General features: G+C 35.7%; 8 protein-coding genes and 1 long non-coding RNA gene across 9 annotated transcripts; 2 read left to right on the top strand and 7 right to left on the bottom strand.

Moving 5' to 3' along the window:
* The first annotated feature begins 1714 nt into the window (after nucleotides 1-1714).
* On the top strand, nucleotides 1715-4933 carry LOC116137405. Its single transcript, XM_031423094.1, has 5 exons — nucleotides 1715-1787; nucleotides 2180-2341; nucleotides 2563-3084; nucleotides 3445-4073; nucleotides 4326-4933. Exons 2-5 carry the CDS (start codon nucleotides 2185-2187, stop codon nucleotides 4899-4901), a joined length of 1884 nt encoding a protein of 627 aa, XP_031278954.1. The 5' UTR covers nucleotides 1715-1787; nucleotides 2180-2184; the 3' UTR covers nucleotides 4902-4933.
* Nucleotides 4934-5550: 617 nt separating this feature from the next.
* Nucleotides 5551-6877, bottom strand: LOC116137315. The gene is made up of 2 exons (XR_004129171.1): nucleotides 6641-6877; nucleotides 5551-5823 (listed from the first exon to the last, which is right to left on the bottom strand). It is a non-coding gene; the product is annotated as an uncharacterized LOC116137315 (long non-coding RNA).
* Nucleotides 6878-6881: 4 nt separating this feature from the next.
* On the bottom strand, nucleotides 6882-8505 carry LOC116137365 (F-box protein SKIP23-like; the record flags this gene model as incomplete). The annotated part of the gene is made up of 2 exons (XM_031423047.1): nucleotides 7574-8505; nucleotides 6882-6933 (listed from the first exon to the last, which is right to left on the bottom strand). Coding segments are annotated over exons 1-2 (951 nt in total), but the record flags the coding sequence as incomplete, so codon positions are not given.
* Nucleotides 8506-21476: 12971 nt separating this feature from the next.
* LOC116137364 lies at nucleotides 21477-24301 on the bottom strand. The gene is made up of 2 exons (XM_031423046.1): nucleotides 24236-24301; nucleotides 21477-21962 (listed from the first exon to the last, which is right to left on the bottom strand). The coding sequence occupies exons 1-2, from the start codon at nucleotides 24299-24301 to the stop codon at nucleotides 21477-21479; spliced, it is 552 nt and encodes a 183-aa protein (XP_031278906.1).
* Nucleotides 24302-66972: 42671 nt separating this feature from the next.
* LOC116137363 (soluble inorganic pyrophosphatase 6, chloroplastic) lies at nucleotides 66973-93790 on the top strand. The gene is made up of 9 exons (XM_031423045.1): nucleotides 66973-67076; nucleotides 67185-67308; nucleotides 89116-89126; nucleotides 89581-89758; nucleotides 90554-90714; nucleotides 92332-92432; nucleotides 92546-92727; nucleotides 93082-93180; nucleotides 93438-93790. The coding sequence occupies exons 1-9, from the start codon at nucleotides 66973-66975 to the stop codon at nucleotides 93528-93530; spliced, it is 1053 nt and encodes a 350-aa protein (XP_031278905.1). The 3' UTR covers nucleotides 93531-93790.
* A 3089-nt stretch (nucleotides 93791-96879) lies between these two features.
* Nucleotides 96880-105006, bottom strand: LOC116137392 (probable sphingolipid transporter spinster homolog 2). Its single transcript, XM_031423080.1, has 16 exons — nucleotides 104724-105006; nucleotides 104002-104130; nucleotides 103572-103673; nucleotides 102793-102897; nucleotides 102619-102694; nucleotides 101362-101436; nucleotides 100997-101099; nucleotides 100854-100919; nucleotides 99965-100043; nucleotides 99486-99559; nucleotides 99179-99255; nucleotides 98903-99016; nucleotides 98474-98593; nucleotides 97792-97920; nucleotides 97445-97523; nucleotides 96880-97244 (listed from the first exon to the last, which is right to left on the bottom strand). The coding sequence occupies exons 1-16, from the start codon at nucleotides 104846-104848 to the stop codon at nucleotides 97111-97113; spliced, it is 1587 nt and encodes a 528-aa protein (XP_031278940.1). The 5' UTR covers nucleotides 104849-105006; the 3' UTR covers nucleotides 96880-97110.
* Nucleotides 105007-107203: 2197 nt separating this feature from the next.
* Nucleotides 107204-109196, bottom strand: LOC116137338 (K(+) efflux antiporter 3, chloroplastic-like). Its single transcript, XM_031423027.1, has 4 exons — nucleotides 109061-109196; nucleotides 108668-108757; nucleotides 108423-108584; nucleotides 107204-107756 (listed from the first exon to the last, which is right to left on the bottom strand). Exons 1-4 carry the CDS (start codon nucleotides 109127-109129, stop codon nucleotides 107496-107498), a joined length of 582 nt encoding a protein of 193 aa, XP_031278887.1. The 5' UTR covers nucleotides 109130-109196; the 3' UTR covers nucleotides 107204-107495.
* A 336-nt stretch (nucleotides 109197-109532) lies between these two features.
* Nucleotides 109533-124886, bottom strand: LOC116137337 (K(+) efflux antiporter 3, chloroplastic-like). Its single transcript, XM_031423026.1, is given in 20 exon segments — nucleotides 109533-109880; nucleotides 110547-110708; nucleotides 110792-110881; nucleotides 111185-111346; nucleotides 112209-112310; nucleotides 112401-112472; nucleotides 112903-113038; nucleotides 113121-113302; nucleotides 113543-113677; nucleotides 113764-113865; nucleotides 113945-114058; nucleotides 115420-115470; nucleotides 115637-115705; nucleotides 116219-116247; nucleotides 116250-116294; nucleotides 120158-120260; nucleotides 121245-121325; nucleotides 122097-122198; nucleotides 123016-123405; nucleotides 124561-124886. Coding segments are annotated over 20 exon segments (2427 nt in total). The 5' UTR covers nucleotides 124600-124886; the 3' UTR covers nucleotides 109533-109619.
* Nucleotides 124887-131799: 6913 nt separating this feature from the next.
* LOC116137329 (peptide methionine sulfoxide reductase B5-like) lies at nucleotides 131800-137191 on the bottom strand. Its single transcript, XM_031423017.1, has 3 exons — nucleotides 136811-137191; nucleotides 132238-132394; nucleotides 131800-132138 (listed from the first exon to the last, which is right to left on the bottom strand). The coding sequence occupies exons 1-3, from the start codon at nucleotides 137149-137151 to the stop codon at nucleotides 131986-131988; spliced, it is 651 nt and encodes a 216-aa protein (XP_031278877.1). The 5' UTR covers nucleotides 137152-137191; the 3' UTR covers nucleotides 131800-131985.
* Nucleotides 137192-144179: the final 6988 nt, after the last annotated feature.

Raw genomic sequence — 144179 nt, 5'->3', positions numbered from 1 at the left:
ATATTTATAATTTATTCTTATAAATTTTTTTTATAATTTTGATGTGAAAATTTATAATTGGGTTTCGTCTATTTAACAATAGATCTTATTTGTTTAATTGTGAATTATCATGTTAAAATAGTAAAAAAAAATTATAAAATTAAACTGAAAATCAATTTTTATTTTTTTATTCTTCTAGCGACCGATTCTCAATTAACTCCTGAACAAGGAATTTCAAGAGTGATCAATAATTGAGTAGTTCGGTTGTGTCCTTTCAGATGAACGCAGAAATTGTAAATACTCTGCTACAATCCAAAATATTTTATTTATTTGGAGGGATAAAATTTTATTAATTAAAGACGCGAATAACAAGGTAGCATGCGTAGCTTGCGTTTGTTTTAGTAATTTGTCTTATTACTGTCTTATGCTTTGTCTTTTGTCCATGAACAGATAACATATACAGCGTGTATTATGCTTGCAGATTTGTCCAGTACTGGCTGATTGCCTGACAATACTGAAATATCAGAAAACTCCAATTACTTTAGGTAAAGTCATTAGTCCCCATATTGTTTGTTTTTTACGTTAAGATACATAATCGTGTTTGATCACTGTGATTACATATTTACCTACAGATTTATTGAAAACATGACCATTTTACCCTTATAAAATTTCCAACTATAAAAATGGTACTCAAATGACTCAAGCACTTGAACCCATAATTAGGATTCCCCTGAAAAATAAAGGATCAACTTAAATGTTCATTTTGACCTTTACTCCATCCATTTTAGTGTTAACAAAAAAAAAAAAATTGAATTTTGATATCGAGTCTGGGTGTTATTCCGGGTTAATACTCTTAGCCCTCTGAGGTTTGCCCCATTCTTCTGAACCCTGAGTATCGAAAATAGCCATAAACCTTGAGTGTGGCGCACAGGTGAGGCTGAGGGTACGATGGGGAAGGAAGAAGACAAGAGGGAGATGAGGGCGTTGTTGATTGGATGGCTTGAGGGTTGGGTTTGCGAATCTATTTTTTATTTTTTTGTTTTGTTTTCTAAACAAAATTGTAATGGGTAACCAGAAAATATTAAATAATATTTAGTATTAAATGAAAAAGTTAATGAGAAGGGTAATATTGGTATTTGCAACCTCTTCCTATGTCAGATGTCAGGATTCATAACTTTATGGTAATGGTCGGGGGTTTATGGTCATTGCTGATACCCCAGCGGGTTTAGTTAATACCATAAATATAACAGTAGTGTTAGTCTTACAAAGAAGCTTATAAAAGAGTCATACAAAGTTAACATCTACCCTTTATCTTTATCATTTCTCTCTTTCTCTTTTTTTTTTTTTTTTTTTTTTTTTTTTTTTTTTTTTTTTTTTTTTTTTTCGTTTTTCCTTTGTTTTTTTCTTTCTTTGTAAGCTTATTTGTAGAGTTATTTGTAAAGATAAACTTATTCTAAATGTAACGGGGTTACAATAGTTATCCGTTTTACTCACCCTATATGGTGGTTGTTTTCTTATCTTGAACCTGACGTGATAACTTGGCTTTTCCCATGCCTTCTTCGGGTTTGGGTCTTTTCCCATGGCTGTTATAAACTTATAATCAAAAGACAATTTCGACAGCTGGACAAAATTGCCTAATCCTTTTTAAATTCATTTTCGATGGATCCTTTTGGGACTGTAACTAACGAAGAAGCATTATATATAGACTTAGTGCTGAAAGTTTTTCGCACACTGGAGTACACTGTAGTCAAATATCAGTCTTACGAAAACGCCATTCAGATATTTCCTCCTGCGACCTTTTACTTGAGGTACCCCTCATCAGTTTTTCGGAATCATTAGTATTGTATATGTGTGAGTAATTTCTTGTAACAATTGTCTTCATAGATAATACTAAGTTATAGCACTGACTTCCAACTTTAAAGGAACGTCTGTATTTCATATTATTATGTTCCAATATTATTTAAGTCCCATGGTGAATCCAATGGTGTGTATATATATAAGGAACTATATCCTTGATAAGAGGAAAGAAAACTTTCGAAAGAAGTTGAAAACTTACCATTATCTTTTCTAAAGCTTTCGATTACGTTGTGCTTCATGTACCATTTAGTACATTAAAATGCAGGGGAAAAAATTTTAGAATTTAACGGACGCTTCAACTAAACGATGAATATATATGTATTATGTGTATTTATTTATTCAGGAGACATGGAGCAAGGAAGTTCAGTTCCAGAAGCAGTGGAACTTGCAATAGATATTCCTCTACCGCAGAAAGATAAGAGCCAAAGTACTGAAGCTGGCTTATCATCTGTGGATGAAGATACGAAACTTATCGAGTGGTTACCTTCCCTTGTTTTGCTTATCGGTCAGCTCTCTCTCATAAAAGAAACATATTTTAATTTTATCTTTTGGGATTTCGTACTGACAAGAAAGTTATAAAAAATTGATTCTATATTATGAGCTTTATTTTTAGTATGAGATGTCTTCGATCTGTCAGTGTTACTGTACGATTTGTCATTTTTTTTTCTTCAATATATTGTTCATGCATTATGAGTTTTATTTTTCGTTTTATATTTGATTTTGAAGATCGGAACAGAGACAAGGATAAATTACGTTTGGATCTTTTTAACGCTGCACTGGATGGAAATATTGATGCGGTTAAAAGTCAGTTCAATAATCCTATGTTCAGTAGCTCTTCATCAAGCCCATTAAGTGCTGCTTCATCACCAAGCCCATTCAATGTTGCAATAACAGAGAAACAAGAAACTATTTTCCATGTAGCAGCAGGAGCAAATCAAACTGACTTTGTAGAGACGATGATTGAAAAGGTAGCACCAGATGACCTCAAGTTGCGAAACGTAAAAGGGAACACTGCCTTCTGTTTTGCTGTTATGGCTGGGAATAAATCAATTGCTGAGAAAATGTTGGAAAAGAACCCAGACCTGTTGACAATCCGAGGTTGCTGTAATTTGACTCCACTAAATCTAGCTGCTATGTTTGGAAAAAGGGAAATGGCGTTATATTTATACCGGCAGTATTATAGAGGAACACTGAAATTAGCCAACAAAAAACAATTATTTTTTGATAGCATCGATACTACTTTGTATGGTAAGTATTCACAGCATTTATTTTCTTGCTTGATTTTAATCTTAAATTTTTTATTCTATATCTATTATATAGCATGCATAACATGATAAATTCATCATAAATTAATATCTGATTGAATAAAATTAAGTAAATGCACAAAGTACATATCTGTTTGTATCAAAGCAATTTTTATTCTTTTTTTTTTTTTTTTTTTCCTCTTTTTTTCACATCTACTTCTGAATTCATTTATCATTTTGAAGATATTCTATCTTTTAGATAATGTAATTCATAATAGTCCTTTAATATACTTGTAATATATACTACCCTTGCTTTCTAAATTGTGGGCTACTTGTGCTAAAAATATTTGGATGAATTTCTTAGATCTTGCAAGGGAATTGCTAGAAGATGAAAGTGATGATGAAAATGAATTGGCTATTACTGACTACGAGTATGGCAACGATCTTTTGACACCCTTGCATCGGTTGGCTTTAACGCCCTTTCATCTATTGGACCAAAATAACAAATGTAAAGAGTCTGTCAAATGTCTTTGGGAGAAAATATTAGAGATAACAGGCAAAAAGAGCGAAAGTGACAAAACAAGTTTATTAAATCAAGCTCTAGCGTTGGTCGAATGCCTTTGGGAGAAAATATTTAAGGCAAAGCGTGACCAAGTTTGGGATTACTTAAATGAGCATCGTGATTTATTGTTCAAAGCAGCTCAATTGGGGAACTTCAAATTCCTAGGTAAACTTATCGAGCTTTATCCTGATTTGGTTCATCTTAAAGATGATGACGAACGGACCATATTTCACATTGCGATTATGTATCGTCATGATGATTTGTTTAAGTTGATAAATCAGATAGGTTTCAACAAACAGTTGGTAGCATCCTATGCAGACATTTATGAAAATAGTTTATTGCATCTAGCTGCAAAATATCCAGATCCAAGGCCATTGAGTACAGTGCCCGGTGCAGCTCTAGAAATGCAGCGAGAGCTACGCATTTATAAGGTAAATATTTTTAGAGCTTCTTTAGTGTCTTATTATTTAATTATCATTATTTTAAACCTTTACTTGGAGAAAATACAAATTACTGATGACACTCTTGATTAAAGTTTCAATTAAAATATATGTCTTATGATTATAATTTGACTTTTTTTTTTAATAAAATTAATACTAAAGGTATATTTGAATTCCAATAGTAATGAATTTATAATTAAAAAATGAAAATACCAACTTCTTTGTGTAAAATTAATGATGTAGGATGTTGAAAAGCTTGTAATGCCTTCATTTAAAGAATCGAAGAATACAGAAGGGAAAACTCCTCGTGAGTTGTTCACTAGTACACATGCAGGCTTACTAAAAGACGGAGAAAAGTGGATGAGGAGCATAGCCAGTCAATGCATGCTTGTTGCAGCAATCATTGCTTTAATGGTTTTTCAGGCTGCTTTTCCTGTACCAGGAGGTAACAGCGATAACGAAGGAAGGAATATTGAGTTCCGTATTTTTGCTATGGCAGACGTGATTGCGTTATCTTCCTCTTCGATTTCAATTCTAATGTTTTTATCTATTATTACATCCCGTTACGTAGAAAATGATTTTTTGTTATCATTACCGCTTAAGTTGGTGGTGGGATTGTTAACGCTATTCATATCTATAGGAACCATGATGCTAGCTTTCATATCAAGCTTTTATACAGCTTATGACCACCCTAGATCAAATGCAATCCTCATTCTTGGTATTATATTTGTATCTCTACCCCTGTTTGCATTTGATTCGTCACAGTATAGTCTTCTGAGAGATATATTGTACTCATTCTGTTTTAGGTTTTTCTCTTAAGTCTATATGATGTTGTATTATGTATTTACAATTCTAAAACTTGTAATTTCATTTGCAAACTGTGCTACCTGACGTGGAGCTATCCCGTTGGTGATGATAAGAATATCTGTTTTATTGAGTGTTTATTTATATTAAAAGGGATAATGTTGTGGTAAAATAGATCTTCTTTTCTATGATTTGAATGATTCTAGCCTCTAATGAAGTGATCGATCAAGAACAAAAGGGAAAGTGATGATTACGGGCATTAGTAAGATAAGTCCCTATAGGAAAGATTATCCCACATTTCCTTTTATCTCAAGCACTGTACTTGTTAAAAACGGGAATGTGTTTATGTATAAAGTTTAATAATCTAGTACTAAATTATTTGTAGGAATTCAATCATATTATGCTTTATTTGTTTACTTAGAAAAATATATATATATATTTTTTTTTTAAAAGGGTGAAGGCTCAATGGGTCGAGTTTGAGTACTACACGTTAAAATAATGTTTGAGTTTGAGTTTTCATACTTAGACTCAATATGCTAACAGGTTGAATTTAGCTTTATTTGACATTACACGAATACAACACAATACGAAACCATTTCAAAACACTAAAATTAACACAACAAAAAATTAATATTACAACCTCAAGCCCTAAGTAAGCAAAGCAAAAACAAGAAAAACACAATTATTACGATCTCACAAAGCCTACAAATATGTCGTACAAGACATAACACTGTCAGATTTCTTTAAACTAACAAATAAATTATAATAAACAAGGCTGATTATGAATATTCTAGTTGTTGTAAAGAATATTCTATTACTCACAAATCTATAACCAAGTCAGATTACTGACAACTTTCTTTGGAAGGAATTGAATGCTTCTTGACATGGTTAGCATCTCCAATAAGCATCTGCAAACAAGGCTCTTCAAGCAGCTAACCTGTAACAATCAAGTTGACCAGTCATTCCTCAAATTTAAAGTAAATTTTAAGCCAAATCAGGCAAATTGAATCTATCCCACAACAAAAATGTCATCGCTAATACAGAAATTCCATTCCAAAAAACAACATAACCAATGATTCCAATCAATCTTATGGCTGTGACAATGTTAGTTCAATAATATCAACGAGTATTCTGGGTTTGAGGGGCAGAGGGGTGGTATGATACTTGAAGCTTCGTATCTAACAATTACATATAAAAGATGATGAAAAGGCTTCCTTTTAGTAAGAATTAGTAGCTTCAAAATATCCAGACATCAATTAGTAAACACGTCAAAGTGACCAAAATGTTACTAGAATTCAAAAAAGAAAATGAAAAGAGACACAGCTCAACATATTGAAGCCACAAAAACTTCAGAATCTACAACAAGAGGTACAAAAAAATAAATCAGATATATATAACACTTGAATCTCAAGCTTCAGATCCTAAATAAGAGTTTTTTACAACTTAACACAACCAAAATGAACCATATCCAAGAAGATTCTGATACATTTTTTGCAGCTTAAAGCTCAAATTCTGAAAAATTTGGTAGCATGAATGAAGGAATTATGCAGCACAAGATACAAGCTGGAACAGAGCAAAGTGAATCTATACAAACTAAAAAGACAAATAAAAACCATGTAAGAACCTGAGTATTGAAATAAAATTTAAATTTACGCATAAAAGAGTTTTTATATTCTTTTCTATGTTGTTTAAAGTCCTCAATTTACAGAATTAATCAGCATTCTATTTATTCGAGTATTGAAAAGAAATCTCACCCTTAGAGAAGAGCCAAGTTGGTGGAGGCCAGAAAATTTCGGAATATCCAGGTAAAGCTGAGAGTTTATCAGTACACCGATTTTCCAGGTTAAAAATCAGAGCATTACTTCCAGGGTAATCACAATCAACATTTGGATGACCTCTATCAGGTAAATAAACACGATTCCGTTTACATCCGGAGAACTCTTGAGCTGAAAGAAAAAAGTTACATTCCTTCAACATGAACAAGGCTCTATCATGGAATCCATGCTTCACCGCAGTCCACCCATCCTTCTCCTCATCAAGCTTAAAAATATTCTGTTAATGCGTGAATTTTGACACCAACGAAAAGCACATGTGAGATGCTGAGTTGGCCCAGAAGACACATGTGAATGTAAAGGAAAATGGTAGTAAATACAATAAAGGGAGCTTTTAAAGTGGTTCGGATGCTAAGGTAGCAAATCCTACGTCCACTGATGTTTGTATTAATGATAGGGGTCAGGTCGCATTAACAGACTGACTTACAAATGATAATACAAGAGAGAGAGAGAGAGAGAGAGAGAGAGATTTTTTAGAGAGTCAAAATGCAGGAATCCCCTAAATGAGAGAGGAACCCTCAATTTATAGTGGGATGGATTAAGAATTTATAGTGGGATGGATTAAGGTTATGAATGCTGAATCTGTGAGTTGGTGAGATTATCCGTGTAAATCCTTCTTTATGTCACATTGCCCAACTTCCAGAGTGATTTGCGCGATTTAGAGCAGGGATTGGGCACGTGGAATCATCACAGCTTTTGGTAGGACTGACGCACACCCACTATCTTGGTAGAAGCATGCCGTCTCTGTCATTGTCTGACGTGGCCATCTCATGACTGCCCGCAGGGGTCCCCATGGTCTGACACTTGCAGGCTGACTGGACCTTACGTCAGCCCTTCATATTTTCTTGGCATAACATATTCAAACCAAGCCGGCAACTTCTGTCGCCGGATTTACCCCAAAAGTGACTGTCGTAATTTCCAGGGAAGTCTAAATAGTTCTTCCGGATCAAAAACAAATTCGGAGATGACTTTACCAAGTGGAAGGAGGAGGCTGACCTGCTTAGCGAAATCCGTAATGGAGCCACAGGTTCGGAAACGTTCAAAGACTTCGGATCCACACATAGAGTACGATCTTTGTAGCTCAAAACATAGAATCTTCTTTTATGATAGATTATATCGTAAATGAAATGAAAACGATCATAATCGATATCGATATCAACCCATTTTTTATCTCTTCTTTTCCAAACAATAACTTTCCCCTGAATTAACACCATGATCGTGAATTCATCATCACCATCTTCATCAGTAGAAACAACTACTTTGCCGGTGTAGGTTCGCTCCGATCTGCTGAGCTCCCTTTGTTGGTCTTTAGCTAATTCAAGTCTGTACCCTTTACTTATTTCCTTAACGCGATGATCCGATATGTTAAGAGACTCGGGTAACTTACCGGAAATGTTCTTAACTTGCGATGTGGAGAAGGGATCCAAGAGCTTGACGGTTCCTGAAGGTGACTCTTCAACTTTGACTAACCATGTTCTTGGGCTGTGATGAGGATCGGAGATTTTTGATACGGGTTCGATCGCGTAAACGGTGGACTCGGCGATGACAAAGTGTAGGGGAGAGTTGGAGGTGGGAGACTTGTGGTAATAGTGAATATCTGAGTATAGTTTTGGCGGAGGAGGGGGGAGGGAGGCTCGAAATGAGTTGCAGACGGCGCGGAAGCGAAGGATGTCGATTCGAGTGGGGAGGCGTTCTGCAATTGTGGCAAGGAGGTGTTCTGGAAGACTGGACCAGTCACGGAAACTGTTGTCCATGGCAGCTGGGAATTGAAGGAGGAAGAAAGGATAAGGAAGAAGAAAAGAAAGTCGACGGAAAGGGTATGAAAGAAGGGATAAGGAATACGAAAGGAGACAGTCTAAGAAAAGGACACGAAGAAGAAAGGAAAAAGTATAACGAAAATGCGCTGCCCAAATTTGAACAAACTCCATTTTATTAAACAAGCTCAATAGTGTGGAAATGGGCGACACTCAAAGACCTTCCCTGAAGTTTGGGGAATTAAAATTAAACCCAAACTTATTCTAAAATTCCCCCACCTCCCCTCACATTTCATTAATGTATTAAATGCCTCCTTCAATTGTCATCGAGTAAAGTTTGAAAGAACGGTTTAAGGGATAAGAGCGTAGTTTTGTTCGTTTGGCGATGGTGCATGTTTAGAGTGGGGTGATTGTATGGAAAACTAAATGACAACGAGGACATGATGATTGACAACCTTGAAACTAACACAATTCGATCTCATAAGACTATATTTGATTACAATCTATCAATGGTCATGAATCAAATTTGGTCATCAGAGGTCAAAACGTCTAACCAAGATATGACCACTAGAAGCTAAGACGAATGATCGTCCTTTAAATTACATATTGAAAGTTAATTAAATAATTTTATTTATTGGATTAGAGTTGACCGTCAGAGAATTAACATCTTCTAAGAAAAGTATTTGACACAAAAATAAAATACGAGAAAAACCGGCTAGGTTTTCTATGTTTGGATTCAATCATCATATCCTCCTACCTGATAGTTGGTCCTTAGGCATTGTCCTTTTGAAAATGATGTGAACAACTTCTTAGGGTTTCTTTTACTAATTTTACAAGCAGTTTAATGTTTCTAAAAAAAAAAAAAAAAAAAAAATTTAAATAATGCAATTCCTAAACAATCCCTCGTCTTTTAATAATAATAAAACTCATGACAATTATGCAAATATGAAGAATAAGCTACAGTAACTACCCCTAAATACTAAAATTTAAACTCAACCATGGTATTACGGTCTTTTCCACAAGTCAGTAGAAATAAATTAATTTATGTCTTTCTTCACACATCTCTCGCTCTCGCTGACCCCCCTTCGCTTTCAGGGGAATTTTCTCAGAAAAAATTATAAATAAAAGTAATTGTCATTGCAACTCCAATTGCATCACTGATTACATAATCCACTTCATATCCATTGCATCTCTCAGATCTCCTATCAAAAAGCCCACTGCCCAGCGCCCATTTATCTTTCAAAAGCTCAACAATTACTTACTCGTTCCGAACACTCACTCCCCCCAAAGCCCAACATTACCCTTTGCACCTCTTCTCTATTCTTCTCAATTTCTTTCCATTTTCTCTCCATCTTTGTTCATCACCTTTGCAAAATTAACCAAAGTAGAGACGATATTGTAATTTTTATAGAAATTTCAACTTCCAAGTTAAAAGAGATTTAATAACATACTAAGAAACAAAAATACTATCTCTTTTCAGAAACTTTTCTTTCACAACCCCAATGTCGCAGTTCACAATTGGTTAGCTTGTAATGAGACCTACTTATAAATTGTGGTTGACCAATTATGAGTTGTCACGTTAAAATTGTGAGAAGAAGTTATAGGTGTAACATTACTCTACTAAGGAATCAGGATTCTCTTTTGACTATGACAAGAAAGCTCGTTAGATGGCTCCCAACACACAAGTTTTGAAAGGGAATTGGGTTAAAATTTTTGAACCAAGACGTGGCAGCTAATGGCAATGTTAAGGAGTTCAGAGATATCGATAGGGGCCTCAGGAAGAGTTATCTTTTTTGTAAAATGCGTAAACTGACCTAGACACCTTAGTCAAAGAAAAAAAAAATCTCTCTTGAACTAAGCTTTAGCTTACCTTATTATCATCATTTGACATTGACTTTTTATATTAAAGGTTTTTACTACTTCTGTTAAAGCAATTTTTGTATTTTCTAAGAAATTGCAAATTTTTTTAGCCATTTTTATATTATCGTCGAAGGTATAGATAGAAGATAATGGGTCGGGATGTATACGAGCCCAGTATCTCGGTACTCAAGCATGGTTCATGATGAACAGTGACGATCTCGAGTTTGAGCCGAACTTGGTCGAGCTTGAATATTAGTGCTTGAGCTGAAGCTCATGAGTATTAAGGTGCACTCGAGCTCGCTTAAACGACTCGAGCCTGCTTGAGCTCGATGGCCGCTCGTGAACTAGAAAGAAGCTGCAACTCTAAAGGCAAAACTCGCCCATAATTCAACACAATCTTTCATTTCCAACACCAACAATCTTCCAAAACAATAATGAAATGACAAGTTTAAAGTTCTTGAATGAAATATTGATGAACTAAATCCTTGCAAGTATACGAATCACAACTGTAATATAGTGTGCACATGCAAGGGTCGATCTCAAAGAGATTTGTAAGCACTCAATTAATCCTAATAAGCTATATTTTAATTAAAACAAATAAATTCAAGCAAATTAAAGAACTAGTGATTAAAACCAAGTGTATTAAAAAAAAAAAAAAAAAGAAATGAAAATTAACTACTACTGATTGAGCCAAAATAACACCAATAAAAACTAATTTAAGAACTAATGAACTACAACATAGGTATCCAATTTTACCATAATAATCTAGTTTTATGCAAACTATCAAACTATTATTATCACAATCCAATTTCTAGGGTTTGCACTCACATAATTAAGGTATTACTATAAGGCGTTCGGGATTAACATAGTATCTTTAACACGAGACTAGTTAGGGCGTATAGTCTGGCCTAATAATTAAAAACCCATTAACCACAAGAGCACTTGAAATCATGAATAAAGGCGTATCTGTCAGGACATATGCACAATTACTAATCATTTAAAAAATCATGAACCAATTAGCATTCTGGAAGGGCGTATGCACAAAATACTCATCATTCATTCACACAAGTTATTCAAGATTAGCTATAGTGTATAGGCTAACCAAGATATGGCCACTAGAGGCTAAGGTGATTGACTGTCCTTTAAATTATATATTAAAAGTTAATTCGATAATTTTATTTATTGGGTTAGAATTGACCCTAAAAAAATAAGCACCTACTGAGAAAAACATTTGACACAAAAATGAAATATGAGAAAAACCACCTAGGTTTTTTATTTTTGGATTCAATTATCGTATCCTCCAACCTAATAGTAGGTCCTAGGCATTGTCCTTCTTAAAATTATGAACACCTTCTTAGGGTTTCTTTTACTAATTGTACAAAAAGTTTAATATTTCTAAAATTATATAAAATTATATATTCTTTAAAAAATTCCTAAACAGTCCCTCAGCTTTTACTCGTAATCAAACTCATGACAATTATGCAAATATGACAAATAAGTTACAGTAACTACCCTAAATACTAAAATTTAAGTTTAACCATGGGTATTATGGTCTTTTCCAACAAGTTTGTAGAAATAAATTAAACTTTTCTCGTCCTGCACACGTCTCTCTTTCTCTCTCTCTCTGAACCCTCTTCGCTTTCAGGAGAATTCTCTTAGGAAAATTTATAAATCAAAGCAATTGTCAATGTCATTGTAATTGCATCACTGATTACATAATCCACCCCTTATCATATACATTGCATCTCTCAAATCTCCCCATCAAAAGGCCCACTGCCCCGTGCCCATTTCTCTTTCAACAGCCCATCAATCTTCTCTGTTTTTCTCAGTTTCTTTCCATTGTCTCTCCATGTTTGTTCATCACCTTCGCAAAATTAACAAAGGTGAAGACCAAATTGTATTTTTTATAGAAAATTTAACTTCCAAGTTAAAGAGATTTAATAACATAATACTAAGGAATCGGGATCTCTCTTGAACTGAGCTTTACCTGACCTTTTTTATCGTCCCTTGACAATGTTAGGATCTTAAAAATTGTAGGAAATCAAGTTGATATACATGCAGAAATCTGCAAAATATGAATGCATAATAAAGGAGAATTAAATGATCAAGCTTAAGTCTTGTTTCCACAACATTAAAATCCATAATGCATATAGTCATATATATGCCCGCTAATAAATTAAACTGGTAAATTGTATGAAATTCTTGAATAAGATGTTAATCAAGTCTTCACATCATGATGAAACACTCTTGAAGCAGTTGACCCCAGAAACTTCTTCAATAAGATGTAGAAGCCTCCACATGATGCAGAAAAGCTCTTCAAGTACCTATCATGTAATAATAAAGTTTGAAAGCAATAATTTGTCAATTTAAGAGAACAAAAAATTATGGTGAACGTAACTCGGCAACGTAGGCGAAAGAGAATGGATCTGTCCATTAGCAAGTAGGTCACAGCAAACTCAGAACAAAATGATGCTTCGTATGTGAATTATTGTTATGTAAACGATGATGAAAAAGCTTCAATTTCGTAAGGATTAATGAAGTAAGAATCCAGCGATCAATCAGTAAACCCATCACGGAAACAAAAATATTACTCGATATTACGAAATGAGAGAAAAATTCCAAATAGATCAATGCCGCCACAAACACAAAAGACTGAACATATTGAAGCCACAGGAACTTGAGAATCTGCCACAAGGCACAAATTAATTAACCAGCTATAAGAAAGTTCCATTAAATCACAAGAACAAGGGGACAAAAAAAAAGGGAAAAAGTTATACTCATGACAGCAAAGGAAAAGATAAAAAGGAAACTTAGTTTGCAGATGAATATTTGATTTCCCAGCTACAAAAATAGAGAAAATATCGAAGATTGAAATAAAAAAACAGAATACCCTAGTACAAAGAATCATGGCTGAGAGAAGAGAGATTACAGAGTTTTGGAAACATTCCCCAGAATTTACTATCTGAAACTGCAGTAAACAGAGAAACTGCCAAAAGCATTCAACTATCCATAACTCTTGAATATCATGCCCGACGATCCAGCAATGAGTAATTTAACTATCTAGCACAACCCAGATGAACCATATCCAAGAAGAGTTTCACACGCATGACAACCAGCTAAAGCTCGAATGAACATCGAAAAATTTACATACTCTTATACCATGTCTTTTTAAATCACTCATTTCCAAAGCTTACATAATCTGGTTAAAGAGTTCTCAATCTAGTCACACAAATCAAAATTTAATTTAAAAAAAAAAAAAATCAACACACAAATATTACAATAATAGTATGGCATTGCTATCAGAATCATGAAACAAACCATAAACATGAGCAACTCCTGTGGATACCACTATACAATATACAATTTTAATGTCATTCTAAATAGGCATTTTCAATGCTTACATAATCTTGCTAAAGAGTCATCAATCTAGTAAAACAAATCAGAATTCAATATTGCATGCAATCAGAATCAGGGAAAAAAAACCATAAACACAAGTCTATGCATGCAGCTGCAACACAGCAAGTGCTATAAAATATCCAATTTCGAAAGAAAAACTTACATTCAGGAAAGAGCCAAGTTGGTGGAGGCCAAAATATCTCAGAAGATTCCGGGAATGATGCAAGCCACTCATTACTACCATCATTGAAGTCCAAAATTGAAGTATACATTCCGCGAAAATCATATGTAACCCCGAAGAAACCAGTTTCACCCATGTGAACACAATTCGGTTTGATTCCCAAAAAATCTTTGGCCGAAACAAATAGGCTACCTCCATCAAACAGAAACAATGCTCTATCCTCCAAATCCTTCACTTCAATCCACTCTTCCTCCTCTTCGTCAAGCTTAAACACGTAAAAAACAGAATTGGAGGCTACACAAAATTTGACATACAAAATGTGTTGATGCTTCAATGTCAAAACCTAGCCATCACCATCAGTACATATTCAAATTAAAACCAAAATCTTCAATGTCAAAACCCAGATCTGAAAACGTGACAACACAGATCTGAAAACCCAGATCTAAAACCCATCGGCAACAAACGATTACGGCGACTGCGACAATGGCGACTACAGCTGAGCGACGACGAAATTTCTTACATCTTCACAAATCAAATAAACTTGAATATTGGAGAAAAAGACGAAAGAGAAAGAGAAAAATGGAAGAGAAGAAAAGGAAGAGAAGATGAGATAAGATGGAAAAGAAAGATAATATCATAAAACTGAAGGAGAAGAGATGGAGAAGAAGATGAAAAAAAGGTGAAAAGTGAAAAGAAGAAATGGAGAAAAGTGAAGGAGAAGATGATGATGAAAAAGGAGAATGAAAGAGAAAAGTGACGGACAAAGATGAAAGAGAAAAGTGCAGGAGAAGATTTAAAATGATGGAAAAGATATATGAAAGAGAAAAGCGGCGGTGGGCTGAACCGCTGAAGTTTAATTATAATAATTTGTAAAGTTTTTATTTATTTATTTTTTGAAACCGGTTTTAGAGTTCGGTTTTAAAAAACTTGTAAATCGAAATCAAACTGATTAATCAGTTTATAAATTTTTTAAACCAAACCAGATTTTAGAAAAATCGAATTTTCGATTCAGTTTTTGGTCCCATTTTTTATTCGGTTCGATTTTCAGTCTTTTTTTCCACCCCTACTCACATCTCCCATCAAAAAGCCCACTGCCCAGCGCCCATTTATCTTTCAAAAGCCCAACAATTACTTACTCGTTCCAAACACTCACTCCCGCCAAAGCCCAACATTACCCTTTACACCTCTTCTCTACTCTTCTCAATTTCTTTCCATTTTCTCTCCATCTTTGCAAAATTAACCAAAGTAGAGACGATATTGTAATTTTATCGAAATTTCAACTTCCAAGTTAAAAGAGATTTAACAACATAATACTAAATAACAAAAATACTATTTCTTCTCATAATCCCGATGTCCCAGTTCACAATTAGTTAGCTCACAATGAAACCCACTTATAAATTTTGGTTGACCAATTGCGAGTTGTTACGTTAAGATTGTGAGAAGAAGTTATAGATGTAATATTACTCTACTAAGGAATCAAGATTCTCTCTTGACTATGACAAGAAAGCCCGTTCGATGGCTCTCAACGCGCAAGTTTCGAAAGGGAATTGGGTTAAAATTTTTGAACTGAGACGCGACGGCTAATTTAAGAACCAATGAACTACAACCTAGGTATCCAATTTCACCATAATAATCCAATTTTATGTCCACTATCAAACTATTGTTATCACAATCCAATTTCTAGGATTCGTACTCACATAATTAAGGTATTACCGTAAAGCGTTCGGGATTAACTTAGTATCTTTAACACGAGACTAGTTATGGTGTATAGTCTAGCCTAATGATTAAAAACTCATTAAACACAAGAGCACTTGAAATCATGAATAAAAGCGCATTTGTCAAGGCGTATGCATAAATACTAATTATTAAAAAACTCATGAACCAATTAGCATTCTGTCAAGACGTATGCACAAAATACTAAACATTCATTCACACGAGCTATTCAAGATTAGCTAGAGTGTCTAGTCTAACTAAGATATGGCCACTAGAGGCTAAGGAGATTGACTATCCTTTAAATTATGTATTGAAAGTTAATTCAATAATTTTATTTATTGGGTTAGAATTGACCCTCAAAAAATTAACATCTACTAAGAAAAGCATTTGACACAAAAATGAAATATGAGAAAAACCAGCTAGGTTTTCTATGTTTGGATTCAATCATCGTATCCTCCAACCTAATAGTAGGTCCTAGGCATTGTCCTTTTGAAAATTATGTGAACACCTTCTTAGGGTTTCTTTTACTAATTTTACAAAAGGTTTAATATTTCTAAAATTATATATTTTTAACAAAATTCCTAAACAGTCCCTCATCTTTTACTAATAATCAAACTCATGACAATTATGCAAATATGAAGAATAAGCTACAGTATCTACCCTAAATACTAAAATTTAAGCTTAACCATGGGTATTATGGCTTTTTCCCACAAGTTAGTAGAAATAAATTAACTTTTCTCTTCCTTCACACGTCTCTCTTTCTCTCTCTCTCTCTCTCACCCCCCTTCGCTTTCAAGAGAATTTTCTTAGGAAAATTTTTAAATCAAAGTAATTGTCAATGTCATTGCAATTGCATCACTGATTGCATAATCCACTCCACATCATATTGCATTGCATCTCTCAAATCTCCCCATCAAAAAGCCCACTGCCCAGTGCCCATTTCTTTTTTCAAAAGCCCATCAATCTTCTCTATTTTTCTCAGTTTCTTTCCATTGTCTCTCCATCTTTGTTCATCATTTTCGCAAAATTAACGAAGGTGGAGACCAAATTGTATTTTTTATAGAAATTTTAACTTCCAAGTTAAAGAGATTTAATAACATAATGCTAAGGAATAGGGATTCTCTCTTGAACTGAGCTTTACCTGACCTTTTTTATCGTCCTTTGACACTGTTAGAATCTTAAAAATTGTAGGAAATCAAGTTGATATGCATGCAGAAATCTGGCAAATATGAATGCATAATAAAGGAGAATTAAATGATCAAGCTTAAGTCTTGTTTCCATAACATTAGAATCCATAATGCATATAGTCATAAATATGCCCACTAATAAATTAAACTGGTAAATTGTATGAAATTCTTGAATATGTTAATCAAGTCTTCACATCGATGATGAAACACTCTTGAAGCAGTTGATCCCAGAAACTTCTTCAATAAGATGTAGAAGCCTTCACGTGATCCAGAAAAGCTCTTCAAGTACCTATCATGTAATAATAAAGTTTGAAAGCAGTCATTTGTCAATTTAAGAGAACAAAAAAATATGGTGAACGTAACTCGGCAACGTAGTGCAGAATTTTAAGGTGAAAGAGAACAAATCTGTCCATTAGCAAGTAGGTCACAGCAAACTCAGAACAAAATGATGCTTCGTATGTGAATTATTGTTATGTAAACGATGATGAAAAAGCTTCAATTTCGTAAGGATTAATGAAGTAAGAATCCAGCGACCAATCAGTAAACCCATCACGGAAACAAAAATATTACTGGATATTATGAAATGAAAGAAAAATTCCAAATAGATCAATGCCGCCGCAAACACAAAAGACTGAACATATTGAAGCCACAGGAACTTGAGAATCTGCCACAAGGCACAAATTAATCAACCAGCTATAAGAAAGTTCCATTAAATCACAAGAACAATTAAAAAAAAAAAAAGGAAAAAAGTTATACTCATGACAGCAAAGGAAAAGATAAAAAGGAACTTAGTTTGCAGATGAATATTTGTTTTCCCACCTACAAAAATAGAGAAAATATCGAGGATTGAAATCGAAAAACAGAATACCCTAGTACAAAGAATCATGGCTGAGAGAAGAGAGATTACAGAGTTTTGGAAACATTCCGCAGAATTTACTATCTGAAACTGCAGTAAACAGAGAAACTGCCAAAAGCATTCAACCATCCATAACTCTTGAATATCATGCTCGACGATCCACCAAAGAGTAATTTAACCATCTAGCACAACCCAGATGAACCATATCCAAGAAGAGTTTCACACGCATGACAACCAGCTAAAGCTCGAATGAAAAAACACGAGCATCGTGAAGGCATATTATGCAGCAAAAGGAGACAATAAGGAACATAGCAAAGCAAATCCATATTAATTTAAAACCAACAATGAAAAATAAAATCCCTAAAAGCACTTGAACATCGAAAAATGTACATACTCTTATACCATGTCTTTTTAAATCACTCATTTCCAAAGCTTACATAATCTGGTTAAAGAGTTCTCAATCTAATCACACAAATCAAAATTTAATTTAAAAAAAAAAAAAAATCAACACACAAATATTACAATAATAGTATGGCATTGCTATCAGAATCATGAAACAAAACATAAACATGAGCAACTCCTGCGGATACCACTATATAGTATACAATTTTAATGTCATTCTAAATAGGCATTTTCAATGCTTACATAATCTTGTTAAAGAGTCATCAATCTAGTAAAACAAATCAGAATTCAATATTGCATGCAAACAGAATCAGGGAAAAACACCATAAACACAAGTCTATGCATGCGGCTGCAACACAGCAAGTGCTATAAAATATCCAATTTCGAAAGAAAAACTTACATTCAGGGAAGAGCCAAGCTGGTGGAGGCCAAAATATCTCAGAAGATTCCGGGAATGATGCAAGCCACTCATTACTACCATCATTGAAGTCGAAAATCGAAGTATACATTCCGGGAAAATCATATGTAACCCCGAAGAAACCAGTTTCACCCATGTAAACACATTCGGTTTGATTCCCGAAAAATCTTTGGCCGAAACAAATAGGCTACCTCCATCAAACAGAAACAATGCTCTATCCTCCAAATCCTTCACTTCAATCCACTCTTCCTCCTCTTCGTCAAGCTTAAACACGTAAAAAACAGAATTCAAAACCACTTTTTCAGCCTTCGCCGGAGAGATATTTCTTTTATTTCCAAGTTTGTTATCATTACTACTGCGATTTTCAATCAAATACAATTCACTGGATGTATTTACAAAGCTTTTGTAAGTATAACGAGTCACCAATGGAATCAAAGTTTCATTAACCTCCAGAGACTTCGGATCAACAGTTAAAATATGACCACTTGACATCACTACGTGAAACTTCTTCTTATAATAAACAATATCCTGAATATTAACATCGCCAAAACCCAAGTCTACCCATTTCTTATCACAGCTCCTCCAAACCATCAACCCCAATTTCAGAAACACCAAAACCGCTAACTCATCATCATCCGTAGAGACGGCACAAAATATACTTCCACCCACTAAACTGTCTCGGATGTTCATCCGGAACCCAATCAATTCTATATCCTTTACCAACTTCCTGCACACGATATTCCAGCAAGTTCACTGACTCAGGCAACATTTCAAGAACGTATTCTTCAAAATGGCGGCGAGAGTAGGGGTCCTGAACTCGGGTTTTTCCGTTTCTTGATTTTTCAACTTTGACTATCCACGGAGTGGCCTCGTGGGAAAGGGGCAGCAGGGCATAGACAGTGGATTCGGCGATGACGAGGTGCAAAGGAGGGTCGGAGATTCCGGGGTCGTAGTAATAATGAACGGGGGCGAGTTTCGCAGAGGGGAGAGGGACGGCGAAGCGGAATGAGCTGCAGACGGCGCGGAAACGGCTGAGTTCGGTTTGGGTTTGGAGGCGCTGTGCAGCGTTGAAGAGGACAGAGTCTGGGAGACTGCACCAGTCGGGGGTTGCACAGGTGGCGGCCATGGATGGTGATATGGGAACGAAACTGAAACGCTAAAAACACTCAGAGGAGTGAAAACAGTGGACGGAGGAAGAAGAAAGGGGAAATAGGAAAAGGTAAATGTTTCTTTTCTGTGCGTGGTGTCAACTGAGTCACTGAGTTAAAGATAATGGGATTCATCTGGTTTGTCCTGGTCCCAGCGGCAGTGTGACTGTTTAAGAAAATATCATTAACAGGGAGGAGAAAATTTCTAGAGTGCCAAGTTGGTGACACGTGTATCAAATTGTTTAGTCACGTGATTATATTTAATATACTTGGGTAAACAATATTTGAGTATTAGAGATAGGGGTAAGCGGTTTCGGATATTCTGTATTTTTTAGGAGAATCAGAATCAAAATCATACAATGCAGGTTTCCAAAAAAAGGAATCGAAACCAAAATCTATTGGTTCTGGTTCTTAAATTCAAGAAACCGGAACTTAAAATACAGGTTCTGGTTCCTTACCTGAGTACCCTATAAAAAATAATTACTCCATATTATTTTAAAAAATGATAAAAATATCTTAAAACTTTATAAATACACCCCTAACAAATTAAGAAAACTCATATTTAGTAGTTTTCAATTTTTGATTACTCATTCATTTGTGTCCAATGTGACTTATAAATCTTCTAATCTCTAGGCAACACTTGAATTCAATCAATGCATAACAATTCACATAAAATTTCTCAATCAAAACTAAAACACAAACAAGTTCCAAGCAAGGTACCCGCTTCAGGTTCTTTTCCCAGATTCCGGTTCTGGTTCTGAAACCTGTAGGAATTGGAACCGGAACTGTACAGTGTCGGTTCCAATAAAATAGAACTAGAACCTAACCGTATAGTGTCGATTTGGAGTAGGTTCCGATTCTACCTACAAGTTCCGGTTCTACCTACTACCTGTACTCACCCCTAATTAGAGAGAAAGACTATACCCACCCTGAAGTTTTGATCAACTATGTAGGTCCTTTATTTTAAAATACTAGCATTTACCCCCTTAAATTGAATAAATGTTTACATCATCTGTTAATTTAGATGATTTTTCTGTCTAAAAACAAGAATACTCTTCATTTTGATATTTTATAAGCATTGATTGAATAATGATATAATAAAAAATATAAAAGAATTGTTACAATTTCTTAAATTCAATGTGGTGTATCCTAATCTTGTGGTCGGATAGTAAGCCTTTTAGTTATTGGGATTAACTATACCTAAGGATCTTGTGTTCGAATAATTGAGAGGCAATTATCAAGTTTACCCAAAAAAACACAACTAATGCTAAGTTTAGTTACATGAGTTTCTTTCATTAGTAGTTTAAAAAAAAAAAAAAAATTGTTAATTTTGAAACAAATGACCCTAAATTATAATACCATTTATAATCAACATTACCTTGTGCTTGTTAAATTGAATATTTATATAAAATACATGCCTTAGCTTGTGTTGTTATTGATATGATACTATAGACTATACATTTTCTCAATTTAATGTAATACCTAATTCAAAAGAAATTAAAAAATTATATCTAATTAAAACAAAATACTTCAAATGAAGCCTTGATTAATCCTCATCTCATATGAGTTGTTGAATACATAATGGTGCAATGGCATCTTCTTTACACACTTCGTGATAACTTTTCTCTTATTACAAATCAAAGAACAAGTTTTGAGACATTAAAAAACAACTCGAAACATAAAACATACAACATTTGTGAATAATGAATAAATTTAGTAACCAGTTTGAGTTGACTTTCTACCAGAATCAATACTTGATGGCTTAGAGTAAGAGCCTTCATTGTGATCTTTTTTTAAGTCATCTTTGTAATATTCTACTGTTTTTTATTTGTGAAAATCCACTTTACAACCATAACTTACAACCATAACTATAACCTTCAGGTTTAAAATCATAGTTGCTACCTTTTGGCTTTGAATAGTAACTTTTATCCCTGGGCTTTGACTTCTCAAAGTATGCTTTGGAGCCATAAACATAATCTTCTGGTTTCGAACCATAACCATTACCCTTAGGCTTCGACTTTTTAACGTATGAGTTGAAGCCATAACCATTTCCTTCTTGCTTGGAATAACCCTTTTTCTCAGGCTTTGACTTCTCAATATATGGTTTCGAACCATAACTATCACCCTCAGACTTGGACTTCTCAACATATGGCTTGGAGCCATAGCCATTACCTTCTGTCTTAGATCTGTAACCCTTATCCTCAGGTTTTAACTTTTGAACATGTGGTTTGAAACCATAATCGTTACCTTTTGGCTTGATATTGTAACTTTTATGCTCCTTATAAAGGAATGATTGAGAATTGTAACCATGAGACTTTGTTTTGTCGCCCTAAGGGTTGGTACCATAACCATAATCACCAGCAGAGGTAAGGATAAGCAATGAGAAGAGAAGCAAAGAGGTTGTGAAGAAGATGCGAGTGAGAGCCATGACTTTGAATATTGAATGAAAGAAAGAAAAGATGTGTCGGTGAGTTGGTCAAGGAAGTACCAATATGGCCTTATATAGATAACATGGATGGCCCGTTTCTCTTATTGAATATGTATTAAAATATGCAAGCAAAGCAAATAACACTGATGTACGTTTCTCTCTGCCACTAAAATGAACGTGAGTGCCTGCTGCGCCAACCATAAACACATGTTGATATTTGAAACTGTTTCTCTTCAAACTCATTATCTCAATGTTCTTGTTCAAAGTTCTAACATAAACAAATTGATGTAAAAGTTGTCATTACAAAACAAATTATCCCCAATATTTTTATAACCCACCCAAGGTGAAACCCGACAAAGTTGGCGGTTCTCGGTTTGACCGACCGGTCCAATTGGGTGTCTAAAAGTTTAAAATTTAGCAAATATACTCCTAAAAATTATAGTTAAGTCCCTATAAGTTTGAAATTTCAAATTTAGCAAATATGCCCCTAAAAACTCGTTTAGTCCCTATAAGTTTGAAATTTAGCAAACACACCCCAAATCGACGATCAACTGGTTGGCAGCAGCAACATACCAAATGGAATCCCAATTATTCCTTGAGCCATTTCTAAAAAATCTACCCAAGATCTGGACGAAATTGGTTCGATTTCGACCAGATCTCACCATCGCCGACTTTGACAACCCTCTCCATCACCATGAAAATACTTCCCTCAGCCTCTTGACCAAAACCTATCTCACCTCACCCCCGTTTTCCTTGCCAATTGCCAGGAGTTTTTTTTATTTTATTTCTAGTTGATTCACTCACCGAAAATCACCTCCATCGCCACCATTCCACTGACCAACCATTCCTCTTCAAAAGCCTCAACATCCTAAACTTTAATTGTTCGTCGATCACTGTCCCAATTTCTAAGGTTTTCGATGAATAGGAAAATTGCTAACCCTACCCAATGAAGGCCTTGGGTCCCGATTGAATAAGTTCAACCGACCAGGCCGAACTAGGTTTTAAAACACTGATTATCCCAAATAATTAGGAAATATATACAAAAACAAAATTTCAGAAGAAGATAGTGAAAGCTCTGCTTTTCATTGATCAGTTTTAGACAAATATATACATGAGTACAAACTTTACATAAAAAGGAAGATACAAGGTAATTTAGAAAGAATACAAAATATATGTCGTGACTTGAGCAAATCATTGGATGATTGATCAAGTAAGTAACCCATGATTCATGTGCTGATATCTGAAATTGTTATTCTTGACAATGTTTTCAATAATAAGATAATATATTGGTAATAAATTGTTATTCTATTAGATAGATTTCTGGTAAAAATAATTTTTTATTGATAATCAGTAGAATTATATTGGATGATCTAATTTTTTAAACCTACTGCTTTAATTAGTTTTATTCACTAAATTCCCATAACAAAACTGTCCAAATCCATGCAACCATTAATTCTTTTCTTTTTTCCCTAAATTTTCGTTTCAAAGAAAATGAGAGGCGTTAAAAATCATATAATTAGGTTATGAATTTTTTTAATATATATAAAAAATGTTTTGTCTTTTTCAATAAAGAAATAAACAAAAGACTCGTATCTTATCGCCTAAGAAGAGGGATTTTGACTTTGAAACATGAAATTCACCCTCATTATTTTCTTGGAAGTTTAGATATTTTGAAGAAATTTGTTCACAATTTATGACCACAACTCTTTCAACATTGGTCATTCCAAAATATGTATTCCAGGATAAAAAGTTGTAAATTCTAATAGATTTTTAAGCATCAATATGGTTACATTCGAAATGACAAAATTAACAACTGCATTTGCTGTTTCTGTACAACAATTTCCTTTAAAACCTCACCATCTGCTTTTACACACACACACACACACACACACACATATATATATATTAACATTCTTTACATTTTTTTAAAATACATAAATGTCCTAAAGGAGAGAATGTATATTTAATTATTTATACATCTTGCATTACATTCTCTCCTTTAGGACATTTATGTATTTAAAAAAAATGTAAAGAATGTTAATGACATTTCCTCCTTAGCAAACATATTGCAGGCCAGCTTTTAATCTGAAGTTCTGAACTCATCCCGAGATATATTTGTTCTTCTTCTTGTTTAGGGTTAGGGTTCAACTTCTCTCTCAGTTGTAGCCATGTACCGGACCAGACCCATGTACCGGACCAGACCCTGCTGGTCCAGTGCTGCAGAAGGCTTCCAGAGGCATTGCATATGGGATTGTGGTTATTTAGCTCATATGGATTTTGATTATGATTATGATATGATAAAAATAAGTCGCTCTCAGCTTTTCCAATTCTACCTCCTCACCTTTATACGTGAAATGTAAGTGTTTCTAATTCCTATATAGTTATTGTTTTAAGTTATAATTGAAGTTCCATATACAGGGCCTCTTGTATTAAGACTTTTTTTTTCCATTACCATTGTGCTGGGTTGAGCTGTATACACAACCGTGATTTGTTGAAGTTTGGCGGTTATGGAAATCGATTAATGGAAGACTATAACAATTTTTTTATCCAACCTTATAAACTAGGGATACATTGGTGGGGTAATGTGTTGGCTCTCTAATTCGAGTAGAGAAAGGCCTCCGAGAAGGTAAGAGTTGGGCGATTGGAAAAATAAAGTTAAGCTAAAATTACTTTTCAATGAAATTACAATGAGATACCCGGTATTTAAATATTCAAATACAAGTAAATAGCCACTACCATCATGTAGACTAGTTGCCTTATTATTTAGGACCGTAATCCTTCAAGTGTGCAGGTGGTCTTCCTCTTCTCTTGCCACTAAACTTCTGCACGTTGCCATGATGGAGAAGAGTAGGTGATTGCGGGTTCATGGGCTGATTGGGTGAGGAAACGTGGGCCGTATCATACATCCATTAATGGTTTTTTATTTGACCATAGAGCGCCCGGACAGAGTTATTATGTATGTCTACAAGCTTGATGAAGAGAAAAAGCAAGAGTGGGTTTGCAAGGGAGGAAATAGTGGATGAAATATTTTTCAGCAATTATGAATGTTGAGAGAAAAATGGAGTGGATGAAATATTTTTGAGCAATTGTGAATGTTGAGCGAAAACCGGAGTGGATGAAGTATTTCTAGTAATATGAACGTTAAGAGACTGGGTTTTTGAGTGAAGAATGGAGTGGAAATATTTTGAGCAATTATGGATGTTGTTCTAGTGAAAAATGGGGTGGATGATTGAGCAATATTTTGTAATGGTTTTTTTAATACTTTCGTTGTGTTCGTTTTAATATTTTCAAGCTTGATGAATAAAAAAGTAGGAGCAGATTTAGTTGAAGTATGGATTGGAGGATAGAGCTTTGTTCTCTATGGAGAAATCAACGTATTTTTTTCAGCCAAAGAGTTTGTTGGATGTAAACAAAATTGTTTCTATTTAGCATAATAGACCTTAAAGTTGATTATGATTAACGAGTAAGGATGAAAACAGAATTGGATTGCTCTGGGCTAGTATAAGCGACCTGAGTCTAAGTGTATTATACATCCATCTAACATTTAATACAGCGAAAGGAAGTTCCTTTTTGATTTGCACCCGGCATTTCTGACTAATCTGGGATCTTCAGGCCTCTACCAGCTTGGCTCTTCCCTAGATGTAAATGTTTCTTCCCCTTTCTAGTTGTTACATTCTATTTGAAGTTGCATATATGCTTGATAATTCACCCCATTCTCGTATCAGAACCAACTGACAACTTTATGTTTGTCAACTCTATTCTTCATGCTTATCCAGCCTCTAGAACATTCATAGGTTACTTAATATTTTCACTTCATTCTTCTCCAAGATCATCTTCCGAGAACATTCATAATTCACTCAAAAATATCTCATCCACGTCTTCTTCAATCCAATATCCCCTCTCGTTTTTCTCTTCACCAACCTTATAGGGGTTAAAAAAAACCACAAAATCATCTATCTTTGGAGTTCTGTGAAAAACTACTTTTCTAGTCTTCCAGTGATTGGTTTCAACAGCCTCCAATGTTCAATGAATTACAGCTGTGCATTCTTTGTTATTTAACCCACAAAGAACAATCCTGCACATATGGTAAAAAGTAGCTATGATAAGAAATAGAACAAAAATAAACCGATACTGTCTTCAACACAAGCAAGATTATAAAAACTTTGGAAAAAAGAAAATCCAAATCTAAATACAAAAGGTCCGCATAGAAAACTTCAATAATAGCTTAAAACAGCATAGTTAAAAAACCAGAAGCATTTACATTTCCGATCAAAAACTGAGAAAGCGGAATTGGAAAAGCTGAGAGCGACTCAATACAATTCTAGCATAATCAAAAGCAACTTTCATAAGAACACTGTGAACTAAATAAGTAGCTTCCCATTTACAAAGGGTGTGGAAGGGTTCCACAGTACTGGGCAAACAGGGTCCAGTCCTGTCCATTGCTACAATTGAGACCCTATCCCTTAACAAGAAGAAGAAGAAGGAGAAAGATGTTTTGTGAGATGTAGGGCTGTGTTCAGATTAAAAGCAGATCTGGTTGTAAGTTTGCTCTATGTGTAAGTACAAATATATCCTTGACCTTTTAGCTTAAAGACATAAAAGGTCCATAGTTGAGCATTTATCTTATCAATACATTGCTATATAAGGTTGTTTTAATTGTGTCATAAAAACGTACAAAATATACGTTGAAACATTTTTTTTTTTTTAAATAAAGTGTATTGAAATATTTAAATTATATTTTAGTAAACAATTAAATGAAATAATTATGTTATTGTAGAGTTAATTAACTTTTATAACGATCAATGATAAAACCAATTAAAACACAATGATAGTTAATATTTTCTCTCAAATTTTGAAATAAATTAATGGTTTTAATCTAGAAAACCTTTACAGTATCAAATATTTTTTCAATTACCCAATATAATTTTAAATTGTTTTTAATTTCACCCCTCCTCCTGTAAGTTCCTGGCTTCATGATATGACATAAGTTTTTGGCTTATATTTGGATTTAAATTTCAAAATGAAGCGAATTCCTAATATGTAAGGCTAAAGATGTAATTTCATACTTCACTGTTTAACAAACCGTGTTTCATGATACATCAATCCCGATTCTGAACCTAATGTTTTAAGTAGCCGAACCCAGAGGCTTAGAAAAATAGTAGCAACAGTGCCAACATAAAGAAAATAAAAGAGCACCGCTACTGTCACGGGTGCAAAAATGAATTCAATATGTATCTTCTTTTTTAAACTTCACATGAGGAGAAGGCGAATGTCGTCCGATCGTGATTGTCGCTAGCATTCTTAAAGAAAAATACGCGGCCCCAAGTGAATACAGGGTATATTTTGTTCAAGAGTAAACGACTTTTTCTCACCCAAAGTTTGTCTTAATGGCATTTTTCATCCAAAAAGTTTTAAAATACTAATTTCTCACCCAAAATTTATATTCCGTTAAAACCTAAAATATACTTCACTTTACCAACTGATATTCGTCAAGTTATTAAAAGTCAAGGTAAGTGAAGTTTTATAGAGTGGATTGAATCAGTAGCGGATCCAAAAATTTCTTTTAGGATGTGTCAAAATAAAAATTTATTATACATTACTATTTTTATCCATTAATATTTTTGTTAGGGTGGACCAAAATATATAAATTATACATATTAATATTAAAAAAAAAAAATTTGATCCGCCACTAGATTGAATGGTGATGACCGATTGAATATTCGCTGTTAGAATCAGCAAAAAATAAGCTAAGAATAGTAAACCCTAAATTTACGATGACCAGCAATCGATAAGAAATCAGATGTCAAAGTGAAAGAGATTTTATATAGAAAATATCAAATGTTCAAATGATAGTGAAAAAGATGATTTTTGTTGTTGGAAAATGCCAAAATTGGCTTTGAGTATTAATATAATATAAACTTGGGGGGAGAATGGTATTTTAAAACTTTTTGGGTGGAAAAATATCATCAAGGCAAACCGTTTACTCTTTTTTCAAATCGTGCAAAAGTGTATCGACAAATCATATCTTGCTGTCATGAGGGCCTCAAAATCACAACAAATTGACCGAACATACCCTAAAAGAATTCAAATATTCATATAAACTCTTGAATCTCATGCTTAAGGATCTTGTTAAAGTTCAAACTGTAGCACATGGACTTTGAAAACAAAATTCAAATTTATAAATAGCAGCTCTTTATGTTATCTTAGGCCATTATTTTAATTTCAGCAATTCCTATGCTTGTAAAATCTAACCAAAGAGTCTTCCATTCATCAAACAAATCTGAAGACAATAAGATACATAGAAATAATCAAACTAAGAAAAGCAAACCACAAAATCAGACTCTGAGAGCTTCTGTTTGAACACAAATTTGTTTACACTCACACACTTGAGCTGCAAGAAAGAAGTTGCTTTCTCCATACAGAACAAAGCTCTACTCTCCAATTGATATTACAACCAAATCTACCTCTACTTTTCTCTTCATCAAGTTTTAAAATATTCCACTCAACCCAACAAAAGTACTGAAAAAACCATTACAGAATGATTCTCGACCACTCACCCTGTTTTTCACTCAAACCAAGTCACGCCTTTTATGTTTATCCAGCCTAATTGAGCACTATTAAAACAGCTAGTTAAGAACACTAGAACACTTTCATAATACATCAAGCCCAGTTCTCTTGTGTTTTCAGTAGCCCAACCTATTGGCCCACAGGCTTAAAAGAAAGAGTGAAATAATTTTAAATATTTAATAATTTAAATAAATCATAAATTAATATAATACTGATTCATAAAAATTTAAGTAAACACATATTACATGGCATCAATAGATTTCTCGTAGAACTTGCAAAGACCACTTGCGTTATCTCACGTTCATTTTAGAGGCAAAGAGATTATATATTACTATAATGTTCACATCGTGCAAAAATATTGGCTCCATTTGGCTTATTATTTTTATTCATATTTCCAATCCTATTCCTAGAATATTTGTTTGTTTTGTTATTTGAGAAATATTAGTATATTTTTTTAATTAATTTTAGACCCTTAAATTTATTAATTTCATTAAATATCCCCAAAAAAAGTTAAAAAATTAACAAAAATACTCCCACCCACCCATACTTGCCAGATTCTAGCAACCACCATCTGTGGTAGCCGGAATCTGTCACAACGGCCTACAAACAACCGAAACTAGCTAGTAATTCACTGATCTAGCCTTTTCCGACTAGATCAATAGTGAATATGGTCGAAAAAGGTCAGATCTGGCCGTCGCTGACAACCAGATTTGGACTTTTACGACTGTTAACGACCAAATCTAGCCGTAGATTTGACATTTTCTGGTCATATCCATGGTGGACCTAGCCGAAAAATGCCATATCGACGCCTTACCCGCTAGATCCGACCAGTCTACGTCGTAACACCATTTTCTGGCCAGATTCCATCAATGGTGGCCGAAATCTGGCATTGTGTATGGGTGGGGGTGTTTTTGTCATTTTACAAAAAATTTTATATATTAGAGTGTTTAGTTAAATTAGCGAACCTAGAGAGTTTTTTTTTGTTAATTTTTAAATTTTACCCCATCATACTCTCCTATTCAACTACCCAATATTATTCCAAAATCCTATCCAAAATAACAAAACAAATGGACCCGTTACTGTTTTGGTGGCACGTTTTAATCCATATAATATTTTATAAGACAAATGGACCATCCATGTCATTTATAAATAGCCATAGTGGTACTTCCTCAAGCAATTCACCGTTACATCATTTTTTTTTTTTTTTTCACGAACACCTCTAACTCTAAGGTTGAGTTAAAAAAAAAAAGACCAATATGTTAGTTCGAATACATAACTTTGGTACAAATATTAATATACTTTTATTTATCTTTTCTCCTATAATAAAAAGAAGCTAATATCTAACATTTGTCATATAAACAAAGTATTAAATAGTTATTTTTCACAAACATTATTCAATGGAGTAATATTACATATACAATATTTTTATACAACATTAGGTGACAAAAAATAATTGATTAATTAAAATTAAAATTAAGCTTTCATCCCATCATCTTTTGCCACATAATGTTGTATGAGAATGTAGTATATATAATATTCTCTATTCACTTATGTGGGTGTTGTGTTTCTATTATGAAACAAATGAGTCTCTTTATAATATATTATATATATATATAATATAATTATATTATAAATTATTTTTTTTTTTTTTTTTGTGACTGGAGGTGTATGTTGCACGCTATTTCGTTCTCCAAACCTTAGGATATATTGTGTATAAACCTGCTTTTCATACATATTCCATAATCAGGGCAATCAACCAATGTCTATTTAAAAAAAAAATCATTATCACGTTTAATTTACTCATTGTTTCAAAACCGTTATCCAACACATATTGTAGGTTTTTATTATTAATTACTATTTTAATAGTCTTTTAAAGTGTATATATATGTATTACACTCTATTAAGACTAAACTTGTGCAAATACTTAATTTGTGGGAATTCAGGAAAGGCAGATGGGAATGTGTTAGAATAGTTTGAGAGATGGGTAGGGAGAACTTGTCTTTGTGAATTGATATTATCATAGATTGGAATGGTTGATTTGTTGGAACTTTTACTGCAAGGATCAGCTTCAGAACAGTCATGAGGCAATGAGGATTGTCTGCTAGAGCTGTGATCAGTTGCAGTAGGCATTACAGTGAAAGGAAAATGTGTCACTGGTTATCAGACTTGACATGGTGCCTTGTTCTAAGATGGTTTTGAAGAGGACATACCAGGAAAGTGTGACTCAAAACCCTTTTTAAAAGGAATTCAGACTCATTAAATGGACATTTGGAGTGATAAACATTTTTCTGTCAGATTAACACACTTATATCCTTTGTGAATAAGACTGTAACCAACAAACACACATTTGGAAGAATGAAAGCTCAATTTGTGTTTATTAAAATCTCTAAGATAAGGAAACAAGCACATCACAAAACTTTGAGAGAAGAATAAAGTGTTTTTTGAGGCAAACAGGACTTCATATGGTGACAAAAAATTCAACACAGAGGAAGCATTCTGTTTATAAGGAATACGGCTGTTTCAAACGCCCGCACCAATAATGCAAAGGCATGGATGCATGAGCTAACAATAAGACCAGTTTCAGCAATATGTCTGTGTTTTCTCTCACTACGACTATTTTGTTGATGAACATATGCACATGAATGCCTAATTGAATTCCTACAGTGGTGAGATAAGAAATGAGACCCTTATATCCCCACCTTGATCAAATTGCAAGCATTTGAGCTTGCAATTAAACTGCCTTTCGACCAAGTGTGAAACTTGACAAACACAGAATACACTTCAGCTTTTGTTCTTAAGGGAATAACCAAGTGAACGCTATAATCATCTATAAATGGACATAATATCTATTCCTTCTAAGGAAAGACTGGAGATGGACCCCAAACATCACTGTGAACTATCTCAAAGGATGAGTGGCCTAAGTGAGAAATCGGAAATAATTCCTATGAATTTTACCTAATTTACAGGCATCACAAAGGGTAACTGTGACATATGACCAACAGAATTTTTTTGCATAGAAGATAGGATCTTATGTAATGATTCAACATGTGGTGTCCTAGTCTATTATGCCAAAATGATAATTGATTTCTGAAATATTACTAACTTGAAAGGCACATGATGTATTATTCACTGAAAACGTGTCATGAAATGGGGTTGCATTATGTAAAGAAGATGCATTACTGGTGATTTCATTCAACTTATCACACTGCTGAGATAACAAACAAGGTAATTGCAACCGAGTTTTATTTAAAGGCACATTACAAGAAATTTTGAGGCAGATTTGTTTACAAGAATTTGAGTCAGTGACCTCTGACTTACTAATGTTATTGGAAGACTGTATTTCAGTCACATTACAACAATTATTAATCGGGCTAGCCTTATTTTCTTTATGTAAAATAGGTCCTAAACTGGTTTTTCAATAGCAGTAACATAGGTTTGAGGAACAAAATAGACTGACCACTAGATGTAACAGCAGATGACAGCAGAGAAGGAGAAGTGTGTGTGATAGGTTAGAAGGTATTTGCAACTGATACAGCCCAGCCTTAAGTCCTCCTTGCAACAGAACTTTTCTGAAGCTTTGTCCTTTACAGTGCAATAATCACAATCAATTCAACAACACACGTTATTATCTTTGGTAAGTTTTGAGATACTAAGTAAATTCTTTGTAATCCTAGGCACACAAAGTACATTATTTAAGTAAACACATTTGGATTTTAAGAACTAGGAAGCAAAGCAAAACCAACATGAGAAATGTTTAGAGACTCACCGTTACCTACTTGTAGTTGATCATTACCATCATAGTTGCGGCTGATTGTTAATTGATTTGGATCTGATGCAGCTGATCAGTTGCACCAGAGTCCATATACAGGCTAGGTTAGGTGGTGATTTGGAAGTGATAGTGGTAGGCTGAAATGGGTTCATGTTTGGAAGATGTAGCTGAGTGGGCAGCAAAGAAGGCTTGGTTTGGGGTTTGCATTTGTGAGGATTGCATTTGTGGATTGGGAACCTTGAAGTCTGCTGTTGAGTTGAGTAGGAAGACTGCTTTTGCTGATCAGATTGATACCGTTGAAACTGATGATTTTGGCTTCCATGCTGTTGTGAGTGATGATCATAAGGACTATTTCCAGGAGCAAACATAGGACCAAATGCATTAGTATTAACACTGCCAATCCCAGCACCATGATCTTGAGAAAAACCACTAAACCTTGGTGATGGATGAAGTGTGGTGAATTAAAGTGAGTTGAGGTACCACCAGTATAATTGGTATTAAATTGAGGAGAAAAACCATTGTAGTTGAACGATCCTTGTAGCTGTGTTTGTAACGATGATAACACTGAATTGCTGTGTGTCCCATTTTGCCACACACTTGACAAATCGGTTTTCCTCTCCCTATTTCTGCCCCGTGCCTCTGCCATTTCCAACAAATCCAGAGGGTCTATAGGCAGTAAGTTAGAAAGCTGACTTATACCTCAGATAAGAGATTAGAGCATTCTGACTTATTGATAGCACCACCAACTGTCAACGGATAACTCTGTGAAGGTACAGATACACATTCTGCAGCGGAACCATATGGTAACTGGTCCAAAATGTCCAGATCCAGTACTTCTAGAGGATTTTCACACAGTTTAAATGTCTTGATGCTGATTTGTGAGACTTAGTTAAATTGGGACTGAGGGAGGCCACATTTACTGAACAATTTGAAAAGTCGGGAGAATTAATTTCTCAAGTCTTAGTTCATATTTTTGCAGCAGGAATTGAGCCTCTTGTAAAGTAATTGAATCAAACTTGGATTCAATCCTGGAGGTCAGATTGACGACAACGCATCGAATTCTGGACCTAATCCTCTAAGACATTGTAACACTTCCTCATCGAAACAATTTGACCACTAAGATAGACTCTCGCATTTCCTTTCATTTTCTTCACATACTCACTCACACTCAGATTGCCTTTTTGCGTGGTTTGAAGCAGGTTTTTCAATTTAGAGCTCTAGCTTTAGAATCAGCTAAGAACTCGTTTTCAAGGTGAACCAGATATCAGTAGACAGCTTGCATTTCGACACTTGACTAAACATACATTCACTAATTGACGCAAGGAGCCAGGTTACAAGAAACTTATCAGTCTTTTTCCAGACTATGTACTCTGGATTAATCTTTTCTTTTCCTAGGGTTTCCTTAATTCCATTTGAGCCTAGCTCTTTCAATCATCATCACAACAATAGAGGTTCTGACATGGAATCAAACCTGTTAGGTGTTCTTCAAGATCGTGAGCTCCTACTGTAGAGAGAACTTGAGACCTGCAAAACCGATAATTGTCTCGGTAGTTATCTCTAGTCAATTTTGGAGTGATGACCTGAAGGAGCTAAAGATTGAAGCGTGAGTACTGATTGGGCTGTTAGCTCTTCTCTGTACTCTTGTTTGATAGATCGTTACCAGGAACTCTAGCCTGGACATTAGTCGTGTGGCCTGATACCATATAAAGCTCAGAGAATAATAGAAAATGAAAGAAGGAAGAATTATTGACTTTTCATTAACTGAATTAGTTACAGTTAGCTCAAGCTTTTATACTCAAGACTGAGAAGCAGAGACGAGCTAAGCTAAGAAGAAAAGAAGAAGATACACGCTTTTTTACACTTATCTGTCGTTACAAAAAAAGTAAAACACCAGAGCAAACACACACCGTACACGTTAGTGAGACAGAATATTACAAGCGTCCTCTACTTTTCACTAATCACTAACAAACACCACATCAAAATTACAAGATGGAGAAGACATCCCTCAAGCTTGTTTTTTTTGTTTTATTCTCCTTGGTATTGTATCAGGATTTGGTGATTGTTGACACAGAATAAACATAAAGGCATTCAGATTAAATAATAATTTAAAAAAATTCATAAATTAATATACATTGAATTGAACTAAATCTCAAAGAAAATCTTTCAGTAATATTTGTTGATTTCACTATTACATTACAGTGTTTGATTCATAAAATTATCAAACACAATTAAATGGCATCAAATTGTTTCTCCTATACTTGTACTAGAACATTGAGATGATGAGAAAGTAGAGACATTTCAAACATCAACTTGTGCTCATGGGCAGCAACTAAAACCTCTTGTTTTTGTAGCAGGCTCTCACGTCCATTTTAGTGGCACAAAGATTAGAGAATATGTTCAGATCGTGCATCAGTGTTACTGTTTTGCTTGCATATTGTAATTCATATTTAATAAGAAAATGGACCATCCATGTCATCTATAAAAGCATGAGATACTTTGCAATTTACCAATCACTCTTTTCTTTCTTTCATACAATATTCAATAGTCTGGCTCTCTCTCGTATCTTCTCTCACACCTCTTTGCTTCTCTTCTCATTGCTTATCCTTGCGTCTGCAGGTGATTTGGTTATGACACCAACCCTGAGGGTGACAAAACAAAGTTTCATGATTACAATTCTCATCACCTGTAGCAGTAATGTTTATGACTTCAAACAACTGTTGAAAGTTAAAACCTGTGGAGAAGGGTACGATTTTAAGCCAGAAGGTAATGGTTACGACTTCAAACAACACGTTAGAAGTTAAAGCCTGAGGAGAGAGTCATGGTTATAAGCCAGAAGGTAATGGTTACGACTTCAAACAACATGTTGAGAAGTTAAAGCCTGAGGAGAAGGGTTACGATTCTAACCAGAAGGTAATGGTTACGACCAAACAACACGTTGACAAGTTAAGCCTGAGGAGAAGGTTCCCATTCTAAGCCAGAAGGTAATGGTTACGACTTCAAACAACACGTTGACATTAAGCCTGAGGAGAAGGGTTACAGTTCTAAGCCAGAAGGTAATGGTTACGACTTCAAACAACACGTTGACAAGTTAAAGCCTGAGGAGAAGAGTTAAGATTCTAAGCCAGAAGTAATGCTTACGACTTCAAACAACACTTGACAGTTAAAGCCTGAGAAGAAGAGTTACGATTCTAAGCCAGATGGTAATGATTACGACTCAAGCAAGCATGTTGAGAAGTTAAAAACTGAGGAGAAGGGTTACGGTTCTACACAGAAGGTAACGGTTATGACTTTAAACAACACGTTGAGAGTTAAAGCCTATGGAGAAGGGTTACGATTCTAAGCCAGAGGTAAGGGCTATGACTCTAAACCATATGTTGAGAAGACAAAGCCTGAGGATGAGTTACGATTCCAAGCCAGAAGTAATGGTTATGACTCCAAACATATGTCAGAAATCAAAGCTCGGAAAGAGTTACTTTCTAAGCCAAAGGTAATGGCTATGACTCTAAACCATATGTTGAGAAGTCAAAGCCTGAGGATAAGAGTTACATTCCAAGTCAGAAGGTAATGTATGACTCCACCATATGTCGAGAAATCAAAGCCTGAGATAAGGGTTCGATTCAAAGCCAAAAGGTATAGTTATGGCCATAAGGTGGAGTCTACCAAATCAAAATCAGTAGAATATCGTAAATATGACACCAAACCAGATCACAATATGGCTATGAATCCAAGCCAAAACGTATTGATTTTGGCCGTAAATTAGCTCCAGCTGTTTACTAATTTATCACACTTTGGCAAATGGCCTTTGTCCTATTTTTTGTTTTTTCAATTTCTAATGTCTCAAAGTTCCTATCATTCTTTTTATTCTTTGATTTGTATAGAGAAAAATTTTCATTTGTGTAATGAAAATGTCATTGTGCCATATGTATTCACAACACTCATGAGAGGAGATTAAAGCTTCCTGATAGTTGAAGGTTAATCTGAACTTCTAGGTTGTAGTTTCTAAATTCCTATAAATTTTATATAAAATAAAACCTCTTTTAGGATACTCTAAATAGGAATAAACTCTACATAGTCATAAAAATTATGGTCCCAATTTGGGATAGTTATAAATAAGAATAAACTCTACATTGTAAAAGTTATAATTTTTCTAATTCCCGCCTCAAGGAAAGTTGCCTCTACATAGTAATAATTACTGTATATTACAAAAAAATATAGTTATGTAAAATTAAATGTTTAAAATGAATAAAATATTTATTTAAAATTATTTGGGACAATGATTTATGCTTTATAGTTATATCACATCTTTTACCTTACAGTACGTAATAGGCTCATTAGTATGGATACATTCTTGTTGAAGCCAAAATATTTTTAGTTTCTCAAGCATGTTTAAAGCTTCATGGCACAAGAATTTTTGTATTTTCGTACTATTATCCCTAGGATTATTTCCTTTCTCTTCTTGTCCAATTGCAACAATAATTTCTCCTTTGGTTAAACCATACACGATTTGTTACTCATTTGGATAATCCAAGAAGACATTAATATCTATTCGATTAGTGTAATGAAGTTGTCAAATCTGATCACTCAATTCTATAGTGACTGTTTTATTCTTCCATCCATTTCATTTGTAACTTACAATTCATTGATATTAGTGGTCCTAATTTTACAACGCTTAAAACCATTGACAATTGTCTGTGGTTTCACATCAATTGACCATGCATCAACTGCATTTACAGTTCCATCAATGACACTTATTTTTCCTAGTTCTAAGAAACGATCTTTTATCAATTTCAAAAATAAGCAATTGAAGCGTTGAATTGAAATCCTAATATTACTAAAATATGAATTGAAATTCTAATATTGTACTACTAAAATATGAATTATAAAATAAGAAATCAAAATTATAATTTTTGTAACTACACCTCCATTAAATTATAATCTCCTATAGTAATAAAATTAGTTAGTCCCACCATTATGACTATAGAGAGGTTTTACTGTATATAAATAATTCAGGAAAATTTATCAACTTCAGAAATTATCTTCGAATCCCCATAAAAGGGCCAACTACCCAACCAAACTTCATAATTAAATATCGACATTGTATAAGTTATATCTCGTTATAAAAGACCAATTACTAAAAATTCATGGATAGAGCCAGAGAGTAATGAATTTATAATTTACCAATACAATAGCATTGATTAAAGGAAAGGGCTTTGGTGTATAAATTTAACAACAATAATACTATACTTACAAAGAAATTTTACAAAGATTTTCATACAGAGTGAGGTGGCAAAAAATGAATGGAAGAGTGAAACAAAAAGTCAAACTCATTAAATTCACTCTTTTATTCATTTTTGTCACATCACTTTGTATTGAGATCTTTGTAAAATTTATTTGTAAGTGTAGTATTACTCATTTAACAAACTGACATCAAGACTACCAAGCAACGACAAATTTCATTAGTAACATAATATAATATACAAATAATGAGGGACAGTAGCTTGAATGAGTGACATTAATTTTGTGATGATAACACTTCCTTTAATAAAAATTTGCTTGAAAGATTGATAGTGAATTAGTGATCTATTTTTAAGGAAAGAAATGCCAGAAATGAGTGTCAAGTGTTGAGTTATATATAATATTTGGATGTACTATTTGTCATTTGTCTTTGACAGATATAATAGCATTTCTAACGGTGCTCTTTATTTTAAAGAGCATCTTTTATATAAATAAAGAGTATCTTCATTGATTTTTAAATATAAAGGACAACATTTTATTTAAATCTAATAGACTCTTTAAATTTTAGGAGAGAAAATATGTTTTTTCAAAAAAAAAAACTTAATGAGAAAGATAAATCATAAATAAAATGTATAAAAACTTGCAATTTATTATTTCAAATTAGGATAGAGAGTGAAATTTGACTCTCTAAATGTGGAGAGTCAAAATCGCTCTTTACTTTATATTTAAAGAATAAAGAATCTGTTGGATTCTTGTTTCTATAGATAAACTCTTTATAATAAAGAGTTTAGGTCATATAAAAAGTCATTTAGAGATGCTCTAAACCCATATATATATATATGAGTAATGCTAGTATTACAAAGACACATACAAAGGGGGCATACAAATACAATCTCCATCCTTAATTTTCATGATTTCTCTCTCTCTCTCTCTTTTTCTGTTTTTTCTTTGTTTTTTTCTTCTTGCTGATGTCACTTTGTAGACCTCTTTGTATGAGTCTTTGTAAAGATATCATTTTTCTATATATATTAGGGATGATTAAAAGGGGCTATTTTTCAACTTTTTATTAGGCTTTGGTCTATTTTTTTTTTTTTTTAATTCCACTTTTCATTAACACTTACATAAAGTAGCCACTACTCGGCTAATACATGGCTCTGCTAATGAAATAAAATGTGCTTAAATATAAAAATTTTAATGTTCAACTTTTGCCTAATAACTTATACTTTTTAATTGAATGTTAACAAAGAATTAGTCTCATGGTCAAAATTTTCATTGGGAAATTGTTTTCAGATATTGACCATGTCAATAGAGACTTTGTTTTTTTTAGGTAACTAAGGTATCTAGACTCACATTGGCGCATACCTAATCCTCAAGGTCATGGAACACCCTACAAGCCCAATAGATCAAGGTAATTGCACAAATATGATAGGTACCTCTCCTAGGACTCGAACACCCTACGACTCAAACACAAGACCCCAACTGAGGTATCTAGGCCCACAATGGAGCATGCCTAATCCTTAGGGCCAAGAAACATCTTACAAGTCCAATGGATCAAGATAATTATACAAATGTGGAAGGTACTTCTCCTACGACTCGAACACAAGACCTCTGGGTATAACTAACCCTAATGGTTAAATGGTTTGTCATCCGACCACAAGAGGAGATGTTAGCCTGATTTTCTATGGTGCTATAGAAAAAAATATAGTAAAAGCTGCCTATAGTGATACTCTATATAGGAATAAACTATACATAATCATAAAAAATTCTAGTCCCAATTTGAGATAGTTATAAATAAAAATAAACTTCACATTGTAATAAGTTATAATTTTTCTAATTCCTGCCTTAAGGAAAGTTACCTCTAAATATTAATAATTATCTATATATTACAAATATATATATGTATGTGTGTGTGTGTGTGTGTTATATTACATTAAAGGTTTAAGATGAAATAAAATATTTATTTAAAGTTGTTTGGGACAATGATTTATACTTTAAAATTGTTACCACATCTTTTACCTTACGAGTACGTAATAACTTGCTAGCATAGATACTTTTTTGTTGAAGCCAAAATTTAGAGTTTCATGGCACAAAACTTTTTGTATTTCCGTACTATCATCCTCAAGATCATTTACTTTCTCTTCTTGTCTAATTACAACAATGATTTCTTCTTTTGTTAAAACATATATGATTTGTTTTTCATTTGAATGATCGAGGAATACATTAATATTCATTCGATTAGTATAGTGAAGTTGTCGAATTTGATCACTCAATTTTACAATGACTCTTTTATTCTCCTTATCCATTTTATTTGTAACTTGCAATTCATTGACATTGGGGGTACTAATTTTGTGGTGCTTAAAACCATTGACAATTGTCTGTGCTTTACATCAATTGACTATGCATAAATTGCATTTACAATTCCATCAATGACACTTATTTTTGCTGGTTCCAAGACATGATCTTCTATCCGTTTCAAAAATAGGCAATTGAAGAGCTGAATTAAAATTCTAATACTTCTAAAATATGAATTGAAATCATAAAATTGTACTACTAAAACATAAATTATAAACTAAGAAATCAAAATAATAATTTTTGTAATTACACCTTCACTAAATTATAACCTCCTCGTAGGAAAAAAATTAGTTAGTCCTACCATTTTTATTATAGAAAGGTTTTACTGTAGATGTGTAACATCAGTAAATCACCAATAATAATATTATGAGAAATTCTGAATTGTGATCAATAATAATAAATTGATTCCTGAATTATATGATGACATCCTATTAAATAATAAAAACTTTCAACACGTTCTGAAATCAATGTTTCAAGACACCATGACATATAAATAGTACATGATCTTTAGAATCGATTTATTTCTAAGTTCTAACAGCTGCATATATGTTCATGGGCGGCAACTAAATCAAACCTCTTGCTTTTTCAGGTGATCACGTTCATATAATTTATTGACAAAGAGAAGAGGGTTTCTTCTCAAATCGTGCAGCAGCGTATTGTTTTACTCGTATATTTAATTCAGTTGATAATTAATTAATATGAGAAATGGGACCATAGCTGTGATCTATAAAAGGCCATATTGGTTCTGAAGCAATTTACCAATACATCTTTTCTTTCTTTCCTACAATATTTCATAGTCATGGCTCTTAGTCGTATCTTCTTTACAACCTCTTTGCTTCTCTTATCATTGGTTATCGTTGCCTCTGCTGGTGATTATGGTCATAGCACCAACCCTGAGAGTGACAAACCAAAGTCTCAAGGTTACAATTCTCAATCATTCCTCTACAAATCATATGTTGAGAAGTCAAAACCAGAGAAAAAGGGTTATGATTCCAAGGCAGAGGGTAATGGTTATGACTTCAAACAACACATTGAGAAGTCAAAGCCTAAGGAGAAGAGTTACGGTTCTAAGCCTGAAGGTAATGGCTATGACTTCAAACAACATGTTGAGAAGTCAAAGCCTGAGGAGAAGAGTTATGGTTCAAAGCCAGAAGGTAATGGTTACGACTTCAAACAGCATGTTGAGAAGTTAAAGCCTGAGGAAAAGGGTTACGATTCTAAACCAGAAGGTAATGACTATGGCTCCAAATCATATGTTGAGAAGTCAAAGCCTGAGGATAAGGGTTATAATTCCAAGCCAAAAGGTAATGGTTATGAGTCTAAACTATATGTTGAGAAATCAAAGCATGAGGAAAAAAGATATGATTCCAAGCCAGAAGGTAATGGTTATGGCTCCAAGCCATATGTGGAGAAGTCAAAGCCTAAGGAAAAGAGTTACGGTTCAAAGCCAAAAGGTAATAGTTATGGTTTCAAGCTGCACGTTGAGAAGTCAAAGTCGGAGAATAAGGTTTATGGTTCCAAGCCAGAAGGTAATGGTTACAGCTCCAAACAATACGCTGAGAAGCCAAAGCCTAAGGATAATGGTTATGTTTCCAAGCCAGAAGGTAACAGTTATGGATTAAAGCAAAAAGGNTATATATATTACAAATTAAATCCATTAGGTCTAGGCAACAACCTTTCCAGCAAATTTAATTGCTCCGTATGATTTACCAAGATATTGTTTCATTAGTAACTGACAAAAATGCCCTTCTCACGCTATCTTCTTTAAATTGCCTTTTAAGTGTGTGACCAGTAGGCTTCTCATCATATTGGTAGTGAGTAATATCTATATATATATATATTCTTACAAATTAAATCCATTAGGTCTAGGCAACAACCTTTCCAGCAAATTTAATTGCTCTGTATGATTTACCAAGATATTGTTTCATTAGTAAATGACAAAAATGCCCTTCTCATGCTATCTTCTTTAAATTGCCTTTTAAGTGTGTGACCAGTAGGCTTCTCATCATATTGGTAGTGAGTAATATCGTGATTAACACCCTATTAATCATCTCATTATGCACAGACTAAGATTGGCCTCTAGTAAGGCATCATGGCCACCCAATGATTCAGATCCAACGTATTCGCTACCTGTCAACAATATGGTTACCATGCAATCCAATCATTTCATCAAGGTTTGAAGCATAGAAATGATGTGAGCTTCAAGTATAAGTTACCTTGACATATTCAGACTCGGTTATTGAATCAATCGACCAACCGAGCACAACCTTGATTCCACTGTCGCCACAGATTCAAGGTCGTTGTCTTTTATCGAATCTCTCATCGAGATAATTTCTCCTGTACCCAAGAGTGATAAATCTTTTGTCGATCCACCATAGCTATAGTGTACTTCTCAATGTAGCCAATCACTACCACACTGATAGCCCTAAATAGGATTATGTTTGACTAGTGTCAAACTACATTGATATTTACACACAGAGCTCTAGTGATGTCAAGTCTAAGGACCAAATGCACTACCATTTGTTGGAGGATGTATTTCATAGACATTGGGGTTACCATCTATATGGAATCCTCTGTATGGGCCAGTCTGGTGGACTCGTGAATAACAAGCACCCATGCGTTGCACCAAGTTGTCATTAAACAACCTTGATATGTGAGATCTGTCACTACCTTCTAGTAGGGTCGTTCAACTCTATGATAACCTTGGCGTATTATCTGTGCCCTAAGTCAAGATAATACTAGGGCTACGAATGTTTCTAGGTGGCCACCATATATGATCATAGGTATCTCACAATCAAGATTTATCACTGCTTGATTCCCTCGTCACTATTTAACCACTCTAAGGAAATATATTAACTCATACATTTGGAATATGCTTTATATATTATAATTGATGTCTTTTATAGAATGACATGATTCACATAGTCAATATACAACAATATGATTGGCTATAGGGCACCCATTCTAACAACACCTACTAGCAACAAAAAAAAAAAAAAAAAAAATCTAATACATACACAAAAGAGTGTCAAATTGGATAAGGAAAGAAAAGAGCATATAGTAGCTCCGAAAGTAAACATAGAGGCCAAAGGAGCCAGCCAGAGTGTCCTGAGTCAACCCACTAAAGATCTGAAGGCTATAATCCAAAGTATCCACTTCATAACATGGTAATCTGCAAGGCCATCACCAACTCCAACATGACGCAAAAAGTCACCTTGCGGTACCATTTGCCTTTTCTTCTCCAAAGATACAACAAAAATTAATTATAAAAAAACTTAACTTAATTATCCTAATTCTATCCTAATTCTAAAAGAATCCTAACAGTGTCCTACTTCATTTAGATTTAAGAAAATGTAGCTTTTATATCATCTTTAGAGACACCTATGTAAAATGTTAGAATGGAGCTCATGCTCTAATGATGGAAAGATGGCGATCTTTTCTTACTCAAGCCCTAAAATATGGCCAGTTTAATTAATTTTTACATATAGTTATATAAGGTCTAACTTGTAATTATTCTCATCAATCTCTAAAGACGTATCAGTGCTTGGATTTTACATTAATCATACATTACTCTACTACATTTCCCTCCGTTATTTCGATGGTGCCACACAAAATTTCACAAATTGGCAAAGCCAAGTCTCCTTTTTACTGCCCCTGGAAGAATTGTGCCGCTTTCCATCCCATTCAAACACAGGTTTCACAGTAAGTTTTCAATATTTTGTTTTATACATGGCGCCGTAACTGCATGTCTGAAAGGTAACCGAGCCTCTTATATATGTTACAGGATGATGATATTCGTAGGTGCGATATGTGCAGAAACTGAAAGCTTTTAAGCATTTACTCGCCAAAGTAGGAGAAGACCCTGTTGAAGGATTGGCCATTATTGATGCTGTTCAACGTTTAGGCATCGACCATCATTTCCAAGATAAGATTGACAAATTCTATTGGGAAGTATACAAATTTCACTACTTAATAATAATTGTACTAGTAAAAATCATAATGATCTTTCTCATGTTGCCCTTCGCTTTCGACTCTTCAGACAACATGGTTACCATGTACCTCCAGGTATTTAATTATATTTCTTTACCAAACTGTCAATAATAAAATAAGAAATATATTAATGTAATTTTTTATTTTTTAGATGTGTTTAACAAGTTCAAAAACAAAGAAGGGAAGTTAGCAAGAAATTGAGTGAAAATGTTAATGGATTAATGACTTTATATGAAGCTTCACATCTGAGTATAGATGGAGAAGATGTGCTTGATGAAGCTGCAGACTTTAGTGTGAAGTTCCTCATAGAAACGATGACAAATCTTGATGATTATGAAGCTGGGATTGTTGGGAATACGTTGGCGCATCCCTATCACAAAAGCCTGACAAATCTTGATGATTATGAAAATGGATGGATTCATGTTTTTGAAGATTTGGCCAAACTGGATTTCAAGATAAGGCTACAAGAAATTATGTTGTATGATTTTGTTTTCCATTATTGGGCTGATTGGATGGATACTGTTACCAAAACAGGAAAATTTAATGTTCTTTATGCATATTACCAAGAGATGAACTTATAGAAGTTTCGATTAATGTAAGTTAAAGATGAAGATATTCATGCCAAAAATTTCGAGGGCGAATTTTCAACTAGTGGGAGAGAATGATGCAGGGAATATATTATTAAAATTCTTTAGGAAAGAAATTTTATTATTTCCTTAAATTTAGGTTTTCTTATTTTATTATAGTAGTCCTAATTAAATTCAATTCTTGTTTTAGGTATTTTCCATATTAGAGTAAGATTTATTTCAGTTAATAGTTTATTCATTTTCTAGTTACTTAATGATAATTGTAGTATAAATAAGTCTTTGTAACCTTGAAAAGGGGAGTTGATTATATTATTTGAATGAATTATTGAGAACCTTTTGTGGTTATTTTAAACAATCCGACCTTTTGTTGTTGTTTTATCCAATCCAGTATCCGAATCTTGATACAATTCGGTGGTGGTTTATTGTATCCTTGTTTTCTTACATTCAATCATCTCTCTCTTGGTTATTTCAGCATCAGTACCTTTGGTCCATGACCAGCCTCATGGAGCTGAGCTTATCATGGCAAAGAGTTGAGCTCACAAAACCAATATCCCTCGTTTAAATTATTGATAACATTTTCAGTGTTCATGGGACTCTAGATGAACGCACTCTCTTCACATAAATAATTAGTAGGTACATCAAACACTATTAGTATCAGAAATTGGAAGAGTTTTCCTAGCTGTGTTTGAGAGAAGATGTTAAGAATCTTACTCAGTTTAGTTTTAAGGAAGATATTAGTTAAGAAGTTAAAAATCTGTTAAGCTGTTAAGTTTGTTAAAAGCAGTTGTTAACTACCCTGATTAGGTTGTTAAGAAGTTGTTACTGTCGGTAAATGTTGTTATCTTTCAGCTGTTTACTAAGCTTACTGTAGCTTATAAAAGCTACATTGTAAACTGTATTCTTTAAGAGAAATATAAACAAAATACAAGTATATTCAGTTTACTCTTCTCCCTTTTCTTTTATCATCTTCCTTTTTTTCTCTATTTTTGCTCTAAACCTAACATGGTATCATAGCTGTTGACTTGCGTCAAGAATGGTCGATCTCACTCAATTCTTTTCTACTCTAATCAGTTCAACTCATAAATTGAACACTGATTCAATCAATTTATCAAGCCTCACCTCAATGTCTTCATCAACTCTTCCTATCATTTCCCCTAAATTGACTAGGGATAATTACAATCTTTGGAAGTCACAGATCTTATTTGTTGTCGGATCTCATGATCTAGAGGAACATCTCACCGGGCTAGTATCGTGTCCAACTCCGTTTGTTAAAATTCCAGCAAATAGCTTTGATGGTGTTACTGAGAAGAAGCCAAATCCATAATATAGTTAGTGGAAGAAGACTGAAAAACTCTTAGTAAGCTGGCTTCTTAGCTCTAGCTGAGAATCCATGTTCATAGTTGTCTCAAAGTGTTAGGTCTCTGCTGGTATGTGGGTTACATTGGAAAAAGAATTTCTTACTGAGTTAAGAACCAAAAATTTTCATGTAAAAAATGTGTTGCAAAATACAAAGAAAGATAACCTTACCATTCATGAATACTTTGTCAAAATGAAAGGATTTGCAGAAATTCTGTTAAATAGTGGAATAGTGGTCACTGATGAAGAATTACTGAATTATATACTGGATGGTCTGAATACCGAATACGATGCTGCTGTGGTAAATATTACTACTAGATTAGAATCTAGAGTAGATCCTATTTCAGTTCAGGAAGCTCAAATAATTCTGCAGAAACTGGAGCTTAGGTTAGAAAAGGCAAATTTTGCTATGAATTCAGTAGTTAGCACTGAGTTTCATGGAGGCTTAGCCCATCTTGCTACAACTGATAGAAAGTATCATAATGAACCTCAGTCTCAAATCAGCAATGTATAGCCTAATCTTGGACAAGCTCAGTTTCAAGATCCTCAAGTTGCTCCTCAAGTTCCTACTTTCGTACCTCACAACCACATCTCTCAACAACCTGTCCTTGGTCCTAATCAATTTGTAGCTTTAAATAATCAGTTTTATTCCTCTCAATTTAGTTGTGGCAGAGGAAGAGGTAGATGAGCTGGAAGAAACAGATTGATATGTCAAGTCTGTGGCAAGACTGGACATCTTGCACTGAATTGCTATCACAAGTTTGACACCAATTTTATTGGAGGAAATAATGTCTTAGGTAGAGGAAGTTTTGTTCAGAATTATCCCAAACCATCCTTTCAATAGTCATAGTTCTATGGTTACTATTCACCTCAGTTTCCTCATAATTCCAGTTTCAATCCCAATATGAGTGAACAAAATGCACAACCTGGTTTTCCACCATCTTCATACACTAATACCACTGGTCCACAACCACCCACCTCTGCCAGTTTCTCAACTGCACCACACTCAAATTCAGGACCACCTCAAGTGTACCTTGGTTCTTAATCGTCTGCCTCCAGTTCCCACAATCAAGCATTCTTGTCATAGACACAGTTCCAAAATGGTTCCAATCCTGCAGCGCATTATACTGCTACACCATCAACTATTCAGGATGCATCCTGGTACATGGATAGTGGAGCCACAAACCATGTCACTTTAGATCTGTCTAAGCTGACATTGAACTCCAACTACAGCGATAATGAGCAGCTCCAAGTTGGCAATGGTGAGTTGCTTCCCACTTTCATACTAGTTTTACTTCATTTCCATGTCATTCTAGATCACTAAACCTAAAGAATGTCCTTTCTGTGCCTCATATTACAAAAAATTTATTAAGCATTTCTAAGTTTACTAGAGACAATAGTGTAATTGTTGAGTTCTTTGCTGATCATTGTGTGGTTAAGGACAAACACTCCAAAGTTGTTCTACTTTAAGGAAAGCTTAAAGCTGGCCTTTATCAGCTTCAAACTCCTGCTGTCACTTCTCCACATTCCAATCTGCCTGTTGGTCATTCATCTGCTCAGGTCTATAATTCACTACAATTCATTCAATCTAAGGCTTCACAGTCTTCTAAATCATGTGCTAATAATAACAGTGCATTGTATGTTCCTAAACACTTGATATTTCTAATGCTTTGTCTGATTCTACTATTGCAAATAATATGTACAGTCTTGATGTTAGTGCATTGTATATACAGTCTTGATGTTAGTGCATTGTATATTCTTAAAGCACTTGATATTTCTAATGTTTTGTCTGATTCTATTGTTGCAAATAATATGGCTAGTGATATTTCCAAGCTACGTACATTTTTATCCAATTGTAATAATGCTACTGGTGCTAATGAAAGAAGCATAATTCAATCTTTTCTAGTTGAAAAAACTAATAGCATGTTGTGACACAACAGAATAGGACACCCCCAATGCAACTGTTCTTACTAAAATTCTGCATGTTTTTCAACCTAACTGTTCTGTAAAAAAACACAATTGAATTCTGTCCAGCATGTCAGTTTGGTAAGCTTCACCAGTCAGTTTTTCCTTAGTCTAAGTCTAGAGCTTCAGATCCATTAGAATTAGTCTATTCAGACCTATGGGGACCATCCCCTATTCCATCTCCTAAAGGGTTTAAATACTACATTCAATTTCTAGATGACTATAGTAGGTTCACCTGGATTTTTCCATTAAAAGCTAAATCTGAAACACAATTAGTCTTCCAACAATTCCACAAATTAGCTGAAAGACAATTCAACAAACCCTTGAAGTGTGTCCAAACCGATTGGGGAGGTGAATATAGGAGTCTAGTTCCTTACTTTGCTAACCAAGGTATTGTCTTTAGGCATCCATGTCCCCACACTTACCAACAAAATGGAAGAGTAGAGAGAAAACATCAACAAATAGTTGAACAAGTCTTAACCTTGTTAGCCCAAGCTAGCATGCCCTTAAAATATTGGTGGCATGCTTTTCAAATTACTACTTTTCTCACCAATAGATTACCTACACCAGTTCTATCTAATTCTTGCCCATTTCAGGTTTTGTTTAAGAAAAATCCAAACTACTCTGCTCTTAAAGTCTTTGGATGTGCTGTGTACCCTTTTATTAGACCATATAACTCCCATAAAATCAATTTTCACACCAAACAATGCACTTTTGTTGGTTACAGTATACATCATAAGGGATACAAATGTATGGATTCAAATGGAAAGATTTATGTTTGTCAAAGTGTCAAATTTGATGAATCTCATTTTCCTTTTGTTTCAACCCAACCTGTTTCCTCTACTTCCAAGGATAGTACTTCTGTTCCTTCTTTCTCTTATGATCACACTCCTATTGTTTGATCTTTCTCATTTCCCAACTTGTCTTTACTGGTTCTTCAGACTTATCCATCACTGATTAGCAGAACTGACCAATCTTAGAGTCTCCTAGTATTACTTTACTTGCTAGTGTATCTGCTCCCAACCCTTCTTGCACCCTGCCTGTTCAGTCTACTGAGTCTGCCTCACCAAACTCTCCTAAATACACCTCAAATTCATCTACAAATTCATCTACACAGCTACCTGTCCAGTCTGCATCACCAACATCTCCTACACAAACCTCCAAATCCCTTGCACATATAACTGTTTATTTATCACTTGTTAAGGATCTACCTTCTCCTCCACAACCTTTTACTTCAACCAACCCACCTGATTGTATTCATCTTACGGTGGAGTTTCTTTTTGAACCTAAACCCCTACCTACTCATCCCATGCTCACTAGAAGCAAAGCCAAACAACATAGCTCTCTAACTATTTCCTCCACAAATCACCCTTCCTCTCTTGACAGAAATGAACCAACCAATGTCACCGAAGCACTCTCTCATCCCTTTTGGAAAGCTGCCATGGAGAGTGAGTTCAATGCTTTGCTCTCCAATAATACTTGGAAACTTGTTCCAGCTGAGTCAAACATGAATGTTGTTGGGTGTAAGTGGGTTTTTTGGCTCAAACATAATCCTAATGGTTCCATTCAAAGATACAAAGCTAGATTAGTAGCTAAAGATTTTCAGCGGACCCCTAGTGTTTGCCCTTAAGACTTTAGGTTCAGAATCCTCACAAGCCCTAAGAGCATGGTTTGAAAAGCTTAAGACTGTTTTTCTCAAATGGGGTTTTGTCTCTTCTATAGCAGATTCCAGTTTATTTATTTATAGGTAGAATGCTCAGGTCTTATATGTAATTTTCTATGTGGATGACATTTTATTAACTGGAAATGATGCTGAGTTAGTAAAGGATATTGTCCAAAGGTTAAACACTGAGTTTGCCCTTAAGACTTTAGGTTCAGAATCCTCACAAGCCCTAAGAGCATGGTTTGAAAAGCTTAAGACTGTTTTTCTCAAATGGGGTTTTGTCTCTTCTATAGCAGATTCCAGTTTATTTATTTATAGGTAGAATGCTCAGGTCTTATATGTAATTTTCTATGTGGATGACATTTTATTAACTGGAAATGATGCTGAGTTAGTAAAGGATATTGTCCAAAGGTTAAACACTGAGTTTGCCCTTAAGACTTTAGGTTCTCTTAAGTATTTCTTGGGGTTTGAAGTCCACAGAACATATTCACACATCTACATGAGCCAAGAAAAGTATGCTAGAGACATGCTTTCTAAGACTGGTATGTTAGATTCAAAGCCTTACTCTACTCCCATGGCTGTAGGCAACAAGTTAACATGCACAAACAGTGATACATTTGACAAACCAGCTCTATACAGAAGCACAATTGGGGCTTTATAGTATATAACACTTTCCAGATCTGATATTGCTTATTCAGTTAACAAATTAAGCCAATTTCTCAAAGCTCCCACTTAACGTCATTGGCAAGCCTGCAAAAGACTTCTAAGATATCTTAAAGGCACTACAAACTTTGGTCTTCAGTTTACTAAAGTCAACAGATTTCATTTGAAGTGCTTTACTGATGGTGATTGGGCAGGCTCTATTCAAGATAGAAGGTCCACAATTGGTTGTTGTTCATTTCTTGGTCCCAATTTGTTAAAGTGGAGTTCTAGGAAGCAAAAAGTGGTGTCTCTATCTTCTACAGAAGCTGAAAACAGAGCACTTGCCCAAGGGGCAACTGAAATAGCTTGGTTTCGAAGTTTGTTTTCTGAAATTGGCCTAACACTCAATGAGACACCTGTTATTTGGTGTGATAATCAAAGTGTAGGGTCACTTGCTTCTAACCCAGTTTTTCATGCTAGAACAAAGCACATTGAAATGGATGCCCACTATGTCAGGGAACAAGTTGCTGCTCAATATCTTAAAGTACTCTATGTTCCTACAGATCACCAAAAAGCTGATGTGTTTACCAAGTCCTTGTCCACTACTAAATTTGAACATTTCAGAACCAAACTTACAGTTGGAGCTTGTCCTCAGAATACTAGTGCATCAGAACTTTCCTTTTCAACTATTGAAATTGGCTGCTAAAAGTTTATGATTGCATCTTTACTTTTGTCCTTATATTGGTTGTTTCTGATGACTGGTGAAAATGATGGTTTCTAGCTGCAAAAGTTACCTATGCTACTACAGTCTATTCGAACAGACCTGTGACTAGTAAAATTAATTCAGTAATATTTTAATGTCATTTGCTCTAGTACATAAATTTGTTTGTTGCTCTTGTGAAGACTTTAGAAGAAGTTGTTGTTGCTCTTGTGAAGACTTTGTTCTTGTGTAGAAGTTTGGTTGTTGCTCGTGTTAAGAAGTTTGTGAAATAATGTTACTGTAGTATATTCTAACAGACTTGTGACTGGTGAAATTAGTTCAGTAATATTGTAACGACTCCATTCTTATAAAAATATGCATAGTAAAAGTACATGTAAAAATAACATAAAAAGTTGGGCCCAAAATTTTCTTTTATTAAACATATGTATTCTTTATACAAATATATACAAGATTTGTAGCATATGTGAAAACTATCAAAATAGGGTGGACAGTGTAGCCATTTCTCTTCGTGTGCCAATGTCCATCCGACTGTGTCCACATCTAGAACCTGCAAAACATAGGGAACAACTGGATGAGCACAAACAATGCTCAGTAAGTAAACCCATCTACTCAAATATCCCCGTAACTCTCTCTCTCTAATTCTTTCCCTACCATTTCTATTGACTCTTTCTCTTATACAACTATCTATTTTCTCTTTCTCATAACTCTTTTATACTAACTCTCTTTCTAGTAAGTCATGGCCCCATCTGACCGGAGGCACGGCTGGGACTCGCTCCCACTCCCTGTGACTTCTACTCATTCTAGCCGATCGGACTTGGTTATGTATGGATTTGGAACCTTTGGCAATGTGAGTGCATAGAATCTCTCGGGTAAACTCGGGTATAGCCCTCATCCGCATGTACTCTACGGGCTACACCACTTCTCTTTCTGATACTCTTGCCGCCTCTCTCTATGCGGTGTACATGCGGGAATACTCTACCCGTACTCACAGGTTCCCCATCGCACAACCTACTCTATCTCTTATTAAGCACACTCTAGCTTTTACTCTATAGTGCTCATTTCTCTTTCTCTTTACTCTTAGGTAGTCTAAACTCAAAGTTCTCTACTCTTTCTCTACTTTCTTTTCTAGTGCATAAGTAAAGCAGTTAATGCACATAAATGACTCATACTCATTAATGCATTTATGAAAAGTAACTATGACATGTAGCAACAATTAAGGCTTTCTACCCTTACTTATGATTCTCTTGAGCATTTCATCATACAACTCATGTGCATAAACAACTCTACTCTAACTCTAGCTTTTCTCTTTCCTTAAATCAACCAAATGGGAGAAAACTCCTCATAAACTCCAAATTTCCTGTCAAAAGAGAAACACTTCCATAAGCTTGCTCAAAACCTCCTCCAACTCCAATCAAACTCAACCCAACATCAAGCAAATAAACACTTCCATAACTCAATCATAACTAAAATCTCATTCAACAATTTAATGATTACACAGACATGTATATAACTCTACTCAAAAGGTTCTTAAATCCAACTTAGTTGAGTTTACTTACCTTATGATAAAAATAGCTTCCTTAACACTTCTCTTTTCCTTGGAGCTTGCCTTTTCTCTACACTTAACCAACAACCACAACATGAGACTTTAATCACATAATAAAACTCCATCTAAAGCAAGAATCCTTACCTTAGGATGCTTTAGATTAAAACCCTACTAAAAGTTACTCAAAAGGGCTCTTGGAAATCCTTGGAAGATTGAAGGAATTTGAGAAGTTTGGAAAATGAAGGAGGCAGTGGAATGGGAAAAATGAAGAGTTCTCAAAGACTAAACCCCTTACAAACTCATTCTTCCCATTTTGCCCTTGCTCTTTCATGAAATTCCATCCATATCCTTTGATTCCTTCAAACACACCCCCATACTAACATATTCCCAAGAAATTTCCTTACATTTTACTCCCCCTTTTCCTACAATTAGGGGTAGAATGGTCAAATTGCCCTTAGGGAAGAGAATATCTAAAACTTAACAAACATTTTGGTCGACTGTCGCCGCACTGAGGAAGCTGCTGTCGCTGTGGCGAAACTGTCCAGAATGTTTCCCCGTGGCTTCACCACCTCTTCGCCGCGGCGAAGATTATTCTTCGCCCCGGCGAAGCTTGGCACTCTGAACTTCTTCTATTTTCAACCAATTTTAGGGCAAGTATTCAACCAACACTCAAACAAAGGTCAACCAACAATATTACCAAGAGACCAACTTAAATAAGAGCAAGAAGAAACAATAACTACGTACCTCAAGTGGGGCGTTACAATTCTTCCCCCCTTAAAAGAATTTTGTCCCCGAAATTCATACAAATAACTCTGGAAAGCGATTCTGCATGTCCCGTTCTACTTCCCAAGTGGCCTCTTCCACTTTGTGATTCCTCCAGGATCTTCACTAGCGGAACACCTTGTTCCGAAGCTCTTTAACCCTTCGATCTAAAATCTGAACTGGACTTTCTCATATACTAGGTTCTGTTACTTCAACGTCCTCTACACTCAGGTGTGGAGGGATCACTTACGTATTTCGTAGCATCGAGACATGAAAACATCATGACCCTGTCCATGCTAGGTAGTGCCAATCTGTAGGCCACCTTTCCCATTCGTTGCAAGACCTCAAACGGACCTACATATCGCGATGCTAACTTCCCTTTGCTTCCGAAGCGCATTACTCGCTTGTAGGGGGAAACTTTCAAAAACACTTTATCACCCACTTGAAATTCGACCTCTTTTCTCTTCAAGTCGGCATAGCTCTTTTGTTGATCTTGGGCTTGCTTCATCTTGTTTCTGATCAATCTCACATCTTCTATCAGTTTCTGAGTCACCTATGGCCCAAGAGCTTACTCAACTCTCCTTTTCACCTACCTCATCCCAATGTAGTGGAGACCTACATCGTCTACCATACAAAGCCTCGTAAGCCCATCTTAATTTAGACTGATAACTATTGTTGTAGGCAAACTCCACTAGGGGTAACATTTCATGCCAGTGCCATAATCCATACAACAGGCTCTCAACATATCCTCAAGCACCTGATTCGTCCTCGGTTTGGCCATCTATCTGAGGATGATAGGCAGTACTGAACACCATTCTAGTACCCAAGTTCCTCTGTAAACTCATCTAGAAGGCTGAGACAAATCTAATCTCTATCTGACACTATTGTCTTGGGCACACCAGTAACCTGACTATCTCCTTAATGTAGATCTGAGCCAACTGATCGGTAGTGTGCTTTCCTTTACTGAAGAAAATGGGCTGATTTGGTTAACCTATCCACAATCACCCATAAAGCATTATACCCTCTCTGGACTCTAGGGAGACCGGTGATGAAATCCATTGAAATACTCTCCCATTTCCACTCTGGAATACCAAGTGGTTGAAGCAACCCGAAGCCGTTGGTGTTCTGCTTTCACCTGCTGACAAGTCAGACATTTAGCTATGAACTCTGCAATGTCTTTCTTCATACCTGTCCACCAATAGCTTTTCTTTACGTCCTGAATCATCTTAGTTGCTCCAGGATGAGCAGTGTATGGTGTGTCATGATCCTCCAAAAGAATTCTCTGCCTCAACTCACCGTTCGGAGGAATACACAACCGATTCCTAAAATAGGAACACCATCTCTCACACAGAACTCTGATGTCCTCCCCTCAAGCACTTGCTGAACATTTTTCTGACACCACTCGTCAGCCACTTGCTTTTCTTTCACTACCCCCAGTAAGTAGTCTGAATCTCTAACCTTGCAATCCTTCTCGGATTCACTTCATGATTGCTCTCTACACAACTCTTCTATTAACTCTTTTGCTTAGTGAGTCGGGATAAATAGGCTTTCCGAGTCAGGGCATCGGCTACTACATTGGCTTTCCCTGTTGTATACTTGATCTCGCACTCATAATCTTTAACCAGTTCTAACCATCTTCTCTGCCTCATATCAACTCCTTCTGAGTAAAGAAATACTTTAACTCTTATGGTCATGTAGATGTTGCTCTTGCACCATAGAGGTAATGCCTCCAAATCTTTAAGGCAAGATCACTGCTGCCAACTCTAATCATGCGTAAGGTATCTCATTCATGCTCTTTCAATTACCGAGAGGCATATGCTATCACCCTACCTAATTGCATTAACACCGAACCAAGTCTTGCAAAGGGCTCCGTATAAATGTCATAATCTAACCCCTCCTGTGGCAACACTAACACCGGGGCTGTTGTTAACCTCTTCTGCCATTCTTGGAAACATTCCTCACAAGCTTTTGACCATCAAAAGGAGTCTTCTGTTTGGTAAGAGCTGTCAAGGTTTAGCCACTGGGCAACCCTTCCATGAATCGTCTATAGTAACCTGCCAAGCCTAAGAAACTTCTGACCTCTTTTACTGTCCTCGGCCTCTACACTCGAGGTTGCCTGCACTTTACTCGGGTCTACTGAGATCCCTTCCTTCGAGACAGTATGGCCCAAAATATTACTTGATCGAGCCAGAACTCACATTTCGAAAACTTAGCATACAACTGTCCTCTCTCACCGTTGCAGCACTATTCTCAAATGTCCCTCTGCTCTTCTCTCGACTTAGAGTAAACCAGGATATCATCTATGAAAACCGCTATGAATGATCCAACAATCGTGGAATACCCGGTTCATCAAGTCCATAAAAACTGCTGGGGCATTAGTCAAAACAAACGGCATCACTACAAACTCATAATGCCCATACCTTGAACGGAAAGCAGTCTTAGCTACATCTTGCTCAGCCAATCTTACCTGATGGTATCCTGACCTCAAATCAATCTTAGAGAATACTGCTGCCCCCCCTTCAACTGATCAAACATCATCTATTCGGGGTAGCGGGTACTTATTCTTCACTGTCACCTTATTCAGCTCTCTGTAATCGATACACATCCTAGTGATCCGTCTTTCTTCTTTTACAAACAAAATTGGGGCTCCCCAGGAGAATGACTTGTCTAAAACCTTTATCCAACAGCTCTTGGAGTTGCTTCTTAATTCCTGAAGCTCTGTTGGGGCCATTCGGTAAGGGGCTTTAGATATTGGTGCTGTCCTCGGTGCTAGTTCGATACTAAATTCAACCTCTCTTTCCGATGGCAAACCTGGTAAATCATCCGAAACACATCTAAAAACTCTCGAACTATCGGCACCTTCTGAATCTCCATGTGGAACATCACCACTCTACACTACATGAGCAATATATCTAGGACACCCCTTTTTCAACATCTTTTTAGCCTTCACACTACTAATTACATACTCAACTGATGGCCCTCTCCAAAGCTAAATTTATCTCCACTATCGAGATTAAATCTCGTTTCTTCTTTCGACAATCGATCTCTACTCCTACCTCCCTAGGAAATCCATGCCCAAGATCAAATCAAAGTCGGGCATATCAAAGACTATTAAATCAACTGCTAACTCTCGACCAAGATCACTATGGATTCTCCTAACAACATTTCCTGAGTCATCACACTCACCCCATCAGGTAACTCAATCTTAATAGGTTAACTCACTCTGCTAGGTTTCAAACCTAATCTCTCAATTATCCCATGCGATACAAAAGAATGGGTAGCCCCAGAATCAATTAAAGCATATAAAGAAACAGCATGGAATAACAACTGACCAGTTACAGCTGATGGACTGGCCTCAGCTTCACCCTGAGCCACTGTAAAAACTCTGGCATTAATACCTCTCGAACTCTGAGCTGCAGGGGAAAAGGACCTTACAATCCTTCTTCAGATGCCCTGGTTGTCGGCACTTGTAACACACATTTCTATCCTTCAAGTTATTTCCTGAATGGTTCCTCCACATTTAGCACAAAGGGCAACCCTTCGGTTCTGGGCCACTTGTTCTGCCAATCCCTCATGTTACTCTTGGTTGAAACTTCTTCTTGGCCCTTACTTCTCTATTCCTTGATGTATCCACTCTCTCCCTCGGCAAAGTAGTGATGGTTCACTGAGTATGGTAAGGAGACCCTCTGCAATGTGCTTATTTACATAAATCTCTGCCCTTAATGCCCTTGTTAAGCCTCACTATAGGTATGAGAGAGGCTCAGCTCTTGTCATCACATCTGGGCAATATCGGATTTCAACCCTGTACAAATTTATCCCTCCTAACACTGGAGTGTACACTATCCCGGTGCAATCGGACGAGGGAATTGAATCTTACCGATACTCCTCACCGTCGAGTCCCCTGTTTCAAATTAATGAACTCTTGGACTTTCTCATGTACTCGATCTTCCGTTCGATACTCGGCCTCAAAAAGTCTCTTAAACTCTTCCCAAGTCATTAGAACCGAGTCATGAGTCTCTTCCATTAGTTCCCACCAAATTCAGGCATCTCCCCGAAACAAGAAACTAGCATATCTAATTCTCTCTCTGTCGTTCATGGGAAACAAGGCCACTGTCCGCTCTACGGACTTAAACCACTCTTCTGCTTCTAGCGGATCCTTTGTACCCCTAAACTCTGAAGGCTGGTGCTGGCTTGCAAGCCCTTGAACCGGATCAACTCGATTCGGTACTACCTGAGGTACCGGCCCCTCACGCTCTTGTCTTGCGAGCCGTCCTCTACTAACGGTCTCAGTTCTTTCCGGTACAACTCTCCCCTGACTCTCTGCTAACACCTCTTGAACAATATTCCGAATGCATCAAGAGTAGGGGGGGTTGGTTCTGGTGGGTTAGAGGTTCTCCCTCATTCATCACACTCTTACCCTTTTTTCGATTAGTACGCCTCATCTACAAAACGACCACACTTGATCAATTCAAGAGAACATTTGACATAAGGAAAGAATTAACTTACACAGTCGGCTCTTGGACATCGTAGCGATGAGAATGGTACACTGTCAAATCCCAAAATCTTTGCTCTGATACCAAAAATGTAACGACTCCATTCTTATAAAAACATGCATAGTAAAAGTACATGTAAAAATAACATAAAAAGTTGGGCTCAAAATTTTCTTTTATTAAACATATGTATTCTTTATACAAATATATATAAGATTTGTAGCATATGTGAAAACTATCAAAATAGGGTGGACAGTGTAGCCATTTCTCTTCGTGTCCGATGTCCATCCGACCGTGTCCTCATCTAGAACCTGCAAAACATAGGGAACAACTGGATGAGAACAAACAATGCTCAGTAAGTAAACCCATCTACTCTAATATCCTCGTAATTCTCTCTCTCTAATTCTTTCCCTACCATTTCTATTGACTCTTTCTCTTATACAACTATCTATTTTCTCTTTCTCATAACTCTTTTATACTAACTCTCTTTCTAGTAAGTCACGACCCATCTGACTGGAGGCACGGCTGGGACTCGCTCCCACTCCCTGTGACTTCTACTCATTCTAGCCAATCGGACTTGGTTATGTATGGATTTGGAACCTTTGGCAATGTGAGTGCATAGAATCTCTCGGGTAAACTTGGGTATACCCTTCACCCGCATGTACTCTACGGGCTACACCACTTCTCTTTCTGATACTCTTGCCGCTCTCTCTATGCGGCTTACATGCGTGAATACTCTACCTGTACTCACAGGTTTCTTATCTCACAACCTACTCTATTCTCTTATTAAGCACTACTCTAGCTTTTACTCTATAGTGCTCATTCTCTCTTTCTCTTTACTCTTAGAGTAGTCTAAACTCAAAANATACTCTCCCATTTCCACTCTGGAATACCAAGTGGTTGAAGCAACCCTGAAGGCCGTTGGTGTTCTGCTTTCACCTGCTGACAAGTCAGACATTTAGCTATGAACTCTGCAATGTCTTTCTTCATACCTGTCCACCAATAGCTTTTCTTTACGTCCTGATACATCTTAGTTGCTCTAGGATGAGCAGTGTATGTTGTGTCATGATCCTCCAAAAGAATTCTCTGCCTCAACTCACCGTTCGGAGGAATACACAACCGATTCCTAAAATAGAGAACACCATCTCTCACACAGAACTCTGATGTCCTCCCCTCAAGCACTTGCTGAACTATTTTCTGACACCACTCGTCAGCCACTTGCTTTTCTTTCACTACCCCCAGTAAGGTAGTCTGAATCTCTAACCTTGCAATCCTTCTCGGATTCACTTCGATTTGCTCTCTACACAACTCTTCTATTAACTCTTTTTGCTTAGTGAGTCGGGATAAATAGGCTTTCCGAGTCAGGGCATCGGCTACTACATTGGCTTTCCCTGGTTGATACTTGATCTCGCACTCATAATCTTTAACCAGTTCTAACCATCTTCTCTGCCTCATATTCAACTCCTTCTGAGTAAAGAAATACTTTAAACTCTTATGGTCAGTGTAGATGTTGCTCTTTGCACCATAGAGGTAATGCCTCCAAATCTTTAAGGCAAAGATCACTGCTGCCAACTCTAAATCATGCGTAAGGTATCTCATTTCATGCTCTTTCAATTACCGAGAGGCATATGCTATCACCCTACCTAATTGCATTAACACCGAACCAAGTCCTTGCAAAGAGGCGTCTGTATAAATGTCATAATCTACACCCTCCTGTGGCAACACTAACACCGGGGCTGTTGTTAACCTCTTCTGCTATTCTTGGAAACATTCCTCACAAGCTTTTGACCATACAAAAGGAGTCTTCTGTTTGGTAAGAGCTGTCAATGGTTTAGCCAACTGGGCGAACCCTTCCATGAATCGTCTATAGTAACCTGCCAAGCCTAAGAAACTTCTGACCTCTTTTACTGTCCTCGGCCTCTACGACTCGAGGATTGCCTGCACTTTACTCGGGTCTACTGAGATCCCTTCCTTCGAGACAGTATGGCCCAAAAATATTACTTGATCGAGCCAGAACTCACATTTCGAAAACTTAGCATACAACTGCTTTTCTCTCAACCGTTGCAGCACTATTCTCAAATGTCCCTCATGCTCTTCTCTCGACTTAGAGTAAACCAGGATATCATCTATGAAAACCTCTATGAATTGATCCAAACAATCGTGGAATACCCGGTTCATCAAGTCCATAAAAACTGCTGGGGCATTAGTCAAAACAAACGGCATCACTACAAACTCATAATGCCCATACCTTGAACGGAAAGCAGTCTTAGCTACATCTTGCTCAGCCAATCTTACCTGATGGTATCCTGACCTCAAATCAATCTTAGAGAATACTGCTGCCCCCTTCAACTGATCAAACAAATCATCTATTCGGGGTAGCGGGTACTTATTCTTCACTGTCACCTTATTCAGCTCTCTGTAATCGATACACATCCGTAGTGATCCGTCTTTCTTCTTTACAAACAAAATTGGGGCTCCCCAGGGAGAATGACTTGGTCGGATAAAACCTTTATCCAACAGCTCTTGGAGTTGCTTCTTTAATTCCTGAAGCTCTGTTGGGGCCATTCGGTAAGGGGCTTTAGATATTGGTGCTGTCCTCGGTGCTAGTTCGATACTAAATTCAACCTCTCTTTCCGATGGCAAACCTGGTAAATCATCCGGAAACACATCTAAAAACTCTCGAACTATCGGCACCTTCTGAATCTCCAGCTGTGGAACATCACCACTCTACACTACATGAGCAATATATCTAGGACACCCCTTTTTCAACATCTTTTTAGCCTTCACACTACTAATTAACATACTCAACTGATGGCCCTCTCCAAAGCTAAATTTATCTCCACTATCGAGATTAAATCTCGTTTTCTTCTTTCGACAATCGATCTCTACTCCATACCTCCCTAGGAAATCCATGCCCAAGATCAAATCAAAGTCGGGCATATTAAAGACTATTAAATCAACTGCTAACTCTTGACCAAGGATCACTATGGATTCTCCTAACAACATTTCCTGAGTCATCACACTCACCCCATCAGGTAACTCAATCTTAATAGGTTGACTCACTCTGCTAGGTTTCAAACCTAATCTCTCAATTATCCCATGCGATACAAAAGAATGGGTAGCCCCAGAANTGGATCACTATGGATTCTCCTAACAACATTTCATGAGTCAACACACTCACCCCATCAGGTAACTCAATCTTAATAGGTTGACTCACTCTGCTAGGTTTCAAACCTAATCTCTCAATCATCCCGTGCGATACAAAAGAATGGCTAGCCCCAGAATCAATTAAAGCATATAAAGAAACAGCATGGAATAACAACTGACCAGTTACAGCTGATGGACTGGCCTCGGCTTCACCCTGTGCCACTGTAAAAACTTTGGCATTAGTACCTCTTGAACTCTAAGCTGCGGGTGGAAAATGAGCTTTACAATCCTTCTTCAGATGCCCTGGCTGTCGGCACCTGTAACACACATTTCTATCCCTCAAACATTCTCCTGAATGGTTCCTCCCACATTTAGCACAAAGGGATAACCCTTCGGTTCTGGGCCGCTTGTTCTGCCAATCCTTTCTGTTACTCTTGGGTTGAAACTTCTTCTTGGCCCTTACTTCTCTATTCCTTGATGTATCCACTCTCTCCCTCTGCAAAGTAGTGGATGGTTCACTGAGTACTGGTAAAGATGACCCTTCTGCAATGTGCTTATTTACATAAATCTCTGCCTTTAACGCCCTTGTTAAAGCCTCACTATAGGTATGAGGAGGCTCAGCTCCTGTCATCACATCTCGGGCAATATCGGATTTCAACCCCTGCACAAATTTATCCCTCCTTAACACTGGAGTGTACAGTATCTCGGGTGCAAATCGGGCGAGGGAATTGAATCTTACCGAATACTCCTTCACCGTACTATTCCCCTGTTTCAAATTAATGAACTCTTGGACTTTCTTATGTACTCGATCTTCTGTTCGATACTCGGCCTCAAACAGTCTCTTAAACTCTTCCCAAGTCATCAAAACCGAGTTATGAGTCTCTTCCATTAGTTCCCACCAAATTCAGGCATCTCCCCGGAACAAGAAACTAGCATATCTAATTCTCTCTCTGTCGTTCATGGGAAACAAGGCCACTGTCCACTCTACGGACTTAAACCACTCTTCTGCTTCTAGTGGATCCCTTGTACCCCTAAACTCTGACGGCTGGTGTTGGCTTACAAGCCCCTGAACCGGATCAACTCGATTCGGTACTACCTAAGGTACCGGCCCCTCACGCTCTTGTCTTGCGGGTCGTCCTCTACTAGCAACAGAAGAGAAGGTATCACTATAGTTGAGCCCATAGATCTGAGTAAACCCTTTTGCAACAAGGTGAGCCTTCAGTTGATCAACTTTGCCATCAAGACAATCTTAACAGTGTAAACCCAACGACACCCAACAACAGTCTTGCCTAGCAGTAAAGAAACCAACCCCCAAGTACCATTATGATCAAGAGCAGTCATCTCTTTAATCATGGTAGCTCTCCACCCTGGACGGGCCATTGCCTTGCTAACAGTGTTAGGTATAAGGATAGAAGACAGGTTTGAAATAAAGGCAGAATAAAATGGAGATAAACTATCATAACTAAGAAAATTATAAATAAGATGTGGGTTTCGAGAAGATCGAATACCTTTGCGAAGGGCAAGTGGAGGAGTTGCCTTGTCTACAGGAGACATGACCGGAGCAGGCAATGGAGGAATAGGAGATAGGTCATCAGGATTGACCGAGGTACCTGTATCAAGAAGGGAAGTACCATTGGGATTACTAGGAGGACGAGGATGACGAGAATAAACTTGGAGAAGAGGACGATCCATCGACAAGGAAGAATGGATGGGGATAGGTATGGTGGCAGGGATAAGATTGCTATTGACAGTGTTTTCAGAAAAGTATGGAGATGTCTCAAAGAAAGTTACATCTGTAGAAACAAAATATTTTTTGGTGGTTGGGTCATAGCAACAGTAACCTTTCTGGAGACGAGAATATCCTAAGAAGATACACTTAACAGATTTAGGTTGTAATTTGTCTTTGCCTAGAGTGTGATCATGAACAAAGCAAATGCAACCAAACACTCGTAAATGTATTAGGTATGGGTCTTTACCAAGAAACAGAATAGAGTGAGGACTCTTATGTTGCAAGACAGAAGAATGCATATGGTTAATCAAGTAACAGGCAGTGAGAACTGCATCCCCCGAAAATCGAAGAGGAACATGATGATGTATAAGTAAGGTATAGGCTGTTTCAATAAGATGAAGATTTTTGTGTTCGGCAACCCTATTTTGCTAAGAGGAGTATAGGCACATGAGGTCTGGTGAATAATATCCTGAGAAGACATATACGTAGTAAAGGGAGAAGATAGTTATTCCCTAGCATTATCACTATGCAAAATCTTAATAGAAACACCAAATTGATTGCGAATCTTAGCACAAAAATTTTGAAAGATAGAAAAAAACTTAGAATGAGTTTCATTAAAAATACCGAAGTATAATGAGAATAGTCATCTATAAAAGTAATAAAATAATAGAAACCCAAAGTTGAACTAACATGACTAGGACCTCAGATGTCTATGTGAACAATATCAAACATTGAGATGGCCCTATTATTGACTCGCTTGGGAAATGAAGCTCTAGTTTGTTTTCCAAGTTGACATGAATCAAAATTAAAAGAAAATGATGTAGACATACTAGGTGCTAATTTCTAAAATTTGGCAAGACTTGGATGACCAAGGTGGCTATGAAGAATGTTGGTAGATATAGCGGAGGTGAAGGCAACTGGCAGATTTGGATCGGAGAGGTGGTACAATCCATGTGATTCATGTCTTGTTCCAATCGTCTGACTTGTGTTCCGATCCTACACCACAATAAAGTCGGCAAAAAAGGTGACATAACAGTTATGATATTTGGTTAACTTACTAATAGAAATCAGATTATATGGACATTCAAGGGCAAATAAGATTGAGTTTAAAGAAATGGAAGGAAGTGGTTAAGCTTCTCCTATCCCTTTGACCATAGTCTGTGAACCATTAGCAAGAGTAATTTTTTATAAAGTGGGAGAAGAGGTAATTTGAGATAAAAGATTTTTATTACCAAAAATGTGGTCAGATGCTCCGGAATCCAAAATCCATGGGCCAGTAAAGGAGGTCCAGCTTAGATAGGCAATGGAATTACTAGTTTGGGAGGCGCCAGATGAGGATGATTGTTGCTTGACAGCTTGATATTGAAGATACTCATTGTAATCAGCCCCAGACAATCTAATAGAGTTGGGTTGTTGGTCTTTAGCATCGAGTAAGGGAATGAGTCCATCTCTAGTTGCTTGAGCCACATGAGCGGTGGATCGATTAGAAGATTGACGTGGTGGCCTCCCATGCAAATCCTAACAAGTGTCTCGGTTGTGGCCGTTCTTGCCACAATAGGTGCAATGTGGTCTAGATCCCTTTCTTTTTCCCTTTCCAGAACCATTCTGCGCTTGCTGATTTCCTGCTTGAACAGCTAATACAGATGTCTCAACCTCATTAGTATCGCCTAGGTTTAAAGAAAGACGCAGTAATCAAGCAGATACATCTACCAAAGATGGTATGGTAGGGCCAACTAAAATTTGATCTCGAACAGACCAAGGTCAGATTGTAGTTTGATTAAGGCTAGGACCATAAAGAATTTGTCACGTTGTCTCTCTTGTTTAGTGGTACTATCAGATACTGGCATAAGGGAATCAAATTGATCTTTTAAAGTCTCTATCTACCCTAAATAACTCTCTATGTCTTGATTATTTTGTTGAAGGTGGACAATATCATAAACAACTCTATATATTCTTTGCACATCATTCGTATACAAAGTTTTGGCTTTGGTCCAGACCTTACATCAAGTTTTACAAGATTGAAACAAATTAAGCAATTTAGGGTCTAAAGAGTGCCAAAGGAGACTACATAACTGAGCATCAACTTTAACCCAACTAGCCCTCTCAGTAGTAGAAATATTAGTGGATGTTTTACTTAAGTGATCATCATAACCCTACCCCATAAACCATAAGTCTATTGAAGCAGCCCATGATGCATAATTACTACTGCTCTGAAGCTTGACTGTAGTACTTGTTGGAGAATTAGAAATAGAAGAGAAGAATGGTTTGATATCACTTGATTTTGATGCTTCTACCATTGTAATCAAGAGAACTGAGACATAAATCCAAAATAATAGAAACACCCTCTGTCAGAGTTGAACCACCAACAAGAAGGAAGAACTACAGGAAACTGATTGCTTGAGAAGAACTAGAAGATGTCGACGAACCAGGAGAATCGAGAAGTAAACTCCTCAAAAGCAAAGAGGAGCGCCTCCTTTAAAGATATGTTTTAGGGTTTCTGAAATAGATGGATTTAGAAGAAGAAGAAGGCCAAGAACCAACCTAGCTCTGATACCATGGAACAACAATGTTTGTGAAATATGTTGCTTGATTATTTCCCCAAGCAAGATGGGAATTGGCAATGTACAAGTTACATGAATTAGGAAAGAGTTGATCCTAAATAATCAAGAATATGCACACAATATTAGTCTACCATATTTACACAAATCAATATACTATCTCTATTTTCCAAATATATCTAAACAGTCAATCTAGGAAATAATATCTCTATTTTCCTAATATATTTTAACAATAAGTAATCAGTTTATGTAAACTTTATATCTTCTCTTCTTCGTCTTCTTCTTTTCCTAGAGGTGGGGGGTTGCATAAGAACTTGCAATGTGGCAATAGGTTACTTTTTTTTTTTTTTTCCTTCTTTAAAGTGTTAATACTATTATTTTAATTTGAAATTTTTGTAGATCTACTTGAAGTTTGACCAGTCTTCTAGAGATCCAGCCCGTGTTCAACTTTTCTATGAACGTTCTATTACCGAGTTTCTCATATCAAGTGATTTGTGGCTTGATTATACTCACCATTGGGATAAAACCTTGAAGGTTTCACTCATATTTTCTCTTTTCAATTCTTTATGTTTCAAGTATTTGTAATTTTAGCAATTAATCATCTCTTTTTCCCTTCAAGTAGGAAATATTGTACGGGATGTTCATTCCAGGGCTAGGAAAAATTGTCCTTGGGTTGGTGATCTTTGGGTTCGATCTCTGCTCACTCTGGAATGTTGCTGTGTGCCTGAGAAAGAGATATCTACTGTAAGTTTCATTTGTTACCCTTCATCTGTTGCAAATTATGAGAGATTGTTATAAGTAGCTTAAGAACAATGAAGTTTCACAAACTTTAGTGTTGGAATTTCATTCTACTCCTTTTATAGATATAGAGCTTTACTCTTGTCGTTTAAAAAAAATTTCATATCATATTCAGGTCTTTGAGAAGTCCCTTCTATGGACTTTTTCGACCATTGAGGAGGTAAAGATATTCTTTTCTCTAATTTGCAGGCTTGACTTACTGCTTTTTGTAACTTGTTATTGTTTCATCTACATTTTATGCATTAAAAATCTTTGTTAATTGGGCCCTCTTTGTTTCAGTACCTAATCTTATTCCTCACTCAAGTGGATGGTTTGAGATGAAGAATCCTTTTGCCTGGAGTAGAAGAGGATGAACTAAATTTTCCATTGATAAGGGAAACCTTTTAGGTTTACATATGTATACTTTTCATTTTTCCCTGTTAAAATTGTTTTTACTCGATGTCAAGAACTTGAAGCTTCTCAAGACATTTGTAGATGCTCTATTCATGATGAATTTTGGATGAAGAAAATGTGGACCTTGTAGCTAGTCTACTCTTTCAAGGTCCAGGCATAGATCTCTTACAAATGTGTATCAAGTGCTTCTACCCTTAGACTTCGAAGAAAAGTCTATTAATTTACTTCATTTAGTGTGATGTTATAGTACCATTATGACCACTTTATGTAGAAATTACAGTGCATAAGTTTTGGTACTCCAAGATGACTTTTGCTAATTGCTAGATTGTTACCTTTGTTAATTGTTTTGCTGTGGAATAGTGTCCTTTGCTAAAAAATTTCTCATTCAGCATGGGAGTTGCATGCACGGAAGATATCTTTATGGATCTGTGAATTTATAAAATTTGCATGTCATATTCAACTAGTACATCGTTGTTGTATAATTGTTGTCTTTAATAGTTGTGTTTATAAACAATTAGCCTGATATCTCTTTAGAGTACCATCGAAATTGCAGGCTCTGTATGATTGGATGTATTATATATACTTCAATACTTAACTGTGCATTTTCTTCCTTTTAGCACGCATCAGATTACTTATCTTAGCAGATGAAGAATACAGATGGTTTGCTGCATTTGTATGCTTATTGGGCTTGTTTGGAGCTAAATTTAGTTGCAGCTTTAGGTGTTTGGGAGAGCCTGGTTAAGATCTGGTTTGGCCCATTCATCATTTTCTCTTTCTTATCCTGTATAGTTCAATATGGTTGATTTATGATTCATCTTTTTATTTTTTCCATATAACTTGCTTTTTGTCTGTGCAGTGAGTCAATGTTGGAAGCCTGCCAAGGTTATATAGCTATGGAAATTGATTTGGGACATCTAAACGAAGCTAGGTCCATCTCCAGGAGATGTTATAGTAAAAGATTTAGTGGGACAGCTTCAGAGGTATAATTCTTTTACATTACTTGCTTTCAATTATACTAGATTGATTTATGGACAAAATTTGAATTTGAATGTTTCTAAACTGGTTTTTTCCTAATTTTTCTTTTTTTTGAAAATTGTTGCTTTTAGTAGTATACGATGCAGCTTTATTTAATCAATTGATATTTGTCATCTGCAATGCAAACATTTCTTTCTTTATTCTCTTTTTGCTGCTGATGGAAGTTGAAACTAGACAAATAGCTTAAGTCAAGGTTGTTAAAATGTTGTTTATCAAGTAGGGCAATTTATAGAGATCTTTTGAACTCTTAATATAGAATCATGCTCTTCAGTTGAGAATATATTTGCAGAGTAGCCTTGCAATAGGTCAACCTGTTACTTGGGCACCAGAATCATAATTGTTTAATATGTCATTTTGAATAATTTTTCCAAATCATACATAAATGGTATATGACAGTATCTCTGGGGGTCATGCTAGTTGAAAATCCATGACGTTTATTTTTTTTTAACTTTAAACTTTGGAGTTATTGATACTCAGATGAAATTATGGCATATATGAAGCAATCACATTTAAACCATAAGTAGTGGAGTAGTTTTTGAAACACAATAGGCTGATATAAGAGTAGACGAGGACACCTTAGCTTTCCTTATTTACTAAAAATGTGCCCATTGTTATTCAGAAATAAAAGTTTATTTTCTTTTAAGTGTGAAACTTGTCAACTTGCAAAATACACCAAGTCTATCTATCTAGCTCATAAATATAAGAGTTCTAGGGTTTTTTAATAATTCATAGTGATATTTGGGGCCCATCTAGAGTTACAAATATTTTAGGGTCTAAGTGGTTCATCAGTTTATTGATGATCACACTAGAGTATGTTAGGTATACTTGATGAAAAACAAGTTTGAAGTAGGTTAATTGTTCAAAAACTTTCATTCAATGGTTGAAACTTGGTTTCAAGAAAAAATCTAAGTTTTAAGGACTGACAATGGTAAGGAATATTTTCACTCTATCCTAGGAAACTACCTGTTACATCACGGGATTGTACATCAACGCTCTTGTGTTAATACCCCTCAACAAAATGGGATAGTTGAAAGAAAAAATAGGCACCTATTAGAGGTTGCTAGAGTCTTAATGTTTTCCATGAATATACCTCAATATTTTTGGAGTCATGCGATTTTAACATCTGCATATTTGATAAATAGATTACCTACTAGAATTCTTGATTTTCATACGCCTCTTGGGACTTTGCTAAAGATCTTTCCTAGTTGTAGGATCCTAAATACTGTACCCTTAAAGGTGTTTGGATGTACTGCTTTTGTACATGTTATGTCTCCTAATAGAGGAAAGCTAGACTTTAGGGCCATTAAATGTTTCTTGCTTGGATATTCTCCCACACAGAAAGACTATTAGTGTTATTGTCCTGTAAAGAGAAAATTATATGTCTCTAGTGATGTTACATTTTTTGAGTCACATACATTCTTTCCCATTTCCCTTCAGGAGAGAATTTAAGAGATTGTAAAGGTCATTCGTGGTAAGTAGTGTTACCCTTACAACCACACTTGAGTCAGTCTCAGTAGTCTCCTAGTCCAAGTCAAAGTTCAAAGTCACCTAGTTTCCTATAGGTCAGCCTAGTCCTATAAGAATGAGTCAGTCTCCTAGTTAGCCTAATTCAGGTTAGGTTCTTATAGGTCAGCCTTGTCCCATAAGCATGAGTCAATCTCGTAATCAGCCTACCAATTTATGTCCTACTCTAACTATATAGCCCACTCTTGGTAAACCAAACTCTCAGGAAAGATTGAAACTAGGGGGAAGTCTGGAGAGATTAAATCAGTCAGGTGTCCAATGTTATTCTCGAAGAACTGTAACGCCCCACTTGAGGTACGTTGCTAATGTTTCTTATGTCGCTCTTATTTGAGTCGGTTTTTATGAATAGTGGTTGGTTGGTCTTTGGTTGTGTTGATATGTTGAGTTTTTGCCTTGAATTGAATCAAAATTAGAAGGTTTTTGCTGTTACAGGGCTTGTCGCGGCGAAGAGGTGTTAAAGCCACGGGAGAAGCTGCTGGACAGTTTCGCCGCGGCGAAGGAAGCTTCTTCGCCGCGGCGACGTGCCGGTTGAAAAGTTTATTGAGTTTTAGATATTTTTTTCCCTTGGGTACTATTTGACCATTTTACCCCTAATTAGCAGGAAAAGTGGGGAGTAAAATGTAAGGAAATTTCATGGAGAATATGTTAGTATGGGGGTGTGTTTATAAGGAATCAAAGGATATGATGGAATTTTCAAGAAAGAGCAAGGGCAAAATGGGAAGAATGAGTTTGTTAGGAGATATTTAAGGGGGTTTAGTCTTTGAGAACTTTTCATTTTCCCATTCCACCGCCTCCTCTATTCTCCAAATTTCTCTCAAATTCCTTCAATCTTCCAAGGATTTCCAAGAGCTTTTTGAGTAACTTTTAGTAGGGTTTTAATCTAAAGCATCCTAAGGTAAGGATTCTGCGTAGATGAGAGTTTTATTATTGTTTTGATTAGAGTCTCATTGTTGTTGGTTAAAGTTGTAGAGAGAAGGCTAGCTCCCAAAGGAAAGGAGAAGTGTTAAAGAAGTATTTCCTCATAAGGTAAGTAAATTCAACCTAAGTTGAGATTTAAGAACTCTTTTGAGTAGAGTTATATATATTTATATGGTATTCATTAGGTTGTGAATTGAGATGAATGATTAGTAGTTATGAATGAGTAATACACATAAATTGAGTTATGAGAAGTGTTTTATTTGCTTGATGTTGGGTTGAGTTTGATTGAAGTTGGAGGAAGTTTTGAGCAAGCTTATGGAAGTGTCTTTTCTTTTGACAGGAAAAAAGAGTTTATGAGGGAGTTTCCTCCCATTTGGATGATTAAAGAAAAGAGAAAAGTTAGAGTTAAAGTAGAGTTTTATATGCACAGAGTTGTATGATGAAATGTTCAAGAGAAGCATAAGTAAGAGTAGAAAGCCTTAATTGTTGCTACATGTCATAGTTGCATTTAAATGATTAAGAGTATGAGTCATTTATGTGCATTAACTATGCCTTATTTATGGACGAAAAAGAGAGTAGAGAAAGAGTAGAGACTTTTGAGTTTAGACTACTTTAAGAGTAAGAGAAAGAGAGAATGAGTGCTATAGAGTAAAAGCTAGAGTAGTGCTAAACAAGAGAATAGAGTGGTTGTGCGATGGGGAACCTGTGAGTAAGAGTAGAGTATTCCCGCATGTACGCTGCATTGAGAGAGCGGCATAAGTATCAGAGAGAGAAGTGGTGTAGCCCGTAGAGTACATGCGGATGAGGGTTATACCCGAGTTTACCCTAGAGATTCTATGCACTACAGGCCAAAGGTTCGAACCATGCATAACCAAGTCCGATCGGCTAGAATGAGTAGAAGTCACAAGGAGTGGGAGCGAGTCCCAGCCGTGCCTCTGGTCAGATGGGGCCGTGACTTACTGAAAGAGAGTTAGTAGAAAAGAGTTATGAGAAAAAGAAACAGAGAGTTGTAGAAGAGAAAGAGTCAATAAAAATGGTAGGGAAAGAATTAGAAAGAGAGTTACGGGGATATTTGAGTAGAGGGGTACTTACTGAGCATTGTTTTGTGCTCATCCCGTTGTTCCCTATGTTTTTGCAGGTTCTAGATGAGGACACAGTCGGATGGACATCGGCACACGAAGAGAAATGGCTACACTATCCACCCTATTTTGATAGTTTTGCATATGATACAAATCTTTTATATATATGTATAAAGAATACATATGTTTAATAAAAGAAAATTTTGGGCCCAACTTTTCATGTTATTTTACATGTACTTTTACTATGCATATTTTTATGAGAAAGGAGTCGTTACAAGAACTGACTATCAAAATGGAAGGAAACCTAAAGATCTGCATCAGTAATCATCCCAACTGGAAGAAACCAGTGATTCACAGTCATAAAGTAAGGAAGAACTATCTTCTGATGATCTAAATCAGGGCTTGATGATTTACATTTACCTATTGCACTAAGAAAGGGTGTTATATCCTGTATGTTGCATCCTATTGCTAAGTATGTGGCATAATGTAAGTTGGCAGATGATTTTTTGGCATTCACCACTAATCTCTCAACTGTGAAGGTTCTAGCATCGGTACATGAGGCATTAGGGGATGAAAACTGGAGGAAGACTGTGATAAAGGAGATGGAGGCTCTTGAGAAAAAATAAGACTTGGGAGTTGGTGAGTTTACCTAGAGGGAAAACAAGTATGAGCTACAAGTGGGTGTTTACTATTAAGTATAAGGCAGATGGAACAGTTGAAAGGTATAGGCAAGGCTGGCGGCAAGGGGATTTACGCAAACCTATGGAGTAGACTATGAGTTGACCTTTGCTTCGATGCCTAAGTTGAATACTATCAAGATGCTCGTCTCTTGCAACAAATCTAGACTGGCCTCTCCAACAACTAGATGTGAAAAAATGTGTTTTTGAATGGTGAACTTGCAAAAGAGGTATACATGGAAATGCCACCAGGGTTTGAAAGAAGTGGAAAGGACGAAAAAGTGTGCAAATATAAGAAATCATTATATGGCCTAAAACAGTCTCCACAGGCCTGGTTTGAAAAATTCACAACTGATCATACATTATTCCTTAAAACCTTTGTAAGTAAGATTACTATGAGGTTGAAATCTTGGAAGAGCTTGAAATCAAAACTACGGAGCCTATGAGGTTTTAATATGACAACAAGCTTGTGATTGGGATAGCACACAATCCAGTGCATCATGATAGGACCAAGCACATTGAAATAGATAGACATTTCATCAAAAAGAAAATAGAAAATAAGCTGTTATGTGTTACCTACTTGCCTACAAGTCAGCAGACAACATATATTCTTACAAAAGGATTGCCTAGACAGTTGTTTGTTAATCTAGTTTCCAAGCTAGGAATGATAAATATCTATTCACTAGCTTGAGGGGGAGTGTAGGATTTCTAGATTAGAATATGATCAATTTAAGAGTTATCTAAGTCTTATCTAGTTTAAGAGATTGAAATAAAAAGATTATCAAGATTTGTTTTCTACTGATTTCATGTTTAAATCTCTATATGAGATTTGGGCCAGTTTGGTTTGTAATTCAAAAATAATGTTGAAAAATAAGTTACAATTAAAAATTTTAAAGTTTTATCTCTAAATTTTAAATATATGAAAACATATTTTGTATTTTAAATCTCTTTATGAGATTTGGGCCAGTTTGGTTTGTGATTCAAAAATAATTTTAAAAAACTAAGTTACAATTAAAAATTTTAAAAGCTTTATCTCAATATTTTGAAAATATTTCTGGTATTAAAAATTGTTTTGAAGTTAAAAACTATATAAAGACTGAGAAATGATATTTTTCTTGTTTTCTAATTTTACACTAATTTTTAGGATTATATGCAAAAACATTGTTTTGAAATCATTTCAACTTATTTTAATAAAAACGTATTTTCGTAAAATTCCTTATATTCCTTGTTTTCGAAAATTAAATACTATTTAAATTTTATAACAAATAGGCTCTTATTTAGATTATAAACTTTTATATGTATTTATGTTATATTTATGGTTGTGATTGTGGCTGTTCAGCGCACGAGATTGTGTTAAATTTTAAGTATGGTTGTTGAACGCTTAACTATCAATTTAAGCTTTTAAATCAAGTTGTTACATAACATTGTTAAAGATGTTACTGAATTATGATACATCTGCTTGGTATTTATTAAATGTATGCAATCCATGCTATTTTAACTCAATGCATAAAGATGCTTGTCTTTGTTCCCTTTCTCAAGTTACACCCCGCTTGGAAGAGCTGCAATTATTTATGTTACAGCAGGAAGCCAAATCTGTTCCTGAACTAATAAATCAGAAAGAGAAGTCACATAAGAAAAGTGTTAATGGAAAGAGAAAAACAGATTCGAACATGACTAACAAACAGTCTCCAGCTAAGTGGCAGAAAAGTATTGCCCAAAACCCAAACAAAGTGCATGGGAAAGGAAAGGGACGAGCATAGAACTTAGCTGAAGAAAACAAAGTAGAAGAAGCAAAACCCAAGTTTGAAGAGCATCCAAATGACCAGCACATCAAAGACTCCACCACTGGAAGAGCCAAAGTATACACTGACAAGTGTAATGCATTTTTATGAAACGTTAACATCAGGGCAAGTAGAGATTCTCTCACACTTTAGAGAGAGATTGCTTTTTATTCTTTTTTGACACTGGACAGGCAAATACAGAGAGATAATTCTAATGGTTTCAAATTTTTTTCAAGCAACTTCTGAAGATCTGAAAAAATTCTTTAACGATGTTGGTGGGGTTGGATCTGTTTGAATTCTACAAGACAAGTTCACCAGAAAGTCAAGGGCGTGACTCTCTTTCTCTCATTCATAATTTGTCAATGATCTTTGTCCTTTATGCATCAAATGAAAATGGGGAAGCTATCCACTGGACGTTCCATGTGTAACTCAGTCTTATAGTCAAATCCTTGTTTAACTTTGCCTAACCCTTTAAACTTTAACATATGTATGCATAATGTGGATTGCACCACAGAAATTAGCCCTAAGAAACTAATTTTAATGAGGCTGGGAGATTAGTATGGCCGATGCTTCAGAGAGATAGAAACTGCTAATTGCAGTCCATTCTCTTTGATCAAATTTCTCAAGGGTGCTCACTTAAACTTCAATTTGATTTCTTCCTTGCATGTAGTCAATAAATCATTTAGTTCTTACGCTTTTGGTTTTAAGATGGATGTCCTTTCTAGAGACAATTATGCAGTCTCAAATAAACCTGCCGAAGCGTTGAACTCCATAATTATGTTAAAATTGCTTAATTTTCTAAGTATAATGAGTCTAACTGTCTAAGAGCATATTTTTTCATTTTGCTAGCGAGTGATATTCTTAGGAGACTCAACCATAGTCCCATACAGATTTACCCATATTCCAGTTTGCCTTTAAACTGTAGAGCATCTGTATGGGTCTGTTGCATACTAATTTATAATATCCTCTGATCGATTTTTGAAGGGCCTCACATATGTGGATTTTGCCTATGATGCACACCTTGCTGCAACTGTAGATAAAAAAAAAAAAAAAAATCTTAGGAAGAGGATATGTAACAATTGCTATAAACTAGTAAAATGCTTGCATAACAATAATAGAAAATGGGCCCAAAACTTTTCTTTTTATTATATGTGCTAAGTCTTTTATACACAAAGAGTATTATTTTACAAAATGCCATTTAAAAGAGAAAAACAGGGGAAATAGTGTAGCTATTGCTCCTCGCTTGCCGACGCCCCTCCAACTGCATCATCACCTAGATCCTGCATCCACAAAGGCAAATGACGGGGTGAGCACAAAATAATGCTCAGTAAGTAAACTCTCTATCTGTCTATCCCTGTAACTTTTTTTTGTAATTCCTTCCTCACACTTTCTTTCTATGGTTTTCTACTAACGTTATGGCCTCATCTTACCGGAGGTGGTGTTCACACAACACCATCTCACTCTTCATGACTGTCGGGTGGAGTTCACATAGCACCAACCCGCTCTTAGTGACTACCGAGTGAGGATCACAAAGCATCTATCCAGTTTTCATAACTATCAGGTGGAGACCATAAAGCACCTACCGTTTCTCATGACTTTTGGGTGACGACCACAAAGCACAACCCGTTTCTAATAACTATCGGGTGACGATCACAAAGCATCAACCCGTTTCTANCTGAAGGCCACCAGCATATGTAGCGACCTCTCTGCCTGAGCCCCCATGAGGCTTGCTCACCTTTTTCTTCCCCGAGCCATTGTGCTGCTCGGGTGCTTTACCTTTTCCTGAGCCTCTAGTTGGCTCGGGCGTCTTCTTCGCTAGCCCTTTAAGGGGCCTAGTAGCACTCTTCTCACCAACCGCTTGGGAAGCAATCGCGGACTTCTTCACGCAGCGATCAATTTGTGTGGGAAATAAACGCGAGCAAGCAACAACTTGCCTTTTTCCAAGAGCGCCAAAAATTTGGCCTCGCCCTTGCAAAAGTTGTACGCCTTTAGGTGAGGAAGCGTAAGAAGCTCATGGATGTTGTGCGAGCTATTAGGAAGATCGCTGAAACGTTGCAGCCTCTGCAAGCTCACCTCAGGGAGATAGTTCTACTCGACATATGAAAACAAAGTTAGTTAAATAATAAAGCTAAGTTCAAAATTCATCCTCACATACATGAGTGACCAAGGCCTTACTCGCTTTCGGAGTGAAGACACTGCTCGTCGTGGCTTCGTAAAAGAAGAATTGGGAGTCCTAGTGCGGGACTTTCTTCGAGACATCAATCAGCCCGTTGAAACTTACCTTCCTTGCCTTGGAAAGGTATTACATTTGGCCTTGCCCTTTTTTAAGCCTGTACAAGTGCACAAGCTCTTCGACGGACGGCTCACCTAGCTCGGCAATCATGTACGCGATGTATACAGGTCGTCAATTAGAAAGGGGCAATGTCAAACCTCTTCAACACTTTGTCGATGAAGGGGTGCAGGGGAATGGATATCCCACACTTGAGGAGAATCTCGAAAGTTGCCACCCATCGAGCTAGAGGATTCTTCCGAGAGTGTTCCCCCGGGGCCATCAGATTGAGCTGCGATGCATAGGCTGCCCTGATGTGCTCAAGATCCCTGAGGGTGATCGAGGATTGGGGCTCTTTTCGCAGCCTATGAAATGGAGATGGTGGGGATTGAGCCAATTAGATTGAAGCATGGTCAGACAAGCCCGCAGCGTCAGGGTCCAAGCTTCTAGCAACGAACTCTTCAGATATCTCGGGGGACACGTCCCCCAATATTATCNTAAGGTTCACTACTCATACTCAAACCTCTACTAGGTATTTCATCAAACAACTCAAGTGCATAACAAGACTCTACTATAACAATAATTCTATGTCTTTCTCTAACCATCCAAAATGGGAGAAAACTCCCTCACATAGCCATAAATCCTATCATAGAATAACACTTCTAAAAAGGATTTCTCAAAATCCTTCAATTCAATCTCAAACTACATTCCCAACCCACATCTCACTTCTCATACTCAAAGTGTATGAACAACCATAAAGCAATAATTATCTCCATTTAAATCTTAATAACATAACATATCACATTTATATACATACACACATAATTGCAATTAACTCTCTATTCAAGAAAGTTCTCAAATATCTACTTGGATTGGGGTTTACTTACCCTGTGATGGAGAGATCTCACTAGCTCTTCATTTCTCTTGGTTTGCTTGATTTTTCTCTACCTTTTAAACAATTACACAATTCAACCAAAAGACCTCAATAATCAAATATACATAAAATCTCACAAAACTTCACATCCAAAGCAAGAATCCTTACCTTAGAATGCCTTAGATTGATCTTCTACCCCAAATCACTCCAAAAGCCCTCTAAAAAATCCTTGAACAATTAGAAGAGAAATTGAGAGGAAGTAAAAAGGAGAGTGGCGGTGGAGAAAAAGAATGAAGGGTTTTGCATTGACTTAATTCCTTTTAATACAATTTATGCACAAGCATTCCCATTTTGCCCTTACTCTTCCTTAGGAATTCCATCTATACCCTTTGATTCATTACAAACACATCCCCATATTAACATATTCTCCAAGCAAAATCCTTACATTTTACTCCCCACTTTTCCTACTAATTAGGGGTAGAATGGTCAAATTGCCCTTAGGGAAGAAAATATCTAAAACTTAACCAACATTTTGGTCGGCTCGTCGCCGCGGCGAAACTGTCCAGCAGCTTCCCCAGCTTCAACACCTCTTCGCCGCGGTGAAGATTCTTCTTCGCCCCGGCGAAGCCTGGAACACTAAACTTCTTCTATTTTCAACCAATTTCAAGGCAAGTATTCAACATACCACTCAAACAAAGGCCAACCAAACAAATAATACTAATAAACCGACTCAAATAAGAACAAAAGGAGAAACATTGGCTATGTACCTCAAGTGGGGCATTACAGGATAAGCATTGCAAGATCAAATCCGAAGCAAAAGATAAAGGATTATGCTGGTCATGGGGCCTTTAGAGAACATGGTAGGCTAAGTGGAATTATGTTTTATCTTTGTTATTACTTGTGTGTGTTTGTTTTTGTGCAATGCGCTCCATAGAAATTTGCATGTTTGTGTTTCCCACTTCTACCTTTTATTTTCTTACTCCTTTGGGTTAGATGGCAGTGCAAAGTAGTAATCAGACTTTCAGGAATTCTAGAGTGCCACACTCTGCTGCTAATGATGCGTTGTAACTACAACATGCATAAATAGCAAGTGCACTAGTCGCACAAAGTAATAAAGTGATGAGTGAGTATCGTTCCCACGAGGACTGGTTGCTAAGCACTAAGTTTCCTACTGTTTTCAAGTTGGAGCAATCAAGTTTGTTTGGATTAATGGGAGAAAATTAAACTTAAAACTAAAACAAAAACAAAATTTCTAAATATTCAAAGCTAAATTATGAAAGCAAGATTAAAAACATGGTAATATCAATTTAAAACAAACGGGTAGGGTTTTGACTTCATTTGGACTCTATGGATTAAACCTACAGATTATGCTATTTCCACATTCACATGCATTGATTGTAAATCGAATTCTCTAAATTGTAAACATACCTTCTCAGGCTATGTTTTCCTACTTTTCCCTATTAAACTTCCGCACCCAACAAATTGAAGATTAATAGTTCTAAGCTCATTAAGCACCTAGAATCCTAGATTGATTTCATTGATTCTTAAATCTATCTCTAGCATTTAATACTACAATGGTGATTACCCAAGAAGCTTAACATGACTCATTTCTCAATCTCATCATGTTCTTCAATTAAAAACAATAAATCCAGAATAATAACACAATCTTTGCACTAGCATATGAAAATAATAAAAATCAATTGCTCAATCCATGAGAATCCGAACTACATCAAAACCCTAACCCAAAATGGGTTAGTTCATAGCTAAATCAATACAATAAGCAGGAAAAACAATAAACACAAAGTTCAACATAATAAAAAATGAGAGAAAAGACAAGAGATCTCCCCCAGTTGAAGAATCCACCAGATTCAATCCCAAATCTTCTCACTTTTCTACACAAAATCGTCAAATCTCAAACTAAGAAGATGAAAAAGCTGTTCTAGACTAAAAAAAACACGACCTCTCTCAAAATGGTAAAGTTTCCCTTTTATACCTCACCCAAAAACCTAAAACTTACCCTAAAATGAAACTGTGCGTTTTAGTAAAACTGGGATTTGTAGACTTCGCCACGGCGAAGAAGAAACCTCTCCGCGGCGACGAAGTGAAATGGATTCTCGTACGTGACTCATTTCGCCACGGCGAACCTCCCTGAAGAATTCTAAAATTACAGAATTGCCCTTCGCTTGCTTCTTTGCTTGAATCTCCGATCTTCGATGCTCTCCCATGGGAACAAGCTTCATAGTGCTTCACTCTGCTTCAAAACTCTCCCAAATTCTGAGATCTGCTTACTTCTAAGTCCAAAAACTCCAATTCGCTCATTATTTGCTCAAAATGTTCATTTTAGCCTGAAACACAAAATGTAAAGAATTAAGTAACAATTCAGGCATAAAAGAACTAAGAAGTATCTAAAATCCGGCCTAAATAAAATAGTATAATCTTTGGATTATCAAATACCCCCAAACTAAAGACATGCTCGTCCCCGAGCATTAGGTACAAAACAAAATGAAAGAAAAATAACAAACGCCCAAATAAATGCAAAACAGTAAAATTAACAAAAAATTAAAAAGAAAAACATAAGACTCAACTCAACACCCGAACTGCCTAGAATTTATACAAGTCTCAAAGGTTGTTGCAAAATTATTACTAGAAAAATGTTTAACACTCCAAGAAGTTATAAGTTACATCGACTATCTTTCTCTATTGGTCCCCCGAGTAGGTGATCCCCACTTCAATCCACCATCCGACTTCCCGGATTATTTTATGCAGAAATGTAAAGTTTATCAAGTGGCGGTAGACTCCATAAGCCTAAATATCAAACTACTCTCGACTAATGAGGATTAGACATCACTAAGAATCAAAAGGTCTTTGTAGGCTTATAACGTTAGGCTCGGGTAGTGGGCTCCAAAGGAAAGAAAAAGATAAACAAACAAAAGAACTTGGTTTCCTTAAAGCAAACACTAAGACTTACTCCCACTCCCACTTCTTTTCTTAACCATTACTCAAAATGCCAACCATTTAACAACCTTCAACCATGAACAATTCTTATTGCTGCTATTGTAATGCAATTCTCAAACTAAATTTATTTAATTTTTTTTTTTTTTTTACACATCAATTTAGGTTAAAAACCTCTCTTCTTCTTCTTGCCCACCCTACAACCCCCAAACTATTCTTTTAGTTAATTCACACAACTCTTCAAGTTCCTTGTGTTTGCCTTAGGTCCAAAATTCTCCTAAAGGGTATGATTATGTGTTTAGGGTAGTTGGATTGGAAAATTTTCGGTTTGCAAGAAAATACAAAGCAATGATAATCTCATAAGGCTCAAATGGGTGACTAGGGAACAATTCATTCGTGGGTTGGCTGGAAAGGCTCAAACGTTTCGAAAAATGCCTAAATCATTTCCTCAACAATGTCTATTCCTAGAATTTCGCCTCAAGCATTTCTCCACTAGGTTCTAGGATCCACCAACATTATCAAACTTTACCTAACCACATAAAATGAATCTAAGCATGCCAAAATAAATGAAAATGGTGGCTGAACCACTCAACAAACCTCAATCAAAATCCAATCAATAAACAAAAACTTGAAGCAATGCTTAACATTTTTCAATAATAAAATCCCAACAACCCTAATCTCATCATTGATTTATACAATTCATCATTGGCATACACAACAAAACATAGAAGTAAAATAAAATAAAAAGTTCAAAAATTCCTCAAATTTTTCCTACCCCCAACAAAGATGACATTGTCCCAATGTCACATTATGCCAAATTAGGAATAGAAAAAAAACAAATTGATAAGGTACGAGTAGTTCCCTGATTTAATCTGTGAAGTTAAAGTTTCGCTCAACAGTGTGCACACCCAGTCTTTGACTTTTTCATCACCAAATCTGTAAAACAATTGAAAACTGTGGTGTCCACTATGTTAGAAAAAATCACGGACTAATATGGAAATATTACAACCCTAATCTCGTCTTTTCAACTAAAAAGTTCAGCAAAAATTTAAACTAAACGAAAACAATCCAAAACAAAACACAAACAAATCAAATCAGTTCAAAGTTCCATAATACCCAACAATAAACCAAAATAAACAAACAAAAACAAAATACAAAATACAAAACAGGTGCTCCGGTTCATTTGTCGGCCTCCTCGTCTCCCTCGACATCATCCTCTTCTGATTCGGAGCCCATCCACTCATCTGAATCCCAGTCAGCCCATTGGAATGTCGCAGTATCAATATTGAGCTTGTCGAAGCACTTTCTGCATGTCAAACATATCTAGGTCTGCTCTGCCACCATTCCTACGTTTTGTCATACGTCTTATCTGACCCACTATCTGTTGCACCATCTCCTTCATAGTGGCTGTGGAACTGGATGATGTGGCAGCTCCTTGTGTGGTTCGCTATGTTTGTCCCGACACTAGGTTGCTCATCGTTTATACATTCAAGGTGCTTGTGATAGTAGTCTGAGTCGAGGATTAGGGCAGCATGGATAAGTGGCTCATCATCACGTACCTCGATTCCTACTTTAGTGCACAAAGCTATAATGAGATGTGGGAACGGGTAACTTCCTCGCCCTGGTTTGGCTGCATGCTTAATGTTGGTCAGGATAATCTGTCCCACATCCTATTCTTTTCCCGTGGCAATAGAATAGAGTAGTATGCCTTCTCATGCGTCCACCATGCTATTGCGTCTCCGGCATCATCCTCGCACAAATAAATACTGCCACAACCGAGCCACTGGGGTCAAGTTAGTTCCCTTGATGCACTTTTTAACCCTTTTTGAAACCTCCCAAGTGGTGTCTTTTTTGCTATAGCCTGAGGATTACCTCATCTCTTTTCTGTGTATTCCTGAATTCCTCATACTCATCCGGTAAATGTTAGGCAATTTATAAATTCATGATGATCTTCGCAGTCAATGCCACATCATTACCCTCACAACACAGTATCAGATGCACAATCCGGGATTGGCATAAAATTCTCGCACTAGCGGCTCTACCACGCTTGTGCATGTGCACTCATAAAAAGTCCCCAATGTCTCCATTGACTCCAATCCATGCCTGGCTCATGGTTAATCCACACTTAGGGATAAATCCTTTCTTTCCTTTGGGCTGCCCCTTCATAGTGTTTTCAGGCCTCATCACTCCAAATCATTGTCCACTTTCTTTCCCTTTCCTTTCCCCGGGACAACACTTTGAGCGGCATTTTTCTAAACTGTTAATCAAATCACAATTCAACTTAACTCAACTCAACTCACCCTATGAGAAACACAATCAACCCTGCAGTAAAACAACACTTCCAAAAATTTGCACTTAACCCCAAACTACAATTTTTCCAAACTTAACCAAATGCTCCAAAAATTAAAATCCACACTCCCATATTACAATATTCAAAATCACACTTCCCCCACCTCAAATCCAGCACAATATCACCAAAATTCACACATTCAACCACAATCAAAATTTTCAAATCCACAAATCTAAACTCGAAAAATTGCGATTAAAGTTAAGGGAACGAAATCTTACCAAACAATGGAGTATGCGCAACCAATTTAGCCAAAAATCCCCTAAATCGCAAAATCCCCAATTTCTTGAACCTACAATTTCTTCAATTTTTCGCAAAGATCTTGGTTAATCAAGTTGTTTTGGGTGTTTAGAAGGTTAGGAGTGAGAGACTTGGCTGGGCAATCACTGGGAAGCCTCTGGATTAAAGTTGGAAATTTTTTCTCTCAAAGTCTTTGAAAAGTTTTGTGAAAAAAAAATGAAAATCAAGCGATTTTTTTATAAAAACCAGTTTTCACCGTGGCGAAAAACATCTTCGCCGCGACAAAGTTCTTCATTCAAACCCTAAAAACACCCATCGTTCGCCGTGGCAAAATTGCCCCCTATATTTTTGCCTATCTTTCTTCGCCGTGGCGAAACAATTTTTTTCGCCGCAGCTAAAAATTACAGAGACAATGCCTCGGTGAAAAAGATACTTTGCCCGCGCAAGTCTGGACTTTTGAATTCCAATTTTTCATAAATGTGCTTCGCGGTGGCAAACTGGACAATTCCATTTTCTGCCTTGATTCGATAACTCACCTGAACACCCAAAAACACACAAATTAGACTTCATCTAAAATTATAAGAAACTAACATTAAAAAAAACAACACAACTGAAAACACTTGGGTTGCCTCCCAAGAGCATTGTTTATAGTCGGAAAGCTCGACTCTTTAAGTTCTCATGTCAATCCGGACTATCTAAATGCATCAACTCTCGAGCATTGTCCTTGCCCCGAAGTTTCAATTGCTAATGATTTTTGTCACCCGGGGCCCTTGTTAGAGTTTAACCACCCATTTCCATTCCTTGGTCGTTCCTCTCAGGGCTTGAACATTCTTACCAATAGCTTTCGTTTTCTTGATTTTCTTTCTGGTTTTTAGTGGAGGGATCTGTCCGTGGTGAGGATACATGCTCAGTTGTGGCCTATCTGAACTGGTGTAAGCTCTCTGGGTTGTGGTCCTCCTCATTGGGCCGCCTGACTTGACCGTGCATCCTTTATTGATGAATTAGGATCATAAGTTGGGAAGTTTCAATTGTGAACTAACCACCGATCAATTTTGAAGCATGACTCTTACTTTGGTGGAGCTTTCAGGATTCAAGGACATTGAATGTCACTTCTTCATCTTGCATCCTCATGATCAACTTCCCCCTTGAACATCAATTACGCTCTTCCGGTTGCCAGAATGGTCGTCCCAGGATGAGAGGATCTCCTTATCTTCTTCCATGTCCAACACAAGAAATCTGCCGGAAAATAAATTTGTCTACCTTAACCAGCACATCTTCAACAATGCCCCTAGGTGCTTATGATCTGTCTGCAAGTTGCAAGCATAGGGTTGTTAGCTTCACTTCACCATTCCTAATTTCCTGAAAACAAGAAAAAGGCATAGATTTATGCTTGCACCTAAATCACATAAAACTCGATCAAAGTAATATCTCCTATAATGCAGGGGATAGTAAAACTCCATGGATCTTTGAGTTTTGAGGTGTCTTCTTCTGGAGAATGGCGTTGCACTCCTCTGTAAGCATAATTGTTTCCTCATCCTCTAACTTCCTTTTGTTTGATAAGATCTCCTTGAAAATTTTGCGTAGCTCGGCATCTGTTGCAATGCATTTGTAAAAGGAATGTTAATATGCAGTTTTTTAAATACATCAAGAAATTTAATGAACTGCTTATCCTATTTTTCTTTTATGAGCCTCTGAGGAAAAGGCACGGGTGGAGTGTGATGTGCCAATTCTGGTGGTATCTTGGAAATGGCAATTTCTCTTCCTTCTCTTTTGCCTCTCTTCCCGCTTTCGCTCATCCTCCTAGGACTAGTGGTTTCTCTTCAGCAATGATTCTTCATCAACTTCCTCATCATATTCTTCATTTTTCCTTGATAGGTTTTCCTCTTCCTTGATTGTTCCACCTCTTCCAAGACTGCCCCACTTCTCAAGGTTATTGCGTTCATTTGCTCTCGTGGTTAGTCACTATGTTGCTCGGTAAAGACCCATGTGGCTTCTCATTTAGCTTTTCAGCTAACTGCCCCACTGACCTCCAAGTTCTAATGGACGCCCCTTGATTTATGAAATTATGCTCGTCTCATTCATAAAACCTGTGGTCTTTTGCATAAACTTCCCACATGACTCCATTTTGTCGCTCTTGTGGGTCCCTTTTGTTTGTTCACCCCTGTTTGTTGTTTGGCAATGCCCTTTGATTCCATTAATTGTTTCCTGATTTTGTTGTTTTTGATTGCCCCAAGACAGGTTAGGGTGGATTCCTCTAACCAGGATATATTGTGTTGAGTACGGATTGTTCGTTGCCTTTGACTTCCGCCAAGTGTTACCTGCTTTGATAATGACAGAGCTAAGGAAACGTGTTCCCTACTTGACAGTCTTGCTTACGTGATTACCTACACAAAAATCACAAGTTAGTTGAGGAGTTTGAATGGAATTTACCTGCATACTTCCCAACTGTTTCTAAAGTGCTGTCAGTTAGCTGAAATGGCTGTATATGCATCAACTTCATAAAGACCCATGATTTCTTCGGTTGCACCCTCTCATTAGGTCTTGATAATGTTGCTGCCAAACCTCATCAACTCATGAGCTTCTTCCGGAGTCTTATTCTGTATGCTCCTTCTGAGGCTGCATCCACCATAGTTTGCACATTCACCATAATCCATTATAATTTTTGGACTTGCATCCAAACTGGCAACCCATGATGTGGACACCTTCTCAGTATTCTTTGTATCCTCTCCCAAGCCTCATACAATGATTCTGACTCTTCTTGAATGAATGGCGTGATTCATTTCTCAACTTTGCTGAGGAAAGAATTTGGTTAGACTTCTGTGCTAAATCATTCCATGTGGTGATTGTTCCTGTTGGTATTGCCAGTAACCATCCTTTAGCTTTATCCTCAATGAAAATGGGAATAGTCCAATCTGATTGCATCATCTGACCACTCCGTTTGACTTGAACATATCACAAATCTCCAAAAATTTGCAATGTGTAATTTGGATCTTCCTTCAAATCACCCCTAAACTGAACCGACTGTTGGATCATCTGGATGATTGCCGGCTTTAATCTCGAAGTTATTGGCTTGTACCGCTGGTCTAGTAATACTTGACCCACTGCCTTCAACTATGGGAACTGAGAATTCCCTCAGTGTTCATTCTCTGCATCTCTATAACTATTACTTCGGTTCAACTGAGCTTCTCTTCTCTTCTTTCTCTATTCAGTCTTCGAGTGGTTCTTTCAATCTCAGATACACAGAAACCACTGGTTGACGTTTGCTCTTCGCAAAACAAGACAAAAAATAGAAAGAGTAGATCACACTAACCAAAAGACTAACGAAATTTGACAACAACAGATAAGAAAAAATAACACTCCAATCTAACACAAAAAATATTTTAATGTTAACACAAAACCAATCCCCGGCAACGGCGCCAAAACTTGATGCGTTGTAACTACAACATGCATAAATAGCAGTGCACTAGTCACACAAAGTATAAATGATGAGTGAGTATCGTCTCCCACGAGGATTGTTTTGCTAAGCACTAAGTTTCCTACTATTTTCAAGTGGAGCAATCGAGTTGTTTGGATTAATGGGAGAAATTAACTTAAACTAACAAAATTTCTAAATATTCAAAGCTAAATTATAAAGCAGATTAAAAACAAGGTAATATCAATTTAAAACAAATGGGTAGGGTTTTGACTTCATTTGGACTCATGGATTAAACCTACAGATTATGCTATTTTCACATAACATGCATTGATTGTAATCGAATTCTCTAATTGCAAACATGCCTTCTCAGGCTACGTTTTTCCTACTTTTCCCTATTAAACTTCCGCCCCAACAATTGAAGATTAATAGTTCTAAGCTCATTAAGCACCTAGAATCCTAGATTGATTTCATTGATTCTTAAATCTATCTCTAGCATTTAATACTACAATGGTGATTACCCAAGAAGCTTAACATGACTCTTTCTCAATCTCATCATGTTCTTCAATTAAAACATAATCCGAATAATAACACAATCTTTGCACTAGCGTATGAAATAATAAAATCAATTGCTCAATCCTGAAATCCGAAAAACTACTACCACCCCCCCCACAACAACCATTTAATTACCATTTACACCATTCGCAAATACCCAATACCCACCCATTGCAATACACCCACCCATACCACCACATTTATTAACCCCACTTACAAAACCACCACATCACACCCACACCCCGCCACCACCCCATACAACATTTAAACCATATCCCACACCATACATATTACCATAACATAACATCATTCACACAACATTTTCATAACCTACCCACATTAAAACCCACACATTAAACATACCCCCCCAATAACACATCATTTACCCCACACACCTCATACCATCACACACCCTAACCCACCAACCCATTTTTCCACCCACAATATTCAACAATTATCATTTTTATCCCAACAAGTACATACCACATCCATACCCCCCAGGGGGGGGGGGGGGGGGGGGTACAAGAAACAACTAACCCCCATACAACACAACAACATTTCCACAATTAAAACACCCCCATACCAACCCCCAACCAACCAATACAGTACCAAAACATACCCGGTAACCAACCACACAACCCATATAAAAACATCATGTGACAACATTTATCAACCCACCATTTAACAACATTCAACATCACACCAACACATTATAACCCACATTTATAAACAACAACAAACACCCCATTTCCCCACCAAGATATAAATTTATTACCCACCCAATACACACACAATACCCATATAAACCCCATTAACACACCCATATTACAACCAATTTTCCCAAACATCATTCACACCAACCCACAATATATCCATTCAAACCCTACCAAAATGGTTTAGTTTCATAGCTATCAATACAAGACCATGAAAACAATAAACACAAAAGTTCAACATAATAAAAAATGATGAGAGAAAAGATAGAGATCTCCCCCGGTTGAAGAATCCACCAAATTCAATCCCAAATCTTCTCACTTTGTCTACACAAAATCGTCAAAATCTCAAACTAGAAATGAAAAGCTGTTCTAGACTAAAACAAACTCGCCCTCTCTCAAAATGGTAAAGTTTCCTTTTATACCTCACACCAAAAACCTAAACTTAGCCTAAAATAAACTGTGCATTTAGTAACAATGGGATTGTAGACTTCCCCGCCACGGTGACGAAGAAACCTCCGAAGTTGACGAAGTGAATGGGTCTCGTGCCTTGAACCTCATTTCGCCGCGGCGAACCTCCCTAAAGAATTCTGAATTCCCGAATTGCCTCGCTTTGCTTCTTTGGCTTGAATCTCGATCTTCGCTGCTCTCCTATGTGAACAAGCTTCCAGTGCTTCACTCTGCTTCAGACTCGCCCAATTTAAGATCTGCTTACCTCTTCTGAGTCCAAAAACTCCAATTCATCAGTAATTTCTCAAAATGTTCATTTTAGAGGCCTGAAACACAAAATGTAAGAAATTAAGTAACATTTCATGCATAAAAGAACTCAGACGTTACTAAAATCCTGCCTAAAAGCCTGAATAAATGTATACATCCTCGGATTATCGCTACTAAACGAGTGATAGAGTAGAAGCCTTCAGCTGAGGGGAGCAACACATTTGCAAGCCAAGGAACTCGACCACTGGTGTCCCCTCGCCAAATCCAAAGCCGAGGAAGTGAAAGATGAGAAGCCATTCAAATAAATGAGTTCGAGAATGTTCTTTAAGAAGTGAGGTTTTTCGGGGTTACATGTTACATTTTTAAGTAATAGCACAGTAATTGAAAAACTTCTCCTTTCCTTATAAAAAACGAAGGTTTTGCCTAATGTTTCTTTAAACCCCGTTAGGACGAAAAATACTGTTTGAGGACGCAACAACGGATACTATGTGATATGCGAATCAATCGTATATAGTATCACTTCTTGAAATCTTTCTTCTAGAAATATTTAATCCGCCTTTCGCCAATGTATACCCATTTATTCAAAGGGTAACAGTTCCTAATAGTGTGTGTCGCTGTGGAACATATATTCAGTTCAGCATTTGTGATGAAGGATAGCCTCAATGGCCTTAGACCCGAAGATCATGAAGAACATTTTAGCCAATTATATGGCAATCAAGTTCCTTTTTATTCTCAACAAGATCATGAAAACTATTAGGTTGGTGGTCCTATTCTTGGTCTAAAATAACATTGAATACTCCTAGTGCAACTAATAGCTTTCTTTGCTTTTTTGACCAACCTATTGATTCTATTCCTAGCGGAGAATCCAATTTTAACTATTTGTCAGAGACAAAATCCTCATGTGGACCAGATGGACCACTACAGCACTATTGAGTTTGTGTACTGAAACAGCAATGGCCTTGCATCTCATGCTTGTGGAAAATGTGAAAAAATGTCTTTGGTCTGGAAATATTCTAAGGAAGAATATGAAGAATATCATCTGTATGCTCGCCTGATTAAAATTTCCGCACACATATATTCATTTTTGTCGTCTGTTTTGAATGAATATCCATATCTCATATGATTGTGTTTGTTTCACTTAGACTCTTCATGATTCTATGGATGCTTTCTTAAAATTTCTCATAGAATTGAGAATGAGGTTTTCACTTTGTACATGTTAGATCATGAATTAGTACCAATCTTCAAAAAAGATCTAATTGTTTCACTTGCTATTTTCGGAATGGAATATTTACATAATCCCCATGAATAGGATTAAACGTTATTACATGGTATTTGTATGATATTCCTTCTTAATTTTAAGCGAGTACTTGAGAGGGTTTAGGTGATCTATGAATTATGTTTCATTTTTCGTTTCTTTTATATACTAAGTCACTAAGTGCGAGATTCCCCCCGGCAACCATTATTAACTTGTTCTCCCATGGGCTTTTTCCCATGTCGCCTCCTAGAATCAACTTGTCTTCTAACTTCGCACCCATGAGTTTCATATTTGGAATTTGCTAACCCCTTTCTCATATTTGGAAGGGGTATTTATACAAGTTTACACCAAAACAAGTAGAGAGGAATTTGGGATCGCCATTATGATTTTAGTGGTTGTGTGCTAGGATTGCGCATATATTGATTCGTTCTTATTCCTCCAGAGATGTTCAAGGTAAGGCTTATCCCTTAGTCTCTTAAACAGCTGTATTGGATGGTTGTGACGAGGTTATGCTGAGTCGGACTTCAAGATTCCATGACCTTGAGATCACATTGATCTACTGATTTTTGAGCTATTGAGACTTTTGAGTTTACGACAAAAATCACACACAACAGATATTAAAGTAGAGGTCATGATTTGAATCTCTCATCTATTACATCCTGTTGTATTTGGGTTGTTCTTTCTTTTTGAATTTTGTCTTTGTTTATGTAACACGTGAAAATGCCTCTTTTTCAGCTTAAGCTTTTAGGTCAAGTTGTTTTTCAACAAAATTGTTGTTGAAATTTCATTATAATTTCAATTTCTTGTGGTCTTTCTTGCTTTTAATATAAGTAATCAGTTTATGCATGCTTAAAGTTAAATGTTTTGCACTTAAATAACATTTTTATAAAGGAGATTAAATTAATAGTAATATTTTTGNATCCCATATCACCAATTTGTGCTTTAACAATAAAAGAGTTTTCCTTTCGTCAAAGAGGGTGTTTTCTTGCAGGGCTATTTACAACCCTGAGGTTCAAATCAAAGTGGAGGGCCAGCCTGGAACCTTGGATTACAGAGTCTTTTTTGTTGACAATTCTGGAAAAAAGGTCTTTTCAATTCTAAATTCTGGATATTTCTTTCTTTTTTTTTTTTAATTTCGGTATGTCTGTTTGGTGGTGAGAAAATGTGGGAAAAGGAAACTATGAAATCTGAATAGTGAAAATGGAATTAGTTTTAGTAGTTATAGTTGAAATGTTTGGTTGCTGGGATAAACGTTGGAAAAGAAACGAGAATCATAGATAGGAGAATAAGTGTTTCTTACACGCACAGATTATATTGGTTTGTACCACATTTGGAGAATAATACCTTAGGCAGGTTGATGAGAACTTAATAGTTTCTGAAGGTATACCTTTTTGCGATCTATCTATGCTAATTTAGGCCAAAGTTGTCTTTTAATTTTCTGTTAGGTTATTCATAGAATTTGGATTCGTGGAACATGAGATAATAAAACTTTATGAATTTATTGTGATTGATTATTACATTTTCATTGGCAAAATGAAGGTTTTGGCATTTTAGAATTTTGGTTTTTCTTCATAGATCATTTACTCAATAACAGAGGAATGAGCTAATTGAAATTTAATAAACATGAGGTCTGTTTCATTTAGTTAAGGTGGAAATAGGGCACATTGCTGGTGTCGTTCAGATTATAAGCTTTAGAACTAATTTCTGCTCAAGTTGGTGCTGCTTATGTTTTGGAAGCCATTGGGCTTTGATTTTTAAGTTCTTCGGATCTGCAACAGATATTGACTGTTAAGTATTGAAGAATGGAACTTCTTTAACAGTTTAAATCAATTTGTTGAATTCTTTCTGCTTAACAAAAATTACTTGTTCTTGCTATGTAGATTTCGCCATGGCATGACATACCATTACAATTGGGAGATGGTGCTTTCAACTTTATTGTCGAAATTCCCAAGGAGTCAAGTGCAAAGATGGAGGCTGCTACTGATGAGCTATACACTCCCATTAAGCAGGATACTAAAAAGGGAAAACTTCGATATTATCCGTAAGTTTCTTTAATATCATTGCTTATAAGTGCTTAAGTTGACAAACTTTGTTTCAATGCAAGGATGTCTAAATTTAGCTCTTGGGTAGACGATGCAAATGGTTACTGATTGCAGTTGTCATGTATGAACTGGTCTAGTCAAGTGCCCGCTGCTTGTTTCCATATTGGTATATGTATTTTGGAATAATGAAATTTTGTTGCTTAAGCTAATATATGCCTACGATTTGTGTTTGAATGGTTTTAGCAAACGTTGTGACCTTCCAGTTATACTCTTTGCGTCAGTATCTGAAGCAAACCGTTACTGCTGTTGATCTAGAGAATATTTTGAATTTTGTTACATTTAGTTTAATTTTCATGCAGTCTCGGGGTATTAAATATGCAAGCAATACTTATTTGCTAACTCTCTCCAACATTTGCTTGCTTGTTTTCATGCCATGTGTCCAATGTTTATGTAAATTAACAAAACAAAACGAAGACACTGGACACTTGGCATTAATTCACAAAAAATTTGAACATGTGTCATGCAAGAGTTAGCAATTTTTGGAGAGACTGAATAAAAAAATGTTATTAGCTCTCTTCCTAGGGCTATATGTTGCCTAGAAATCAATAGACTCACCCCACTCGGTAGTCTTAATCTTTAGTTGACTCCATATTTATGGAAGCGAAGTTAAAATGTGTTACATAAGCTGTACCTCTAAATAAATGAAACATTCGGTTGGCTTTAATTGATGTTCATAACGTCTACGCAGTCCGAGGAATGTCCAGTGGTTCTCATTAAGCCCCCAGCATACTAATTCTTCTTGAACTTACATGTTTACAAACTGTTTATTCATCCTTTCCTCTATTTAACTCCATTTAGCCATATTTAAAGCTAAACTATAGGCAATAAGGTTTGGTTTTCTGTCACAGTCACATTAACTGAAGTTTATCTATGTTTCCTGATGTCTTTTTTTGTCTTAAACTAAATCATGCCTCCTTCTTGCTGCAATTATTAGTCTTAGTTGCACATGACCAAATCATCAAAGCTAAGTATCTCATCCTATCCTTAATTAGTGCAATTTTTTAGGTTCTCACTGATGAATTTAGTTCTTGTTTATCCTTTCTTTTGCTCTAACACATCATGCATATCAACTTTGTTATTTTGGCAGATCTTAGATAATGTTGTTTTTGTATCTTGATGGTCTTGAAATTTCTAGCACAAATAATATCTAATCTTATTTCTTTTTCATACACTGTCATATTGACGTTGCATGGATTGGTAAATAACAATTTTTTAAGACTATCACTCTCCTTTATTCACTCATTGTATTTCCATGTGCCATGTACAATTAATTCTTACAATCATCTATCTTAAAACCTTTCAATTATGCAACACATTGCTAGCAATGGTGCATACATCATGAGGCTTCTTCTTAAGTTTGTATGAACTTCTATTTGTAGCCATAATCAATGGGAAAGGTGGACTCAACGGGTACCATAACAAAAACTCAAATTTGTCTTCTCTTCTTGTTTTCATCTTTTGTTATTGCTCTCCATGTCTCAGATCATGTCAATATGTTTAATGGGATTTGAACTTTGAATGTATTTTCCTCACTCATATCAGTTTTTGTTCCTTAGATACAATATAAATTGGAATTATGGATTGCTTCCACAAACATGGGAAGACCCATCATTTGCCAATTCTGAAGTTGAAGGGGCATTTGGGGATAATGATCCAGGTATTAAATCTCATATTCTGCTGAACATTTGGCCTTCTTCATGTAACTCTAGATTACTTGTTCTAATATGTTAAATTTCTATTCACAATATTCTTGCTTAATTTATTTTGTAGTTGATGTTGTTGAGATTGGTCAAACTCAAAGGAAGATTGGTGATATTCTTAAGGTCAAGCCCTTGGGTGTTTTAGCCATGATTGATGAGGGGGAACTTGACTGGAAAATAGTTGCAATTTCATTGGATGATCCAAAAGCTTCCCTTGTAAATGATGTTGATGATGTTGAGAAGCATTTCCCGGTAAGTACTGTTCTAAATAAGTGGCAAATGAAAGAAACTTTATTTATCTTGACTTGGTACTCAGAACATACAAACATAATATTGAGAGGTAAATGTCAAGTACATAAAATTATGAATAGAATGTGAAAATGGGATGGTTGAATTCGGCTGTGGCAATTGTTGGAGGTTTATGTTCAAATTAATTATAAGAATATGAATTTGAGTCAAAGTTGATTAAAGCACAAAGAAAGGTATTATTGCCTATACAAAGCTGTTTCAAGAATTAGTGTAGCATGATTATAACTGTGGGTTACCATTAAGAAAAAAGAAAAAAGAAAAAAATTGTGGAGACTAATCTGGTGAACTTATCTTCAGGGAACTCTCTCTGCAATCCGAGACTGGTTTAGGGACTACAAAATCCCGGATGGAAAACCTGCTAACAAGTTTGGTCTTGGCAACAAGGCTGCAAACAAGGTAATCTTATAGCTATTCATCTGGTTGCATTTCATGCTTCAAAACAACATTGTACATGCAACAATGCATATATAGATGCATGCTTATTGCTTTGAGATTTAACTGATTTGAAGCCAGTAAATTTTGGTGATAACCAGTCCGTGGTATTGAGCAGTATATTGTCTTTTCTTACTTGTAGTACCACGTGAATTTTATCATTTTTGTGAGTTTTTATTCACCCTTCTGACATTGGAATGAATTTTGTGTATGATAAACAGGATTATGCCTTGAAAGTAATCACAGAGACTAACGAATCATGGGCCAAACTTGTAAAGAGGTCCATTTCTCCTGGAGAGCTTTCCCTTGTATAACTTCAACTCCCAAGACTACATAAGGTGCTGCTCGGCTATTGCCTATTTTTCTCTCCCATAGAGCAAGTCCTGTTGATGTTTATTGTCATTAGCAAGAGTTTTCTAGACTATTTAGTTTGGATAATCCACTATTATGTAGTCTTCTTATTTATGTAACAAATATATGTTTAAGCTATCATTTTTGGCTTTGAAGATGTATTTGGGATTGGTTAACTTTAGTCACAATAATTATTCAGAATGATATTCTCTTTGTTTCCCAAGCTCAGTTACAGTGTTAGAAAATGTCAAAAATTGATTTGCAGAAACTTCTCTGGATTGCTTCATGGTTGAAGTTGATATGCTCATCTCTACAAAAATTGCATCGTATTATACAATTCGTCTCTATCAAAAGATTTGAAATCACTTTTCAATTTACATATGAAAGTGCGATTTGCTCATCAGAAAATATTTACAGTTTTACAGTCACTGGACATTTGTCCACCCACCCAGCTTCAAAAAACCATTCTAACATTAGATGAATTCCAGGGCTTCTTGAAACCTCTTTTCCAGTGCAAAACAAGAAGGATCAACATCAACCAAAGATGACTTTTTGTGCTCATATCTTCCTTTGAACATAGCACAGCCTTGTTGTACCCATTTCAGAGCTTTAACCTCACAGGCAGCCACTGTTGCTACTCCCACCACATGTGGTGGAGAAGTGGGTTTATTGTGTTGAGACAATGTTAACATTGCTGCGGTAGGAGCCATCGATTGGTAAAAAGTGGAAACAAGAACAACTAAAGAAAAATTTGATGAAGTTTGATGACAATGAAAGGCTATATATAACACTGTATAATATATGCAATTATTAAGCCTAAGCAGGTTTTTGCAGGAAACAGGAAGTAGAAATCTATGGGCTGAGGGAAAGATAAGATGGGTTCAAGTACATGGGAATATTTCAAAGACTTAGGTTTAGACTTGAGAGTGAAGCGATTGTTCTTGTTCTCGTTGTTGAGTAGAGCGGTTAGTGTTGGTCAATGAGGTTGTGAAATTGTGGGCTTGACTGCACCTGGTTTTTAAGTAGAGCTTGTTTTATGAAACTAGTTTTGCCTTTAGTTGTAGCTGTTGGAAGGAGATTGACAATGCCACCTGCCTGACACGTGTGCTCATCTCATGCTTATCTTAAGTTCCTAAGGAAATATTGACACATAGCTTTAAAGGCATTAAGTTATTAAATATATTTAGTTTTCAAAGAGGAAAAAAAATGACATTTTTTTTTTTTTGATATTTTATAAATCAAAATCATAGATACGAATCCTAAGATCACCTAATTTCTTATGGTATTTATATGGCAGAATTATGGAATTGAATATAACTTTAATAAGTTATTATTGTAATTATTATAAAATGGTTAGTTAAATANTTGTGAAATTGTGGGCTTGACTGCACCTGGTTTTTAAGTAGAGCTTGTTTTATGAAACTAGTTTTGCCTTTAGTTGTAGCTGTTGGAAGGAGATTGACAATGCCACCTGCCTGACACGTGTGCTCATCTCATGCTTATCTTAAGTTCCTAAGGAAATATTGACACATAGCTTTAAAGGCATTAAGTTATTAAATATATTTAGTTTTCGAAGAGGAAAAAAAATGACATTTTTTTTTTTTTGATATTTTATAAATCAAAATCATAGATACGAATCCTAAGGTCACCTAATTTCTTATGGTATTTATATGGCAGAATTATGGAATTGAATATAACTTTAATAAGTTATTATTGTAATTATTATAAAATGGTTAGTTAAATAAATATGATTAACTAAATTTTAAGATATACATTATCATCACATTATAGATTTGTTTTACAGTAAACAACTTTTCCTCATCTAAGGTTTGCCTTAATGACACTTTTCCATCTAAAAAGTTTCAAAATATCACTTTTCCACCCAACATTTATATTCCGTTAATAATCAAAATACACTTCATTTTCTCAATCGACGTTTGGCGAGTCATCAGCACTGTTTTAAAACCCGGTCCGGCCCTACCGGTTTAATTGGGACCCAAGAGCTTCACTGGGCCAGGTTAACATTTTTTCTATTCACCCAAAACCCTTGAATTTTGGATGATGATCGGCGAACAATTAAAAGTCGAGATATTGCAACTTTTGAAGAGAAAGTGCAATGGTGGTGACGAAGTTGATTTCCAATAAGTGAATCAGCCGAAAAAAAAAAAAAAAAAAAAACTAGCAGCGGCAACAATTGGCTTTTGCTAGCAATTGGTTAGGCTAAAGAAGATGGGGTGAGGTGGGTTTTGGTCGAGAGGAAAAGGGAAGTATTTTCGAGATGATGGGGAGGGTTGTCAACGCCAGCATCAATGAGATCTGGTCAAAATCGAACCGATTTCAACCAAATCTTGGGTAGATTTTCTAGGGAATTGGCTCAAGGGACGATTGGAATTGCATTTGGGGTGTCGCCACTGCCAACCAGTCACCGACCGATTTGTATTTGGGGTGTGTTTGCTAAATTTTAAACCTATAAGGACTTAATGAATTTTTAGGGGTGTATTTACTTAATTTTAAAAGTTTTGTCACCCAGTTTGACCGGCCGGTCAACCCAGGAACCAACAACTTTGCTAGGTTTCACCCCGACTAGTTATTAAAACATTAGTTACCAAGATCCAGGGAAAGAAGGTTTTTGTAGAGTGGATGTCAGTAGATCAAATGGTGGTAATTAATTGAATATTCGTCGCCGAAATCAACTGAAAATCAACTAAAAACAGGAAACCCTACCTTTGCAGTGGCTAGTAATCGACGAGAAATCATATGCTAGAGTAGAGAATTTTTTTAAAAAGGAGATCAGAGGTTCAAATGGTGGTGACAAAAAGAATTTTCACTGTCGAAATCAATTTTAAATAGTAATAGAATATTAACTTTGGGTGAAAAAGTGGTATTTTGAAACTTTTGGGTGAAAAAGTCATTAAGGCAAATCTTGGGTGGGAAAAGGTTGCTTACTCTTTGTTTTAATATCAAATGAAATCTGATAAATGAATATAAAATTTGGGAAATCTTCTTGAACATAACTTAAATCCAGATTCCAAGTTAGGTAACCCCCAATATGACTTTTTTATGATAAAACATGCGATAATTTAGCAGTCAGATATGTATGACCACCAATCAAGTAGTAGATATAGATTGGTATTGTTTCATTTAAAGTAATCCATCTTCCATCCCTTTAAACAATCAATTCTCTTCAAAGAAACCATACAAAATGTACTAAGAATTATTATTACACCATCCCCTCCCATAATTAACGGATAAGATTAAGCAAAATTATTAAATTTCAATTAAACAGAGTGTTGAAGTTGATTTCAGCCTTGTTAACATTCACAGGACGACTGATATATAGAGGCAGAAAGGAGATGACTGAACCAAGCAGATAATTTTGTATTTACTATTTCATGAATAGCAAAAGGTGGGAAATTTTTTGTCTCACATTGTTTCTTTTTCTGAACTGTGAAAATATAAACGCATTCTGCTCAAACTAGAGACATTATTTACACAAAAAAATGAATTCATCTAATCTATAATTCCAAAAACGCTGTAAAAACCTTACTGTGGTTGTGCAGAAGTTTCTGTTTCTGGTTTTCTTTCTTCAAGCAACGGTGTTGTGTTTGACCTTTCTGTCCTACTCACTTGATGCTCACTTTCTTCATTAAATCTATCCACGCTGTGCAGAAATATTCCTGGTATGCAGATGAATTCAGTTAGGCAAGATTTCACAATCAGTTATGTGACTCGTTAGAAGTTTCAAAACTATTAGACTCTGGTTTAATCGGCAGATATAAGCAAATATTAGAACAATTACCCGCCCAGAAAAAGGAACAGGTGAGAATTAAATGGTTCTCCAGAAGATGATAGCGGAACTATCGAGCTATGACTTTACCTATAAACCATATCACTGCTGCTGGAAATAATATGGCGGTCAGAATAAGAGCAGTCTCCCTCCAATTGTTAACACGGTCCTGTCAAGGATGTTTATTAAGAGTTTGAGACATTATAACTACAATTTAAAAACATAAAGAGTTAACATGCAATGAACTTTAAAATCTTATAACTGTGGAAACCAACAGTGTCTAACTTTTGTTAGAATGAAGCGAAGATCATATGAAAAAGATTACAAAACCACTACTTCAATGGATTACAATGGAACGACCAAAAGCTTAGAAAACATCTTGGTCAGTGAATAGTTTTCATTATTTTTTAATAATAATGCAGTCTATGAAGGCAAACCTGAAGAACCCCAACAAGTGGCGAGGAAGGAACATCTCCAAAGATGTGAATCGAAACAGTAGAGACAGCCATAGATAGCGGTCTCAAACTTGGTTTAACACAATGGAGACTTATGTAATTTACAGGACCCTGCAAAAGACTCATAAAAGATTCATTAAAAGGGTTATTCTACATTCTTCCCAATAGATATGCATTTTTGAGCTAGAATATCAGTTTAATAAAAGTAACTAATTTACTGAGCAACACAATATTCTATAGCTTGCATGCATAAAGTATATGCTAGCTTAATGCCAATATCTTCCATAATTAATTTTATAATGTTTTTTAACTTAACATTCAGTATACTAATTAATTATTCCTGTCACTGAAGTAAAGTTCAGCCAATACAACTGATAAAAGTTATCGGAAGATCAAGGTTCAAATAGTAACATTAAAAAAAAAGGTATTTTCACTGGCACAAATAAAGCTTCCAAACATGTTTTTACATGTTTCAGTTTGAGGAGCATATAGCAAAGGAATTTCCAAATTAAGATCACTGCTTGAAGACATATTAAGTAAAACTTATCTACTAGCATAAAAAATTTTACATGAAGAACGAGAAGCATTTAATATTTGCACTAGCAATATTAACAGGAGCATCTACACAAACATGAGGTGTTTTCAGTCTTCGGAAAAGTAATACCTGAATGGCGAAGACCAATAGTTCACCAATGGAGAAAAGAGCAAGGAAAGCATACAAGTTCTTATTACAAAAGGCACCAAAGCAAAATATTGCCCCAACAAATGTTGTCGCTGAGAGAAGCTGCAAAAGAAGATCAAATAAGAGTTTAGTCCTACAAATTTTTACTGGTATCATGTAAGTTGAACGAAGTTAAGCAAGCTAAGTATTCAGAAGGACCAACAAAATTTGAAGCATAAATGATATTTCTTTTTTCTTTATTCACTTATATTGGGTTAAAAGAATAAATTTTTGCATGAACTCAACACATTGAGCATTTTATTAGACAACTTTGGATTTTGTTAATCCTATACGTACAACAGCCCAAACTGGGGACAACATAATGCATTCAGGAGTAAATAACTATATAAGGAAAGACGCCAGAGCATTTACCTTAAAAGCATTAGAGATTGTCGAATTCATATAATCCAGAATATAACCTCCTGCTATTGTGCCCAATATGCCACAGACAACAGTAATTCCACCAAAGATCATATCTGCATCACTCTGCAAAAGAACCCTAACTTTTTAAGCAATGTAACCATATTATTGTGCTACTTCAGTTTATTTGGTAAAATTATTATCTATATATGCAAACAAAATGTGAGAATATGATAAAAGAAAACTTTCCCCAATCAAATTAATATCACATCCAAGCTAAAACCTTACCATGTTGTAAATGCTACGACCAGCCTTTGGTCCCCAATACGAGTAAGCGCCTATGACAAAAGTGTATGCTATATAACCTGAAAACAGGAACTTACATTTTCAGTAACTAGTTTATAATGACATGGAAGCATAACAAATATTGAAATGATTACATCTCAGATATCCCAAAGTGAATATTATGAGAAAAATGTTTATCTTGAAACTTGCTGATTATAGTAAATTTATCCAAGAAAACCCATAGAGCTCAATAAAAGGAAAAAACAACATCAAAAATCCGGAGATATGTAAAGCAAAGTGAAAAAATTACCTAGAACATTGATGACATACACCTTATCAACCAAAAGAACTTTCAGATCTTTAATGATATTACTATCTTTTGACCTGCAATAATGGTAGGTCCAACACAGTCAATAATATGTTCCAACTAATAAGACAATCATCTCACATATGTTGAATACTTGATTAGGAACTTGAACTAGTTGTAAATATGTAGACTATTTCATAAACAGATTCTATGAGATTAACATGAACAACATAAAACGTGAGATAATTCATTTACACAAAGATCAAAACTTGATTGGGAACTTGAACAAAATTACCCTGATTAGTTTAACTCAATCCACCAATGATTAAGGTAATCCCACTCCTACCCTACATACCAAGTTATCATGGTAGAAGTTCCGCTATACTACAACAGACGGGATTAAGACATATAGAAGAACATGCAATCATACACACACACACACACACACATATATAAAAGAAATTCAAGCTATGTGTCCTCACTTGGAAGATTTGTTTGAGTTTTTGTTATCAACATCTTCCTTTAGGGACGTGTGACTTTTAGCAGTAGTAACCTCTACATCTGCATCATGCATAAACTCAACAAATGAGAAGAGACTAAATATTATCAATTAATATGGCCACCTATCTTCACAAAGAGTCTAAAATTTATGTTCCAATTCAAAGAGTCTAAAATTTATGTTCCAATTCAAAGAGTCATTGGGCGCAAAAAAATAATTAACAAATTTCAAACCTATGGTTTCTTCTTGTTTTTAACTGCATTGAATAAAATTTAGAATTTCCACTAAACCAGAAAATGGATTGAGGACTTCGGGAACTTTGTTGAAGCCATTTAATCACACATTTATTAAACCATGTTGGGAGATCATAAATTTTTTACTTTCTTATTTTTTATACTTATTGATAAATAACTATGAAGGATTAAGTAACTGTTAAACTACTGCTGACAAGTTACATAAGATAAATAAACTGCAAAGTAGTGAGAGTAATTAACTAAGCACGTAACAAACTTGAATCTTCAAATGTCAGATATAGATAAAAAAATGCTAAAGCAAAGAATTTATGACTACTACTAATGGAAAGAATTTTTAAACTTTTAAGTCTAGTGTATTCAACATACGCTGACAGGACAGATAAATTTTTATCTGTTATGCATCCAGTCCATAAAGAAATGGACTGTTTTTTTCAGAAACAAGCAATTATTAAGAACAAGTAAATTTTCTTTATTGATCAATAAAATTTCTTGTTTCCTAAAAGAAAATAATTATATAAAAGAGAAAAAAGGAAAACGAAAAATATCTTAGAATTTATATGCTTATTCTGATGCATTTTATCATATATCTGAATAAATTTGATAGCATATAGTCCATACCTTGGCTTTCAGGAAGAGCTGTCTCTATATCTGTCAGTGCTTTCTTTGATTCTGTGTGAGCAAAACCTGTATCCAGAAAATGTTTATAGATAGCTGGAATATGTCAGAATGATCAAATCACTCGGTATGTAAGCAACATGCACCTTTCAACTGCAAAGGCTTCATAACAAAACCTAGAACAACAAATGGAAACATCAGTATTGCCTCCCCGAAGAATGCATAACGCCAACTAAAATGGTCTCCCACCTATTAAGAAAGAAGGAAGATGATTGTAATTTCACCCACAAATAAAAGGGCATGCATTTTGAAAAGGAAACGGGAATCAGTGATGTCAACACAACATATTATGAACAATAATAAAGCTTAAAAAAATCTCAACGAGATATATAAGAAAAGCTAAATTTTCACCCTGAATATTTGACAGAAGAACATTAGTAATCATAGGAAATAACAAAAAATTAAATTAAATTAAAAAAAGAGAGAGAGAGAGAGAGAGAACAATACTTACCAAGCCACCATAAACATAGCCGATTGCATAGCCAGTTGGTATACACATGTAAAATATTCCAAGCCATGCTGTTTTCTGAAGCAAAGGAAGAGTATAAGACACAGGTTTACAGAAAGAGTGCCAAAATTGAATGCTGCATTTGATATCAAGATATTTATACCAGCCATTTTTACAAACTCAATTGTAATAGATTTTCTTCAAAGTCAAAGTAAGACTGTCTCAGCTTGCCACATCAAAAAGCATACCAGTAGATCCAAAAATAAACAGACAAGGTACTCTCTTCAACTTCCCCTCAAAAATTTTGAATGCAACAATTTTGAGAAGGGCTGATATACATTAAAATTTGAAATAAAGAGAAGTATCTCAACTGGCCAAAATGTAAGGCAATTGAAAAGTAAAAGTAATTTGATGAAGACTCCCTCCAACTTCATTAGAAGTTTGGGTTCTTTTTGTAAAGCAATAGAGCTTTGTGGATAAGCAAACTTTGATTAGTCCTATAATATCCAACAATTAAGGTCTTGCAAGCAGGGAGAATAACTTAAGACATAACGGAACAAAGCATACAAAAACCTACAGTAAGAGCAGAAATCATAGGACAGAGAGTGCCTTTACATGTAAGCAAGTTATTTTTCACACCGGTGTAAGTTTCTATCACTTGAATAAGATAATTGTATATTTTCTAATAACTTGTGAATCAGACAAGTGGCAGTTTTATGGTTTGCACACTTTGATCTGTGTTCAAAGTACTGAAATGTCTTAATAAGGTTTATTTTCATTAGTATAGTGTAAGGTTATTTCATTTAAATTTATTTAGAATCGATAATATATAGGAAGGCTACTAAATAATGGTGGTGGACACCTTGACTCTCTTTTTCCTCCCTAACTCAAAACTCTTAACACAGAGAAGCAAATTAAGTCTACTTCATGTTGGTTCTTAAGTCCAAGATCTTAAATCTTCAAGTAACTGGCCCCCAGGGCACCATTCAGAACAAGATATGATGAAATTACCTAAGAGATTACTAGTATTCTTTGCCCACAGAGACTAAATATTTGAATTGAAGAAGCATCCATGCTAAGTTAATACAATCTTGTGTACTTAACAACAGTATGCCCTTCATCTAGCACAAAAAGGAAATATTTGATGAATATAATAAAACTTCATTCATTTTATAATTTTATTTGTAGTCATTCTTCAGAAGCTAGATATTCATTAAAACAGCTACTTCTCTGCTCGTAAATTTTTTAAAGAAATACAACCTGGGAAACTGGAGCATTATCATCAATAAATGGAGCTGCAAGACTAATAAATGAAGCCTCCCCTACACCAACTAGCCTGGAGAGACAACCATGATATAGTACTAGTTAATTTGTTGAATTAAATAAATCAATAATAAAACTGAAGGAAGATAAGGACATAAGTCACCAACTTACATGCGGCAGATTGTAATGGACCAGAAATCCCTTGAAAAACCACAACCTATTACAGCCACGGTCCAAACTGACAATCCAACTCCAATAAGCCTAAATGGATTAAGACTGCAAAAATTCACAAGTATATTAGGACTCATGCCAAAGTAAATGCACTATATTAAATCAGAAATCTAGTTCAGGAGAATAGTACAAAAGCAAGGGACAAGGGCCAAACTATTCTTTTTTTCCAATCCTGCTCTGTTAACATGCTAAAAATATAGTTCCTAAAATAGATATTTTCTCAATGATTATGGCAGAGCCCACAACCAAATACAAGAAACATGCGTCAATAAGTGATTCAGGCTACATCAAATTGAGGTCAAAATAGTTAAGATGACAAGAGGCTGAAAAACACACGCCAAGTAAACATAGAGTTGCAATCATATGATTGTTTCAAGTGCCTCATAAACTTCAAATTTGTTGCTTTAACATACAAATATTTTGTAGGGAAAACTCCATGACTGGGAAGACTATTTTTGAAATATTTCACTATGATCTTCCATAATCAAAGCCCCATGCATATGTCAATCATGTCTATCATAAGATCAGATGAATTTCTAGTTTTAAGTATAAGATTTAGACATTTTAATTTAAGTAATTAATACCTTTTATAATTATAAGTATCTGTTCACTTATCTCCAGCATATCTAGCCTATCTAGCATATCAAAAAACTAAAAACCAGGCCCCTCTACCTACACAGTTACAGGCTGACAAAAAGGCATGCAAAGAAGATAATTACCTCTTTGCCAATGATGCAAATATTGGGGAAGCCACTAGCAATCCAACCATGAAAGCGGACGATAGAACACCGTCTTCAAAATTGTTTAAGTTAAACTCCCCCCTGTAAGCAACCATGAAAAAATTTAAGTCAAAGGAGTTGCAAAGTCTTATTAAAATTTGAGCAATTTTAGAGCACGGCCAAAAAGGCACATATAAACATAGCACTATAGCAGTAGTTCCCATAAGGTAAGTGACGCAGATTGGACAAAAAAGAATATATATATAATGCACATGAAGTTCTCAATTTTTTTATTTTTTTCTTATTTTATTTTTTGTGATTACAATCCACCTAATGAAATCAATTACAAGTATATAATATTTACCATCCAATTCCTCAAGAGGCATGAACAGCTATGAAAATTTAAATGAAAGCCTCAATGTAAGCTTACTGTATTCCGCTACCAGATGTGCATGTGCCATCTGTGCAAGTTCTGCGGCTCCCATTCACACCATTGCTTGCAATTGCTCCTCGATCCACATAATTCAACATGTTGATCACACAGAAAATAGCCAGTAGCCTGAACAGTACAGCAGATTTTGTAATACACTAAAATTAAGATATCATCAGTCATGATCCGATCATAAGATCAGCAAACCTTCACCATGTAAAGATATATAAAACATAGATCGAACACCACCCAAATTAACTCACCTCCCGACTGGCACTACCTTGACTGTGCTACACTTCATTAAATTCATTAAAGAATAATAGCTCAAATTCATCTAGATCTCAATGTCAGTAGCTCAGCTCATAATACAACAGCATTTATTGAAGAACTCTTAACATTGAATGCTTTCACACACTAAAATTGATACAAAATCACTATTGAAAGTGCTTACAGTTTTACCAAACAACATATTTCATTTGAACTCAATCATTAAACTTCATTCGACTAAAATAAACTTAATTCCCTCAGAAACCAAACAAAATCCCATAATGTGCATACTCAACAAGTATAATTCTTACCAAAATTTCGATTTCTACACTATATCTAACAACCCCACAGAGAAACAAAATCTAAAATCTCTTCTTTATTCACTTTCCCTTCACTTTCTCAGCAACCAAACAGACAGAAACTAAAAAAACACAGTAAACAGAGCAAAGAAGTACCTCTTTGGAGTGAACCACGACGGCTTTGGAGGAGCCAATGACACTGAGTTTCTGGCCATCTCTATGTCCACCACAGATGGGTTTGGTGCGTCTAAAGAAGCAGTTTTTGCTTCTTCTTTTGCCATACAAAGGATTAAGAGGTAATATATTTAAGCACTACTACCGCTTCTTTGTTCTTTGGTTTGGTTGTTTTGAATGGTAGTTGACGTAGTGAATTCTCCAAGTCTTAACTACCCTCAGCAGCTTTTTGTTGTCACTTTCAGCTGCTGGTAAAAGTGCTTTTTACTGTATAGTTTTGGTTTTTTAGCTTCCGCTTTTTGAATTTATAAGAGATAAAGATAAGCTTTAAGATGAGTAGATTACTGCAAATATTTAGTTAAGATGCCAATTCTAGTCCTAGATTTTACCAAAATTCTTGGAATTTTATCCTCTGTGTCCGCATGTATTATAAATTCAAGTGCTTCTGGTATTAAATTGTGCCACGTACGCATCTAGTGATGATCAGCAAGCATCTTAAAATAATTAACAGGACACCATGAGGTTTAATTAAATAAGTAAGTCCCCTCATATTTCATAAATAATGAAAATCCTCTTGTATAATGTTAGAGTTTATAACATTATAGGTTAATAAATATTTACTTCATTACCAATCTGCTGTTTATTTTAAGTTTTAACATCAAAATATTAACAATAAGAGACTTTCAGTTATTTCTCTAATTATATGGAGATATTATAATTTAGTTATACTGAATTATTAACCCTTTTATTAAAATTAGTAGATTCATTTAATTGTGGGCTATCTAGGCTAACACTATATCATGACCTGTAAAAGAGTAAATTTAATAATCATTTTAAAGATTTAATTGAAAATTAGATTGATATTTAAGAAAGAAAAAATTGAGAGAAATTTATGAAAACATTAAATTTATTACTTGGTGGTGTGTATGTATATTAATTTATGATAAAATAGTGTTACATGTACAAACTACAGTGTATAAACTAATATGATACAACTCTTTTATTGTCGTAACATTCATCTATATTAATTAACATTTATTAAGTTGATTTTGTATATAAATTCATATATTCATTTTATATCATATCAGTTTGTAGAAAGAGTTTATATATTTAGTATTATTTTTTATGATGTTGTGATCTAACACTATTATAATACCATAGACAAAAAATAAAAATAAAAAAAATCAATATTTATTTTGTTAGCATTACACCAAAAAGGTTAAATACATTTTATCCCTTAAGTATCTAAAATACATTTTATCACTTAAATATCTAATATAACAATTTATCCTATATCGCGATATCTTGTTAGGGTTTTGGTATCAAATGTGTTAGTTTGATGAAACGAAATTGTTATTCAGTGATATCTCCACGGGGAAACTATATCCTTAGGCATACTAAAATTACAACATGACACCTTGATCCAAGTGAATGTTCAGAACAATGTAACCCCTATACAACTAGAGAGTAACATTTCAACCCCTCATAAGAATCAAGGTGTTCTTGATTTTGTTACAACACTTTCAACCCCTATATAAGAATCAAAACAGATAGGTGGTACTCCTACATAATTTTTCTGGATAAAAAATACATTTTATATGAAAAATATTTTTCGGAATTTTTCTTTTTCTTTCTATCAAATTTTGTGTTAAATAACAGATTAGGCTAAAGACGGTTATCTTTTGGATGAAAATGTCACTATATTATAATATTTGCAATAGTTTATTATAGTGACGGGTCTCGAATTTACTGGTTTAACCGGTTTGACCAGCAATCAAACCGGGTGTCAAAAAGTTTAAAATTTAGCAAATACATGCTTGAAAATTGGCAAGTCCCTAAAAGTTTAAAATTTAGCAAACACACTCCAAATACAAATTGACAGTCGATTGGATTGTCACAGCAACACACTAAATGCAATCATAATCATCCTTTAAGCCCACTCCCTAGAAAATCTACTCAAGATCTGGCCGAAATCGATTGATTTCGGTTAGATCTCACCACTACCGACGTCAACAATCCTCCTTATCACCACGAAAATACTTCCATCAGCCTCTTAACCAAAACCCATCTCACCCCACCTCGTTCACCTCACTAATCACCAACAAAAGCTGGTTGTTGTCGCCAGTTTTTTCGATTTCCGATTTATTAACCTACAGGAAATCACTTACGTCGCCACCGTTGCACTCACCGACACTTCCTCTTCAAATGCCCCAACATCCCGACCTTTAATTGTTCCCCAATCATCATCCCAAATTCTAGGGTTTTGGATGAATAAGGAAATTGTTAACCCGACACGGTGAAGGTCCCAAGTCCCGATTGAACTGGTTCAACCAGTCGGGCCGAGCTGGGTTTTAAAACACTATCCAAAACCAAAAATTGTATTTGCAAGCAGCAACATCATGGAGGCAGGCAGGTATCAAAACCTGTAAAATATTAACATAAGAAAAGAATGCATACAAGTAGGGAGGGAAAAACAAAGAAGACCTCTTTCATTTGTCAATTATTTACACTAAAGTTCAACAATATTTCATGTGTGGCTAATAAAGAATCAGGACTTTTTGAGTGTTTCTACTGTCAAAAAGACCAGTTCTACCAGTGCTTGCATGTGATTTACATGCCTTCTATCCATGCTATGGTTAGACTTTGCAACAAAATTTTGAATAATTCGGCTACAAGAGTACAACATTTTCAGATGCACAACTTCAAATGTTGCACTTCTCTTTTAAGATTCATGGTAGTTGTTAGATTAGTTACTTATGGCTTTACCATCTTTTCTTCTCCAGCTTCTTCGGATTGTTCTTGAAAACCGTTTTCTTCATCTAATTCACAGTACAACACTCCTTTTCCGTCTAAATCGTCAGACAGTTGATGATCACCATCATGTGTTGCTTTTCCTATCTCCTCTTGATAATTAAGAGCACGAGATACATCTGTGTCGTTCACTCTAGATAACCTTTCATTGTTTGAAGTTGATGAAATCGGTTCTTGAGCCCCATTGAAGTCACCTACTCTTACCTTAAAAACCAAACCAAACCGAGTTATTCATCAGAATTTTCAACTGCTTAAGTCACCAGAAAATGCGAGAAAAGCACTTCTAAAGATAACAACAGTTAAGTTTGTTCAAGGAGTAAATTTCTTAAGCCCCTTGGACTTCTTTTTTGGCACCAATGATTAAGAAAAGGAGGAGAACATTATAATAGAAGTGACAAATTTCACTATCCCAGTTATCAAGTTAATGTCCATAATTGTGAACTTTCAATTATTAAATTACTAACATGGATTGCTGTAAATGAAAATTATGTTAGTTTTTGTAAGATGTTTGAGATAACTCTCGTTACCAAAAGGATGCACCAACAGTTTGCTCTGCCAGATCTTTTTCAGAATGAGATGAAATGATCAAGTTATCCAAAAAAGGGGAAAAAGGTGCCACATTGCAAGGATGGAAGAAACAGATTATGGGAAAATTTCAACACGAATGTTTTGCATGTAGCTGTGCCTTAGTTATCCAAGAACAAGGGTTGGGGGGATTGCTTTTAATATAACACAATTGATGCCAATCGAAGGGAAGAAATAGATTTTGGGGCAATCTCGATAGAGATCTTTTGCATATAGAGGAAAATTCTTTTGGCTGTGCTGTCAATGACAGACCAACCTTGATTCATTCTAATATGCATTATGTACCTGCAGCGGCTTCATAACATCAAATTCTCGACCATCAGTTTTGCCAAGTGCCTCTTGAGCCTGTAGCTCCATGGAGTCCCGAACAAGCTGACTTAAAAAGCTTACATCATCAGACATGACACCAAACCCCTTCAAAAGCTTAGAGCCAAGCTGTAAACTTGTCTGCATGAATAAATAGAATAGTTTGACAAAGCAAATTAAATTATGGAAAACCATACAAAGAAACAAGATTATTTTATTAATACCTCTGCACTTTCGAGAATAGCATCTGTAGCTCCTGCTTTTTTCAGATCCAAAAGATGCATGAGGTCTTGAGCTCGGGCATAAATTGGAATCTGTTGAGTTAATGTTCATCAGTAGATTACCAATCCCAAGAAGGAAACAAAGAGATTTAAAACAAAGAAATAAAAGAGTTCATGAAATTCTTGCCATTGAAAATTGGTCCAGTCAGAATATGAAAGTGCAAACTTCATAACCCCATATGTTTCATACATTAAACTCTTGCCACGATTTCATATGGACAAGATACCCTAACTGTTTGTCCCTCACATGCACACTTTCACCATAAGTGAATACACAGACACAGCAGGAGAGAGAGAGAGTGAGAGAGAGAGAGAGAGAGAGAGAGAGAGCCCAACCACTGGGAAAGCAAGCCGAAGCCTTTGGACTGCCTCAATTGTCCTCTTCTTCCCTGTGTACATGATCATAACAGCTTTTGGGGAAGAGACACCAGCAGATTGCAGAACTGCTGGACGTGATCCATCGCCATATAGAATAGAAAAANGGACTGGGTTTTAAAACACTATCCAAAACCAAAAATAGTATTTGCAAGCAGCAACATAAAGGAGGCAGGCAGGTATCAAAACCTGTAAACTATTAACATAAGAAAAGAATGCATACAAGTAGGGAGGGAAAAACAAAAAAGACCTCTTTCATTTGTCAATTATTTACACTAAAGTTCAACAATATTTCATGTGTGGCTAATAAAGAATCAGGACTTTTTGAGTGTTTCTACTGTCAAAAAGACCAGTTCTAGCAGTGCTTGCATATGATTTACATGCCTTCTATCCATGCTATGGTTAGACTTTGCAACAAAATTTTGACTAATTCGGCTACAAGAGTACAACATTTTCAGATGCACAACTTCAAATGTTGCACTTCTCTTTTAAGATTCATGGTAGTTGTTAGATTAGTTACTTATGGCTTTACCATCTTTTCTTCTCCAGCTTCTTCGGATTGTTCTTGAAAACCGTTTTCTTCATCTAATTCACAGTACAACACTCCTTTTCCGTCTAAATCGTCAGACAGTTGATGATCACCATCATGTGTTGCTTTTCCTATCTCCTCTTGATAATTAAGAGCACGAGATACATCTGTGTCGTTCACTCTAGATAACCTTTCATTGTTTGAAGTTGATGAAATCGGTTCTTGAGCCCCATTGAAGTCACCTACTCTTACCTTAAAAACCAAACCAAACCGAGTTATTCATCAGAATTTTCAACTGCTTAAGTCACCAGAAAATGCGAGAAAAGCACTTCTAAAGATAACAACAGTTAAGTTTGTTCAAGGAGTAAATTTCTTAAGCCCCTTGGACTTCTTTTTTGGCACCAATGATTAAGAAAAGGAGGAGAACATTATAATAGAAGTGACAAATTTCACTATCCCAGTTATCAAGTTAATGTCCATAATTGTGAACTTTCAATTATTAAATTACTAACATGGATTGCTGTAAATGAAAATTATGTTAGTTTTTGTAAGATGTTTGAGATAACTCTCGTTACCAAAAGGATGCACCAACAGTTTGCTCTGCCAGATCTTTTTCAGAATGAGATGAAATGATCAAGTTATCCAAAAAAGGGGAAAAAGGTGCCACATTGCAAGGATGGAAGAAACAGATTATGGGAAAATTTCAACACGAATGTTTTGCATGTAGCTGTGCCTTAGTTATCCAAGAACAAGGGTTGGGGGGATTGCTTTTAATATAACACAATTGATGCCAATCGAAGGGAAGAAATAGATTTTGGGGCAATCTCGATAGAGATCTTTTGCATATAGAGGAAAATTCTTTTGGCTGTGCTGTCAATGACAGACCAACCTTGATTCATTCTAATATGCATTATGTACCTGCAGCGGCTTCATAACATCAAATTCTCGACCATCAGTTTTGCCAAGTGCCTCTTGAGCCTGTAGCTCCATGGAGTCCCGAACAAGCTGACTTAAAAAGCTTACATCATCAGACATGACACCAAACCCCTTCAAAAGCTTAGAGCCAAGCTGTAAACTTGTCTGCATGAATAAATAGAATAGTTTGACAAAGCAAATTAAATTATGGAAAACCATACAAAGAAACAAGATTATTTTATTAATACCTCTGCACTTTCGAGAATAGCATCTGTAGCTCCTGCTTTTTTCAGATCCAAAAGATGCATGAGGTCTTGAGCTCGGGCATAAATTGGAATCTGTTGAGTTAATGTTCATCATTAGACTGCCAATCCCAAGAAGGAAACAAAGAGATTTAAAACAAAGAAATAAAAGAGTTCATGAAATTCTTGCCATTGAAAATTGGTCCAGTCAGAATATGAAAGTGCAAACTTCATAACCCCATATGTTTTATACATTAAACTCTTGCCACGATTTCATATGGACAAGATACCCTAACTGTTTGTCCCTCACATGCACACTTTCACCATAAGTGAATACACAGACACAGCAGGAGAGAGAGAGAGTGAGAGAGAGAGAGAGAGAGAGAGAGAGAGCCCAACCACTGGGAAAGCAAGCCGAAGCCTTTGGACTGCCTCAATTGTCCTCTTCTTCCCTGTGTACATGATCATAACAGCTTTTGGGGAAGAGACACCAGCAGATTGCAGAACTGCTGGACGTGATCCATCGCCATATAGAATAGAAAAACCAAGTTTTCTAGATGCCTGTCGATGCAAGGGTGAAAATATTTAGTGTCATCAACTATAATAATATCTTAATGTATGCAAATGAAATTCCAAAACAAAGATGGGCTATCATTTTGTTGCCTCCTGAAACTAGCCCCTTCACCAAGCTTAAAGAATATACAAACTACACATAATTTTAATATTTGACAATAATTAAATGCTTGTAGCATGAAAGCAGTTTTAGTCAATATAACCTGAGATTTCACCCTTGTATACTAATTTAAGCAAAGCTCTTATAGTAATAATAATCGTATGCTCGGAAACATTCTGCAGTTGCAACTGCTAGTACCATCATAAGATATTCCTCTATTTTCAAGAATCTCATAAACGAGGATAATTATCATAGATCCCTTTAGAGATGTTTCTAAAAATTAAAATAATAATAATAATAAAAACTCCATGGGTTTTGGAAACTATTAAACACCGTCTAAATAGGAAATTATTTGGTAGAAAATTATTTAAAATACCCAGGGAGTAAACACACTAAATATTTTTAAAATTAGAGTATCTCACAGGGGTCTATGATAATTACTCCACAAAGCAATTACTTAATATACCAAATTAAAGATTTCTGACAATATTTTTCATTTTAAGGGTTCAAAACTCTATAATGACAGAAGATATAATAGTCCACAAATAATAATTCTAAAGCCAGACATCGGATGAACCAGACAAAAAAACCAAAAAGGAAACTCCAGAAGGCATTTGACAATCTAAAGAATTTGTCTGAATTGTTAAATTCGTGGCAAGTCTCTTAAATCTAATAAAAATGAACAGCATATGGATTTTGTATCATGCAGCTACTTTGCAAGAAAGAAACAAGAGTATAACTCTTCCTGACCTTGACTACAGAAGGATTCAGATCAAAAGCTACATAAGGCCATCCCACCATATCAGTATCTAACCCAGAAGCCAATGGGGTGGACAAAAAATTGGCGAGGACCTGCAGATAGGAAATTAGAACACAATATAATATATTTACAGCTTGGCAAAAATGATAGCTCTCACTACAAAATAACTCTAATTGGTGTACCTGACCCATTTGTCCAAATCCAAGGATAACAACCGGTTCATGACCCTCAAAGGTCACCATTTCTGCAACTTTCTGTAAAAATTTCATTATGTAAATTTATACTCAAATACTTTGTTGGAAGATAAAAATAAATAAATTGGAGTGTAAATAACAGAATAAATCGACATGTGTGTCAGCATGTAACTAATCCTCCATATATACTGTGTACAACAAAAGCGGTCAGGTGCTAGAAACATTACCATATAAAAAACAAGGCTAATATCGTATACACTATCTTAGTTATAATGACTAAACATTTCATTAATAAATTTCCTTCAACAATTGCTTAATGCTTAAATTAAAAGCTGTACAAATGCAAACAATCCGAAATCTTAAAAGAAAACTGGTTGAAGACAAGTTTCTGTAAGAGTTGTCACCAAAAAGAAAAATGGAAGCTTCATTATCGCAAACAGTCATTCACTGAATTAAAATCCGAATTGGAAAGTGTGGGCTAGACACATACATCTTCCTTGTCAAAGTTGTCATAAATGAAATCAGCAGCCCATCTTCCAACTTCATTAAGCAACGGAGTTAATGCCATTGACAATACAACCACAATTATGAGCAGCTTGTTAAGCTCAAGTGGCAAGACTCCCAATCTGCTTGCAAGGCATAAACTTATCAGCATAGTCAAACACTGGATGCGTAATTGCTGTAGTTGTATATTAATTTGTGACTGACCTGTTAGCAAGAGAAAAAACTACAAAGGCAAACTCGCCTCCTTGAGATAGAAGCAATCCTATTCTAACACTTTCTTGCATAGTGAGTCCAACACGGGGACCTATTGCTGTTATAATTAGTGTCTTGATGACTATTAAACCAGCCAACAGAGAAAGTACATTTGGCCACTCTCGGACAAGAAGCTGCAAAGCAAAAAGAAAAATGAAAAAAATTAATTGTTTCAAAGAAATGCCAAGTAGAACCACTAATGAAGATGCTACTTCATCAGTGAAGATAATATTTATTTATTTAATCATAACCCAACTGGAAAGCTGTATGCTCCTATGTTATATAGATTCAAGAAACATAAATCAGCATATTCAAGATTTTTCTTTCCCAGTGAAGAAATTACTTAAAAAAACTGATTCAAATAATTATAATACCTCCATATCAATGGAAGTCCCTGTAGTGACAAAAAATAACCCAAGAAGTAAGCCTCTAAATGGCCTTATATCAGCTTCAATCTGCGTTCGGAAATTAGTTTCTGCTAATAGTGCCCCAGCCAAAAATGCTCCAAGCTTCATTGAAACAGAATTTAGTTACAACATGAACTTGAAAATCATCAGTCAAAAGCATGTTCTAACATTGAGAAGAGAATAAAAACCGTATCACTAAAGCCCAGCTGCTGGGTGAGAAGTGAAGTCCCTGCAACCGTTAGAAGGCAGAGAGCAATAAAAGCTTCTGAGCTCCTTGCTTCTGCAACAACCTAGTTTGATAAATTTGGTTAGTTTCTGCAGCAAAGGAAATTTTCAATAAGATTTTTTATCAAACACAAAATTTTGCACCTCAAAAACTCTTCTCAGAAGATATTTTCCTCCAAGAGAAAGCAGACCCAGTCCAGCTAAAGCCTTTAAACTTTCTTTAGCAAGCATCGGCCAGATACTTTCCTCAACTACATTCTGCAAAAAATTTGAAAACTCAAAGCCTAGGAAATTAAAAAGAGAATGTCAATGCATAAAAAACAATCCTGCCACCAGCTAGTTACTTCCAGTGAAGGCTAATCTGTCCCTTTACAGAAACAGAATGATATAGGCTTCGTTTGGTTCACAATTGGGTATTTTTGGGAAAAGTTTTCTGAAATAAGTTAAAAAAAAGTTGAATTGGGCGGGTTTACGATGTAGGATTTATAAATTAATAAAATACCCCCTATATTTGTTTATTTACAAAACACCTCCTATAATAAACTTAAAAGTTAACAAAAACACCCCCAACCCAATGTCAAATACGGACCGCCGGCCACCACCCGGAGGTGGCCGGGTTCACCGTATTGGCGCATGACCAGCTGGATCTTGCGGTCGTGCGCCGATATGGCCTTTGCTGGCCAGATCTAGGCCAGATCTACGGCGTCAACGGTCAGATTGGCCGTATTTCTCGTCAACAACGACCGTTTGTTGGCCGTCGTTATAAACCGTACGGCCAAAGATCTGGCGTCAACGGCCAGATCTTTTGCTAGATCTGGCCTTTTCTGGCCAGATCCACCGTGGATCTGACCGAAAAAGGCTAGATCGGCGCACTACCGGCCAGATTCAGCCGGTAGTGCGCCATCCTAACAGATTCCGACCATTTTCCGGCAGTGGTGGCCGGAATCTGGTAAATATGAATTACTGGGGTGTTTTTGTAATTTTTAAAAAATATTTGAGGTATTTAATTAAATTATCAAATTTAAAGGTTTTAAAAAAGTTGAATAATATTGGAGTGTATTCCCAAAAATCAAAGTTTTTGGGTATTTTACTGTTTAACTTTTTTGGGAATACTAAAAGTAATTCCCAATGGCAACCAAACGGAGCATATTTTTCTATAAAAATAGCAAATAAATTTGAGGCTATCAGTTCTTTCCTTGAAAGAGATGATTTCTTTTGAAAAAGAAAATGATGACCTTTTTTTATCTACCAGGCACTGCTCTTGAATTATCCATTAGTGAACATGACTAAAACCATTCATTTTTACTTTTGTTAATTACTTTCAAATTACAATAATTTAAGAAAATGCTCCACTTTTCTTGATTTAAGAATCATTCGAGAAGATGAGAGAGAAAAAAAATTTTAACTTTAACAACTATAAATCAGAAGATCATGCCAAAAGAAGAGTAGGGAGAGTTGATCTCAAAGTTATGCTGTGAATTTGTATTTCATTGGACTTATCATGCAGTACGCTAAACTTTTTCTTGTCAACTGTTCATCTTAAGTACTCAAACAAAAAAAGAATATGATAAAACAAGAAAGCATGTAGATGTGGGGTGAGACAGAGAATTTCCACATACCTGGCTCTCTAACACCGGAAGAATGACTAAGAGAGGGACAACCGCTATGTCCTGACATACAAGCAGTGGGGATCCAAAAAGGTTATTCACATCAAATCTGTGATGTCTACTTTGCTGATGAACCTAGAAAATTGCAAAGGGAAATAATAGGAAGAAATAGCATAATTAATTATATATTAACTAAAAAATAAATGAAATGATGAGTACTCTGTAGTACCTGTAATAGAAGTATCCCCAGAGTTGCTGAGCCAAATCTTGTTGGGAGCTCACCCTTCTCTGCAAGAAGCTATATTATGTTTGATAAGTTCTACATGCTCTATCAAATACAATGCACATATCTTATGAAACAATAACCAGCTAAAATATGGTGTATATACTCAATCCAGAAAATAACCCTATGATTCATTATCTTTTGCCTGAATATTATCAGAAAAAAAAAAAAAAAAGGGCATGAAAAGCCCTAAAAATGCAATTTCAAGAGAAAACCAGAATGATGCCAGCCTGTTTGCTTCACCATATTGTTTTATGACTCCCATATATGTAGTGCATATACATACAACCAGCAAGCTGACTACAAAACTATAAAAACATTTTATTTTCCTTGTGTTTCATTGTGTTGCTTCACATCCAAAACCACGTTTTCTAGTAATTCCAGACCATCATGAAACATACAAAAATGTATAAATATATCAGAAATGTAAATAAAGTACAATCTGATTCAAGGTGTTAGTACCAGAACATTGAGAGAGAGAAACGTGTTTGATGTACAAAACAATCTTAGATACTTAAACAATAATACCTGCAGAACAAAAGCTGAAGATGACAAGACAGAGCAGCACCGATCACTACAGCTTCATCAACACTTCTAATGTTGAATGAGAAAAAATTTTAGGATTCGTAGAAAAATACAAATAGAAACACTGCAGATGAAAACACTCAAATGGCAAATTATCAATGACTTTGACTGGAGAAGAATTTATTAAGCAGTCAGGTTCACAAAAACACTGAAATTAAAAAAGAAAGATTAAAACACAATAAGAATTAAATCTGACTCACCAAATAGTCAAATCATAGAAGATGATTACCTTCCTGACTGTTGATGTCAGACAAAAATTACATATGAACATTTTGCTCTTATCTTTGAACAGGTCACTACTATATTATGACCTTCTTTCTGTTCTTACAATATGAAATGATGGAACCCAGCACTTTACCAGACCTCTCACAACTCACACACAACACCACAACTCAAATACAAAATAATAATTACCCAGACGCAACAATCAACAATTTCCAGCATCAATCCACACAACAGCTCAAAATAATGAAAATGGTATATTAATCATAATAAAGAGTTTAAGAAGAACAAAGTTGTGTGTGATAAAACAGTAAAACAGTAGCACCAGCTGGTCTTCGAGGGCCAGCTCCTCTAATTGCTAACTTCAAGGGTTAGCTCCTCCCAATTTACCAATATTCTCTTTTCCCTAATCTGTGCTCTCTCCCTCTCTTTTATCCTCCAACTCTCTCTCTCTGTAACTGAATTCCTTTGTTGTCCCAACCTCCAATCGCCACCTGTCCTAGCCTAAACCCATGGAAGTTTCCTGCCAACATCCCCTCAATCCAACTTGCTACCTTATTTCACTTTTCCTACACCCCATTGTCCAGGTCCCTCATTACCCTCCCAAGCAGTACCACCTTGTCCTCAAGGTGGGAAGATGGAAATTGTTTACCCAACGCCACCCCATTCCTTCATCGTTCATCATACTTCTTTCTTTACCCAACTCTTCCTCATCTTCTTCTTCGACCAATTATTTGAAATTGTTTTTCACTGCAGCGGTGTTCTGAAGAGAATTGGCGTCACTTCGGAAACAAAGCCCTTTCTCTTTTTCCATTGAATCTCTTCTTCCGTCATTCGCCGGAAAGGGGGTGATCTTGTGGAATAAAACTGGAATCGGACTGTCGATTCACTGTTGTACTCGAACTCCGGTAACTAAAGGCTGTCGCAACACCAGATGGTGCCTCTCCCAGATCGACGCTCCAGCGAAGAGTTGCCAGAGTATCGCGACTGATCATTGAAAGAATTCGATCTGGAGTTGTTTGCAATCTTGGTTAAATTAGATGGACCCTAGACCCATTTGTATTGACCCAATTGTTCTCCCCAGGCCAAACTCAGATGAATTAAAACCCTTGCCTAGTCCATTATCTAATGAATTAAACCTTCTGCCCAAACCATTTTCAAATAAACTAAAGCCTTGGCCCAATCCATTCTCTAATGACCCAAGCCCATGCCCATAACTAAACCCATTTAGCCCCATTGATCTCCCATGTTTGCCCAGCCCAATTTTTAAATCCTCCAAGGCCCAATTTTTTTCCTCCATTCTTTGGGCCGAACCTAATAAGTGAACTAACTTATTAGATTGGGCCAATCTGATTTTGGCCCGAAATTTTGATTTTAGCCCATCATAAAAAGCATGAATTAAAACTTCTTCCTTCTCTTCAACAAAAGGAGCGTGGATAGCTTCCAACTTCTGACGATGCTCCTCCACCATACCAGCTGTTGGTTCCCCATCAATGATTGATGTACTTCCTTCGTCCCTGTCCAGCACACGACTGTTGCTGCAAGTACCTTCGGCGCTGCTTTTCCGTTAACGTTGAAGTATCGCTCGATTCTGAACACCCACTCATGTGGGTCTTCGCCGGAAAAAATGAGTATCTCCAATTTCCGGCCACCACTCTCACCCCGATTATGCCTTGGATTGCTGGAGTTTCCAGCTTCATTTTGTCCTCCAAGGTTCTGATCATTAACTGCCCCTGAAGTTCTCAATGACCATCTCTTCTGTTGTTCTTTTGTAGATATTTCTGGTTTCTTTTCCATATAAGTCCTTTCCACGAACTTCTCTTCTCTCCTTTCGCTTCCCTTCCTTTCCCATTTCTTTGTCCTTGCTTCTCCTTTTTTTTCTGTTTTCCCTTCCGCTCTTTGTCCCTTCCCCAATTCTTTTTTTTTATTTCTTTTATTTCCTCTTCCCCTCCCTCCAAATCTGTTTTTCCTTTGTCTTTTCCTCTTTTTTTCTCGTTTGTTCCTGTCCATTATTCCCCTCCCCTTCCTTCCCTTCTTTATTCTGCCTTCCCCCGTTATTCCTTTTCCGTTTTGTTTCTTCCCCCCTCCCCTCCTTGCTCTTGTCCCTTTTTTTTTTTTTTTTCTTTGCTGTTTTCTTCCATTTGTCCCTCCCTTCTTCCCCTTCCCCTTTCCTTTTTCTTTTTCTCCTTCCTTTTCTCCCTTTGTTCCTTCCCTTTCCCTTTTTCTCCTTTTTTCCCAAAATTCTTTCCTTTCTCTTCTTTTTCTCCTCCCTTTCCTTCTTTGTTTTTTTCCACCCCTGTCTCCCTTCTCTCCTCTCTCCCTTCTTCTCTCCCTTCTTTTTTTTTCTTTTTTGTCCCTCTTTTCTTCCTTTTCTTTCCTTTTCCTCCTCCCCTCCTCTTTTCTTTTTGCTTTTTCTTTCTTCCCTTCTCCCTTTTTTTCCCTTCTTTTCTCTTTCATTTTCTCCCTCCTCCCTTTATGTTCCCCTCTTCCCCCCCCCCCCCCCTCCTCCTCCTCTTTTTCCTCCTTCTTTCTCCTCTTTTTTCCCAAAGTTCCCTGTGTGGAATAACCATATTCTGGTGTGCTTTCCAGTAATAAGTCATGTTACGAACTTCGCTCTCAGCCTTTCTTTCATCAATTTGGCATCTCAATCAACATTTCTCTCATGGCACCCACGGTTTCAGATAACCTGGGAACGTCTCTACTGAACATCCCATCAACTTCCTTCAATTATATAGTCTTCACTCCATTCTAGTACCAACCGTAAACAACAATCGTCGGGCTCTGGATACCAATTGATGGAAACCCAGCACTTTACAAGACCCTCTTCACAACTCACACGCAACACCCACACTCAAATACAAAATAATAATTACACCAGACGCAAACAATCAACAATATTCAGCATCCAATCCAAACAAACAGCTCAAATAATGTGAAAAAATGGTTATATTAATCATAATAAGAGTTGAGAAGAACAAAGAGTTGTGTGAATTAAAACAGTTAAACAGTAGCCCCAGCTGGTCTTCGAGGGCCAGACTCCTCCCTAATGCTAACCTGCAAGGGTTAGCTCCCTCACCAATTTACAATATTCTTCTTTTCCCTAATCTATGCTCTCCCTCTCTTTTATCCTCAGCTTCTCTCTCTATGTATCTGAATCCTTTGCGTCCAACCCCATTGCCACCGTCCTAGCCTAAACCATGGAAGTTTCCTGCCAAACATCCCCTCAATCCACTCACTTGCTACCTTATTCACTTGTTCTACACCTTCATTGTCAGGTCCATCGCAAACACTACAGCCAGTTGCTTATAACAGACACACCAACTAAATAGCCTTACAACTTGCTAAGACATCATCTCTATCAACAATAAAAATTGGCTCACAACCCAATCTATAAACTCTCTTTCACAACTCCTAAGTGGCATAAATTTTGGGAAATACATCAACAAAAAACTGGAAGTTGCACCTAGGGATTGTAAGAGAGAGTTTAGAGGTTAGATTATAAGTGTAGTATTGCCCACCTATCAAATTCTAGAAACAAGATGAACTCCAACAACTTGAAAAAATCAAACATAAAAACTTTCCTACATAAAATCCATTACAGTCACTCGAAATATATGACTGAAGAAAGATGATAACACAAGAAAAAGGTTGAAGGTCTCACCAAGTCAGGCTTTGAGTGGAAAAGGAACTCCAAGATTCTTGTTCCAATAGCACCATTAGGTGGAAGTTCAAACGCCGTGAAAGCAAGAGTGGATAACACAACCTTCCAGAGATAAGGAAAGGAAAGGAAAGGTGAGAAATATTACAAGTTAAAAAGCTTGCATGGCATCCTAAAACAGCTATTCAGCTTCTCATATCTCTAAGAATTGTAAAATAGTTACAAAGACCAAATGCAAGCTAAAAATTTCAGCTGACAAGGAAAGAGCATAAATCTGAAACAAGGTCAAACTAAATATAACAATGAAATTAGTTCCCAAACAGGAAATCACCGCAAATAAGCTTCCATAAAAACTAAAAAATTTTATCATTTCTAAGACTTTTTTATGAATCAAGTGGAATCATCTTTTGTTACAATTTTAGCCAGATATCTTATGGAACTACCGTAATAGATAATTATAGTTTAGTTGCCACCAATAGCAAAATTTAAACAGGGTAAACGCAGGACTTGTATTGACAAGCACAACAAGACTGGTGAAGCAGTCCAGCACCACTAAAACAAACTACAAAAGTAGATAATAAGCTGAGGGTGAATATTGTGATAAAATAACTGTGTTTAAAGACTATAAGTAATGATTTGTTAATCATGCACATCCCCAGTTCTAGAAGAACATGGATTTTGATTGTTCTATCACAAGGACATACTGTGTATCCAACCCATAATCTAGCCACTGACTTTATAATTGTATTAATGTACACTTAACTATTCCTACTCAATGAATTTGCTTAGGTAATAGCCGTTATCCAAGGTTTTTATTTAAAAGAAAATGCAACCAAACAGCAACTGCTGAGTACTCTAACAGCAAGATTAAATTACTTCCAGGAAAAATTAACTCCAAGTTGTTAAAGCACAATTTGAGGATTTAGTATCATGCAACCCCTACTACTTCAAAAATTATGATCCCATCCATCAAGTCTGGCGTTTACTAATACATGCAAATAACTAAAAAGAGAAAATTAATGTTCAGTATGTGATTTTCAAGACTATAAAACTGCTGTCCAGAATTGCATCAGATTTCTGAAACCAAACCTGAGTCAGTCCCAAGCCAAAGGCAAATTTTGCAAGAGCCTTTAGACGTGCAAGTGAAAGCTCCAAGCCCATCTCAAACAACTGAAATAAACATGTATTAGTCCAAAAAGAATGTGTCATCATTACACAGTACGATTTGAGAAATGAAGCATCATAAAATATCATAAGCTCCTTATGCAAATTCCAGTCTGAAAAAAAAAACATAAACCCAAATAAATTATGCAGAACAATGGATATCACTGTCAGAGTCTGCAGAGATATCTCTATTACAGGTGAATTAATAAAATCTGCACATTTTATTTATAGGAACTCATCAAAAAGTGTATAAAGAGCTATGTATTTTTAAGCCCTAAGTTTCGGTAATATAGTTGGAAACAAGCAGTAGTTAACTAATGAACATTGTTCCTGAAAGCCAAAACAAACTTGAATTACTCTACAGAGAAAATAAAAATAAAAATAATGAAACTCATGTTGAAAAGTAGCATCATGAGTGGCACAAACAATACTACTCACAACAAGAAAAACATTCCAAATGTGGACTTTTCCTCCAAAAAACAAATAGATAAAGATTCATCCTTTCCTTTGAGATCAGACACAATGCTCACTGAGATGCTAACTGAGGAAAAAGGGTAGCAGTGCCAGTAACTACTAATATAAGTCATCACTCTGATTAGCCAAGTTAGAATTTATTAATATTCTGAGTATAATAAGATTTCACTAGTAAAGCACGACCAATAATACCAATATGAGAATATCACCAGCAATAGTAATTATGTCCTACTTGTGAACTTGATGAATAACTCCAACTGAAGACATCATAAGAAGACACGTCCAAAGCAAGAGTGTGCTTACCAAGAAAAGGATCCCCCATTCAGAAAGAACTTTAACATCTGTAAGATTTCTGATGATGCCAAGCTGATTGAGTACAATTCCAGCAAAAAAGAAACCAAGTATCTGAAAACAATTAATAGTTCTTATCATCAGTTCAACAAAATAAAACGTATATAATACGTATATCCAATCCTCAAAAACCTTTTTTAGGTCTTGGACCCTCCAAACTAGTTTGTTTACACTCCACTACTGCTCATATAAAGTATGTGTGCCATATATGTGAGCTCATACAAGTCATTCTTATTAGTTCTTCTACTTATAATTTTACACCTTTCAAAATCAATATAGGACTGAAACCCAAATTGCTCCATCCTTTGCGTATGAATGTGTGTGTGTGTGTGTATACACTTTTGTTTACACCTCTGTGATTGCATGTAAATTGCTTTCAAGCACTTTTGTTTACGCTTTCAAACCTTTAATCAAAACAATATTCATGGGTACACACACTTGTTTATCTATAGATCAGAAAAAGTAAGTGTGTTTGTGTGCACACTTGTGTCCAAGCACACGTGCATATGTAGGAATTTCTTTCCTAGTGCTTGCACTTATATTCTCTCACATTTCAAAGTTAAACTCTCTCTCCATCTACAGGTCTTTGTGCACAAGTGTCTGCAAAAACACACATTTGATATGGTTACTTTCGCCATTTTTTCATAAAATTTTCACTCCCATTGAACCAATGTTGTATGAATGAAAAAGTGTGTATCCGTGTGTGGACTCTTGCACCTATCCAAGTACTTTTGCATAAAATTTTTACTCCATCTGAGCATGCTGTTGATAGAAATTTAACCCAATATTTCAGAAAATAAAAATAATTAAAATGACAAAGAGGGTGAAGAAAGAACACTAAAAAAAATTGAAATAGTAATGTTATCCTTACAGGGCTGGCTCTAGCAATCTTGAATGCAGGAACAACAATGACAGTCACAGCTAAAAATGTAAGAGTGTCCAGTCCTAAATCATTAATAACATCAATGGCATTGGCAACATCAACTGTTGCATACATCCGAAATTTTTCCCAGTGGTCCTGTCTACGGTTGGAGAAATAGAAACCTTTCCGACCAAATATTGAGGAAGTTAAGGATGACCTTCCATCGAAAGTAAATCTGGAGGCAAAAGAGTGACGACTTATCCTATCATTTACCACATGCGATGGAACATGGACCCCTTGCTTGTATGAATATCGCATCCCATAAGAATGCATAGAAAAGTTGGAAATATCATAAGTGTATGCCCTAATTGGGCTTGTTTTTTTGAAGATGTCATATACCTGCAATGCAACAAGGTAAGGAAATATGTCAATGCCAATAGCACTATTTCACCTCCAGGCATGTGAAACATAAAAAACATCCAAACAATGCATAAACTAAGAAACAGAAATGCCCAAAAAGAGAATCATCCATCTTAATCAATTCAAACCCTGTACCAGGGGAAGTGAATTTCATCACATGCCAAATTGATGCAGAACTTCTCCAACGACAGTACAGCATACATTTTTATGTTAAGAAAAGAAAAATTTAATCTGTCATGATACACAGCTAAAATTATAAGCATGGTTTTAGCACTTGGCAACCTTTTGTACCAATCAGTAAATTTGACTCAGAGTTTTGACAGAAGTCGAATTTAACATGGAGTTTAAATAGCATTTTATGTCCTTACACTATGAGGTTAACTAAATCTCCGGCCTTTTCAGGTGAACCAATTCCCATCCTAGCCACAATCCCGAAGTACCTGTTCAAACTAACTATGTGCCTAATAACTCTTGGCATATGGCTCCAAATTGGCAACACAGAACACAATTACAAACATGCTGTTTGGGATTGGCAGCATCAGAATTAGCAAACTCGTGCTCAATCACTGTTTACCCCCACGAAAACTGGTTGCCAAAGAGTGTCAGAGGAATTTGGTTGTTCTAATACCCAAAAAGACAATGTAATCCAACGCACAAGTATATATAGGCCAATAATATGAAGGTTAAATTCATCTTTCCACAAAAATGCCAAAGTCAGTTTTGGCTCGCCATGTTTCTGTATTCATCACATTTTTCCCACATGGCACATGAGTATTAATTAGGACAAAATATTCTAACAAAAAACTCAAATTGGGACTACTGCCTAAGAATATAATGGGAATTGATTTTTTGAAATTGCAGGGCCACATGGAACACACAATACGACTTACTCAGTCTTCATGGAAATTTGACTAACTTGAGACAATAATACAAATTTTGATTAATTAACAGTTACACACATATTGATATTTATTTCAAAGATTGTATGAATTGAACATCATCATCAAGAAAGCTAAACTTACATTGATATTGGATAAATAATCAAAAACACGAAGCACCAATCAAACAACAACAAACAAGCAAGAAAGAAAGAAAGAAGAACTTAAAGCAGAAGTAAGTAGAAGAAGAGCTGACCTTAGGACTATAAGAACAAGCTAAAGTAGTTTCCAACATAGCAAAACAAGAAGAAGATTCAAGAATCAAGGACGAAACAAACAAGTGCAAAAGCTAAAGCACATTTGCTCCTATGTTTGACTTTTGACTAACAAACACTTCAAAAGAAGATAAACATGAAGATTCTTCGCTGGGAGTTTTTTTCGGCAGAAGGGGTTGTGTTAATTTAAAGGCTTAAAGGGAGAGGAGGAGAAGTGACCACACGTTCAAGTGAAGTGGTCTGCAAGTTTTTGGAGGTTTTCTATTTTTTGTTTTTCAAGTTAATTTGATTTGTGGAGGAAATGGAAACGTTTGGGCAAGAACTGGCTTTAATCGCCAACTGGATTTTTTATATATCCAAGCTAACGTATAGTACACGTGGCGAGCGTTGATTACGACTGGCTGATTATTTCGATGGAACTTGATAATTCATAATTACAAGAATAAGAGAGAAACCAATCCCAACATAATTTTGGGTGCGCTTAGTTTATTATTTGGGATAAGATTTTGAGAATAATATTGGGTACTTGGATAGGAGAGTATTATGAGGTAAAATTTAAAAATGTGTGAAAAAGCCCCTAACTTTGCTAATTTAATTAAACACCCTAATATATAAAATGACAAAAACACCTCCACCACCTGCAGTGCCAGATTCCAGCCACCACCACCAGAATCTGGCCAAAAAATTTCGTTACGACATAGACCGGTCGAATATGTGTCGTAATGCGTCGCTATGACCTTTTCTGAAAGGTCAGATCTACGGCTAAATATTGTCATCGACGGCCAGAAAACGTCAAAAGAACTCTATCTTTGGCTGTGACGGCCAAAGATATGGCTGTCGTTTTTGGTCAACGATGGCCATTTCTTTGGCCATCTAGCCTTTTCTGGCCAGATCCGTGGTGGATCTAGCTAGAAAAGGCCAGATCGGTGAACTTCTGGCCATTTCTGGTCGGCAGGTAGGCCGTTGTACAGATTTCGACAACCATCGACAGTCATTGTCAGAATCTGACAAGTATGGGTTGTGGGGGTGTTTTTGTTAATTTTTAAACTTTTTTAGGGGGTATTTAATGAAATTAATAACCTTATGGGGTCTAAAAGTAATTAAAAATAGGCTAATATTTATGGAATAATATTGTAACGCCCCACTTGAGGTACGTATTTGTTGTTTCCTCTTCGCTCTTATTTGAGTTGGTTTTTGGTAATATTGTTTGATTGAGTGTTGTGTTGAATGCTTGCCCTGAAATTGGTTGAAAATAGATGAAGTTTAGTGTTTCAGTCTTCGCCGGGGCGAAGCAGAATCTTCGCCGCGGCGAAGAGGTGTTGAAGCCACGGGGAAGCTGCTGGACAGTTTCGCCGCGGCGACAGGCCGATTAAATTGTTTGTTAAGTTTTAGATATTTTCTTCCCTAAGGGCAATTTGACCATTCTACCCCTAATTAGCAGGAAAAGTGAGGAGTAAATTGTAAGGAAATTTTAAGGAGAATACGTTAGTATGGGGGTGTGTTAGTAAGGAATCAAAGGATATGGATGAAATTTCCATAAAAGAGCAAGGGGCAAAATGGGAAGAATGAGTATTAAGAGATATTAAAAAAGGGTTTAGCCTTTGAAAGTTCTTCATTTCCCATTTCCACCGCCTCCTTCATTCTTCTAAACTCTCTCAAATTTCCTTCAATCTTTCAAGGATTTCCAAGAGCCTTTTTGAGAAACTTTTAGTAGGGTTTTAACCTAAAGCTTCCTAAGGTAAGGATTTGTGCTTTAGATGAGAGTTTTCTTATGTTTTGATTAGAATCTCATGTTGTGATTGTTGGTTAAGTTGTAGAGGAAAAGCAAGCTTCCAAAGGAAAGGAGAAGTGTTAAAGAAGCTAATTTCTCATAAGGTAAGTAAACTCAACCTAAGTTGAGATCTAAGAACTCTTTTGAGTAGATTGAAATACATATGTGTTTTCTTTTAATTGTTGAATGAGAGTAGTAATTATGTTTGAGTTATGAGTTATGAGAAGTGTGGTATTTGCTTGATGTTGGGTTGAGTTTGATAGAAGTTGGAGGAAGTTTTGAGCAAGCTTATGGAAGTGTTTTTATTGTGACAGGGAATTTAGATTGTTGTGAGGGAGTTTTCTCCCATTTGGTTGATTAAAGAAAACAGAAAAGTTAGAGTTAGAGTAGAGTTATTTATGCACATGAGTTGCTTGATGAAATGCTCAAGAGATTCATAAGTAAGGGTAGAAAGCCTTAATTGTTGCTACATGTCATAGTTACCTTTCATAAATGCATTAATGAGTATGAATCATTGATGTGCATTAATTATGCTTTACTTATGCATTAGAAAAGAGAGTAGAGAAAGAGTAGAGACTTGTGAGTTTAGACTACTCTAAGAGTAGAAAGAAAAAGAGAATGAGCACTATAGAGTAAAGCTAGAGTAGTGCTTAATAAGAGAGTAGTGCTTAATAAGAGAATAGAGTAGGTTGTGCGATGGGGAACCTGTGAGTACGGGTAGAGTATTCCCGCATGTACGCCGCATCAATAAAGCGGCCAGAGTATCAGAAAGAGAAGTGGTGTAGCCCGTAGTGTACATGCGGATGAGGGCTATACCCGAGTTTACCCGAGAGATTCTATGCACTCACATGGTCAAAGGTTCCGAATCCATGCATAACCAAGTCCGATCGGCAAGAAATAGTAGAAGTCACCGGGAGTGGGAGCGAGTCCCAGCCGTGCCTCCGGTCAGACGGGGCCGTGACTTACTAGAAAGAAAGTTAGTATAGAGGAGTTGTGAGAAAGAGTAATTAGATAGTGATTAAAGAAAGAGTTACGGAGATATTTGGGTTCAGGGGTTTACTTACTGAGCCTTGTTTGTGCTCATCCAGTTGTTCCCTATGTTTTTGCAGGTTCTAGATGAGGACACAGTCGGATGGACATCGGCACACGAAGAGAAATGGCTACACTGTCCACCCCTTTTTGATAGTTTTGCATATGTCACAAACCTTATATATATTTGTATAAAGAATGCATATGTCTAATGAAAGAAAAATTTTGGGCCCAACTTTTTATATTATGGTTACGTGTATTTTTACTATGCATGTTTTTATAAGAATGGAGTCGTTACAAATATGTTAAACATTATTTGGAGAATAGGATTGGGAATATGGGCATAAATAATAAGCCAAACATGCCCTTTATTATTTTGGTCTCAAATAGTATGGATTCCTAGTCACAGTACTGGATAATTACAAGTTCATTCCTTATGTTTGACCCAATTACGCCAGTGTAGTACAACTTTTAAGTAACATTTTAGTCCCTAATTGATAAAATTTCCAACTTTTGTCTTGTTGACAAGGGGTGTGCAAAAGAATCGGCTGGAACTGGAACCAGCGGGTACTCAAGGTTTCGATTCTAGTTCCTACCTAGAATCGGCTCTTACAAGGTAGGTTTCAATTCTAGAAATCAAGAACCGGTCGATTCTAGTTCTGGTTCTAGTTTCACCCCTGCAGCAACCAAAAATTGGATCCAAAACCAAAACCGAGATCTAAGTACCTGGGTAGGAACTAAGATTGAATTGTAATTTTTGTAAATTGTTATGGTGTATTTGTAATTTTTATAGGGTTTATTTGTCACTTTTTAAAAAGTAGGGGTAGTTAAAATAACCCAGGTACCCGGAATCAGAACCTAGGTTTTAGGTTCCGATGCCAAATCCAAAGAACAGATCAATTCTGGTTCCTTTGAATTTGGACGGGTACTCGGACCTGCCCACCCCTAGACTTGACATGGACCAAAATGTTACGAAGAGACTGTACTGGACCCAAGTTACTTAAGGCAAACCTTAGGATTTCTTTTAAAGAATATATGATGGCACTTATAAAGCCAAGAGTTCTTTCTTTTTTCTTTTCTTTTTTTTAATAGTTATTTAATTATATAAATGTAAAAGTGATATTTAACAATAAACTCTCTTAATGAGTTTTATTACAAATGAATATAAAGTAGAATGTCTTCTTTTTTTTCATGTTTTAAAACTTGATCATAAATAGCTTATTGAGAACATCCACATTTTTTGAACTACATAAACTCATGGTTTAAATTAGGGACGGCAATGGGAAATAGTTGGGACTTGGAGGTCTTTCTCATCCCCTACTCTTCTTTGGATTTTTTATTCTTATTTTGCGGATCACTTTTTAGGTTATGTTATGAGACTCGTCAACCTAAACTCTCATAATGTCCTTAAATGAGAGCTTTACACTAAATTTCAAAAGGTCTTTAACGAAAATTGCAGTCAGTGGCTTGAAAAAGATAAAGCAATGGTCCAGCTAGGGGTGAAAATCAAGTCGAGTAGCTCGCGAGCTACTCGAACTCGACTTGATGTTAGCTCGAACTCAACTTGAAATTAGTCGAGTCGAGTTCGAGTTCAAGTAGTTCAGGTAGTTAATCGAGTCGAGTTCGATCATAGCAGAACTCAACTCAATATGTTCGCGAGTATTTCTAAACTCGATGGTTAAGTTGATAGTTTTTAAAGTAATAGGGGTCATATGTAATTTAAAAGTTATAAAAATTGTAAATCCACTCATGTTAGATGAGCTCGAAATCGAGTTCGAACTCAAACTCGATTAAAATTCTACTAAAACTCGATTAAAACTCAATTATACGAACTCGATTTCCAACTTCAAGTAACAAATTCGAGTTCGAACTTGAATTCTTAAGCTCAATCAGGCTTGAACTCAAACTCAGTATTGTAGCGATCGAGTCGAGTTCGATTTACCAGATACTCGACTCAATTACACCCCTAGGTCTAGCCCTAATTTGGAAAAATAATATTAAGTTCAATGTTTATCTCTCATATGTTGTTCAGCAGGTATAAATAAGAAGAGTGCACACATCCTAAAGGTAACCCTAATTTTAGTAAGTCTATCAAGTAAATATCGTTTCATTTTTAGAGTGTAAACATTGCATTTACTCAAAATCTAATTAACCCAATAAACACCCTTGTTAAGGTTCTTTTGTTCATTTTGTAGGTACCATTACCAAACCTTCATTCTTAGGCCCTCCTTTTGTATTTGAACAAGATAGGAGAAGAGTATTTTCCATGTCCTTCCTCTTTTCTCACATAAAAATCTTACTAGGATATTTTTATTGAAAATCATCCTCAACATAGAATATTAATGTTGTAAATAAGAATCACCATTAATATATTGTAGAAAATATCAACTAGAGTAAACAACATATTCCCACCCGAGGTTTAATGAAATCCTAAGTTGGTACTCTTTGTTCCATTTATTCTAGGCTCCGTTTGGTTTACAATTTTGTGTTTTTGGGAAAAGTTTTTTGAAAAAAGTTAAAAAAAAAGTTGAATTGGGCGGGTATTACAATGTAGGATTTATAAATCAATAAAATACCCCCTATGTTTGTTTTTTTACAAAATATCCCCTATAATAAAACATTAAAAGTTAACAAAAACACCCCCAACCCACCCTCAAATACGGACAGCCGGCCACCACCGCCGGAGGGTGGCTAGAGTCGCAGTATCGGTGTATGACCGACTGGATCTTGCCGGTCATGCGCCGATAAGGCCTTTTCTGGCCAGGTCCATGGTGGATTTGGCCGGCAAAGGTCATATCCACGACTAGATCTGGCCATTGACGACTAGATCTGACTGTATTTGCTATTCAACGACGGCCAACAAACGGTCGTCGTTGATGGTCAACGACGAATGTTTGTTGGCCATCGTTACCGACTGGTTACGACCAAAGATCTGGCTGTCAACGGCCAGATCTTTGGCCTTAGATCTAGCCTTTTCCGGCCAGATCCACCGTGGATCTGGCTGAAAAAGGCTAGATCGGCGCACTACCGACCAGATTCAGCCGGTAGTGCGCCATCTTACTAGATTCCGGCCATTTTTCGGCAGTGGTGGCCAGAATCTGGTAAATGTGGATTGTTTGGGTGTTTTTGTAATTTTTTAAAAAATATTTAGGGGTATTTAATTAAATTAACAAATTTAAGGGGTTTAAAAAAAGTTGAATAATATTGTGAGTTTTTGGGTATTTTACTGTTTAACTTTTTTGAGAATACTAAAAGTAGTATTCCCAAAACCCAACCAAATGAAGCCCTAGATTCTCACCCTTAAAGTGACAAGAAATTGTTGGATATAACAGTTAAGGGGCAAATTGGTCATTTTACAGGAGGAGGCACACATTAGCAAATCGCTGCCCATAATAGTGCTCTAGCGCACGTTGGCTGACGTCGCCCCCGACATTTTTCGTCACTTTCCGGCAATTATTCCACCCAAAATTACTCTTGTCACCACCATTCAAACCTTCATCCTCCTCTCTATAAAACCTTACCCTTCACAACCCCTCATCATTCGTCGATCGCCAACCATGACAGCTGCTACATGCAACTGGTTTTTGTCGGTCTCAACCGGCGAACGACGACTAAACTATTGCTAAAGACATAGGGGTTTTGTAGAGTTGGAGATGCTGGTTGCAGTGATGATGTCCGATTGGATTTTTGTCGTCAAAATCGATCGGAATCCAACGAAGAATAGCAAAACCTTAAGCCTTATGGCACCGACAATTGAAGGAGCAAATGAGTCGAGAACCAAAGGGGTTTGGGATGATGGACGATGGGGAAGGTGATGGAGATGGAGATGACCAAAAGGTTCAACGCCGTTTAAAACAGCCCAAATCTGAAAAAAACTGAGAGGGTGCGTAGTCATTGAAGGTGTTATTGAAGTAATTTGAAAATAAGATGGTTAATTTATAATTTTAGTAATTTAGAAACTAAAACATAATTTATTAATTTATTTGTTAAAAACATTATAGTAATAACACTCTCTGTAACCTAAAAATTGTCAGCAGTGTTATTTTAAAGATATGATCTAGAATAAATAAAATCAGGAATATCAACTTGGGATTTCGTGGGTGGAAATATGTCTTTTACTCTATCAACTACTATAAAATTGCATCCAAATGTGCTATAACATCATCACTTCATTCTCATAAAACATGAAATAAAAGTTTATATTACTTTCAAGTTTTACAATTGAATATGATGATTAAACGCGCCTTATCTTTGTCATCAAAATATGTGGATCATACAGATTTGCCCAAGATTATGAACCTAATAACTCTAACAAAGCAGCTACCAACTATACAACAACAAACATTCTCTTCATTCCATCTATAAATATGTAGAAAAATGTAAATCACTCCAAAATCAACTCAAATACAGTACAAGGATATTATGAGCAGAATAGGAGAGGGAACATATCCACTCAATATTTATATAGAATGAACATGGTTTTTTACTACATTCTAATGTTGTCAGTCTTTATTTGAGTAATATGACCATAGTACTACATTTGAACAGAATCATCAATGACTGGCCTTGAAATAATCATTACTATATATTTACTTCAGTAGGAGGATTAAGAATTTGCATGAACAAACTTAAGGGATATACTATTGACGCAATGGCGTTCATCTGTAGGTGTTGGAAACCCTTCACCTTTGAATACATGGCCCAAGTGCCCACCACATGCAGCGCATGTAATTTCAACCCTCATACCATCAGGATCGGGCTGATATAACGTAAAAATTTTGTTAAAATTTTATTTGAAATGGAATTATTACAGAAAAAAGGGGAGTAACAGGAAGTGGTAAAGGAAGTGGAAGCTCACAGTGCGATTTATGGCTCCAGGGAGACCCTCATAGAAAGCTGGCCAGCCACAACCAGAATTGAATTTGGTTGTGGACCTGTAAAGAGGAGTACCACATCCAGCACAACTGTAGACACCCTCTTCAAAATGCTTGTCATATTCGCCCGTGCCCGGGTACCTATAAAACACACAAACAATGAAAATAATTTATCTACATGTAATAAACGGAATTAGCATGAAACATCTAATCTTTGTAATAAGAATCAAGGGCCTTGAAGATATGATGATAAATGAATAAAATAGTATCCCTTTAATCCTCTATTTGATCAAGTTCAAGAACAAAAAGCTGGTATTTTCACTCACCAATTCAGACCACTTATCAAGAAAACTAAAACTTCTTATCCCATCCTTCATTAGATGACGTTTTGTTGCTGTCTCTATTTTCAGAAGATTATAAGAGGAATAATCAATTCATAAGAAATCGAACAGGACAGTTCATATATGATTATATATAATTATTTTAATCCATCTGTTACCAAAAACTTCTTTTGAATGCCCCAATTTTTTTGTTTGTACCCTTTGAAATTTCTAAACATGTATATAAATATCATTCCAACATTTTCGCAACCTTTCAAACACACATTTTGTTATAAAATCTTATACTTCATACTCATAAAAGGTCACCATCAATAGCATTTAAAATTATAAAATCTAAACACACATTTTACTATTAAGTAATATTTGACAAGTTAAATTTGCATAAGTGAGGTGGGGAATCATCTTCATCGGATTACTTACCCTCCTTTGAAACATGAAATTTACTAAGTCCCTATACTATTTTATTTTTTTATTTTTTATTTTTTTTGGGTAAACCGGTAATTCTAATGTAGAGAAATTGTACAAATATTTGCCATAAAGGTAATATAACTAAATTTTCATTTTTTTAAAACATTGAAAACTATGAAATCTTCAATTGATCTTCCAGAACTTTCAATTAACAAATTGAGTGTTTGGACAAAGAGAAAATGAGAATTGCTAGAGAAAATCAAGAAGAATCTAACTGTATATTAATCAACCTGGAAATGAAGTACATTGCACTACATATGTCCTCCTTTTATAGTGGACACAACTTTAGAGAAGAATTATAAAAAATTAGGTACAATATACTAAACTCACTATACACATTTTACAAATATCTTGCCAGCTCATCCTTCCTAGTTAAGTCAGCTTCTTTGGTTTAATTTAGTTGGATTTACTTAAGATTAGGTATATCCTTATTTAGTTAACCCCACTAAAATTCTAATTGGACCAGGCCCACTTCATAGCTTGATCTTCATTTCCCAACCCTTTTCCCACAATAACTCCTATACTCCTAGTCCTTGTCTTTAAGCAGGGAAAGTATAAAAAGTAAACAAAAGGAGATAAAATTACAAACAAAGGTGCCTTTATAAATTTTGGCAAGATCTCAAAACTTATTAAGTGATATCTCCTATATCCCTATATTAATGCCTAATAATATGCCCCTTCTTTTTTGGTTCTTTCACTTATAAACATTCTTTTTCTAGCCTTTGACTTCTTTTCAAAAATAAACTGTGTTTTGTCTCAATGTGTTGCGGAATTATAGGCTTCTTTCTGAACATTTAGAGTGAAATAAAAACCTTCAACTTGACTTGAGATTTCGTGGAAAACAACATCTACAATAGTTGTCTTGACCATACCATCCATACCCAAATTCCAATCACACCTCCTTCATTAAACCCATTAGATAAGAAAGATGTAATTTTCAAGATCTTCATTGCTACTCCAACCAAGTCCGTGTTGTCACTAGAGGTGACAATACCTGGAACAATTTTGCCAACCATCTCAATGCAACTTTGTGCCAGAGAACGATTAAAAATTTCATCGATAATGAACTTATGGAGCCTCAAAGAATGTATAAAGATCCTCGAATGCAAGAAAACGTACGGTCATATCGTGATTCCAAAGCATGCGTGGTAGGAATTTGGGGTATGGGTGGTATAGGCAAGACAACTATTGCCGTTACAGTCTTCCACAAAATTTGAACTCAATTTGAAGGTTCTTAATTCATTCAAATGTTAGGAAAGAATGCAGAAGGAATTTGGGTTAAGTTGAAGTTCATACATATGAATGAAAACTGAATAACTAAATAGCCTGCTGCAAAGAGAAATAAATGACGTTAAAATATTTGACTAAAAAAAAATCGCTAGAAACAACATTTACACCCTTGGCTAAGGACAAACTATGATTCTATTAAGATCAAAGCCATAGCAAGCGGCAACCAAAATTGCAAGATCCTCAATAAGAGGGGGAGTAATGAGATTTCTTTTGCATCTATTTCCTCTCATGATTAGGGTTTTCATTCTCACAAACAAATTTTTCTTTTTAAATGAAATTGTATAGAATGAAAAACAATGTTTGGTAATGATGAAAAGCAGTGTAAGTAGCAAAAAGGATTTTTTTTTTTTTAAAAGAAATAGCACCTGAAGTGCAAGCAAAGGCAATAAAAATGCTTAGAGAAGATAAACTTCGAGTTTCAAGCAAGCTACTTAAGTACAGTAGGCAACAGACTTCAAGAAGACTTCTACTCCTTTTCAAAGAAAAATTGAATTTAAAAAAAAGGCTTAGAATTCCGCAACTTATCATGACAATAAAGTTTAATTAAAAAAAAAAAAAATCAACTCCCAAGGGTACAAAAGAATGTTTACCAAGGAAAGAGTTGAAATTAAGGAAGAGGCTAACATTTTGCATTAATATTTTAGATATCACAACTTGTTAAATTTATGAGATCTTACCAAAATTTATGAGGGGTGTCTTTGTTTGTTTGTTTTTTTTTTTTCCTAAAGACAAGACTGGGAGTATGGGAGTTAATGTAGGAGATTGGGTTGTGGATTGGGCTTGATTCAATTAAGATTTCATTGGGGTTAATGAAGAAAAAATTCGTTTAATCTTAAGTAAGCCCAACTAAATAAAGCCTAAGAGAAAAATTTCAAGGAGAAACTAAATTGGTAAGAAAGGATAAACTGACAAGAGAAGTGTAAAAAGAGTGACAGTGGAATTAATAAATTGTAACTAACTTTTTAAAATTTTCTCTCCAAGGCTATAAGATCCTTAATAACTTAATAACGACTTGAGTGTTTGGACAGAGTCATAAAGGGAAAATTTTAAAACTTAGTTACAATTCAATAATTCTACTATCACACATTTTGTACGTTCACAGTTCACATTTCCTTGCCAAGTTAGCTTCTTCTTGAAATTCTTCTTTTGGGCTTCATTTATTAGGTTTTACTTGATCTTTGCTTAGCTCTAGTATAATCATAATTGGACTAGGCCCCATTCACATCCAGTCTTCATTTCTCAATCTTGGTCCTAGAAATAATATTATCTAATCTATTTCCATACATAATTCAATCGCATTCAACAGCAAACATGTATTACTATGTATAATCTAATCCCGTATACCATACAGAACCTAGGAGACAGATTATAGTTCTATCGAGTTTCCAATTCCATGAGTAATCCCTATAAACCAAATGGCTCCTAAACGTAGGTTTATTTCTCATACTCCAGAAAATTTAGGAACCTCGATAAGACTAGATCTCTTTTTCATTTACTTGTGTCGAATATTATGAAATCATGGTTTAACTTAGGCTTTCTTTGCCAAACCAGAATTCCCATTTTAGTAAGGCCTAAAATCAAGGAAAAGCTTTTTGAGGTGATTCTTGTAATGAACCTTCATTTTCAACCCCTCTCCAGTTTTCCGTCATATGTTACACAAAATAAAGCTTATAACTTCAAGTATACTCACAGAAACTGTATAAAGAGTATAAGACTCAAAAGTGTGATTTCTCTAAGGGCTATGCTTTCAGAGGTCAGGTTCCCAAGAGACATCAATATCATGAGATCGACATACCTCATCTTCATAGCTCACACTGGCTTTATACAGAAGCAATAGCAACACAGCAACCCTTCATGCCAATTGATAAAGGGGCTGCTTAAATCGGTGACAAATATTTATGTAATCTTATTTACCCCACCCAATTTCCCTCATTTAAGCACACCCTTTTGCTTTCAACATTTTCTCTAGTTCAATTCTACATCTGATAACCCCATATCCAACTATCATGCTACGAAACCAAAAAGGAGGAACTCAACATTCTTCAGACATACACCGTTTCACATTAAAAAACTCTCGGCCATTTATAGTACAAGTAAGACTATATATCCATATCTATATTTATTAAAAAAAAAATTGTCTATAAATATAAAAAATTAAAAATTGTCTTGTTGGGGATATTAAGTAAATAAAACAACTGAAAACCAAATACTACAATTTTTTAAAACAATTGAAATTGTGTCATATAATTTTTCCCAATAGTTTGCTCATGAACCCCAAAAATCCGAAATTTTCTTTCTTTTTAAACATTATAAGCAATCTCTTAGCATGCATTTCCTCTTATGCATGAAAATTCACCACAAAGCATTCCAATAATTCGCAGTCTACCAAGTTTCAAGAAACCTAAAATATAGATGAATGCATAAATGATAAATTATAAAATAAATAAATAAATCATACTCAGTTCCCTTTTGCCTCAAAATCCGAAACTGTTCGGGCGAAAGTACCGCACGCCACTCCTCCTCTGATTTCTGGACAGATCCAGATGCGGCCATGGCCACAACAACCCCACCGCGAAAGCTGCGCTTGCTGTGGTGAAAAAGGAGAGAGCCGCTGAACCCAGACGAGGAAATAGAGCAAGCGGCGGGTTTAAGAGAACAAGAAGAGGTTAAGCGAGTGGTTGGTGGTGAGTGAATGAGAAGAAAAAAGTGAGTAATGGTGGGCTTGGTTGTGGTGGTGAAGAGAAAGGATTTCGTGGAAGAGATGGGCGAAGTTTTGAGAAGGTTCAAGTTGAAGCCCATTTCAGAGCGAGTTTGAGATATGGGATTAGGTTAGATCGGCTGTAGTGTTAGCTGTTGGTTACTTTATTCCACTTTCCAGCTGTCCAATGCAATGGTAAGGGTATTGCGTTGTCGGTAAGGTTACTGCATCAATAGTTACCGTTGGATTAAGTTCTATGGCAATACCACAATAATACGATACTGTTATTAAACTTTATCTTTAAATTTATATTTCATCAAATTCTTTAGAATCTTGGTGATGAAATAGTAAAAGGCATTGTTATTAGTATCCTACGATACGATTCGATACGGGTCACCAACGATACGTATTAGACAGTGTATCCTAAATATTTCGATACATTGATATGTATCATACGATACATGATTCAAAAAATCAGGTTTTCGATACAGGATACGATATACGATTTGACAGGCATGATACGAGGGAAGATGATTACCATTATCAATATATTTTAATTAAGAGTAATGCTAGTTTTACAAAGACACATACAAAGGGGGATACAAAGAGACATCATCTAGAAGAAAAAAAATAAAGAAAAAACAGAAAAAGAGAGAGAGAGAGAGATCATGAAAATCAAGGGAAAAAACAGAAAAAGAGAGAGAGATAAATCATGAAAATCAAGGGTGGAGATTGTCTTTGTAACCCTCTTTGTATGGGTCTTTGTAGAGATATCATTTTTCTTTAATTAAGCGTCGGTTTGGGAGTTTACTGAAGAAGAGTTTATTAGAGCGGACGATTATTATAAAAAAAAAAAAATTTGTTAATTATTTGACAAGAAAAATATATAACTTTAATATAAAGTTAAAATTTACAAAATAGAATAGATAATTTTTTGAAATTTCAATACTTTAAATATATTTAAGAAAAAGTTTATTTAAGCTTCTCATATAACTGTAAAATAAATTATTTAAAATCTGTACTTTTGAAATGCAGCCAAGTAACCTAACTTTAAAAAATTTCAAAATACTAAGAATTTACATAAGCTCTCTCAGATAGTAGGTAAGTCCAACCAAATAGACTTTAAATATTAGGCTTAATTTCTCTTTAGGGTGTGTTTGGTTCAAGAAATCTTGTATTATTGAGAATTTTATATTAATGGAAATAAATATAGATTACCTTAAAGATTACTGTGAATGTTTAGGGAAATGTGTTTTGTTAGTTTAAAATAAATTGATAGGTATGTTATATTGATATGTTTGGTTGTGAGGAATATATTAGTGAGTATGTTATATAGATTACCAAATTGTCTTTCTTTTTAAATATTAATATAATATAATATTATTATTATTACTTGAATCATTTCTTTTAACCACCTACATGTGAGATTTTGCTAAAACACCCTAGCTGCATAAAAGTTTAATTTCTAACAAAATCAACCCCACCCACCCTAAGCCCCTGTCGGCTACGAGCCACCGCCACAAGTAGTCGTCGTATCGGTGCACGATCGACTAGATCCGACCGATCATGTGTCGTTCTGGACATGGCAGCGACCACCGATGATGGTTGCTGGCAAGCAGTGGTGGTCTTGGGTGGCTTACAATTTGTTTTAAATACAAAGACATTATTGTCCAAAAACTTAATTAATTATGAGGAAAATTTTAATGGTTGGTTCATGTAAATTAATTTCAAAATAAGGGCATTATTGTTCAAAAGTTTTATTAATAAGGAGTAAACTTGTAACAAAATTTGCATTACTAACTAATCTTAAAATACCTAAAAAAATTGAAGTAATCAAATTACCAACAGTAATTACTATTGGTTTTAGAAGATTATTGAAATCTTATATTACTTGACAACCAAACGTGATAATTAAGTAATATAAGATGACATTACCTCAGCAACGAGGATTACCCTCACCTAAATACATCCTTAGGCTTTTAGTTTTTGCATTATAATAACCTGTCATTTTTTATATTTTATTTATGGTTACTTTTTAATTTTTAAAGATGTCAAATAAAAATATTTAATAGTGATATGAAAACCTTAAGAGAAAGTTAGGGTGTGTTTGTTTATGAATTTCGTGTTTGTCTGAAAAACAGTATATGAAAACGTGTTCGGCATGTTTGTTTGAAAACATAAAGAAATAAATGAAAATATAAAATTTATTACTCACACAATCGACAAAACTCATTCAAATGATCATTTATTTTATTCGTCCGAGATAGTTTCTTTCAAATATACCAATTTTTTTTTTATTTCCATTTGTTTTACGATTAAAATATTGATTTAGAATTGAAATTTTTGTTATATGAAAGAGAAGAGAAACATTTTACTAAATTTTCTCTCTTATAACTCATAAGCTTCTAATTTATGTGTTTTACGAAAATAAAAATAAAAATAAAAATTCATATGGCCACGTTTTTATTTTTTAATACTCCAGCAGTTAGTGAAAACCACTTTAATACTCGAGTTACTAGAGTCTAATCAGCTCTAGCGAAAGAGTCCAGTTGAATCTAGCAACGAGTAAACAAATTTTTAAATCTTTTTAATTTCTTATTTTTAGAAATTAAAATAACTCTTATATACATTATATTTTATTTCTAAAACTTGTTAATAGAATATAATTAATTAATTAATTTGTTAGTTTAAAGAAATTTTGGAGTCACGTTAGCATTACTGCATTAGGGTTGCTAGGGTGAAGGGCATGAAAAGCTGTAAAGGGGTAAAAATGGAACAAAAGTAGATCAAATGTCTTGTCTACTAAACCAATTTTTTTAAAAAAAAAAAAGAAGTCATATTTAACTTGTCAAAAGCAAAATGTTCTTTTAAACATGACAAAAAATACACTTATCTCGTGTACAACATTTATTAGTAAAATAAAATATGTTTAAATTTGACAGAACGACTTACACCCACCCAAAGTTTGTTGTAAAGACAATTTGATATCCAAAAGATTTAGAAATGACAAAGAGCCACTTTCCATCTAAATCTGTTAGTAAATTCTGTCTACAGTAATTAAAAAGACTAAAACGCCCTTATTATTTTCTTCTTTCTCCTTCTCTTTGCCTCTTCCCTTTTCTTCTCCACCACTTTATACACATCTCCTTCTCCAATCTTCCTCGAGCTTCAACCATTGCCCTTTGACATGCTTTTGCAATTGCTTTCTCAACAGCAACTCTTTCTGCCCTTTCTCGAGCTTCAATAAAGACCCGTTCATGAGCTTTGCGGACTGCTCTTTGAGCAGCTATTCTCTCCTTCTCCTTTTCCATTTCCTTCTCTTTTATTTGATTTACTTCTCTATTTCCCCTTCTTTTTGAATAGAACCTTCGACTTCTGTGGTTTTAGAATAGGTCTCTTTATTTCTTTCTATGTTTTGGCTTGTCTTGATTTCATTATATATCTTTGCCGTTTCCTCTTCTGCTTGAAAGATACTAGGTTGCCTAGTCTCCTCCATATTTCTTCCCATTGTCAACCTCACTGGAAAATTCAAAGTTACCCTTGTCTTCTTGCTGTTTAATTGCAGCATCAAGTTCCTCAACATCCTCAAAGATTTTTTCTGATTCACAAGCCAATTCTTCAACATGCTTTCCACCATTACAGACAGTCTCGAATGCCTCTCCATGTAGATCATTTTGCTTTTGTGATACAGCCATATCAATGTTTCCTAAATTTACCCTATTGTAATTGGAAGCAATAGCCTCAGTTGTATGGTTGACTTACTTTTTAGTCTCTTTGTGCTCAAGGACCACTTGAGCCAAACTAGGTATTTCAACTTCAAAAACCTCTTTTGTCTCCAATTCATTCGCCACTTCAGTTGAATTTAATTTTGTTTCCATCTCTTTGCACTCAGAAGAAGCTTGAGTTACTTCTATTATCTCCCCATTCTCTCCATGTGTGGGTATCTCCAAATATACATCGTTTTATTCATGACAAGATGGTCCCATGGTATCACTTAGAATCCCAATTTTTTCTTCCTTAAAATACATTAATAACTACCTCAAGATTGTTCTTATAGTGCTCAAGAGCCTCTTGAGTTGCTTTGATCTTCTCATCTTCTGCTTTCTGATCAATCCCGGCTCGCATTTGTCTAGATCCTGTGCATTCACAACCCTCTTTTTGTCTCCTCTCAATGCCTCTTTTAGTTTCTTCACGTTTTCTTCAGCCTCTTTAACCTTTTGTTTCACTACCCTCATCTGATTTCTTCTCACATTATTTGCTATCATGAAGATCATCTAAAATCTTGGAGAAGGAGATAAAGTGGCGGAGAAGAAAAGGGAAGGAGAAAGAAGAAAATAATAAGGGTGTTTTAGTCTTTTCCATTATGGTAGATGGAATTTAATAACAAATCTGGACGAAAAATGGTTGTTTGTGTCTTTACAGCAAACTTTGGATGGGTGTAAGTCGTTCTGCCTTTAAATTTAGAGTTAACTACATAGATCTCTCTTAGGGTTTCAACCTTTATAGGCACATAGATCTGTTAACGTTATCTAACTTACACCCATTCCAACATAAAAAATTGACAACTTGCCCACATAATTAGCCATTTACACCTCTAACTGTCAAATTTTGGTGTTAAATTAACATAGAGAAGGAAAAAAATAGACCTTTTTATGTCTAAATATTGAAGTATATATTCAAAATAATAAAAACAATGGGTCCATTTGTTTTGTTATTTTGGATAAGATTTTGGGAATAATATTGAGTAGTTGAATAGGGTGAGTATTACGAGGTAAAATTTTAAAATTCACAAAAAAACCCCTTAGGTTTGCTAATTTAACTAAACACCCCAATATATAAAAATTTTGTAAAATGACAAAAACACCCCCACCCACCCACAATGCCAAATTCCAGCCACCACCACCAGAATCTGGCCAAAAAATAGCGTTACGACGCAGACTGATCGGATATAGCCAGTCGTGCGTCCATATGGCATTTTCCGGCCAGATCCACCACCGATATGGCCGGAAAAGCCAGATCTGGCCTTCGACGGCCGCAAAAGGCCAGATTTGGCCGTCAGTGACGGCCAAAGATCTGGCCTTTTCCGGCCAGATCTAGTGTGGATCTGACCGGAAAAGGCTAGATCGACGAATTACCGGCCATTTTCGATCGTTTCTATGCCATTGTGACAGATTCCGACAACCATAAATAGTGGTTTCCAGAATCTAGCAACTATGGGTGGGTGGGGGTGTTTTTGTCAATTTTTAAACTTTTTTTCTAAGGGGTGTTTAATTAAATTAATAAAATTAAGGGGTTTAAAAGTGATTAAAAAATTGAATAGTATTTCTCAAATAATAAAACAAACAAGTATTTTGGAAAAGGAATTGGGAATATGGATAGGAATAACAAAACAAGCGGAGCCTTTTTGTTTTTTGTTTTAAATAAAATATATTTTTGAGATATAATATCATTTTTTAAAAAATAAATTATTTTAAAGGAGGTGTCAAACGATAAGAGATTGTTGGAACCATCATTCTTAGATTCCGAAAATCCTTTTTTTTAATAAAAATTTAATTATTGGATTTTCATTTTACAAAAAAGAAAAAAGAAACAACAATAAGTATATATGTTTTTTCAGTTTTTATATTTTTATTTTGTCAAATATTTTTATTTTTTATTTTCCATTATTAGTTAAAAAAGTATTAAAAATTACGTTTCAATTTTTAAAACTTTTTAGTTTAGAAATTAAATATTAAAAGAAATACAAGGATGTGTTTTTTTGAGTATTTAGAATAATACCTTTTGAAAAAGTTGAGTTGGGTTGTTTTTACGAGAATAAAATTTGAATTTGAATATGTGTTTAGTAAATTTTTGAAAAACATTTTCTGAAAATATTTAGATTATTTTTTAACCCCCTATAGTTGTTAATTTAGCTAAACATCCCCTATAATAAAAGTTTATAAATTAACAAAAGCACCCCTATCCACCCATTAAATGCTGGTAGCTAGCCGCCATCGCTAGATGGTGGCCGAAAGTCACCGGAATGACGCACGACCGACTGAATTTGGTCGTCAAGATCTGACATTTTCCAACCAGATCCACCATGGATCTGGTTGGAAAAAGCCAGATCAGCGCACAACTAGCCAAATCTAGCTGATTGTGCGCCATTCTGGCGACGACAACGGTGGTGGCTGCTGGCAGGTTATAGTGGCTTGGGTGGGTGGAGATGTTTTTGTTAATTTTAAAACTTTTATTAAGAAAAAACAATTGTTAATGTTTTGAGTCGAATAGAACGGAGTTAGATTTTGAAAATATTGAAACAAATGTATTTTTCATTTTTTTTGGATAGGATAGTAAGACAGGATATAGTTTGAATAATGCCCCAAACACAGGCTTTTGGGTGTGTTTGTTTTGGTATTCTGAATAGTATTTTTCATATTTTTAGAGTTGAGTGGGAATAACGAGATAGGATTTGAAAATTAACAAAAACACCCCCTAGGTTTGTTAAATAATTGAACACCCTTGTAATAAAAATATTAAAAATTACAAAAACACCTACCCACCCATTAAATTATGGCAGCTGGCCACCACCGCCCAAGGGTGGTTGGAGTAATTGTATCGGCGCACGACATGCTAGATCTGGCCAGTCGTGCACCGATATGACATTTTCCAGCCAGATCCATCGTGGATCTGGCCGAAAAAGGCTAGATCTGGTCGTTGTTAATGGATATGACCATTGTTGATGACCAGCTACGGCTAGAGAGATCTGGCTTTTTTCGACTAGATCCACGGTGGATCTAGCTGAAAAATGATAGATCGGTGCACTACCAACTAGATCTAGCCGGTAATGTGCCATTATACCAGATTCTGGTCACCCTATGGTAGTGGTGGTCAGAATTTGGCAAATGTCGGTAGGTGGGGGTGTTTTTGTCAAATTTTAAACTTTTTTCTGGAGGTGTTTATTTAAATTAATAAACTTAAGGGGTTTAAAAACAATTGAAGAAAATATAATAGTATTTTCAGAATAGAGAAACAGACTGGTATTTTGGAAATAGTATGAATAGGATAGCTAAAAATATTTAAACAAATAGACCCAAATTATTTTGAAATATTTAATTTAGAATTTAGTATTTTATAATGAAAGCTTATT

This window comes from Pistacia vera, unplaced genomic scaffold (genome assembly GCF_008641045.1).
Source record: "Pistacia vera cultivar Batoury unplaced genomic scaffold, PisVer_v2 Contig323, whole genome shotgun sequence".
Classification (NCBI taxonomy): Eukaryota; Viridiplantae; Streptophyta; class Magnoliopsida; order Sapindales; family Anacardiaceae; genus Pistacia; species Pistacia vera.
The sequence above is the reverse complement of the archived record's forward strand: the minus strand, read 5'-3'. Positions and strand labels throughout refer to the sequence as shown.

Excerpts from the sequence above, each read along its gene's own strand:
- LOC116137329 (XM_031423017.1), bottom strand. The coding sequence starts at position 137,151 with ATGGGCTTCAACTTGAACCTTCTCAAAACTTCGCCCATCTCTTCCACG. Across the intron at positions 132,395-136,810 it reads TTGAGGCAAAAGGGAACTGA|GTACCCGGGCACGGGCGAAT; the intron begins GTATGATTTATT and ends TGTGTTTTATAG. Across the intron at positions 132,139-132,237 it reads CTGGAGCCATAAATCGCACT|CCCGATCCTGATGGTATGAG; the intron begins GTGAGCTTCCAC and ends ACGTTATATCAG.
- LOC116137364 (XM_031423046.1), bottom strand. The coding sequence starts at position 24,301 with ATGCCTCTGGAAGCCTTCTGCAGCACTGGACCAGCAGGGTCTGGTCCG. Across the intron at positions 21,963-24,235 it reads CGGTACATGGGTCTGGTCCG|GGCGACAAAACAAAGTCTCA; the intron begins GTACATGGCTAC and ends ACCAACCCTTAG.
- LOC116137405 (XM_031423094.1), top strand. The coding sequence starts at position 2,185 with ATGGAGCAAGGAAGTTCAGTTCCAGAAGCAGTGGAACTTGCAATAGAT. Across the intron at positions 3,085-3,444 it reads CATCGATACTACTTTGTATG|ATCTTGCAAGGGAATTGCTA; the intron begins GTAAGTATTCAC and ends TGAATTTCTTAG. Across the intron at positions 4,074-4,325 it reads GAGAGCTACGCATTTATAAG|GATGTTGAAAAGCTTGTAAT; the intron begins GTAAATATTTTT and ends TTAATGATGTAG.
- LOC116137338 (XM_031423027.1), bottom strand. The coding sequence starts at position 109,129 with ATGATCATGTACACAGGGAAGAAGAGGACAATTGAGGCAGTCCAAAGG. Across the intron at positions 108,758-109,060 it reads TTCGGCTTGCTTTCCCAGTG|ATTCCAATTTATGCCCGAGC; the intron begins GTTGGGCTCTCT and ends TTAACTCAACAG. Across the intron at positions 107,757-108,422 it reads ATGTTATGAAGCCGCTGCAG|GTAAGAGTAGGTGACTTCAA; the intron begins GTACATAATGCA and ends TTGGTTTTTAAG.
- LOC116137392 (XM_031423080.1), bottom strand. The coding sequence starts at position 104,848 with ATGGCAAAAGAAGAAGCAAAAACTGCTTCTTTAGACGCACCAAACCCA. Across the intron at positions 102,898-103,571 it reads TTTGCATCATTGGCAAAGAG|TCTTAATCCATTTAGGCTTA; the intron begins GTAATTATCTTC and ends GAATTTTTGCAG. Across the intron at positions 102,695-102,792 it reads TCCATTACAATCTGCCGCAT|GCTAGTTGGTGTAGGGGAGG; the intron begins GTAAGTTGGTGA and ends TTGTCTCTCCAG.